The 144,179-nt window shown below is 41.3% G+C and overlaps 2 protein-coding genes and 2 long non-coding RNA genes across 6 annotated transcripts; 2 read left to right on the top strand and 2 right to left on the bottom strand.

Moving 5' to 3' along the window:
* Positions 1–369: 369 nt before the first annotated feature.
* Positions 370–21,283, bottom strand: LOC141991916 (uncharacterized). 3 transcript variants are annotated; one of them, XR_012640492.1, is made up of 4 exons: positions 21,175–21,283; positions 7,116–7,241; positions 5,389–6,196; positions 370–716 (listed from the first exon to the last, which is right to left on the bottom strand). It is a non-coding gene; the product is annotated as an uncharacterized LOC141991916 (long non-coding RNA). The 3 variants fall into 3 exon arrangements; XR_012640491.1 differs by lacking the exon at positions 21,175–21,283 and adding an exon at positions 19,553–19,836; XR_012640493.1 differs by lacking the exon at positions 21,175–21,283 and adding an exon at positions 17,770–17,860.
* On the top strand, positions 20,293–94,004 carry INTS6 (integrator complex subunit 6). Its single transcript, XM_074960331.1, has 18 exons — positions 20,293–20,681; positions 20,837–20,914; positions 21,621–21,770; positions 44,672–44,761; positions 54,907–55,090; positions 57,565–57,690; positions 58,345–58,499; positions 66,457–66,609; positions 66,796–66,928; positions 67,500–67,594; positions 68,102–68,212; positions 70,028–70,243; positions 70,356–70,482; positions 72,026–72,168; positions 72,913–73,147; positions 75,720–76,094; positions 83,462–83,555; positions 92,195–94,004. The coding sequence occupies exons 1-18, from the start codon at positions 20,571–20,573 to the stop codon at positions 92,286–92,288; spliced, it is 2,670 nt and encodes an 889-aa protein (XP_074816432.1). The 5' UTR covers positions 20,293–20,570; the 3' UTR covers positions 92,289–94,004.
* SERPINE3 (serpin family E member 3) lies at positions 93,925–119,939 on the bottom strand. The gene is made up of 8 exons (XM_074960345.1): positions 119,681–119,939; positions 112,184–112,417; positions 109,979–110,176; positions 108,092–108,290; positions 106,991–107,091; positions 101,642–101,728; positions 95,580–95,663; positions 93,925–94,084 (listed from the first exon to the last, which is right to left on the bottom strand). Exons 1-8 carry the CDS (start codon positions 119,937–119,939, stop codon positions 94,041–94,043), a joined length of 1,206 nt encoding a protein of 401 aa, XP_074816446.1. The 3' UTR covers positions 93,925–94,040.
* On the top strand, positions 95,970–104,936 carry LOC141991923 (uncharacterized). Its single transcript, XR_012640494.1, has 3 exons — positions 95,970–96,046; positions 101,648–101,746; positions 104,631–104,936. It is a non-coding gene; the product is annotated as an uncharacterized LOC141991923 (long non-coding RNA).
* Positions 119,940–144,179: the final 24,240 nt, after the last annotated feature.

The following is a 144,179-nucleotide window of genomic DNA, read 5'->3' on the forward strand; positions in this document are numbered from 1 at the left end:
TGGACTTCCACTGCCACCACCAAACGTCTAACCGGATTTATTATTGGGAAAGAGCCATTTGGAAACGTCTTACCCCCCAAAATCCTCACCAAAACCTTGCACCCCCCTTCCTGGGGAAGGTTTGATAAAAATCCTCACCAATTTGCATAGGTGACCACAGACCCAAACCCTTGGATCTTAAGAACAATGAAAAGAAGCATTTAGTTTCTTACAAGAAGAATTTTAATAGAAGAAAAAGTAAAAATAATCATCTCTGTAAAATCAGGATGGTAAATACCTTACAGGGTAATTAGATTCAAAACGTAGAGAATCCCTCTAGGCAAAACCTTAAGTTACAAAAAGTCACAAAGACAGGAATATCCATTCTATTCAGCACATTCTCAGCCATTTAAAAAAATCATGAGCTAATGCATATCTAGCTAGATTACTTACTGAGTTCTAAGACTCCATTCCTGTTCTGTCCCCGGCAAAAGCATCACACAGACAGAGAGAGAGCGAGCGAGCTTTGTTTCTCCCTCCCCCCGGCTTTTGAAAGTATCTTGTCTCCTCATTGGTCATTTTGGTGAGGTGCCAGCGAGGTTATCCTAGCTTCTTAACCCTTTACAAGTGAAAGGATTCTTCCTCTGGCCAGGAGGGATTTTAAAGGTGTTTACCCTTCCCTTTATATTTATGACAGATGAAGTCACCCATCACCGACAAGCATCCTGCCTCCAGAGCTGCAAAAAAGAGGAAAAGCACTGGAATGGTGAAAAAGGCCAAATACGAGAATGTATGAACTATAAAGTTATTTGAATCTTTACCTACATTACCATATAATTTCCATGCTTTTAATGTTTTAACCAACATTCTCAAAATTTATTTTAATGTTTAATTAATGGAGGAATCTTAAATTTATTTAATATTCATATTACTTTAGCACATACGACACACTCCTTTGCCCAGATGAGCTTAAAGTCTAATATCATTGATATTAAGAGGAGGTGGAAGAGAAGTACGGTGGGATTAGATACAATCAATTTATGCAATTTTTACACACATTTGCAATTAACATAAATCAGTGACATCTGTTCCCTGTCCATTTGTCCCGCCACCTACCCATCATTAATTAGTTGATTTTTGTATAGGTATTGCTGCATAGGTGACTCTTGAGATTAAAAAGTCAAAAAAATTTGTTAGAAAATTACATTATTGTGCACTTCTACAGTACCTTTCATTAAAGGATAGCAAGTATTTTATAAACATTCATGAACTTAGTCTCTCAAAGCCATGTGTAATAGGTATTCAGATAATAGACTATACCAAAAAGTCAAAATGCAGTCCAATCCCAGAGTGTAATGAAATCCCTGGATAAACAAATGACAGGGCTTTTCTACATGGTGGGTAATGCAGTCTATAGGCATGTGATTTCTAAACCTCACTAACTTGTTGCGTATTATTGGTCCATAGATCATGCTGTTAAAGTGCACTAGGGAACATTTAGGGCTGGTCTACACTACCGCGGTAAATCAATCTAAACTACACTACTTCAGTTACACGAATAACATAACTGAAGTTGATGTAGCTAGATCCACTTATCGAGGTGTCTACACTGTGCTATGTCAATGGGAGAAGCTCTCCTGCCAACTTACCTTACGCTTTTCGGGGAGGTGGGGCACAGAAATTGACGGGAGAGTGCTCTGCCATCGATTTAGCACATCTTCACCAGAGCTGCTAGATCGATGCCGCTGAATCGATTGCAGCAGCGCTGATTCAGCTCTGTAGTGTAGACATGGCTGAGTTTGCACAACAGGGTCTACATAGATCATTTAATGTGTAACGCATTAGTGCACCTCACAAACTACACATCCATACTGAGCATTATCCCACAGCATAGACAAGCCCTTAGTTATGCCCTCAGAGTTATGTACTCTCCATTGTGGTTCAGATTCTTCAGCCAGAGCACAATGAAAAGGCTCTGGATGACAAAACAAAAACAACAACAACAAAAAAACCCACCATGAGCTTCAAATACTACACTTAGGTTTCCCATCCTAAGAAAATGAGGCTGGCTGTCTCTGAAGACAGGCCAGGGAACGCCAGAGTGCAGCCCCTTCAAAGGTCATCAGTCTGCAAAGCCATTTAGCTTCACTGTGCTCTGGTGCTAGGGAAGCTAAAACAGCCTTTGAAATTGGTCAGCACCAATTACAAGCCAGGAAACCGGTGATGAAGGTTTTGAGAAGTCAGTACTTTAGGATAGGGCTGAAGAATACAAAAACCCCAAAACTGCTAGCCAGCTCTCTCAATGTTCTTTTCTCAGCACCCAAAGACCTTTGGAAAATGGAAGGTATTGGATAGGTCTCATTTTTGAGATGAGTACCTGCAACTCCCATCAAAGTTAAAGGGAGATGCAGTTACTCCTCACCTCTGAAAAAAAATCGGATCCTAAAGTTAACAGTTGTACTTTTGGTTTTCATTCTTCTCTGGTTAACCTTTTCCAGGAATTACTCACCCTGTGATGGCCATCTAAGCTACCATGAGTTGTAAGAAGGAAATGATGTGGCTTTGTTAAGAACTGCTAAAGAATTTTTTAGGGGAAATAAATCCCTGTACTGAAAGTAATGGAAAAGTGAACAAATAAATAGACAGCATACAGATGTCACAAGCTACAGGGAGTTTAGAGAACAAAAAATGATTTATAAAGAAATATTAATAGAACTGTGTGTGTGTATACATATATATGTATATGTGTATATATATATATATATAGCGAGAGAGAGAGGGAGCACAACTGGCAAAACGAAGGGCTAGGATAACTACAAGTAGCTACTGAAAGAGTGTAAACTGGGATTGTTTAGAGTGGTCTAAAAGGGTATACTGTAGCTAGGAGTAACAGGATAAAATTAAGCAAAGGAAACATTAAGCAGAATATCGGGCAAAAAATCTTAATAGTAAGAATCTACTCCACTGTGGAAGCTATGGAAGTTTTATCAATTGTGTTATTAAAAACTGGATAAAACAAAATCCTGAAAAATATTCTACATGAAACAGGGAAGATGGACAAAATCAAATAGCTCTATTTCCGTCTCTAATTTCTTTGATCTATATAGTCTCCCTCAAAGCGTATCTTCTATTCAAGATGGCAGTATATCACAAAATAATTTTGATAAGAACATACTGTGATTTTGTAAGAGGATTATGATCACACTTGTATCAAACAAGAAGTGGAGAAACTGGATTATAATGTAAAATTTATTCAACAACAAATCTGATACCAAAAATACCATTTTGTATACATTTTCAAGTTAACATTAGTAAGAGAGGCTTTATTTCAAAAGTGTATCTTTATACACTGATTCTCTAAAGTTACCCTAAGATTTGCAAGGTTGGGTTTTTTTAGACTGTCAGACTTCTTTTTAACTGGACACAATCAGTCCACATTTCAGAAAACAAATTACATAGCTTCAGATACTACAGCTGCTACTCAGTTTCTCAGACAAATTTTGTGATTAACAATTTTTTTCCTCCCTTGCTGTTGTGTGAAAGCCACAGAAACAAATGGGGAAAATGGCTCACTATATAGTGATAATGATTATATGCAATATGCTCTCAAATGTATACAGTAAACAAAACAGAAAAAAATGGCTTTCTTTCTCTCGTCGTTCAGTTATAAAATAGGTGTTACTTGTCACAATAGTAGGTGTGACATTCTCTAGGTACAATCTGGACTGTTCAACAGCTGTGTCCCCTGACTCTTTAGTCTAAGGTGCTTTTACACTGCTTTGCTGTAAGAGCCACCACTCCCTAGTTCTGCTCATTTGCAGACATTAGCACAAAACTTGATCCAAACGATATAGTATTGAGTTCTACTAGTTAGCCACTCATGAATTACATCCGGGGCAATACCAGCAAATTCTTAGTTCCAGCCTTGTTCCCCAGAAATGTGCATCTTGTATTGCTCAGTACCCTCCTGAACAGTACAAGCTCATAGAAAGTCTGTCATCTCATCAAAGGAAAATGTGTATGCACCAGCTTTGTTATCTCAAGCGGAGGTCCCCAGACATTTCAATCTAAACACACACTGGTATAGATAAAACAAGTTTATTAACTACAGAAAGATAGATTTTAAGTGATTACAAGTAATAAGGCATAAAAGTAAAAATTGGTTACAAAGAAAATAAAAGATAAACATGAAAGCTAATACCTAACTGACCAAGCTAAGTATAATTAAAAACAAAGAGGTCTGTATCACCAGAAGCTGCAGTAAATTTCAAAGGCTGGGTCTCCTTCCAGCCTGGGACCCCTCCCCCAGTTCAGAGTCCTTCAGGTGTTCGTTGATATCATGAGCAGAGAGACGGGCAGAGGGGAGGTGAAGGCCACAGTTTTTATACCCCTCTCCCCACTCTGAGGATTACCCTAGCTTGGGTGGAGGTGACAAGCAGTCTCTTGTGTAAGTGAGGTTTGGATCATCCCTGTGATGAAATGTATATTTCTTGTTTATCCCTTCTCCCGTACTGGGTGTTGGTCTGTCCTTTGTTGTCTCTGAGGAACTAATTATGGGCATTCCCCAGAATTAAGACATACTTTAATAACATCTTACAGTTAAATCCCGTATCTTTACACACCGTGTTGTTACACACATTTTGACAGGACAATGATGTTCAGCAGATTGTGAGTTTTCAAATGATACCTCATAAGGCATACTTTGTACAAAATACATCAAATCTTATTAAAGTGGTGAACGTGGGGTACAGGATGTCTCAGTATAAAAATATTTTTTCAGACAGAAATGTGATTTTTAAATTGAGTGTTCCTTTATGTTGCAAATAAAACAAGTGACTATCACACTAGCTAATTTAAACTGTATATTAGATATAAATATGCCTATTATGTAAAAAAGCTGAGAGGCCAAAAAGAGCTACATCTGTTTCAGTGATGATGTCAAGGTAACCCCTTCCTCCGATGTATGTGTTGTGATATCAGCATTTGGAGTTAGTTGCAAAGAAATCAGCTGGTGTACCTATTCCCTATAGGTATAGTTTGATTTCTATATTTGGGGGACTAGAGGGTCTTAATACTATTAATAATAGGTATAGGTCTAACTTCTGGATTTACCAACTGTTAGTGGTACTGAAATTACAATGTACTTGAAATCACAAATAGAGTTTAAGTTCATCACCCTTAATTTTTTATTTTAACTTAATTATTTGACATCTTTACCAGCTACCACTTAAAAATCAACATTAGCATAAAAACAAATTCTTGAATAAACAGAACTGAGCACTTTCATGTAACTATGAATCACATCTCTCTGGATTTAGAGCTAAATAAACATTGTCTTAATATAGAAATACTATATTTACCTTTTAGGGCTACATAAACAGTGTCTTTGTATAGAAATACTGTATTTACCTTAATGTAGATGCAATCGTCTTTCCCTTCGGTTAGCGTAGATGTCCACAATGTTCTCTGGAATCAGCTTTGCAGTTAAATCAGCTTCTAAGTGAAGAAAATTTTTCTTCTCCCATGGTTGAATACAACCAGTTTCTAATCTGTCTCATTGCAGAAAAGCTTTGTTCCAATGTGGCCATCCTGACTGGCAATGTGAGAGCTAACTGAATGAGTTTGTAACAGTTTTGGTACATAATCTGAGACATTCTTCTTGAAGTATTTGAAAAGTAACAGGAGATTCCGTACTGGTAAAAATGTCCATTTCTCCAGCTGCAAGGTGAGGATTTACGTTGAGTAGGTCTGCATATTTCTGCAAGAGTGGATGAATGCCAATTCTATCAAAACTTATGAGTGAGCCACATGCTTCAGCAATTTCCACTGATTCTTTTGAGAATCATCTCTCTAACTCTGCAATTATGCCATCCAAAACAGGAAGGTTCAACTGCTGATGCCACCTGCTTTTTTTCAGATACAGTTACAGTCTTGGTGGTTTCCGATACATTTGTTGCCTCTTCTACACACTTTCTTTGACCCAAAGTTATTGGGACACTGAAGTCCATAAGAGCTGCAAGGCTTTTACTACTTTTTTTCTTTTTGGAGAATGAAGTGAGTCTTCATCTGACACTGCAATGTTATGGTCTTGACAGAACTCTGTTATTTTTTTCCACATATCATTCCAGCCTTCTTCACTTCTGCATTTGTCAAAGTAATTTTCGTTTTCTCTATGATAGGGAAGCTCTTGAAAGTGTGGTATCGATGCCTTGAAGTCCTTTGTGAGCAAAATGAACAACTTTCATAAAATGTTGAAAGATAATTAAGCATGCAATGAATGAAACTTTATGTGATAATAAAGGCCATTTGCCTCCACAGACCACTTTTCGCCTTGTTCACTCAGATCTTTTAGACACCCGCACGATGGCAGTGTACTGTGTTTTTACTGCAAACACACTTCTCCACTTACATGCCCAGTGCATATCAGTGAGCTGCACTATCTCTTGATGCTTGAGACCCAAAGCTGTCTGCATGTCAAGAAACATCTGATGGTTGGTTGGCTCCACAAACACTGAACACAATTTCTCAAGTACATTTAGAAAGACCACAGCACTACAATTTACTTTATAGTACACCATGAGGACGACGTTGAATTTGTGTGCCATGCAATCAGATGGTCTTTCTTCATTCACTGCTGAACCCCAGCAATGTGTCCTGACATCACAGAAGCACCATCATAAGATTGAACTACTCTCGGCACATTCTGTAATCCACTTCAAAGCTGTCTTTATGGCAATATGAATGATATTTGCATTTCAGGAAGACAAGTAATTGATTAAGCACAAGAAACTTTCTTTAATCTCTAGAGTTTCTGAGTATCTGATATGAACTGGAAGCTGCTCTGTCTTAAATGACCTGGCCTAATGTACAATTACAAAAAAAAAAAAAAATAAAAATAAAGGTCTTATTCACTACCTGTATAATTTATTTGCAAACCAAATCTGCAGTACTTTATTTTGAAATTCAGGGCTTGTGTAATTAAATTAACTTGCCTGCAGTTTCTTGAAAGTTTCATCATACTTTGAAAAGAAATCACAACATTCATGGAAATTCTCTTTCAATTTAGATTCCTTTCCCTTATCGTGACCTTGAAATGGTAAACCAAGTTTCGAAAGTAATTTGACAATATCACAAACCTTAGTAAGGTAATCCCAGTTTCTCTCATTGGCACTTTTATCACTTGCTGAAAGCTTCACTGCTACTGATCCAGTTCCTTTGCTATGTTTGAAGCACTGCCACTTTTCCATACACTTCACATGAACCTGGGAAACAGCATGTTTAGACAATTTTTCAGAGATTGTCATCCAATCCCTCACACCCTTTTTGATTAAGGTATCATCCACATAGGCTGTTTCAGAGCGGTAGTGATAGCAGGGAAAGCAGAATATAACATCTTGTTGAACAGAATATTCATCCCAAGGAAATGTATTGTAATAGAAAACTGGAAAAGAACTATTGTGTTTCCCAAACATTCTCCTTGGAAAATCAGGCAGATGTGGTTGATTAGGCCCATTGCTTTTTCTCCAAGATCTGTAGGAACGGTTACGTGTCTCACATCATACTTCAGTCGTATCTATGCTGACAGAACCTGTACTCACTGCATGCAAACATTCGAGATCCTTTTGTTCTGCTTGCAATGATAAAGTGTTCAGACTCTGTAAGGATACAGCCTTTTCCTATAGCCATATTGTAAGGCCTTTGCCTGCACCCATATTAAGAGAGCAGCAGCCATGAGCTGAGAAGCAGGAAGTCACATCCTCACATTCCATCTAAACTACATTAAAGCAATGTAATATCAGGCTGTTAAGAAGGCAATATCTCACTTTTAAGGTAATAGCACCCACTATCACCAGATAAAGAAACAGATCTTAAGATGGTTAAAGAAAACTTAGTTTGATAACATTCTGTCTGGCAAGAAATCACTTAACAATAGTTGTGGTTGTGAAATCCACATTTCTTTATTGTTTTATCTTTATGGTCCCTACTTCTCTATTGTTTGTCTGTATGATCTGTCTGGTTCTTTGATTGTTTCTGCCTGTTACATAATATACACCTAGCAAAATTAATTATGTAAGGTGATGGGATGATTAGGTTAGAGAATTTTGTTACAATATGTTAGGATTGGTTAGTAAAATTTTAGTAAAATGATTGGTTAAGGTACAGCTAAGCAGGACTCAGGTTTTACTATATAAACTGGGGTCCAAAAGGAAGTTTTTTGGGAACCAACTCCAGGACACAGCCCAAAGATCAGAGCTGCCAGACCTCAACACCCTGCCAACGACTTCAGGCAGAAACTTGAGTCAGTCCGTCCGTGTCTCTCTCCTTCCGCCCCCCCCAGTATGACCTGATCCTGATTGGCCATCAAGAAAAGTTCATCTGTCTTATTGGGAGTGGTGAGCATTGTATGTGTAGCGTGTGCATTTTGTTTTGGTGACTGTTAATAAATAGAGGTTAAGTAGGATATTACTGTGTAAGGCTCTTTCACTGGTAAAAGACCTGTAAACCCGCAAAAAATTAAGCCCTGAGTCCACAGGGAATGGGTGTTTACCTGGAGCTCGGAGTAGAGCCTGGAACCCGGAATAGAGCCCGGAGCCCACAGAGGGGTAAAGTTAGGTGCCTTTCACCTCAAGCCCAAGGAACTGGGAAAGAGTGCAGGTGCCTAAATTAACCGGGTTACGCCTGGAGCCCTAGGAACTAGGTAGACGTCGAAGCCTTGTGCCCTAGGAACTAGGTAGAGATTAGATGTCCTAGAGTGTGCAAGTGACAGAGAATTTGTGCAGGTAACAACCCGAGTCAGGCAATGGCAGGGCCCAGTCTGGAGGTGTTGTAAAATCCTGCACTGAATCAGTCACTGATGGTTCAAGAGTCACTTGTCAGAAAAATCTTCCGAATATCCATTTTAGCTTGTCTCAGTTTTAGATAGGTCCATTTAATTATTTTATTCTAAGTTAAAACTTTAAAAGGTTAATTTCAACATTTTATTAGTGTTTACTGAATAAGCTGAACTAGGATGTTCAACTTTCACTCCGAAGTGATTGCTCCCTTTGTGATCCATGACTGTTGTTTGCATATTATATGAAAACTTCACGCACGGCTATGTGGTGTGGTGTGCTATGTGAGACAGAAAGCACTTAACAGAAAATTTAATGTTTCATCAGTGCCTTTTACATGCAACTCTTGCTGGAGTGTCACTTTGATGTGATTTCTTTTTTCCCTCCCGAAACTCCAGCCATGCTTCAGCTGGTTGTATGCATGCCTCATTTATACATCTGTCTTTCTTTCATTGCATGTTGGTTCCTCCCAAACTTCAGAGTACAGGCAATGCTGTATTTATTGCAAGAAGAAACAATGTTCACAGAAGTGATAAACTGCTAATGAAAAAATAAATCTCATTTTGTATGCTACATGTACATAAATTCAGATGAAACTACTCAGAATTCACAAGAGAAAACTAGCAAAACACTGTTGGGGGCGGGCACTTGCACCCAAGATGAGGGTGATCAGCTCCTTTCTCTAATCAGACAGGCAGTGATGGTGGCGGGGGAGGAGTCCTCTTCATTGTACTTCCCTGATGGTCACATGCCTGGAGGAGCTTCACCCACCTTTGGACACACTTCACCCACATAAGCCCCAGAGTTCACCCAGCTGTGTTCTGAGCAGTGCTTTGGGATGCGGGGGAGCAGGAGTGCCGACGTGGGGGAGGAAGCCCCTGGAGACATGACTCCCCTCCCCTTCTGCCACACACTGATGGGACTCGGTTGCAGTGGGCAGATCCCATGAGCATCACTGCCAAGGAGGGAGTGCTTCTGGCAGGCTTTAGAGCAGTGGTCACCAACTAGTAAATCGCGATCGACTAGTCAATCCAGGAGCCTCTGACAGCTGACTGCAATCTCCGACCACTAAAAGTCTGGTGGCACAGCGGGGCTAAGGCAGGCTTCCTGCCTGCCCTGGCCCCGCGCCACTCCTGAAAACAGCCAGCACGCCCCTGCGGGCTGTGGGGTTAGAGGGGACAGCAGGGGTCTCCGTGCACTGCTCTTGCCTGCAAGCACCGCCCCTGCAGCTCCCATTGGCCGGGAACGGGAAACTGCAACCAATGGGTGCTGCGGGGGTGGTGCCTGCAGGGAAGGGGCAGCGCATGACGCCAAGTTCCCCCCCGACGGCCCGTAGGGGCGTGCTGGCTGTTTATGGGAGTGGTGCGGGGCCACAGCAGGCAGGCAGCCTGCCTTAGCCCTGCTGCACTGCCGACTGGGAGCCGCCCAAGGTAAGTGCTGCTCGGCGGGAGCCCTCAATCCTCCCGCACCCCAGCCCTGAGCCCTTCCCAGAGCCAGCACCCTGTACCCCCTCCTGCACCCCAACGCCCTGCCCCAGCCCTGAGACCCCTCCTGCACCCCAACACTCTTCCCCAGCCCGGAGTCCCTTCCTGCACCCAAAATCCATGCCCCAGGCTCAGCCTGGAGCCCCTTCCCAGACTCCGAACTCCTCAGCCCCAGCCCAGAGCCTGCACCCCAGCCCCAGCCCACAAAGTGTAAAGCGCTCACTTTATATTATTTTTTATTACAAATAGTTGTACTGTAAAAATGATAAAAGAAATAGTATTTTTCAATTCACTTCATACAAATACTGGAGTGCACTCTCTTTGTCATGAAAGTGCAACTTACCAAAAAAAAAATCTTCATTTGTAACATGACTGCATTCAAAAACAAAACAATGTAAAACTTTAGAGCCTACTCAGTCCTACTTCGTGTTCAGCCAATCTTTAAGACAAACAGGTTTGTTTATATTTACGGGAGATAATGCTGCCCGCTTCTTATTCACAATGTCACCTGAAAGTGAGAACAGGCATTCACATGACACTTTTGTAGCCGGTATTGCAGGGTATTTACGGGCCAGATATCCTAAACATTCGTATGCCCCTTCATGCTTGGGCCACCATTCCAGAGGACATGCTTCCATGCTGATGACGGCCGTTAAAAAAATAATGCGTTAATCAAATTTGTGACTCAACTCCTTGGGAGAGAATTGTATGTCTCCTGCTCTGTGTTTTACCCGCATTCTGCCATATATTTCATGTTATAGCAGTCTCGGATGGTGACTCAGCAGATGTTGTTCATTTTAAGAACACTTTCACTGCAGATTTGACAAAACGCAATGAAGGTACCAATGTGAGATTTCTAAAGATAGCTACAGCACTTGACCCCAACATTTAAGAATCTGACTTGCCTTTCAAAATCTGAGAGGGATGAGGTGTGGAGTATGTTTCAGAAGTCTTAAAAGAGCAACACTCCAAAACTACAGAACCCGAACCACCAAAAAAGAAAATCAACCTCCTGCTGGTGGCATCTGACTCAGATGATGAAAATGAACGTGCATCAGCCCGCTTTGGATTGTATCGAGCAGAACCCATCATCAACATGGACGCATGTCCTCTGGCATGGCGGACAAAGCACAAAGGGATATCATTAGCGCATTTGGCACATAAGTATCTTGCAATGCCAGCTGCAACAGTGGCATGTGAATGCCTGTTCTCACTTTCAGGTGATATTGTAAACAAGCAGGCAGCATTATCTCCTACAAAAGTAAACAAACTCGTTTGTCTGAGTAATTGGCTGAACAAGAAGTAGGAGTGAGTGGACTTGTAGGCTGTAAAGTTTTACATTGTTTTATTTCTGAGTGCAGGTTTTTTTTTTTTCGTACTTAATTCTACATTTGTACATTCAACTTTCATGATAAAGAGATTGCACTACTACAGTACTTGTATTAGGTGAATTGAAAAATACTGTTTCTTTTGTTTCTTTTTTACAGTGCAAATATCTGTCATAAAAATAATATAAAGTGAGCACTGTACACACTTTGTATTCTGAGTTGTAATTTAAATGAATATTTGAAAATGCAGAAAACATACAAAATATTTAAACAAATGGTAATCTATTATTGTTTAATCACACAGTTTTTTAATTGCACGATTAATTGCTTGACAGCTCTATTAGAAAGTTTGATACCACAATCGAAAGACATAGACTGATCTACAAGGACCTATATCCTTTCCTTCCACCATTTGGCTATCACCTCTTTCTTTCTTTGATGCCTGAACTAGAACTGCTGTTACACAAGGGTTATTCAGTTCAATTTCAGTCCTTGCCAACTCCTCCATTCCTGTCCCTTTTCAGATATTCCTCTCACAAGATACTACTAAAGCAAGAAGCAGATATTCTTCTACAACGTGGTGCAATGGAGAGGGTACCCTCTTCTCCCCAACAACAAGGGGTTTTACTACTATTAATTCCTTATCCCGAAACAGAAAGGAGAATGGTGTCCCATTCTAGATATCAGATGACTCAACACATTCATCCATCACTTTAGGGTCAAGGCTGGTCTCTCTAGCATTCATAATTCCTTCCCTAGATCCCCCAAGATTCGTTCAGAACTCTTGACTTAAGGATGCTTGCTTCCATCTGTCCAGCCACCCAACTCACAGAAAGTACCGGTACTTATTTTATTGTGGCACACAGGTATTATTAGTTCAGTGTGGTACTGTTCAGTCTTTCCACAGCACCAAGTGTGTTTTCCAAATGCCTGTTATTCATTGCAGCTCCTCTGTAAGGTCCCTGATTGACTCTAAGGACTCCACATTCACCCATACCTCAGCAATTAGCTGATTTGAGGCATATCTCCAAAATAGGTCACTGATGCAGTATAACTGGTTCGCCACCTCTTCTTGGTTGGCCTCAGAATCAATCAGGACACATCCACTCTCACTCAAACAATAAAATTAACTTCTCAGCTTGGGGTCAGCAAGAGCTTATTTCCCAGAGGCCAGATTTTGTACCACACTCCACCAATTCTCAAATATACGTATCTAGGGCCCTACCAAATTCATGGCCATGAAAAATGCATCACAGACCATGAAATCTGATTTCCCCTGTGAAATCTGGCTATTGTAGGGGAGACTGTATTTCACAGAGTTGGGCGACCGGAGAGCAGTGGCTGCTGGCCAGGAGCTCAGTTCTGAAGGCTGTGGTCCCCACCAACAGCAATGCAGAAGTGAGGGTGGGATGGTAAGGGGGGTCATCAATTTTTTGGGGGAGGGCAGGGCTGGCCTTACAGGTGGGTGACTGCCCAGGGCGCCATAGTCAGGGGGGTGCTGTGGTCAACCCCCTCTACACACAGCCAGTCCAAGGCCCCTTTAACTACCAAGCACTGGGTTTGAGGGCAGGGCTGAGGGCGCCCCAGCTAGGGGCACTAGCTGCTAGTCCTGGACAGGTTGGGGAGGGCTAGGACTTCCTCTTCCTCTGCATGGGCTGCTCCCTTGGCTGGGTCAGACCCATCTCCGGGAACCTCCCTCAGCTCCACCACGGCAGGCTGGAGTCCAGCTCTGAAGGCAGTGCTGCCTCCAGCAGCAGTGAAACCTCATTTCTGCCTTGCTGCTGGTGGTGGCACTGCATTCAGAGCTGGGCACCCGGCCAGCTGCTGCCCTCCGGTTGGCCAGCTCTGAAGGCAGCAGCACACAAGTAAGGGTGGCAATGCCATGATCCCCCTACAAGATCCTTGTGACACCCCCATGACCCCTTTTTGACTCGGGTCCCTCACGGTTACTATACTGTGAAATTTCAGATTTAAATAACTGAAACCATGAAATTTATGATTTTTAAAATCCTATGACCATGAAATTGACCAAAACGGGTTGTGAATTTGGTAGGGCCCTATACATATTCAACCAAGGACTTTGGTGATGTCCCATCTCAGGCTGTTGGACCACATAGCTATCTGCATCTTTGATGCCATGTGCCAGACTTCACCTTCAACCTCTTATGGGGCAGTTAAAAATCAGTTTATCAAGAAAACACAGCATGAATTTACAGGATATAGTTTCCTCAGAAGCCTTATCCTCTCTTCTCTGGTGGAACGACACATGAAAAGTATGTCAAGGCATCCTATTCACCTCACCCATCTCCTATCACGACTCTTGTAATGGGTGTCGTTAAAAAGGGATGGGGAACACACCCAGACCACCTTCAGACATAAGGTCTCTGGTTCTTTAACAGACTCATCTACATATAAATGTTCTAGATCTTATAGCCATACATTTACCACGTAGAGCGTTCCTACCTCCCCTCCAAAGGACCACAATTCAAGTCCTGACAGACAACACTACAGTGCTGCACTATGTCAAGAGACAAGGGGGAGTGAGATCATCTTCCTCTCCGTCAGGACTATTTGTGACTGGTGCATTCAACATCAGATCAATCTCATAGCTGTACATATACCAGGCTTTCAGAATCACTTAGCAGATCAACTCAGCAGAAAGTGCTCATTTAGTCAAGACTGAATTTGTAGAGATTCATTGAAATCAATGGGAGTCAGAAGCCTAAATACCTTTGAAGATCTGGACCTCAGTCAAGTCTTCCTAAAAGAGGGTGTTCCTACAGGAGACATTTTTGCCACCAACCTGGAGAAGTATCAAGTTTTAATCCCACCAAGGCATAAACCCAGGCTCATTTTTGGATACATTCATGATCCAGTGGAACAGAAACCTGATGTCTACTCCTATCAATTCCATTAATTTTCAGAATCCTCAGAAAAGTATGACAGGACAAAGCCCCATTAATACTGTCAGCACCAGCATGGGCACATTAGTTCTGGTACAGAGAATTGATGCATCTATAAATTCAGCTGCCCATTACTCTTCCAGATTTCTAGACATTGTTTGAGAATCATGGTGTAATCCTACACCCTGGCCCATAGGCACTGACTTCCTGATTTCCCGGGGGATGCTCGACCCCCTCTCCATCGCAGGCCCCACCCCACCCCACCCCTTCCTCCAAGGCCCCACCCCCACCCCTTTCCGCCCTCTCCCCCAAGGGCACCCCCTAGACAACTGGTGCCTCCCCATACTGGGGGGGCATGATCTAAAGGGGAGGTCACATGTCCCCCTGGGCCAGCCCCCCCCCGCACCACTGCACTCTCCCCGCTGCACGTTACCTGCGGGGGGACACTCTGTCCTCCAACTGCACCTTCCCCACCCCCCACACATTCTGCCACTCTCCCCGGAGAGAGGGAACCCAGGCAGGGAGTGGGAGGGAGCCACTGGTTGCTGCTCTGCTGCCCAACAGCTACCTGAAAAAGTCTGGCTGGGGAGAGGTGGCTTCCATTCCCTGCCCAGGCTTGGCTGCCAGGGATAAGTGAGCTGGAAACTTGCTGGGAGGGGGTGAGGGCACTTCGGCTCACCCACCCCCAGTCCCCAGCACATGAGCCGGGAGCGGAATCTGCCTCCCCAGCCAGGCTCTCTCAGGCAGCCACCAGTCCACCACGCTGCAGAGCAGCATCCCAAAGGGGCTGATCCCACCCCTTCCACTCCCTGGCATCTGGGGCATGTGTTGCCCAGCACTGCCCCCACGCCATTGTGTCCCCTCCCCCCCCCCAGCGCCACCTGCATGCTGCCAAACAGCTGATTGCGGGGGATGGGAGGTGCTTGGGCGGAGGGAGAGGAATTGATTGGTGGAGCCCACCGGTGGCGGGAGGCACTGGAGGGGAGGAGGAGGGGCCCACCAGTGGGTGCTGAGCACCCACTATTTTTTTCTGTGGGAGCTCTAGCCCTGGAGCACCCACAGAGTTAGTTAGTACCTATGCCTAGGCCCATCACCCGCACATCTGACAGCACAGATGCTAGCTGCTTAAGTGCAGTATGCAGGAGTCATTCTAGAGAGGTGCAAGATATTTTGACTCAGAGCAAAAAGTCTTTTACAAGGCTAACTGATATAGCCAAATGGCAAGATCTTTCATTTTGGGCTGCTCAGCAACAACTTCAATAGTTGGAGACATCTGTTCCTGTTATTCTGGATTATTTTATTTTTCTTGAAATGCTGAGGATTTTCCATCAGATCAGAGAGGGTATATTTAGCTGCAATACATGCCCATCACCATCCAATTTGGGATCACACAGTATTTTTGCACCCACATCTTTTAAATTTCTGAAGTATCTGATCCACATTTCCACTAGAAATATAACCCTGTCACACTCAATTTGATGTTCCTGGCCCTCAGAGAAACCCAATTTGTGTCTATAGCACTATGTTCCTTTTATCATCTCACATAGCTAGTAGGTCTTGTTCACACCCTCACAGTCATACTGATTACCATTTTTGGGGTCCAGAAGGAATTTTCTCCCAATTCAGATTGACAGGGACTTTTTTTTTTTGGTGCACATTCCTCTGCAGCATGGGGTGTTAGTCACTTGCTAGGATCATCTGGGTACATCTCACCAAATCAATTCCCTGCCACTGCAGGGGTTGCAAGCATTGGTGCACCTCAGTCCTTCCTGTTTTCTGCCTGTAGCACAAATAGTCTCCTGAAGGGTATAGTACCTGAGTCTAATCCAGGCTATTTGGCTCAATTCAAAGGTAGCTGGGTTAGTGGCCTGTGCCACGCAGGTCAGACTAGATCTGTTGGCCCCCTCTTGCTTTACACTCCACTATCAAGAAAACATTTTTGTTGGTTTCTCTAAGAATGAGTGAGATTGAAGTATAATGGCAGGTTTCTCTTCCGCTATATTTCATGAAGACAAGGTGATTCTAAGACCTCACTCAAAGTTCTTACGCAGTGAGCTCAGACTTTCATCTGATCGGTATATACACCTAATGTTCTTTCCCAAACTTCTTTGACTCCTACAGAAGCAAAACGCCATATGCCTGACTTGTTGAAAAGACTCTCTTACTACCTACATAGAACTACCTTCACAGAACCAGACCCTTCCAAAAGTCACCTTGGACACATGTAGTGTTTAGGGACAGGTCTAGAGCGGTGGATCCCAAACTTGTTCCACTGCTGGTGCAGGGAAAGGCCCTGGCAGGCCAGGCCGGTTTGTTTACCTGCCGCATCCGCAGGGTCGGCCAATTGCGGCTCCCAGTGGCCGCGGTTCGCTGCTCCAGGCCAATGGGAGCTGCTGGAAGCGACGCAGGCCGAGGGACGTACTGGCCGCCGCTTCCAGCAGCTCCCATTGGCCTGGAGCAGCGAACCACGGCCACTGGGAGCCGCGATCGGCCGACCCTGCAGACACAGCAGGTAAACAAACCGGTCTGGCCCACCAGGGGCTTTCCCTGCACAAGCAGCGAAACAAGTTTGGGAACCACTGGTCTAGAAGGCAAACTATTTTGACCCACAGACTCTAGAAATGCATATCAGATTGTATTAGATCTTCTGGAAACTAAATAAATTAGCTCCTTCTCAGATTAAAGCATACACAGCTAGGGCTTAAGCAACCTTTTTGATTTTTGACGAACATGCCTCTATCAGAAATTTGCAGGGCAGCCACTTGGAATTCAGTACATTTACTCAACATTACTCTCTAGTCGCAGTTACTAGCTCTGATGCTCAATTTAGTAGTGGAGCCCTACAGTCTTACCATGGCACCCAACTCCTTAGGGAGACAGCTACTAGCCAATCATCTTCAGTGGGATTTAAGTGAGAAAAAAATTAAAAGAAAAAATCATTAATTTGCCTTACAGTAACTTTAATTCTCCAAGGTGTTTTGTCCATATGCATCCCAGGACCCACCCTTCTTTGTTGCTACTGTGGAGTCCTTTAAACTTAGGATTCTATATTGGCAAAGGAACTAAGCGGCAGTTGGACCCACTCATTTATATCTTCAGGAGAGGTGGGGGTTGGGTGGTGGTGTAGGACACATGGGGGCCAAAAGACTGCTCTTACACATGACGTGTGTATACATCTATAGCAGGATCTAAGTGGACAAAACATCTCAAAGAATCAGAGTTACTGTAAGCAGCCATTTTTTACCTTGAAATGAGCCTGGGAAAGTGAGCTGAATAAGGCTGGGAGCTCCTGGCTTCTTTTCTGGAGGCAAGAAAGGAAGGAGCACAGCAATTCCTAAGCTTCTAGTTCTTTGGGAGTGATGGGAGCAGATCAACTGGAGCCGGTACATTTTTCACAGGAAGGGAAAATCAGATAGGGAACAGAGCAGCTCCTGAGCTGTTGCTAAATTCACAAGTGAGAAGAGAAAAGAAGCCTCTGATTTCCTACTTCTTTAAGGGTTGGGGAACAGAAAGGAAAAGCAAAAGGCCCAACTGCTGGAGAAAGAGCTGGGAGCAGAGGCGTCCAGCATACTGGTAGCAACGTTGCACTAACTGACTGGAAGTAGCCCCAGCACTACATGATTTACTGGAAGTAAGTTTAGGTTGCCTCAGCACTGACTGAGGAAAGGTTGAGAAGAGGTTAGACTGGGGTTAGCTAAAATGCATCCCCTAACCTCAACCTATTATCATTTTTCCTAGTCTAAACAAACTGTAAGATAGCCTGAGCCCCTGACAGTTTATAATTGAGATGGTTCTGCCTGTGCACTATTCACAATTTTTCACACATTAAAAACCCTAAAGTGAGCTGTAGCTCACGAAAGCTTATGCTCAGATAAATTGATTAGTCTCTAAGGTGCCACAAGTACTCCTTTTCTTTTTGTGAATATAGACTAACACGGCTGTTACTCTGAAACCTAAACAAAACAGCTTGGGTTGTAAATATTTAATCCTGTCATGAGTGCAGGGGACTGGACTAGATGACCTCTCGAGGTCCCTTCCAGTCCTATGATTCTACCTTAAACTTCTGGAATGCACACTAGTTTAACTCACCACTTTAAATGGAAGAAAGTGTCATATCTTTGCTTCTGTGGCCTGGCCCTCAGATCTTGTGGCCCTACCTCCTAACCTGAGAAACAGCACAGCCTTGGCTTCTTTAAACTAAACAGGAGCAAAATCTTGCTAGTTTTTCAAGTTCTTTGAGTGGGCTCTGAGTGACTTGTGGGGTGGGAGTTTTGTTTTTATTGGACAAGTTAAGTGTCACATTTCAGATCCAACTAGGGGAGCTGGAACAATATTTTACAGTGCAGGTGCTGAAAGCGAAAACCATGCATTTGGTTTTTATTACTACTTCAAGCCAAGGGATGCAGCACCCCCAGTTCCAGCCCCCCTGGATCGAAGCAGAAGAAAAGTGCAGTTCTTCTAAGGTCAAAACCACAGCACTCCAAGCATGCAAGGCTGTCTCAATCTGAACGTACCGACTGTCACACTGAAAGATACAGAACTGCCCCAGCTTATTCCTCCAGAGACTGTAATCCTGAGTCCCGCCGCCCTCAGAAAAGGCATCTACCCCAACTCCCCCCTCCCCAAGACATGGTTGCTACACCCCACGCCTAGCAATTGCCTCCCCCAGGAGGAGTCGCCCCGCAAAGCCTCCGTCCCTGACCCTCCCATGAGGCAGTGTCCTCCGCACGTAGAATGCAACACACACCCCGCCTCCAGTCCCTGCAGACCCTGGAACGGATGCGGGCGGACGGGCGGTCCCAGCCCCCGCTATAGCTTAGGCCTAGCGGGAGCTTTTCCCGTGAACACGCCTCCCGCCCGCTCCCTGTTCCGGGTGCCCCGTGGGCCCGCCCCTGCCGGGGACTGCGTCGCCGTCAGGAAAGATCCCAGCGAGGGCTTCCCGCAGCCTGAGGCAGACTCTCTGGGCGCCTGCGTTACGGGAGCCGGAGCGGCCCGCGGACAGCGGCAAGCGCCGCCCCGTGACTCACTCGGGAGCCGCGCGGGGACCGGACCGAGCGGGCTGCTCGGCCAGCTCGCAGAGGACAGTCACCGCCCCGGCCGCCGGTGGGCGAGCGGCTCCCAGCGCCAGGCCCTGCCGCCTCCCGGCCCTCCAGCGCCTGCTTGCCCCGCAGAAAAGCGGCTCCCACTGTCCTCGCGCTTGGGCCCCGTTCCCGCACGTTACTCCCGAGCCGACCCCTGGGTCCTCAGCTCCCCGCAGCCGGGCACCCTGCCCCGTCCCGGCCGCGGTACCGGCCTCCTTGGCGGCCGAGACCGGCCTACGTACCCGCGGGCCCCACCCCCTTCTCGCGGCCCGCCCTGCCCGCTCCCTCTTCCCCCCACCCCCACCGTGCCCCATCCAGCCCCACTGAGCATGTCCCCGTGGGTTACTTCCTTCCCTGTACAAGGCAGCCGGGGCACCTATGTCATTGCTACTCCCCCTCGCTAAGGCTGCAATGCGCACGCGCATCACTAGAACGCGTGCTCATCAACCGCCTTTCCCTTAACGGCTGGAGCCGCCTCGTTTCTCTTTCCCCACGATTTAAATATGCTAATGAAGGGTCGTCGGGAGTCCTATGGCGGAGCAGGGAGGCGGTCACGTGGCTTGGGGACGTGCCTGTAGGGGGCGGCTCCCGACCTGCCCAGGCTGCCTTAAAAGCGGGCTGCGAGCGAGGAAGCGCCTCAGTTAGAGAGCGAAAGTGCCGGGGTGGGTGGGTTGTGGCTGCTCTGCCTGAAACTTCTGAGTAACATCAACAGGGGGGCCAGCGGCGGCAGCAGCCGTGCAGCCCTGTCCGCCTTCTCCTCATAAACCAGCCCGTGCAGGGCTCGAACGGGCCCCTCACACAAAGGCGAGCAGGGCAGCTCCCTGGAGGGGAGGGCAGGAGGGTGGTGGCGGAGAGGCGCTCCTCCCTGTGCAGAGCACTCACAGCTCCTACTGCCCGCCCGTCCCCCGTGTCTGCCCCCCGCCCCGTGTCCATGTAGCCGCCGGCCCCGCTGCTGCTCCGCACTATGCCCATCTTACTCTTCCTGATAGACACGTCCGCCTCCATGAACCAGCGCACCCATCTGGGCACCACCTATCTGGACATAGCCAAAGGCGCTGTAGAGACTTTCATGAAGGTACCGGCTTTGCCTGCGACAGACGGCGAGAGAGGGGGGGCGCCGTGCCGCCCCGGGGGGGGGGGCGGCGCGGGGCTGGGGAGGGCCGGGCGGGGGCTCGCATGTGGGGCGCTGCTGCTGGCTACCTCGGGTAACCCTGCGCTTTGTGCCCGCAGCTCCGCGCCCGGGACCCCGCCAGCAGAGGAGACAGGTACATGCTGGTCACTTTCGAGGAGCCTCCCCACGCGATCAAGGTAACCCCCGTGAATCGCCCTCCTCCCCCCGGGCCGGGCTGCCCGCCCCTCCCCCGCGCTCCCGGCGGCGCAGCGCAGCTCGCCCCGCACAGGCACACACAGGCTCTGGCAGCGGCGGCGGCGCTGACATCAACATGGCCGACATTTTTCCTGTGCGGTGTGTGAGCAGCAATGGACTGTGGGGGATATTGATTCAAGTTAGGAGAAGTGACAGCAACTCCAAGGCGAGTTCGGCTGCAAGGGGCGGCGAGGAGCGGTACCTGCTTCGGGCCGGGCAGCCTTGGCTGGGCGCTTCCTCCTCGTCGTGCGTGGAGACCCGGAGCCTCCACATGACACATCAGAAGGGAGCCTGCTGTAGGTCATTGACCGGCCCCGTCCGCTGCCGTGGACCAGGCTCTGGTTATTCCAATGACCCGCAGTAAGTTGTAGGCTCACTCTTTGGACCGTGGAACCAAACGCTGATATTCTGCTGGGTGCGGGACAAGGGGGCGTGAAGGCTTGGGGGAGGGGTGGGGGGAGCTTTGAAGCCTTTAGAACAGAAGAGGTTCTTAGTTACTTGTAAGATGAGTTGGTAGTTTGGGGGTTATTTTTTAACCACATGCATGCAAGAGAGGAAGACACCATTTTTGTAATCTGTAACAGAAAAGGCTCTCCTTGTGCATAGCTAACATCTGAAGGATAAGCATTCTTGCCTTTCTTTTTGCAGGCTGGCTGGAAAGAAAACCATGCAACCTTTATGAATGAATTGAAAAACCTTCAAGCTGAAGGACTTACGACTCTTGGCCAGTCTCTAAGGACAGCTTTTGATTTATTAAACTTAAATAGATTAGTAACTGGCATAGACAACTATGGGCAGGTAGGTTGAATATAAACAGGGGGAAAACCTTTTTAAAAAAAAAACAGACAAACCCTTTCAGAGACCACAAATGATTAGTTGACCAAAATAACCTCTATTCATGAAATATGAAGTATAAAACAAACAGGGGGGCTACTGTATAAATAAACAGTGCTTAGACAATTGAGAAACCCATTACTATGATGTTGTTTTGTACCCAGCTTTAGTTCAGTTTTTATTTTATATCAGGCTGAAACTTCAAGTTTTTTAAACACAAATGTAGGCATTGATTTTTTTTTTTCAGTTCACACACGTCAACTTTCAGTATATTTATTATGATCGAGATAATGAAACCTTATATTTCAGCACATTAGCCAATTGCACGCAGGAGTCATGAAGATTTTTTTCTCTTCCATGTACAGTGGTGCACAATCAGTTGGGTGCACTTTGAGTCTTTAGCTTTCCTCTGAAGTACACTTGTTATTAGCCACTGTGGGGACCAAACTATTGGGCTAAATGGAGCAGAGGTTTAATCTTACATGTCAAATCTTCTTTTACTCATTAATTAGACCACTGCTTTTGGTCTTTGCATACCCCCATATCATTCAATCTGTTTCCCTCATATTAAAGCTCTGAAAAGCTCTGGCTTCGTTGACAGCCTGTACTGGAGCTGCCATCCTTCTGGCTCAGAAGGATTTGAACAGGACTTCTTTTGGAGTGTGTCAACATTACCTTTTAATCAACAGTATGGGTCACTGTAGAACAAAGAGGCACTTCTTTACCATTCTCCCTCAGGTTGAGTATATGCCCTAGAAAGACTCTCAGTTGCTCTTGGCCGGAAGAGTAAGAGACTGGGACTATGAATCCAGCCCTAGTTTTGTTTTGCATAGTAGTGGAGAGCATTACCAGAGGGTACACATATTAAATGTATATTGTGCACTTGTTAGCCTCACATTTCCCCTTTTTATTTTCTCTTGTGACATAACGCCCTCTGAGAGGAAGAAAGGCTGTTGCTGCTTGTTTCACTAGAGAGTGAAATAACTTGCTTCAGCCAAATGCTCTGAGGCTGAGCATATTGTCTCTGCGTTACCATGTTCTGCTTGTGTAGGAGGAAAAAAAAGTGTTGCACTGCCACTAGACTACCAAGTCACCCTCAACATGTTTTTAAATGCAATCCTAGTAATGAAACTTTGAAATGTACCAATTCCACACACACAGCTAATCTCTTTAGTATATTTCCATGCGTTGCCCTCTTATACGCCTATGTGCATTCACCTGTTTTTCTGCTTTCCTTCATTCCAGTTTGTTAGGTCAGCCTTACGAAGTTTTCATGAAAACTTACCCTCCCAGGTGCAAAAAAAAACCCCATATCCACCCTTTGCCCTGGTTATTGATAATTAATACAGCAGTGATATTCATCCATAAAACATTACATGCCCTGGGTGAGTCAGCTATGCTCACTTAGTCTTTTTTAACAAGTGGGCAACTGAGTTTATGCCATGGCTCTCATTGGCTGGTTATACGTTGACGAACGAGTGCTTTTTGTTGTCTTTTGAGCATCTGCATTGTTTTCATTTGTGCCTAGTCTGTCTTGTCCTTAGATCTTTGATTCCAGGCCTCTTTCTGACCTCAGAAACACCTTTACTCTTCTAGATATTATAAGTTGATAACTTCTAAACAAAGTTTATCAGATACTTCACACTGTTCCATGTGTGGTGGACTTAGCAGAAGAGAATGGTTTCTGGTACAAGCAAATATTCACTCACATGATTAAACAGTCTTTTCTGAACTTTTCGGTGTCCTTTACAAAAATAGATGACTATGTGTTAAATAGATTTGTTCTGCTAGATCCTGTGCTGCTGAAGTCCCTAGTTCCCATTGTAGCACCACTATCAGACTAGAACTTTTTCATAAATTAGACTAAAACTTCAGCAAAAACAACAAGGAGTCCTTGTGGCACCTTAGAGACTAACAAATTTATTTGGGCATAAGCTTTCGTGGGCTCACTGGAATTCACTTCTGGAACTGAACTGGTCCTTAAAGTTCACATTGGCCTATAAGCAATACATATTGCCGTCCTGTCAACTGACATCAGCAATGGGAAGATCCACCGTTAAACAACTGTTCTGAAAATAAACATATTAAAATTTACATGTTGCAAAGGACATGGGAATAATTCAGAAAGACAAAGGTGGTAAGAATACTCAATTGTTGAAATACTGGAGACAGTAGCTTACTCCTACTCATCTAATTTTTTTAATGAAACACTTAGCAAAAAATTTTTACACTGATGAGTGCTTGAATCGCTCAACCAGTCTACTTTAGCTGTAGCTAAAGCTACTCTTTCTTGGGTTCAGAAGACAGGATGATTTACAAATAAACAAGATCTAATAGGTGTTCGAGAAGCTACTACCTGAACCATACAAACATTTTTTTAATGAAGCATTTGGGAAATTATATCAGGCTCTCTCTTCCACTAAATTATTTATCTGCCCCTCTCCCCATTGGATTGGCAAGATTCTAAAATATTTGTTCAGATTCCTTTTGTTTCTAGTACTTGAGTTGTAGAACAAATGTGCTCCTCTTTTCAATACTAATGACAAGACGTGTCAAACTTACTGAGATTCAGTCTGGTTAAACCATCCAACTTCTGAATTGTTTATCTAAATTGCTAGGACACGTGTTACATCTGACATCTTTTGAAGTTGGCCAGAGTTCACCATCAGCAGACTTCCTGGATCGGACTGATGGCTGAATGTTTGTTCTGAAATTAAACTTGAGGAAAACTCCTGCTGCATATTTCATTGCATCACCTCTGTTTGGACCTTAATACAAGTATCTCAATTCAATATATGTATTTTGCATTGCATTGGTACCGACTCATGAACAGATAATGACAATGTTTGAGTTACCACTTGCACAGATGTATTCGGTCACATAATTTCACATTTGGATCTTTAAGGGACACAACCTAATTTATTTTTAAAAGTTCCAGTTTCTAATAGAGGAGCTTTTAAACATATCCTGAATTTATAAACCCCTGTTAGTGTTTTTACAAGGATTTTCATGCTCCCTCATTTTTTAAGGATCTTGTTAACAAAAGAGAAACTCTCTCACTATACAGGAGAACAGTTGGCCTGACTAGAGGAAAAATATTTTTCCTAATGTAAGTTATAATGTAAGGGTTAACTTGCATCTACTGCAGCTAAGTTTTCAGACAGAAATGTGATTTTTTTTTTAAACGTTAGCTGTGTCCCTTTAATTTGTGTAACACTTTCCATTTGATGTTAAGCCATATCTTATCCTTGCTTGGCTCTAGCAGCATTAGCAAAGTGGAGTAGTTTCGTTCATGTATTTCACTGTCTGAGGCTGTTTTTGATAGATGAATTTACGAGGTTTTTAAAGAAAGTGTTAGCCTTTAATATTACCAGTAAAAGGTACTGGTCCTCTGCACCTTACTGTGGATCTTTATTAGGTAAGCTTCAGTAACAAAAACAGCTTAAATGCGAAAGTGTACAATAGAGACACTGTTTAAATACATTGACTTTATACATCTGCTGCCTATCACATCACCTTTGTAACTTTGCTAGCCTAGCTTGCACTTATCTAACTGACCTGTTTTATAACATTTTTTTCTCTCATCAGCTTCTCTATCCATTGTCTTACACTAGCCTGAATTGTTAGATCTCTTATTAGCAGACTTTCCTCAATCACCTCTTGAAATACAGTGATGCATCTTGTCACTATGGTTTTTCGTGATTGCTAGATAAATTGTGACTACCTAACTTAATGGATAAAGTTAAATATCACTAATACTAAATGCAGCTTGCTGTAACTGGTTATAGGTTAATACTACTAATGTTTGAAGTTGTGGTTAATACTGAAATGGAAAACATTAGAAGTATGTAACTTCCTAAATAATGCAGCAGAAACATAGTGGACCATCTAAATACCTATCTTGACAAACTGCAAACTGTTGAATTTGGTAGTGAAACCATAAACTATTGAAGCTGTAAAGTATGTAACACCAAAATAGTAAAAATTAATGCATATAAATGAAAAGTACAATAGTGCTGCAAGATTTAATCTGATGGATCTGTTTTAAGTCACTAAAACTCTGATTCTGTGCAGCCTAGCGCACTTTGTCTTGCAAACAGTTATTTCTGTGGTGAGTGGGTCATTACCATGCTCTCTTACTGCAGGACCAGTACAGTATGAGGTGCATGCTAAGGGAAAATGTGCTTGTTTAAACAAATATTTTCACAAAGTACTAAGGCAAGAGTGTTTCAAGCTAACAACATTTTTTGTATAATGTCCTTTTCAAATTTTCACCAGCATGAAATTTTTTCTCATGTTTTGGGTAGAAACTTCTGTTATCAGACACCAACACAGTATCTCTACAGATGTACCTTGCTTTTAATCAAACTTATAAAGTATGCGGCTGATTCAGTGAAACTGACCCATGAGATGTGAACTGAGTTTCAAGAGCAGACTTATTGTAACAAAAGACAGCCCAGATTACAAATTTCTGAAAGAATATTTTCCTATAATCAAAGTGGACTTTCTCTGAAGTAGAAACTTCTTCTTCTTCTTCACACTAAATAACACATTACATGGAATAAAATATAAATTCCATGAAAAATTACTGTAATACCACGCAACATCCTTGTTTTTGGCAAAGGTCTTCCTAATTTTGTTCAGTGCATTTCAGGTAGAGCTGGACAAATAGCCATTCTTTATTAGTTTGCAATTTAAAAAATCAAAAAAATTTTGAGTTGAACAAAATATTTTGTCAAAATTGAAACGTTTTATTTCATTTTTGACCATTTTTAAATACTTGGTTTTTTTTAATTACATTGTTGAGAATTTTTAAATAGAAAGTGTTTTCAAACCAGAAAATCAAAATGTTGCATTCTGAAAATGTTGAAACAAAATGTTCTGAATCTTTTGGAAGTTTTTTTTTTTTGTGTCCCCCCCTCCTCCCCCAACAATTTGGTGAAATCAAAACAAATTAGCAAAATTTTGGTGTCACTGAATCCATTTTTTGCTGAAAAAAGTTTTGGCTGAAAAATTTTGGTGAACTCTAATTTTGAGTATTTACAAATACGTGGGAAAGAAACCTTGAAGCAGAAAATAACCTAAAATCAGATTTGAATCTTAAATACATGAAGGCTATCTCAAGCCATTTTGGAATAAGCCAAAGGCTGTAAAGAGATTTATCATCCTGTACATTTGCACATAATGGGATGTTTTTAAACAACCCAATTATCCACATTTTATCCAATTTGCAAGCTTCTCTCAAGTAACCTCATTTTAGATTGATCGCTACTCGAGTATATTTTACTTAATTTTTCATTAAAGCTATTTGTAGATGCAAGAGAAATTTTTATTTATTCTGATCATTGGAATGTTTACACAATAAAGCTTGCTTCACATTGGTCTGCAGAGGATCAGTATTTTTGGCTTAAATATGTGAACTTCTACTAATTTGTAGAACATTTAGATTGTGTAAGAGGCATCTTATTTATGCTTGTGGAAAGATTTCATTTTGTCCAAATTGTTGGAATTGTTTCAATCTGTGGCTCCTCACACCTGTGTCACTGAGTAACATAAATTAATATATTTGGTAATTGAGCTTCAAGTCACAACCTTGGTCACTTTGGTAAAAGGGGTTGTATATGTATATAATGCCACTTTATCTAAACATCTTTTGAGTGAGGTGTTGTAAAGAATGCCTCACTATATCATGTCTTAATTTGCATGTTAGTCTCTAAGGTGCCACAAGTACTCCTTTTCATTTTACACTAGTTGTCATGCTGAGTTTGATTTGATTTCTTTGAATAGTCACTTAAATAGTAGTGTTTGACATTGCAGATTTGTAGTTATTGAGGTTTTTAGTAGAGGTTTGTAGTTTTTTGTCATGGAGAGGTGGGTTCTGGCTAGATGTCCTTAAAGCTGCTGGGCTGTTCGAAGGTATGGCAAGTGTCTTTAATGGGCTCCTGCCTTGTGGATCATGTGACCTGGAGCTCATGACTTTGGGTAGGGGTAGAGAATGTAGTTATCTTGTCTGCAATCCCTTGCTTACAAAAAATTAAAATCTTTCAAGTATAAATCTCTTGGCATTCAGGGGTGAAAAGTATTGCAGTGGATTGACCTGTGCTTTGAGAGCACATCCAGATTTGCAACCCAAGTTTAGACGAACATTTCCTGCCTTGTCAGACTTGTACTGCTCCAAAGGCAGTTTCTTTTTTTCTCTTTGGTGGTGATAGAAGCTTGTACTGCTCTAGAGTAACTGCATCTTCTTTTCTCTCCTCTCCCCCACCTCTTTTAAAAAAAAATTCTACTCAGAGCAACTCTGGAACCCAGTCTAGGGAGAACTTCATCCATTAGGAAGCAGGAGCACCACACTTTTAAGGCCTGACAGTTGCAAAAACAACAAGGAGGTTAATTGATAGCAGTAGGTACACAGAAGGATTCTCTGTCCTTCAAAATCTCGCTATTAAATGGAATTGGAACAGTCTACGAAGTAGTGTTCATGTAAACGCATCCAAAGCCTTCAATCAGTAACTGACTCTAGGCTCCTGTTAAAGGCATGGATACAAAGTGCTTGGGTAAGCTGGAATCTTTGCCTTTTCATATTTCCATATTGGGTGGTATGCGCTGAGCTTGAATATTTTGCCTTCCAATTATGTATTTTTGGTATAAGGAGTTATTTTCTGATCTCTAGGCATGCCATCCCCTCCACTGCTTTCCTAGAGTAGTTTAGATTTCCAGATGCCTCTTTTGTTCCTCAGGTTTCAGAGTAACAGCCGTGTTAGTCTGTATTCACGAAAAGAAAAGGAGTACTTATGGCACCTTAGAGACTAACCAATTTATTTGAGCATAAGCTTTCGTGAGCTACAGCTCACTTCAACTCACGAAAGCTTATGCTCAAATAAATTGGTTAGTCTCTAAGGTGCCACAAGTACTCCTTTTCTTTTTGTTCCTCAGTATCAGTTAGCAGTAAACACGACTGGGGGACCATTGCAAGAAAGCATGCTTAGTTTTAGATCTCTACCCAAAGTTTGGGCCCAGCTCAGTGACCTGTTTTGCTCTGGAATGAATGAATATCTAAAGTGGTGACTAGATTTTGAGCCACGTTCATGTATGCCATTTATCTAGCCTTAGGCTGCTTAATGTGTTTTTAAAGGAAGTTCTAAAAAGTAAGACTCATCCTGGTAAACAAGGTTGCATGAAGTCTACCTTATTTTCACTGATATAAAACATTCTTATCATCCTGTTCCATGAGTGGAAAGGAGGTATCTTTTATTTGAGGTATTTCCTGATATTCATATATCAATGAGGCTTTGATCATCTTGAATCTTGAGGCACTTAAGTATGTACTTGTAATTAAAGGAAAAGTATACCTTGGGATGGACAACTGAATCCCCTGTCGTCTGTCTTTGTCTCTGCACCCTGTTTCTTGGATATATCAATACTAGTAGTTTTGTCTTTCCACTAACCCATTTGCGAGTCATCAGAGCTAATTGCCATCAGAAAGGCAGCAATATACTGTAGGGAAGGGGGTTGAAAGAAAAATAGCTTTTTGTTTAAGCCTTGACTGGTAAGGCTGCAATTCAGACCTTTCTTATACCATGAGTTTAGTGAAATATTTTCTGAGCAAGTGTCAGGTAAGTAAAAGCAAGTTGAATAAAAGCAACAAGTATAATTAGGAAGACGCTGAAAAAATTCATATACCTCAAATAAGAGATCTGGATAAATCCTGCTCAGTATTGTGCTTTGTTTGTCCCTCTCCTTGGGGGCTAAGGGGAGGTGCTACTATTACACACTTCAGAACTCTCCTGTCCACAGTTAAAACTATCACTGTTACCTCTTGTGAAACTTTGTGATTCCAACATTCCATCCCATTCCATCCCATCCCTCTTCTGTTAAAGATACATTACACAAAATTCTACTTGTTTGAATACTAGTAGGAAGAGAAATTGTACAATATGTCTCATTTCACACAGTATTCCCAGATCTGTACAAATTTCCTTTATAGGAACATGTTTCCAATTCAAGCTGTTGCCTTTTGACCTTGTGTTATCTGGGCATGTTTTCAGTTGTTTTCAGCCATTGTTCTGTTATTTATTCAGCAGTCTGAGAACACATTTGGTATGCCTGGCTATTTTAATAACTGGGTGATCCAGGGCCATATCAAGCTGTACATTCTGTATGCAGTGACATGAGAATGGTGGAGTTAATTTTAGTTCTTTCCCTAAAGGGTAGGTCAGTCTTCCTCTCATTTTAAGTATCACAGTTTTTCTTGGGGTGGGTTGAACAGAAGGTGGCCTTTCTAAATGCAATTAGAGCAAATCTTTCCTATATCTCAATAGATTTCTTATTTTAAAGGTAACTTCACCAGTGACAGTTCCATTATTTTTGGTCACCATCTGTAATTTCTCTGTGGTATTTTCAAAGGATACATGCGTATCAGTAGTCTTAACTTCATACAGTCTTACCATAGCTGTGTAAGTCATTTTCCTCTGCTATATCCCACCTTAGTTGAAAAGTGTGTAGACGTGTAGATTCTTCACTGTTAAAACATTATATTCAAATTAAATTGGGAAATGTTTAATGAGTTTTGTACTCTGACCTTGGCTCCTGACTGTACTAGACCCTTAAAAAAATCTACTGTACAGCTATCTCTGTCTCTCTAGGTATGTATATATCCCCAGGTGTATCTGAGCACCTCACAATCTTTAATATATTTATCCTCTCAACACTGCTGTGGGATAGTTAATAGTATCCCTATTTTATAGATGGGGAACCGAGGCATAGAGACAGTGACTTGCTCAAGATCACACAAGATGTCTGTGGTGGAGCAGGTCTCTCAACCCAGGTCTTTCAAGTTCTGGACTAGTGTCCTAAATTGAATTATTATTACAAATAAATGGAAAGTCACTAGTATTTAATAGCATGGATATTAATATCAACAAGAATAAATTGAGCCCTTGTGTTTGGGAGCAAGGCAGTAAGACTTTCCTGATTGCATTTTACCTTTCATAAAAGGAAAATATGTAGTGAGATTCTGGTTCTATCCATGCTACAAGCCATGACTATTCTAGCTACAGTGGTTCTAAAATGGTTGTCAAGCATGGATTTGGCAGAGCTATGTCTGACAAACATCTTCTGAACATGGTGATAACTAGCACAGTTACATGGCTTTCAGAGGCTTTCTTAAACAGCTATGCTACTAGAAAGTGTGGTATAGACTCTGTCCCACTTAGTACTATGGTTTCCAAATAAATGTGTTCCAAACACATACTAGTCAGGTTGAAAATATGTTTAGCTGTAACTAACAACTCAAATGTGCTTACATGCCCTATTGTTGACAAGACCTTATGTTTTCACCTGAGTCATAAAACTGAATTTTCTGGGCATAAAATAATTGCCTTTACAAGTGTTAAGTTTTTTCCTGTGTCCATCCCAGTCATCTTCAATTGACAGTATCTCACAATTGCCTTGATCTGTTAATGGGTTTTCCTTTCTTTGTGGTATGAGTTACTGGCTACTGCTAGAGGCAACATACTAATATGTGTCTGGTGTGGTAACTCCTGTGGATAGGTCATCTTGAGTTTCCCATATATTATGTGAACAACCGTTCCTTGCAGTCAAAGAACTATGTGGAACTCAGCCAGAACAGCAACAGTTGAAGTGAATCTAAGTGACTGACCTCTTTTTTTCATGTAAATCAAAATTTGCTGTCTAAATGAGCTAGAGTACTAAATATGAGCATCTTCCTAGTCTCTGCTCTTTAATATGCTTGGAGTAGACCTAAAGCATTTGGGTAATGAGTATGTTACATGTAGCTCAGGTTCCAGAGGGAAGACCTGGAAAAAAGTTGCTCAAAATCACCCTTACGGTGGATAACATCACCTCCTAAAAGGCTATGGCTGATATACATTAGTATACCTTGTTGTTTGTCTCCGGTGAATGATAGCATTATGTAACTATACTGTAATAGTACGTTAGTGGTACACAAGTGGAGTACACACATTACAAAAAATCAGACAAGATAAAGCATGTACAGAATTATGACAGTAATGGGGGTGTTTTTTATATTTTTAAAAATCTACCTAAATATAAAGTAATCAAAATACAGTAACTTCCATCCATGCATCCTTTTTTCCTTTTCTAATCCAATTTCCTTTTCTAGTCCAGTGCCTGGCCAAATTCTCTTTGGCACTGCTGCTGGAGTGCTTGCTTGAAACTAGTCGTGCTTGCTTGTGGAATCTAGCAAGGACATGATGTTTTGCATCTTTCTTGCCCCTCCACTTAAGCATCTCAAACCGCCTTACAAACATTGACAAATTGAACTCTCAGTACTTTGGCTCAGGGTCACACAGGAGTCTTTGGTCCCATTGGGAATACAACCTGATCTCCTAACTCCCAGTCCCCTGCCTAACCACAAGAATATATCTTTTCTTGTAGAAGCGTAATTTTTTTCACTGATTTTACTGATGATGTTGGCTCTATCACACTGTATTTAGCTCCACACCTTGCCACCTCTTCTTAATGGCATTCTTTAGCAATATATTTGTTGGTCTCATTTTTATTTATTCACTGTTGTATTAGTGACATTAGTCAACTCCTTTGCATGTCTTTAAAAAAAACAAAAAACCTTCAAATGGAATCTGTATGTTATGTTAACCTAGATGAAAGGAGAGCAATCCAATTTTTATTTTAATGCACAATTTAAGGGGAATTGTTAAGACCTGAATATGGATACCTCTTCTCACCCAATCCTTCTCCATTTCATAGGGCACATTTTAAAAAATAATCATAAGTGTGGAAAGAATTATCAACCCAGTAAAACAAAAAGGATGCAGTAATTAAGGATCTGATCTAAAGCCCAGTGAAGCCAATTGTTTTTGGATTTGGATCAAGCTCTTTACAGATGTCTTTAGAACACATGACTAAAACCAGCTTGGGAATCCAAATTCCTTGGGATAGATTTTAAAGGTAAAGCTGCTAATTTTGGAGGAAAGGGGGTGGGGGGAAGGTAATAGGTATTTTTACTTATACTCTTTATAAAAAGGGTATTATCTAGGCCCAAAATTTAAATATGATAATTTTACTTTTTTGTACAACAGTTGTAATCAAAACTATAACTAGACAGAAATATGACTAGATTCTAAATAACTTTAAGTACATTCACTAGGCCACTGAGAAGACCTGGGGGCAGGGAATCCCATTTTCTAAGTGATTACACTAGCTTATGTGTGTGGGCTTCTCTCTTAATCTGCAACTGGCTATGCATACTTTTTTCTTTTGCATTTTAGTAAGCAGGAATCAGTACCATAGTTGGATGATGAGTTTTAAACCGAATACAAGAGTGCCATTTTTATAGTACATTCGCTCACAAATAGTTACTTCTGTATTTAAAAAAATTAAGCATATTAGATGTACTGTCAGTAGCTGTCATTCTATAATATTTTCAGTTAAACTGACATTCTTGATTTTAGTTGCAAAACTTAATTTTTAATTTTCTGTAGTGCAACCCAATGTTAAACATCTTAGCAATAGTTTTGTTGAGAATTCTAGGTTTTAATCAAAAGTGATACTAAATGAATACAACAGAACTGTTCGATCGTTATTCTTATTTCCTGATCTTCACTAGGTGTACTTAGCTCAATGCTCTTGCCTTTACTTGACAGTGACCTGCAATATGATATTGGGAAAGATTTTTAAAGTAGTTAGGCATCATATGGGATTTTCAAAAGCATCTAGGTGCCTAATATCCATTGAAATTAATGAATTTTAGGAACCTCTGTGTTTTTGAAAATCTCACCAGATGCCTAAATACCTTTTAAAAATCGGTCCGATTATCACAAATTGCTCAGGATTCAAGGATTTTATTATTTCTCTAAATTTATCAAAGAAGTAGTCTGACTTATAGCACTTTAAAGTTTACTGTCCAAAAAGTTAAAATCGTTTATATAATCCTTTAGCTACAATTCACTTAAATTAGCTCTTACTTAATTTCCCTCTCACTTATATCCCTGATCCATTTTGATTTTTTAGGTGGCAGGGGGATTTTTAAAAGGGTCTGTAGGACTTAGGAATGCAAGTCCCACTGGTTTTCAGTGAGATGTGTGCTTCCATTTTGATTCAGACTCCTCTTCCCCCATCTCTATACGTGCATATTAACATACACTGAAAAATGTTGTACCTTTTGTATTGAATCTTCCGTGCTTGGCCCTTTTGTGTTTGAGCAAAAGCTTATCAGGCTTTGTGGAGTTATTAGAGAATAAACATTTTTCTAGTTTGTGTAAAACAAAATTACCATCTTTTTAAACAATTCTAAAGAGGCTGAAGTTTCACAATTAGTAGCTAAACAGTCTTAATAAGCAGCACTTTCTTAGCTAGACTTGTGAGCTCAGAAAAATTTTAAAGTTATGAACTTTTGAAAATGTGGCACCAAGCACCCCCCGTAAAATGTTCCATTAAGCAGCCAGTTGCACAGTTCAAGATAGATCTGATGTGCTGGTAATTGTGTGTATGACTATTTGGTTTCAGAAATTTACAAACTCAGGCAAAACTAGAAAAATGTAAGTTTAAAAATGAACTGCAGAGAGATTTTTGAAAACTCGCGTTGGGACCTTTTTGCTGCCTTATGGTGTTTCAAGAATGTCTGAAACTTTTGGGTGTTTTAAAAATATAATTAGGAATGTCATGTTTGATCTTTCCTGTTTTTGCTGGAGGACTTCTTGGGGGGAAAAAGAGTGTCTCAGAAGATGTTTTTTGAGCTTTCACCGATTCGTTGTAGAGGTTGTGCATATTGCTAAATTTTTAAGGTAGCTCCTCTCTTCCGACTGCTAGCCATTGGTGTTAAATTTTTGTTAAAAACAAAGTTTTGACTATTGAAAATACAAATTCCTTTCCCTCTGTTTCTCAGTTTTCAGTCTCATGACATTTGTCACAGCATGATTTCACTGGTTTTCTGGTAACCATAGTCTAATCAGAAGGAAGAAGTCCTTTGTTTTGGGGTCTTACAAACCTTGATAGTGTCCCTCTAATTCTTATTTAATATGGATTACTTGATTGCCTGTTCTCTTCATTCCCTCTGAAACACCTGGCATTGGCCACTCTCAGAAGACAGGATACTGGGCTAGATGGACCTTTAGTCTGACCCAGTATGGCTGTTCTTATGTTTATTGAATTTATTAATGTACTGTGTCAGAAGGATCAAAACATTCAGCTATAAAGTATCTTACAGTTGTGGGTTGCATTTTGTTGCTCTGTCATTTGCCAATTTTCCTCACACCTGTCAGTGGGAGGAAGAAGGGGGCAAGAGCTGTAACATTTTTTGACCATTTTAGAGTTTCTCTTTGAAAAGTTGTCAGATGTTTTATATAGTGAATATAGCAACCTTTTCATGAAGTTGTCTGTTTCTAAGCATAAAAACTAGGAGAACAAATACTGTTACTCTAACTGAATGATATATTTCAGTTATGAGTCTGAGTTTGTTTTGATCGGGGATTATCAGAAGTCTCATATTGTACATATGCTCTGCTATGTAGTACCACTTGGTGACTATTTCATGTTGTGTGTCACTTTTCACTTATGTATTTAGCACCTTATTTGTCCAAAGATTCTAAATTGCACTACAGAATGACTGTACAAACTGCATATACACAGATCATTTAATCTAAACTGTACTGCAGCTACCTCTAGAGTACAAGATGGCAGCCATCTGAAGCACCCAGTAATTCTCTACCGAAGTAGGCAAAATTTACTGTATGCCATTGAGACAAGTGGGGAAAATTTTATATAGGTGGAATGTGTAATTAGCCTAAAGAGAATTTTGTGAAGGTAGTAAGACTAATGCTCCTACAGTGTTTGTGAATGGCTGTCTTGTGATCTACTAGATTGAACAAGGGACTTAAAACTCAGACCACCAGCGTTTTATGCCTGATTACTACTGCATCATTCTGACCTTGGAAAAGTCATTTTAATCTTTTTACTTCTGTTAATGCATTGTTTAAACAATGCTTACCTATCTCATATGTGCTTTGAGATCTGTGGATGAAAAGTGCTGTGTCAAATGTGCCCTTGATTAATTTAGGTCCTTGTTTAAGTATATGGATGGTCAGCACAGCTCTGGGGATATGTTTATTAACTTGTTTCAGAGTAACAGCCGTGTTAATCTGTATTCGCAAAAAGAAAAGGAGTACTTGTGGCACCTTAGAGACTAACAAATTTATTTGCGCATAAGCTTTCGTGAGCTACAGCTCACTTCATCGGATGCACCTAAGGTGCCACCTAAGGTGCTTTTCTTTTTGTTTATTAACGTGTGCTCCCTCTGCTGGCTAGCTGTACAATTACAAAGCAAAATTATAGCATCATACATGGTCATCGTAGTGATATATTTTTAATTTGATTACAGAGGTTTTAAAGAGACATTGTCACCTGATTCACTACTTATACCTTCAAATTATAATTTGTGGTGTTAAGGGATCAATGCTATAATAGAAAGCTTGTCACCGTTAATTTACAATATTTACAGGAGTCACTGATTTTAATAAGACTACTGAAACTTGACAGAAGTACAGAATATGAAAGTCATAAGGACTATCTTAACGTCTCTGGTTTTTTTGTTAAATTTCTGAGACTCAGACTAGTGATGGTGACCCTGTGACATTGATCTGATCCAAGAAATGATAGCTACACCAAGAACTGTCTTACAAAATTTGTTTATATTAGAATAACAGTCATTCATTGGCTCGCTGTACTATGTTGATCAGTGTTTGGAGGGCAGAAGTTTGTGAACTTTGCGGCTCTACTAAACAGTATGTAATTTGTTCTGAAAGTCACATGAGAGTATTAAGTGTGTACCTTGTGCTCATACCTCACTTGAGTTGTTAAATGCAAAATTAGTTAATACAGTAAGGTTAGATAAAACAAAAAGGTTATTGGAGACAGTAGTTCACCCATATTATACATATAGTAGGTACAATAGTATTTAGCTTTGCATTCAGTAGCCTAGTTAGTAATTGCAATATTTGCAAATGTGGGAGGGTTAACGTTATAAAATCCTATGAGAACCTTAACTTTGCATTTCCTTTTATTTTTGCACTTAAATATGCATCCATTATGTCCTGCTAGTATAATTTTTCTGTCTTTATTTTAAATTTTCCTGAAGATGACTTGTAGACAGAAGTAAAATTGAGTTTGTACTTCTTTTGCTTAATACAAAATGAAGGCCTGAACAAAAAGTAAATGTTGCTTTACATTAGATATTTGTCTGTCTACCCTTCTCTCCTGGTAAACTGTAGATTACTAAAGAGCTAGTAGACATATTACACATGATTATTAATTGACAGGATATTATTTTTATTTAGACTTTTTTCTTGTTGATGCCTATCTGACTCAAACAGCCTGCAAACAGTTAGAAGAAAAGATGTCTTAAATATTCAGCGTCTCTACCCCCTCAATAATGAGCAGAGGGATTACATACCACGTCTGTGGGTTTGACAGTTGAGAAATGAAGCAAAAACAAGACAAGATTCCACGTTGATGGTCACAGTAAACCTAGTTAGATGGGGTAGCCACCTGGACTCTTTGCCCCTCGATTCTTTAAATCTCTGAGGCTTTTCTATCCACTTCTGCCTCCAGCCCTTTTCAGTGTTACCTCTTGGAGGACTTTTCTAAAAAAAGAATTCATTTTTTTCATACTGAGATGATCAAGTCAGTTCCTTAAAGCCAAGAAGGTAGAGTATTTTATGCCCAATATTTTTGTCATCTCCTACAAGACTAAGTTTTTGAGGCTTATTTTAGATCTGGGAAGTAAAGTAGTAATTCCCCAGTTTCCTCAATCAAATCTGCATGCTTTCAGTTGTAAAGTGTGCTTGCATTAATCTTACTGTGTTCTTGTTACTTTTATTTCACTGTTGAAGATTCTCCATATTATTGCAAAGCTCTGGACTTTGGCTTTCTACAGCTTTGTGTATGTTTCTTCCTTACCATGCCTCTTCCACCCCAGATACTTGGTGGAAGTTGTACAGCTGACTTGGATTTACAGATGATGATTATGATGTAAGACATCTATAGAGGGAGGGAGCTCTTTCTTCTCCTGCTAAATTAGGCATGGAGATCCAAAATCCATTATTTTACTACAGTATGTGGTAGTATCAGACCCTTGAACTCATTTTATCCCTCACTAGAATGAGTTACTATCATATGAGGATGAATTTAAGTGTTTATTCAAAAGAGGGAAGGTATATTTGTTTCTGTATATTTAAACCCAAGATATAAGACAGCAGTCCATATTCAGTGGAGTAAGAGGGAATCTGATTTTACCAAAGTACTCCTTTGCTTCTTTATCCCTTGTGTTGTCTGGTTTTCTCTGCTCTGAGTCCCTGACCCTCTTTCTTCAGCACACTTTCACATATGTTCTTTTCACACATCCCGTTCACCCTTTCCTCACTGGTGCAAAGCCTGCTCTTTCTACTCAGTTTTGCTGTTCAAGTTACACTTTCTCATTCCCTAACTGCCCAAATCATACTCAATTGTTACAGAACCTTCTGATTCCCTCTTTTTGTCAGAGACATACTAAAACATTTTGATTGCTGCATGAAAAACAGTAGAGGACAATGACTCCTTGTTATACTGAGAATTATTACAACTTTGAACTTTCAGTTATTTCACACTCTGCTTTGCTTTATCAAATGTCATATGTTATGGTGCCAGTTTACAATCTTCAATCCTTTGTTTCTTACCTGGAACCTTGTAGATTGTGCAAGTTGTTTGGAACAGGGGCTGTTCCCTTTGTTACTTGTCTGCATGGTGCCTAACACAGTGGGTTCCTGGCCCTTGATTGCATTCCTAGGTGGTACTGTGATATACATCATAAATATGTGTCTATGTTCTTGCTGGAAGGAAAATTCCAGACTAGTTGAGGAAACTAAAGTTATTCCTTCAGCTACTGGCTGACAGCAGGCAGTGAGACAAAGGAAAGCAAATATAAACAAATGATTTCCCTATTATAGACCACAAATTTCAAGACCAGTGGAAATGGTAGTCTGTAGACCTCCACTAATTTGAAGCTAATCTGGCCAGCTGGGAGGTATATTTTTTGAACCCTAGTTAGTTAGGGAAATTTGTCTGTGAGGGAATAGAGGAGGCTGAAGGTGACCTCCTAATAAAGTCAGGAACATGGCACTAGCACCTTGATAGGGATCTACTTGGGCCTTTTTTATCAATGAATTATGACAGATGGAGCTGTTGTATGTGGAAATGAATGGAGGCATCCAGAGCAATCAAGTTGTTCTCAGTACGACAAGATCTCTTTTGCATAGGCATTGTGATAAACTTCTCAGATTGAAAAGCAGAAATCAGATTGGATCATTTTCTGATCTCGGAAGAATGGCCTTTCCATCCACAAGTCTTTTAGTTTACCTAAATAGACTAGTTTCCTTTCTGGTCTAATATCAGACTTCTCAGGTTAAAATCCAGGTCCTATGGCTTTAGGCTTCCTGCATATATACTTTTGACTTCCTGATGGATTTGGCAATGGAATTTAGGTACTTTGTCCTTTCATTCTTAAGACACTGAGAACCTAATCATCTTGTAAGGTGGAATATGCAAGGTTTCTTTTTCACTTCCTGTGAGTCTTACCTTTCATTTGCTTTACCTATAATATACTTTTTGAACTCTCAGAATCTATGTAGGTGCATCTGGGTCAGCTTTCATTGATCTCTAAACATATTTGCACATAATGGTGAAATGTTTTGTTACACTGTAAAATCATGACATTCTATCAGTAACTTTATTCCTATTGTAGTCGTTCAGAGGTGATCCAGGGTTCTTTTCAGAAGGTGTCATGTTGACCGAAGTGTGCTAGATGTGGCTTGGGATGGCTAAAGGGAATTACTTAAGAGCTCTGCAAAGAGTTTCCAGTCCCTGCTTGGTCAAGGAAGCTTGAGATCAGTGGGCTACATACCCCAATTGGGGTAAGTGGTAACTAACATCATGATTTAATTGCCTCATGATGTGGGACAAAAAAACATGACATTTTAACTATTCAAAAATAATTTTGTGAGATGTATTGGGATATTGTGTTAATAGTAATTAAGATACTAACTTGTTACTGTTTTACTGGGACTTTCATTCTAAGAGTTTGAGGCCCTCATTTCCCAGTATATTCTATATTAATCTAACAGATTTCAGATAACTGTTATTTATACCAACTTCAAATATTATTTTCTTTAAAACTTGCTATGCTGAGCTAATGGAGCAACTACCTTTTCTTTTCACTTCAGTACACATCTGCGCTTGATAGTGCAGGGTGTGAGTGAAGGGAACAAATTTAGACTTCTACCACTTCCCGGATAATATCTGCTAAAGGAATAGAATGAGTCAATCTGCCATCAGATGCTTCTTCCTCAGTTTTGGGTATTCTCCTCCCCCCCCCCCCCCCCCCCCCGAAGGCTCTAGAGTAGGAAGAAAATTATTCCAAAGTTGTGGCAAGATAGTAACTCTAGTAGTTACTGAGTATTGGAAGCTATTGAAAAATGCCAGCTGAGCTAATTAGTTGTCTATTTGACACAATCAATTGAAGTCCCTACAGGAGCAAGTTGCCGCTCTGAATTCATCAACTAGAATCATCAGTAATGCACCTTCTGAAAGGAACTTGTCTGTGAGCAAGCCTATTTAGATAACTAAGTAAATTTCTCAGTTTTCTGCAGGCTGAGTTGGAATTTGCTGTTCATGGCTTCTCGCCAGCCTTATGTACAGCATTAAATATAACAAATTAATGTTTAAAGCTCTAGAGATATTATATACATATTCACCTTCAGTGATCATAACAGTCTATCTTAATATCATCTTAAGTCTATTAAAGGATTTGGTATTTTGGGAATAAGTATATTTTTGTGTAGGACTTTAATACTCGGACAAAGGCCAGTGGCAAAATGGATATGAATGATTGTTTTGAAATTGGAAACAAAGACTATTAGAAAAGTAAATAAAATTCTACCGAGACATCCATGGAATAAATAGCTTGGTATAGCTTTCCATTTACATGAAAAAACAACTTTTTAGTCCACTGCTAACTTCTGATAACTTACGTGTGTATATTTTTTCTACAGTACTTGATTTAAAGTTGCTTGTCCTGCATACCTTCTTACAGATGAATTGAAAAGTCATGGCCGGTAAATCAGGATTCCTCTGTTTCCTTCAAGAGTTGATGACCTCTATAATTGGTCAGAAAATTGAGAAATTTTAATAAAAAGACATTTTGAGCAGAAATCTTTTTCCAATATTTACCCATTGTAAATGATATCACCATTCCTTAAGGCAGAGTGTTGTAGGTGTTCATGATATTAGAAACTGTTGCATGAGGTACATGGGGTCCTGAACTCAGCTCATCTTTAGCCTTGTTCTGTGGTCTCCTAGACAACTGAAGTGCAGCTGTTGCATTAATCTATAGTCTTTGACTACCAAGAAATATATCTAGCATCTAAATTATAGAGCATCAGTGTAGACCAGTTCAATGTCATCAACCTTTGCAGGAGTGTGGCTGGGTGGACTAGGTCCGGACGCCACCTGCTGCAGGCCTCATGGCCCTGCATCACCCTGCCCCAGAATAGAGCAGTGAAAAGTCCTCCAGGCAGCCTAGAGTGGCTGCAGAGGAGCAGCCAATCAGAGGAGCTGTTGGAGCGACCAATAAGGGGCCAGAAGGGCCAGGTAAAAGACAAGCAGCAGAGCAGAGCCATCAGTTGCTGTGTGGAGCTCAGTGAGGGAGGACTGGGTGCCTGGCTGGCTAGAAGAACAGCTGTACCGCAGACAGCTCACTGCACAGAGCTCACCAGACAAAACCGAGTCCAGGGAAGCCTGCGAAAGACCGGGTGACTGGCTGGATAGAAGAGCAGCGGGACCATCAAAAAGTCAGTGTGGGCAGACTGAGCACAGAACTTGGCCAGACCAGATGAGAATACCGAGATGGGCTCTGCTGGTCTAGTTGCAGAATGAGCCCAGGGAGGGCTGCTGAAAAGGATACTAGCTGAGGGTACTGAGATGGGCCCCAGCTGAGTGTCTGAGGAAGGCAGTGCCTCTGGGAAGAAGCCTAAGAGCTATGGCCCCATACCAGGGCCATGATAAGAAATTGGGACTGTATACCTTGGAAGGGGGGACACTGTATACGGTTCGGCCGGAGGGCTGAGTCGCTGAAGACCTGCTGAAAGAACCATCGGCCAGAGAAAGGGGGAGCTCGTAAGAGGCAGAGTTTTTTTTTTAATATACTGGTTATGGTGGGAAAGATTCATCAAAGAGGAGGGTCTTGCAGCATCCTCTGAATGGTCAGATTATGGAAATGTCTAATATCTGGAATGTCTCTGCACAGCCAAATCACTGGACTAAGAGTGCTTTCTCTCATGCTTTGACCTGAGTTTTGTAAACTATTTTGTCCAAAGGAGCACAACTGTTTTGGTGGATTATGGATGGAGAAGTAGTCACTGATATAGCTGAATTCTGACCCAGTTATGGCTTTTAAAGGTCAGATCTGCACTGAAAAGTTTGCTCAGCATAGCTATGTGTCTCTCAAGGGTGTGAAGAAAAAATTCTTCTGGATTTTGTCAACCTAGCTTACGCCTCGCAGGGAGGTAAATTACTTATAGCTATCGGAGAACCTTTCCAGTTGCTGCAGTAAGTGTCTTCACTTAAAATGCTATATTTTAAGTGAAGACATAGCCAAAGATTTCTCAAACCTGTTAACAGAAGCAGACTGGAAACCATCAGGCAGAAGAAAGAACAGAGATATGCTCCTGGTGCTCTGTCACAGGATTCCATCTTCAACCCCAGATACAGTGAATTATAGTAACCCACTCTGAATTGACGCATGCATGGATGGAACACTCTGGCTAGATCCTCCTCTTGAAGGTTCCTGGCAGGTTCGTGGTGGAAATGGGAAGTGCCAATGGCAACATAGGTCTGATTGTCGGGGCTTAATGATGAGTTGAACTGGACCCCAAGGCCTTCAAGCCACTTTGACAGACGAGGCCACAAAACGTCTTCTGTAATTTTGGACACTGTATCTTAAATGGCACTGATGTAGAAAGCTTGTCAATGTTTATGAAGACTTAAATAGTTAATGAAACAGGTGTGTTTGTGTGTGTGTGTATGCATGAGAGAGAAAATCACTCTGGTTGGAATGTGACCCAAATAACTGGGTACCACCCAGTTCTAAGTAACCCTGTTGTTTCTAGAATATTAGTTATCAGCTTTTAGGTTGTGAAGATGTTTTCTTGAGATCATATAGTATTCTGAAAATCTTAATTTTTGATCGGTAATAGTGGAGGGAGTTGCAAGCTCTTCTGGTTATGAAGATAATGTTCCACTTGTGAACAGCTGCACCATTGGATTTACTGAACATTTAGTATTTGCATATGTGCAATTAATTTCATTCTCAAAAAGACTAAAATTTTTTTGTTAATTTAACATATGACATTCTGAAATGCAGGGTGGATCTGATTTAAATCAAATTGATTTAAATCCTGATTTAAATCACTAGTCAGGAAGACTCGATTTAATTATGGATGTCTACATAAAAGTGCATTCTTGTTGCTTGTCATAACCTTAATACATATTCTTCACAACTCAGAGATAGATGTTTCATTTTTAGAAGGTACACACTATATATTTTTAAACAGTAAGTTTATTTTGAATATTTTTCACAATAGTTTTACTGCTATATCAGAAAATGAATGATTGGTTATTTCATTTACAAAAGGTAATTGAAGCAGATAGTTATGAAGTCATTGGGAGGTGAACTATCTCCAATTCAACAGGTTAATCATTAATATTTGGAGGATTTTCTTGCCATGCTGTATTAGGAGGAGAACATCACCAGATAGATATTTAAATAGTTTTATTTAACTAAAACAACAACGTTAAGTATTCTGGATTTTTTTCTTCAACAGCAAACGTATAATATTTTAACAAAACAAGCATATGTCCCTCGCTTCTCACATTTATCTCCAGACTTCTCCTTGTCCAGATCTAGTCTGCCCCCAACAGTCTTCTATTCATTGAACTTTTTGAAACTTGGCACGTTTACAGAGAGGTAAGGGATTGAGTGTGTGTACACAAATCTGCAGAGGGACAGTAGAGTTGAGATCTGTTATTTCTCACCTCTATATATTTTATTTTAAAACATTTTTGCTGTTAACAAGCATGTTACCTCTGGAGAGACACATCCACAGTTTGAAAACTGTAAAACTAAGCATCTCTGATGGTATCTTCTAAACTGAGCACTGAGTCCCGTTGGGTAGATAGAAAGATTAACCTAAATAATCTATACAGAAGCCTGTGGAACCCCATAAGATTGGGTCCCTAATCCATGAACTATTGGAACTCATTTACAAAACTTTTCTTAAACATTACATGAATATATTGTCTCATAGTATAGAATTAGAATTTGTAATCCTTATTCCATGATGAGATATCTTTGAGCTATAATGTATCTTAATTAAAACTATCTTTACATAGGTTTTTTCCTCAAAAAGCATTTTATAAAAAAAAATCTGATTAAAATTAAAAGAAATCTGATTTTTGATTTTTTTAAATTATTGATTTTTATCCATCCTAATGAAATGTATAGTCAATAAATGTAAGTGCCTATTTTAGGTATATGGTAGCATATGTATTGGTTCTAGGATTGCAGGTGAAAAAGGTTGAGGAACCTATTCATAGTCTAGAGTATTGCCATGGAACCAAACCATCTACCTACGACCCCAATCCATCATCCTCTGAAGTCAATAGGAATATTTCCTTGACTTCAGTGGGTGGTGTATTAGGCCCTTGGTGCATCGCTGTGGGTTTAAGCAAGAACTCTTTAAATTTGAATGTAGCATTTCTAATGTAATTACACTTTCTTTTAGGGAAGAAACCCTTTTTTTCTGGAGCCAGCAATAATTATAACAGTTACTGATGGGAGTAAATTAACTACCACAAGTGGGATACAGGATGAGGTAAGGTCTGATCTCTGTTTATCTACTGTACCAGACTTTCTGATAGAAGGCTGATATGTTAGGATTACCAGTTATTTAAACATGTTCAAATGTACATATGGGATAAACTTAAACTGTGTTTCCTTGAGTTTGAGACATTTTTGTGTAATCATACTGTGCTAGAAATGGTTTGAAAGCCTTTTCAGCACTAAAAACTTGAGCATTTTTAAGGAATATGTTTTTAAACTGATTTGAAGAGTTTCTAAAATATTCAGTTTGCCAGTTTCACAATCTGATTTAAAACACTGGCAGAGACATGGAACACCATTCTATTGAAGGTAATTGGGATATTCAACACACTTATCAAATGAGTATACATAGCTTTTTAAAGGACTTACCAGAATAAATGGATTGTACTGAAGCATATCTTGAAAAAGTGTAAATATACATAATTTGTACGGACCTGATTTAATGTAGTGATCTTCCAAGGATGGGAACCATGAGCCAGAGAGCAGGTTGGGACACGTGAAGTGAAGAAGAAGAGATTACTTCTGGATTTTATAGCTGTCTGTTTAGCATTATTGTCTGAGCTCTGGAATGTCCCTTAACAATTTAAAACAAAAAGGTGGGCTAAAGAGGAGTTAATTTCAAATTAAATGCACACCTATACCTTAGAATATTTAAGATAAAAAATACTGGGTCCATGCTCACAATAAACTTTACGGGTCACCATAGCTAAAACTCTGAGGCAATAAACTGTTTCATCACCAGATGGCATGAGCCTCCCTGCTTGTGAAGTTGCAACTATTCCTAACTGCTTTGATTGTCAGATCCTCTTTGTCAGATTGTCAGACATCTTAGGGTATGTCTACAGTACCCACAGGATCGGCAGGCAGCAATCAATCCAGCAGGGATTGATTTATTGTGTCTAGTCTAGACACGATAAATCGACCCCCAAGTACTCTCCCGTCGACTCCCGTACTCCAGCTCGGCAAGAGACCCAGGCAGAGTTGACGGGGGAGCAGCAGCAGTCAGCTCACTGCAGTGAAGACACTGCGGTGAGTCGATCTAAGTACATCTATTTCAGCTATGTTACTCACGTAGCTGAAGTTGCATAACTTAGATCAATATCCCCCCCCCCCCCCTTAGTGTAGACCAGGCCTCAGATGAATGGTGAGGAGTTCTTTACTGATACAATGGTTCTGGTCTGGTTTCTTCTTTGTACAGGCCTTGAAACAGAAAAATATTGCTACTGGCTGGTCCCTCTTTTCAAAAGCAAAGGCTAATATCTGAGCCCCTTTCAGTGCTGGTGGGTTTTCTTTTTTCTTGATTTTTTTTTTTCTTGGAACAGGTTCTCAAACATTTTTGTATGGTGCATCACATTTTAATATAGAGATTATCTTACAGACCACTTCCCTTCCAAACTGTAATTGTGCAGACTTTCTCCTGTTTTCCTTGTATTACGTTCCTGTGGCAATTTAGAGAAAGAGCTTTCATGGAAAAGTGATATTAAGAAAGTGTGAAATATATTTTTAGCTTTCTTTTAATGCACTTAAGTTGATAAGGAGCAGGGTAGGAGAAAGGACATGGTTGCATAATGTGCGAAGCCAGCTGTCTGTGGACCACTAGCAAGTAGTCTGTAATTCAGTTTGATCATTTCTGCTTCAGCATATTTGATGTTTTGGGTTTTCTTTTTTTTTGTCTTTGCACTAGTCTGTCTCCTCCCCCCCCCCCCCCACCCCCTTCCTTTGAGTGATGAGTAATGAGGTACAGTAACTCCTCACTTAACGTCGTCCCAGTTAACATTGTTTCGTTGTTACGTCACTAATCTATTAGAGAACATGCTCGTTTAAAAGTTGTGCAGTGCTCCCCTATAATGTTTGGCAGCCCCTGCTTTGTCAACTGCTTGCAGGAAGAGCAGCCATTGCAGCTGGTTGGGGCTTGGAACCAGGGTGGGCCAGCAGCCCCGCTATCAGCTCCCCTAAGTTCCCTGTGCCGCAGCCGCCTAGCAGACTATCAATTGCCGGGCAGTTCAGGTGTCCCTCACACATACATGCACCCCCCGGGACTTTGGAACAAGTGGTGTGCTCCAGTGGGATAATGTGGGTTTGCAGCCACTGCCTTGCATCTATTGTCTCCTCCCTCCATGCTGCCTTGTAGAGTGTGAGGCTACATTAACAACGTGTTAACCCTTGAGGGCTCAGCCAAGTGCTAGTTCATCATTTAGCAGCAAGGCATTCCCTGGGAAATATCCCATGCTCTTTCACCCTCTGACTCCACCACCGCAACCAAGCTTCACAATCATCATTACTGTGTACAGCATTAAATTGTTTGTTTAAAATTTATAATCTCTGTGTGTGTGTGTGTGTGTGTGTATATATATATATATATATATATATATATATATATATATATCTGTGTGTGTATATATATGTGTATAGTCTTGTGTGGCAAAAAAAAATTTCCCTGGAACCTAACCCCACCTATTTACATCAATTCTTATGGGGAAATTGGATTCGCTTAACATGGTTTCACTTAAAGTAGCATTTTTCGGGTACATAACTACAATGTTAAGTGAGGACTTACTGTTGTCTAGTACTGCTCCAAATGTGCTCACATAACTTTCCTCCCAGAGAAACACTGATATTGTTGATTCCTGCAATGGATTTCACCCTAATATATCTGATTGTGAAGTTGCCTTCAGGGTCCTTGAGATTATTCTTGACTTCCCATAATTCTGTTAGTCCAGATGTTCTTAGAATTCTTCAAAGGCTACAGTGACACTATATCCTGTAGGCAGTTCATTCTATAATTGAGCTGTCTATTTCAATGCAGATGTGATTAGTTTGTCTAAATATCACTACTAGGCTAACTTTAAGCAGTCTGCATATTTCTGTTTTCCTACTGTCCTCTGAGTGAGGGCAGTACCCCAGCCTAGCTGCTGTTAAGGGGCCATGAGCTTTTAAGGCCTGACTCCGGAGAGACAACCACAGCCAATAATCAGGAAAGCCACCTGTGTACCTTTTTGGATCTAGCAAATTACCACCTAGTATCCAACCTTTCTTTCCTGAGCAAACTAACCAAATAGTTCTTGAAAGTAGTTTTCAACTACTCTTGTACATTGCTGAGGTCTTGGACCTTTCCAGTCAGGTTTCTTGCTGGGATGTGGAACAGGAACTGCCCATGCAGATGGGCTACCACTTCTTGTCCATTGATGAAAGGAAGGCATTTTCTCATGTTACCAGCTCCTTCTGCAACATTTGCTACTGTTAGCATCAGAATACTATTGTTCTGCTTTGACATTTCAGGGGTTATTGGGAAAACACTGAGCCGGATGAGGTCCTTCCCTTAGGATTGTACTCAGGGTGGTGATACAAGTAACTTCTTTTCTGTTACTAGACCACTCATCTGTGAAATCTCTCAGTGCATTCACTATAATTTTTCCCATCCTGTTCTTGGTCTAATAATGGAAGTCTCAAGGGATGGCACTGTAGTGCTGCTTATGTTTAAACAAATCGTCTGGCCATACCAATCCAGAAGATTCTGGATCATGCAGTGCAAATGTGGCTACTTTTTGTCCTACCTGCCTTTTTAATATGATTTGTCAATGAGCATTGGTGTCTGTTGTTCTCATTACAAGAATACGGTAGAGGATACCACATATAAAGGTGCAGTCTGTGGATGAGGACCTTCTGTTTTGAGGGCACGAAGCTCTTTGCTGAGAAGACTGCCACCTCCCTTTATATCCTGAAGGATTCCAGGGCTACCCTCCGGTCACTGGGTATCTATACAGTGGGACAGAAGAGATGATTTAGTCCACAATCCCAGCATAGACCATGCATGTCTCAATACCAACCTCAGCTCCACTGTAAGATGCAAATAAAGAAAGGGAAATTTCCTAAACAGAAACCATCTGGCCCACAATCTTCATCCCAGCCCTATACATCTAAACACCACTTTTGATGGGCAGGTCGAGGCACCGTTAGACTATTCCCCCCCAGCTGACACAGCCAACCATCGTTCCACACCCATTTGGCCACTGATTGGCAGTGTTCTGCAGTGCCTGGAACTGCATAACATCAAACTGATGAGACTGTCTGAACTGGATACTCCAGTTTACCTCCCTACCCCCTCCACAACCTCCTTCCTCGTCCCTCTTCAGGGACTCTTCTCATGAGAGTTTACTATGATGCAAGATAGGTCGCTTCCTCCAGCTAGGAGCCATAGAACCAGTACCTCAACATCTATGAGGCATGGAGTTCTACTCTCGTTATTTCCTAATACCTAAAAGGAAGGGAGGTTGGAGACACATACTAGACTTCAGAGCTCTCAACAAGTTTGTCAAGGCTCAAATTTCAAGATGGTCACCTTATTGACAATCATTCAGCATTGGAACAGGTAGACTGGTTTTTGGCCCTCAAACTCTAGGACATCTATTTTTGCATCTCAATCTACCAGCTCACAGACAATTTCTCAGATTCACTCTGGGACACGACCGCTACCAATACAAACTGCTTCCCTTTGGTCTATCATTAGCCCTAAGGGTATTTTCCAAGGTTCTCTCAGTGGTGGCCACTCATTTATGTTCTCAAGGGATAATGATTTATCCATACCTGGACGATTGTCTCCTCGGAGCCCGATCTCTCCGGGAAGCTCACCAAGTCACCGACACTACAATACATTTGTTTGTAGAGCTGGGTCTACAGATCAACACCCAAGATGTCAACCCTCACTCCAGTGCAATACCTGGAATTCATAGGGGCTGACCTCGACATGTTAGAGGCCAAAGCTGTCTTACCTCAATACAGGTTCCTATCCTTAGTCTTACTCATAGACATCATTCAGAGCAGCCCACAAATACTGGTCAGGCTTTGCCTCCAATTCTTGGGACATATGGTAGGGGCACGGCGGTGATACCTCATGCCAGGCTTCCCATGCAATGCCTCCAAATATGGTTTGGTTCGGTTTACAGAGTGAACAAGGACAGGTTGTCACTACCCACCAGGATCAAAAACTCCTTAAACTGGTGGAAGGTCCCAGCCATTGTTTACAAAGGAATCCCCTTCTTGAAAACATCACAATCATTGCTCCTCGCCACTGACACGTCACTCATAGGTTGGGGCATGCACCTAAATGGCCTCATGACACAAGGCAAATGGTCGCCCACCGAGATATCCCTCCACATCAATCTCCTCAAGCTGAGAGTGGTCAGAAATGCCTGTACTCATTTCCTCCTACCGATCTCTCTCTCTCTCACACACACTCACTCACTCACTCACACTCTCTCTCTCTCTCTCACACACTCACTCACTCACACTCTCACACACAGCCAGATCACCTTTCTTTGTGCAGAAGCAATGAGATTATAGAATTGGAAATCTCACACAACATTACACTGTCTGCAGTGTACCTCCGGGTACACAAAACTCGGTAGTGGACAGTATCAGTTGCAAATTCCCACACGAACATGAGTGGGAGATGCATAGGTACTTCATGACCTATTCAGATGATGGGGGACACTGTCTACAGATCTGTTCGCCATTCAGCTGAACAAGAAGTGTCCATGCTACTGCTCCAGACCGGAGATGGGATAACATTCCTTAGTTGATGCTCTCTGTTAGAGAGCTTATTCCTTCACTCTCCCACTTCCCTGGTCCTTCTCACATGAACAGAGAGCAACAATACCCGAAGTCCGAAGGTGCAAACAATTCGATGTGGGTGAACTTCCAGCAAGCGTAAATCCAAGTTCCTTTTTCCTTATTTTCGAATCCCAACTTACTTCCTGTTTGCCCCTAATTTATATAGTAATATTCTTAGCTATACCTTAACCAATCATTCTACTGAAATTTAACTAACCAATCCTAACATATTGTAACATGATTAGCGAACCAGTTATATCCCACCACCTTAATTGGTTTACACCCAGCACAATTAATTATACAGCAGACAGAAACAATCACAGAACCAGACAGAGACCATGCCAATAAACAATAGCAAAGTGGGAACTATAATGACAAAACAATACAGAAGTGAGGATTTCACAATTACATCTGTAAAGACATAAGGGTTTCCCAACTGTGTCTGTTGATAAGTGAGTTCTTACCAGACAGAAAACTATCAACCTAAATTTCCTTTTACATCTTCTAGGCTCTTCCCTTTCTCTGGAGGTGATAGATCAGATCACCTTCCTAACAGCCCCATATTGACTAGTTTGGAATGTGAGGATGTGACCGTACGCTTCCCAGCTTATGGCTGCCTCTGCTGCTTAGCCAAAGGCATTGGCCTAAGAACAGGGCCTCAGTCTGTCACAGTGAGAGAAGGCCCTTACACAGATTCTTTCTTGTATACCGCTATTACTAGCTAAATGATAAACATATACCTACATTCTTAGAGTATAGGCCTTTACAGACAGGCCTGAATATCTATATCCTAACACTCTACCCCTTTTTTTTCTTTTTTTTTCTTTTGGGATCCTCCTGCCCAGGTATCCCTGGAAAAGCATAGGACATATGGCGACACACTTTCTGATAGGGCCAGGCATCAAGGTGGAAGGTGTCGATGCTCCATCTGTCCCACTTCCCCTTGTGTAGTACCATGCCCTGCACCTTCTCTCATACGGTCATACTACACCTATTCCAATTAGTGTTCCAGACTCCCCAGTATAGTGGGCCCGAGAAGGTTGGGTCCGGGTTGTCTAATACACTGGGGGGGCTTACTACATTACTTATAGGTTATAATTAGTGGCTGTTCTCTAGGGGGTTGTGCCCCCCTTGATCGTTTCCATATGCAATGTAACACACATATAGTTAACAATACACCAGCTGCTATGATAATCCACAGCAACACCAAGAGTCCTGACCACTGCAATATGGTCCAACATCCTGGCCACCACCAAAAACACTGCTTCTCCTCCCTTGATAAGGTTAACATTTTGTCAGCGCCATCCTGTAGTGTGTATTGTAAGTGCGTCCAACTGTTGGCGCTTGCAGCAAGTTGCTCTTGTAATCTTTGTGTGCTTTTGTCCATATTTTGTGTCCATTGAATATCCACAGTGAAATTTGGTATTGTCCAAACCAATTCAACTACCTGATACGGTATGGGGTAGTAGGTGCTAGTTCGATTGTTTACAACGATTAAGTCCACTGATCCACTGGTGCACCATAGTCCAGGTGGCAGTGTATAGAAGTTCATAATTTGGTCATACACTGGAAGGATTTTGCCTCCTAGTGTTATATTGGAGGATTGCATACATTCCCAACAGAATACACCGTACCCCATATACATTACCCCTAAATGCCCCCCCTTTGCAATAGGCCATTGATCCTGCTCCTCCATAGTCATAGGAGAGGGGCACATCCATATTCCTCCTCTGGATATACAACTGCTTAGTGTGATGCTGCTGCTCCAGACCGGAGATGGGATAACATTCTTAGTTGATGCTCTCCTCCTCCCCTGGGACAGGGACCGTTTCTACATGTTCCCTCCATTTCCCCTACTGTCAAAGGTCCTGCTGAAAGTAAAAAGGGATGGAGCTCGTGTCATTGAGTGTTTCTACTTGGCTGAGACAGATGTGATACCCTTACCTCTCTCAGATTGCAACATGTGTGCTGATCTCTCTCCTGACCATTCCGCACCTCCTCTCACAGAGCAAAGGACGTACCCTACATTCCAACCTGGGAATTCTGTGCCTCAAAGCATGGCTCCTGTTTGGTTCCAACACCTAGAAAGCTTCTGTTCAAGAGACATGACGCACTTACCTGCAGAAATGGTCCAGGTTTCAGATTTGGTGCATGTCCCAACACAGCTTCCCATCTCCTGCAGTTCTTTTACATATCCTAGACTATGCTTTAACCCTAAAATGGTTTGGACTATCTCTAAGCTCTCTCAGCGTCCACCTAGTGGCTATTACAGCCTTTCACCAACCTGTAGGGGAGTACTCTGAACTGTCACACCCAACTACAAAAAGGTTCCTCAGGGGCATAGTAAACTTATTCCCTCAACTTCAGCTTCCTGTCACCACATGGGACCTGAACCTTGTACTGAAAGGACTGACTAGGCTCCCCTTTGAACCATGGACACCTGTTCACTAACATACCTATCCTGGTAGTAGCCTTCCTGGTAGTGATTTTCTTGACCAGGAGAATAGGAGAGACAGCAGCTCTGATGGCACATCCTCCCTACATGGTATTCTTCCGGATAAGGTTATGCTCAAACTGCATCCAAAATTCATCCCTAAGGTAACCTCCTACTTTCACATGAATCAGTTGATTCACCTTCCAATCTTCAACTCCAAGCCTCACCAAGACAACAGGGAGGCTATATTGTGTACCTGGATGTCAGGAGAGCCCTGGCCTTCTACCTGGACAAGACAAAGGTCTTCAGGAACTCCCCTAGGCTTTTCCTCTGCACAACGGAAAGTTCCAAAGGCTCAGCAATATCAGCCCAAAGACTTTCCAAGTGGGTCTCGAACTGTATCAGACATTGTACCCAAGTTCATCATATGACCCCTCCAGATGCCATTCATACACACTCAACAAGGTCAATCTCCTCATCCGTTGCCTCCTTCAAGGATGTCATTATCTTAGAGATCTGGAGAGCAACAAGATGAGCATCAGTCCACACTTTTGCAGATCACTGTGCCATCGCTGGGGACTCTGCCTTTGATGCCATCTTCTGCTCCATGGTGCTGTCATCTGTAATAGACTCAACTCTGAAGTTCTGACCCTCCAGAAAGGATACTGCTTGGGAGTCACCTACAGTGGAACACCCATAGGGACACTACTGGAAGAAGAAATTATTCACGTTGTCCAGTAATGATGGTTCTTTGAGACCAGTGTTTCTATGAGTGCTCCACAACCCATCCTCCTTCCCTCTAGTTCTTGTGTTCTGTGCAGTAGAGAAGGAAATGGGGAGGGTTAGCCTGCATGCGCTGGCTAGCCTCATGGCACAGCACGAGAAAAGACCACATGTGCGGGCCCAACGGACACTGCTACCAAAGTTCTCCCATCAAGCAGCACAGGGACACAAGCATACCTACAGTGGAGCAGCCATGGGGGGACACATCTTGAAGAACCATTGTTACTGCATAAGGTGTGTAACTTCTTTGTCCTTTCTTCAGACAATGAAAATAAAATGGGGAAGACTCTGTATTCTTGGATGGCATTGTTAGCAGCTTAAAAGTTCTTCATAGTTCTCTTCAGATGTTATGAGTCGTCAGCATGCAGTAGGAAGGCATTTTTCCCTGTATGGATGCTTGTTAAACATTGTGATGTCCTTGGGTGAACATGAAATGGGTCATTTTACATAAATATTAATTTAAATCTTTTTATTTTTCTCTTCCTGTACCATGTCATGGTGGACCTAAAAGTTTTTAAATCTGTCTGTAGTATATCCAAGGTGAAGTGCTTCAATCACTTCTTTAAATTGCTCATTGTGTGCTACATTAAAAGTGATATTGTTATAAAAATTGCAACTCTTATCAAGTTAAGTCTTTTGACTTTTAGTTCTGATGGTGTAATCACCAAATGAACCCCAGAAGTTGTCAAAGGATAAAGATGAGCAGGATCTACTCTTCAGTTAAGCTGCTGTGGAAGCTAGAAGGCCTGTAACAGAGACTTGATTTATCATTCGTGCTAGATTTTGATACCGATGGCACTGAAATTTTTCTTTTGCGGGATCATCATACCCACCAATATTCTGGTCTTCCACTTAGTTGATAATTTCATTCATTGGTGCATTTTATATTGAAGATGAATGCAGAGAAACAGACTTTCTGAAATGAGCCTGGATCCTTTCGGTGCTTACCAAAACCAAACTCTAATTTAGTACGCTTTAGGCAAATGAGATTTTAATATTGCTGTGGAAAGAAGATTGCAGTAATGCAGTTCTGCTTGCAGGATTCTAAAATAAAACAAGTTTAAAGAACTTAAAAGTAAATGTACATCTTCAGAACTTCATATTGCTGTGAAATGAGTTTATGTACAGTGTTGACTGAATTATGGATCTCATATTTATTAGATATAAAAAAATCTACTATGTTATATTGTAAGCTTCTCTGGGTTACATATCCATGTGGTTGACTTGTACAATAAATTGCAGTCATGTAGCTACTAGAATTTTGAATTCACTGTTTTGTGAAGAAAAAGTTTAAATATTTTTCTTTTCAGCTCCATTTACCTCTAAATTCTCCTTTACCTGGAAGTGAATTGACTAAGGAACCTTTTCGTTGGGATCAGAGACTCTTTGCTTTAGTTCTGCGTTTGCCTGGCATCACAACTCCAGAATCAGAGCAGATAGCAGGTGTGCCCGTTGATGACTCAGCAATTACACCCATGTGTGAAGTCACAGGAGGTGAGTGCCTTAGCTTCACTTGACAAAGTAGATCTTTCAGAAAAGTGATCTAGCATATAGCTCAGTTGTATTAGATAGTGTTTGAAAATTTCTGACTCCTTTGTTTAATCTTTTTAAAACCCTGGGCACAATGGGGCTACGTGTTACAGCTTTCTTAGGACATATAAGTAGTAACATTACAAGTAAATTCATCTGCTAATAGTCTTGAAAGGGTGTGCATTTGCTTTCTTCAGCAATTTTGACTAGAAGGGGGAAAATATACTTTGTAGTTTAGGCACTCAGCCAGAATTCTTAAGAATCATGAAATCTGTTAGGTAGTGAGATTGTGTTCAGTTTGCTGGCACTGGACATGCTAGCATTTGAAGGCCATGGGGTGTGTTTTCTTTTGAGAGCTTTTAAATATTTCTTAAATGAAGAACATTTTTGGACAAATGTCTGCACTTTCCCTTTTCCTCCGCTGCCTCTCGTGTTCTTTTGTAATCTCTCATGGTTATCTCTCATTTAGATTGTAAACTTCTCTGGTACAGTCTAGAAGTTAAGTCTTGTCTGTAGAGTACCATGAGCACACACCAAGTATTAAAAAAGAAAAAAGATCCTTTTGATAGTAATTGGGGTGGGAGAAGAGGGAGAAAAGGAAAGAATTTAAAGAAACTTCAAGTAGATGTGATCCCCACGCTTCTCAGAATGTAAAGCAGATGCCTCAACCACTGGATTAAAAAGGCTTTTTGGGCCATTTAAAAGGTGTTGAAGTGTGCCACAAGGGGGAGCTCACATTCCAAGAATTCAGTAGAGACCTTAAGTTAACAAGGAAAAAAATCCTTAAAATGTAAAAGGCAATAAAGTTAAAATGAAGTATGTTTCTTAGTTGTTACCAAGATGTGTGGAGAACTTCATTAATGAAATCATTTAATGGACTCTCTTGCTGCTTCAACGAAGTAACATATGTTTTCTTTGTAACTTGTTTATATATTTCTCCATAACTAGATCAGCAAAAATCAGCCCTTCTAGTTTCTTGATTAAGAATTAAAAGAGCTGAATGTCAGCATCTTGGCTAAGAGATGACTAAGAGGGGACATAAGTCTAAAAGTACTTGATAGGCATAATCTCGAAAGTAGAAGAGACAATACACAGTGATACACAGAGGTATAACTAGGAGTAATAAGATGCAATTATGGAAGGAAAAACATTTACAGATGTATTGGGCTGTGCAGTGTCTACCAAGGGAAGTTATGGACTCCCCAGCCCTCTCTTGCCACAGCAGCTTGGGGCCGGGTGAGAGGGCCCTCTCCCTGGCTGCGGCAGTTCCAGCTTGGCTGGGCTGGGCCAGAGAGAGGGGCTCCTCTCCCTGGCAGCTCTGGCCGGGCTGGGCTGGGCTGGGCCAGGCTGAAGAAGGAGCTCCTCTCTGTGGCGGGCTGGGGGAGGGGCACCTCTCCCCACCTGCAGGACCCTTGATAGCCTGCTGCACGGCTGTACAGCTTACAGGGAACTTAGGACACCCCCTTGGGAAAACAGACTTAAAATATAGTGTAGGAGACAATCCTGCATTGATGTGGACTGCATGACTTTATAAGTCTCTTTCCATTGCTATCTTGTATGATTTTATGTTCTGTTAAAATGCTCTAGTTGCACTATACCTTTTTAAAGGATTCAGTGCAATACTTAACAGTATTAGGGCAGTACCTCAAGTTCCCCATCAGGAAGTAATAGAAGTACTCTTTTTATGGCTTTGAGACATTGATACACAGAGCACAGCAGGGCATTATTTGTCATTTGGCTCATTTTCTTACATTGACAACACAATCCTTACTTATATTGACAAACATAATCTATGAAGCAAAAAGAAAAGGAGGACTTGTGGCACCTTAGAGACTAACAAATTTATTTGTTAGTCTCTAAGGTGCCACAAGTCCTCCTTTTCTTTTTGCAAATACAGACTAACACGGCTGCTACTTTGAAACCTATCATAATCTATGAAGACATCTTCTATTCTGTACATATAAAACTTGTTACTTTAAGTAATTGTATAGTTTGATACTTTTTTTATTTTTCTAATTACTATGTGGTTGGTTATACAGTAGTTACCAATAAGATATTTGCTAACAATAATCCACTAACATAGTATCTGAGATACTACACTATTTCTTTATACAGGGTACTTCAGAATAGTATATAACTGCAGCTCCTCAAATATCATAACCTGGTAGATGTTGATATCTGGTGTTCTCTGAATGGCCACTGCTTTATAAACAAAAATACCTGCTTGAATGGGCAAAATAATTTTGAGAATGTAATAAACATGCAGCATACTGTCAGTTTTAGAATACTTGTTACATTGGGAGAGGATGGAAGATGTCTTAAATTAAATGCATTATAGCTAGACTTCTATTAAATGGATTAGTCTGAAAAAATTTCAAAGGTGAAGGGAGAAATATAAAATAGTAGACTTGGTCTTGAGACTTTTTCTTTCATTCTAGGTCGCTCGTATTGTGTGTGTTCTCCAAAAATGCTGAATCAGTGTCTTGAGTCATTGGTTCAAAAAGTGCAAAGTGGAGTAGTAATAAATTTTGAAAAATCTGGACCAGATCCTTCACCGATTGAAGGTATTTGAAAAATTCTACATACTTTTTATAACCAATTGGATTTGCATTTGGTATTCAAATTTAACAATAGCCAGAAATGTACATAGTTTAATTTGAAAGAAGCACTACAGTGTTAGACACCATTGTTCCTTTCTAATGTAGTAATATGACCACATTCTTGAGTGGTTTAAATTTCTGTAGCTTTACTCCTTTTTTTGTTCTAAATATGAATAACTTGCCTACTTCTTCTAGAACAAGTTCATGGAAAATACTAGCTTTTTTCTAACTCTGAAATGTTGTATATTAAAAGTTCATTCGTGTCATCTTCATGCACCAGGAAAATATTTGATTCGTCTAGTATTATTTGTGATAAGGAAAGGAAACTTCAATTGAGTTCTGAAAGTACATCAGATAATAGAACTGTGTTTTTTCAGACTCCCATTCAGTAAGCATTCAACAGTATTACTCAACTCTAAATTAGTTAGCATTCCTGCTGGAAATGCTAAAAATTACTTGGAAACTGGTATATACTATTGTGGTTTCTAACATACTTTTAAGGATATCCCTCTTAAGGTGTATAAAAATCCTTGCACACTCCATTTAAAGTGTTTAAATAATTTGAAATACTATATAATTAAATATAGAGTTATGGAGGTAATTTTGTTTTTTGTATAGATGGACAGATGGATATAGCTAGGTCTTTTGGACCCCAACCTTGGCACAGCTGTCACAAACTTATCTATGTCAGACCAAACCCTAAAACTGGAGTTCCCATAGGCCACTGGCCTGTTCCAGAATCCTTTTGGCCAGATCAAAATTCTCCAACATTGGTAAGTACTTGAAATGAGGGAAAAATCATTTAACTGCTTCCTGTTCATGGGTTTTAAATCCTGGGTTACCTGGTTCAAATATAAGCACTGTAAAGGAAATTCAGGCTAACGTCTGCTGCATTTCTTTTCAGAAACAGATGTTTCAACTGCTGTGAATAAGATACTGCGTGGCAATTAACATACTGTGTTCATTGTGGAATAATTGCATAAGAGACATCTGCTTCTTTAAGAAACAAACTGCCTATAAGACTTTTATTGCTAACATCTGAGCACAATGCTATGAACATTAAAACATCTTACTTAAATGTATCTCTTTGGAGTTTGAACAGAGATCAAACTGAGAATTTTCCCTTAAGACACAATTTAGAATGCAAACAAAGATCCTAGAACTGATGCATGTTCGTCTCTTTATCATGTAAACTATCATATTTAACCATCCAAAGGACATACTATTGCTGGTTAGGGGCTGGGGGGGGACACTTCTATGTAAATATCTCCTAAATTGGGAAAAGGTAAAAGCTAGTGGTGACAGTGTTCTTTCAATGCAGAAGTGGCAGAGTTGGCCTGTATCTCCTGTTGTTCAGTATAGCAGTGCTTCTAATCTACCACAAATAGAAACTTTACCTCACATTGTAAAAAGTCTTCACTTGCAATACATTAGTTTTCTTTGTGCTCTATTACGAATAAAAGGATGTACCCATGCCAATTTGTATTAGTAATGTAGTATAATATAACAGTCAACACTGATTGAAAATATTAGTTGAACTGATGTAATTTTGGGCTATTTCCTGCTTTATAAGAGGATCTTCACTTTTAGTCTTTGTGCCCTACCTCTGATTTATTAAAGTTTGCAAACTTTAAGGTGTTCTGTGCATTTGGCTTGCAGAGAACATGAAATGCTTCAACTGAGTATAGAAAATGGAAGACTAGTGTGGTGTGTGGGAGTATTTTATTCTTAAATTTAGTTCTTATTTAGTTTGTGTATATTCATTGTCTCATTGTGCCCAGTCCAGTAAGACATACACAGCCTTCTGAGCTGTATGGCAGGCTAGCCTATTCTGAAGAAAAATTAAACTCCTGCAACTGTTTAAAAAACACCCCCCCCCCCCAAAAAAAAAAAAAAAGGCAAACAACAACAGCGTTGTGCACTTGGGTATTACGGAGCTGTTTTTTCATTCATCTGAGTCTGGGCTTAACACAGTTTTATGAATTACTGCTCTAGGCCCGTGGTTCCCACACTTTCTAGTAATGCGGCTCCCTTAAAGATATTTTAAAACTTGGTGTCTCCCCTCAACCAAGTACCCCCCTCCCTTTTTTTTTAAATAAAAACTTACTTGGGACAATAGAGTTCAGATGATTTTGAAACTTTATTGAACTACACACAGTTTAATTATATAATCTGATCTAATCTGGGTTTTTAAAACTAATTTGAAAATATGGATTGCTTGGCATGTTTGGACACAGACTAATATTTTAGTGACAAGGATGGGTCTGTTAAATAAAAGTTCTTCAACTATTGTACCTGCTTTGACCAATCTCACATAACTATGGCCTGCTATGTCTTAACTGACTGCCTATCCAGTTTTTTTGCTGCCGCTGGTCAGAACCTCCAGGGCCTGGAACTTTCCTTTGATTCCTTCAATCTGTAATAAGTTAGCCATGGTGCCTTTTGTATATAGTTCCTGATAGTAAGTTTTAAATAGTTTTATAGTTTTTAGCAGCTTTGTAGTTAGATTTCCCAACTTGGGGACCTTCTCTATCCCCATACCCCCTTGTGAGTATTGGGGAGAACTTGGGACTTCAAACTCTGTGTCCTGCCCACATTCGGTCTCCGTCAGCAACAATGACCAGCTCTGTCTGTCGTGTCTCGGGAAGGCACACGTCGCAGCTAGGTGTATTATCTGCCACTCTTTCCCTAGCCATAGGCATGACATGAGGGAATTCTGGCTTAGAAAAGACCTCATGCAGAAGGCCACAAAGCTAGCGTCGGACACAGGCTGAGGCAACCCCCGAGCATCAGCGTGAATTGACACAGAGCACACTTCCTGCCAGAAGCTCTGACTGTTGCAGGGTGATCCATACCCACAGATTCCCCTCTTCAGCATCTTGTCAGGAGACGGAACACTTGGACAAGCATAAAAGCACCCTCTAGTTCCGCTTCAAAGACGTCCAATACAACTTTGCCTAAATCGAACAAATCTGCTTGTTCAAACCCTAAAGACGATGTACATCCTGAGTCCCATGACTCTAAAGCTCATAAATACAGGGCTTTATCAGTATTAGACTCTGTACCAATAACATCCACTCCACTGGTACCATCCAAGGCAAAAAGATGATCCATTGATTCCAGCATGATCACAGCTTCTACCACTGAAGGTACCATCACTTTATCGCACACCGGCCACACGGAGCCTCCCTCCTCCAACCTTGACAGCACAAATGGATTGGACTCCTTGTACTCCAGAGAGATCAGACTTATACTACACTGGAGGATATCTTTGCTCTTTCTGAGTCTCAGTTTCCCCCATCATTTGGGACCTTCTCTCCTGACTCCACCAGGGGATGTACTTTTGATAGAAGCCTGTCTCCTCTTCTATCTGCTAGCTGTGCTTTTCTTCCGCCAAAAGTGTTGATTCCGCTGTTGGGTCCAAACCCTTTTTTCCCCTTCCTCAGCAGAATTTGAACCTCTAGAAGAGCCGTCATCTCCTCCAAGAAACATTAGTCCAGATAGTAGACGGAGCCTTCTGGTATCAACATCTGCCTCGACATTTGCCTCAGGACCGTTGGTACCCCATGCCTTTGAGCCCCCCACAACTGCCTCCTGAACCAACATGCTAGCTATACTGGAGAAGCTGGGACCTGTGTGTCAGATATAGAGAGCCCATGCATTCTGCCAGGGAATCATTTCACCATTCCCTTCTAAGGGAAGAGTCAGAGACTCCTCCTGAGACCCCATAGAAGAGGAGGAATATGAAACAGTTCCATCTCTAACAACAAAATTGCCGTCTTCATCGTCCAATGAAGCAGTCATCCCGGCATCTCTGTCCCCTCAGAACAATCATAAACAGATTCACAATTCATTGCAAAGGGTGGCCAGAACAACTCCAGATCTCCCTAGAGGATGCCCAGGACCCTCAGTACAAACTCCCGGATATCCTGCAAACCACCAGCTCCAGTTAATAAAGCTATTCTGGAACCTGCTAGAGCAGCATGGCAGACATAACCACATACCCTACTACTCCCAAGAGGGCATAGAGGTACTATTTTCTTCCAGCTAAGGGAGTGGAATATCTTTTTACCCATGCTGCACCAAATGCTCTGGTCATCAAGGCTGCCAGGGAGGAATCTAGACAGCAACATTTTAAACCCACTCCTCATAACAAGGTGGCTAAACATCTAGTCCTATAGGGAAGGAAGGTTTTCACATCTACTAGCCTTCAGTTTTGTAAAGTGAACCATCAAGTGCTGTTGGACAAGTACAGCTATCTCAAATGCACAGATTTTTTTTAGACAAACTAGCACAGCAGGACAGCGCTCACTTCCAGGCAGTCATAGAAGAGGTTAAGTTGGTGACCAGAACCACACTTCAGTCAGCGATTGATGCAGCAGAAACGTCATCTAGATTGATGATAATAGCTATTGTGATGCACTGAGAGTTATGGTTGCACACTTCAGGATTTCCCAGGGAGATCCAAATCATTGTGGAAGATTTACCCTCTGAGACCTATTTTTTCAATGAAAAGACAGATCAGTCCATACATGCTTTAAAGGACTCCGGGGCCACATGCTGCACCCTGGGAACATACACGCCTGCCCCAAAAAGGAAATATCACAGGCAGCCTTTCTAGACTGGCTCCTCCACGGTTGTATCATTAGTGATCTTATGACCTTCCTTTTAAGAGACACAAGGTACAGAACGCTAGTTTCTCTGCACTTTGCATGTCTAAGGCATCATTTCAATTCAATCCCATCCCCCAGTGAAAAGATATTTTTGACAGGAATTTGAGAGCTGCAAGCCATTTATGAGGCTGCCACTTCCCAACCGCCATATATTATTTGAGGGTTGTTTAGCACTCTGTTTCCATAACTGGAGTGCCATAACAGACAATTGAGTGTTAGATATCATTGTTACTATGCAGTTGGGTTTACTTATCTACCTCTCTTCCAAACCCCCCATTTTCAGTTAGGAGGTGGAATCCCTCCTCCAGTAAGGAGCAATAGAGCACTTAGAGATTTTTGCTCTACGTATTTCCAGGTTCCCAAAAAGAAGGTTGGAGACCTATTCTTGAACTTCACAATCTCAACAACGTTATTCACAAACCGATTTCACATATGAAAGACGTTTCTTTCACATGGCTGTTCACCCTGCCCATAATGGTGTTTTCTCAGATTCATGGTGGGTCCTGACCATTTTCCATACAGGGTGCTCTTATTTGGCCTCACCATTGCACCCCCCTCCCCCCACAGGTTTTTACCAAGGTCTTTCTGGTAATAACAGCTCATTTCAGACAGAACAGTTTCACCATTTCCCCTTCTCTCGATGATCAGTTTCTCATTGCAAAGACATCTCAGGAAGCCCATAAGTCTACCACATCAATGCATTAACTACTTTCTTCCGACGGAATCGCTTTGAACTTTGAAAAGTCTCCCCTTACTCCAATTCAGCCTGTAGACTTCACAAGGATCACCCTATATTCAGTTATGGCACGAACTTCCTTACCATGGGACAGGTTTTGAACTATGAGCGCCCTAGTAGGTCAGGCTATACTCAACTCTCAAGCTCCAGTTAGAACTTATCTTTCCCTCCTGAGGCATATGGCTTCATGTACTTATGCTACCCCATTCACCAGACTCCTCCTATGTTCCATTCAGGTCTGGCTCCAGACAGTACATTCATCAACCAAACACAGCATGAACACCATGGTAACAATTCCTTCAAGAGTAATGCCTTCCCTGATCTGGTGGAAGGATCCCTATCAGGTATGTGTGGATGCCCCTATCTTTGCCAGACGAGATAAGTGTTACAGGCGCTTCTCTCTTAGGCTACAGAGTCCTCATGGACAACCATATGGTGCAGGGCACTTGGATACCCTGAGAAACCAGGGTGCACATCAACTTTCTGGAACTCCAGGCAGCCTGAGAAACTTGAGAGGATTTTTTACAGTTCATCTGGTCCCGCTATGTCCTCAATGTCCGATAACATGACAACTATATTTTCCTGTGTGTAGAAGCAGTCATCCTGTGGAAGTGGTGTATCAAGAATTGAATCACCATGTTGGCAGCTTATCTTCCATGAATTCAAAATGTGTTGGAAGATGCCCTCAGCAGGCATTTTGCCATCGATCGCAAGTGGGAATTGCATGATTCGCTAATAAACATCATCTTTGCTCATTGAGGGACGTTTCCTTAAACAAATGAGATGTAACACATACTGCTCCACAGGAGCTCTAGGGCTACGCTCTCAGGGCAATGCTTTCCTTCTTCCCTTATCAGACCATCTCAGGTATGCTTTTCCTCCCTAACCACTCCTTCCTCGGGTCCTGCAGAATATTCTTCAGGACCTGACAAGTGACGTCCTTACAGTCCCCGATTGGTCCAGACAGTTTTGGTTCCCAAATCTCCCACAACTGTCATCTGAGTCTCTGATCACCATCCAGTCCTTTCCTGATCTCTTGACACAGGAGAAGGGCAAGATCAAGCATCCCAACTCTGAAGAGCTTCCTCTAATCTCTTAGTTTTTGGATGGGAATCGACATTAGAACATTACTGCTCTCAAGCTGTATAAACGATCCTTAATAGCAGAAAGATTTCCACTAGTAAATGCTATTCAGCCAAGTGGAAACGTTTTTTCATCTGGGCACATCAAAACATTTATCTCCCGAGTCAGTGGATATACCCCTCATTTTGGACTGGCTTTTCTCTCTCAAAACAGGCTGGCTTTCCCACAGCTCTGTATAAGTTCATCTGGCAGCAATCAGTACGTGCCATCCACTATCAGATGGTTGTTCAGTTTTCACTCACCTGTTGACTACCACATTCTTAAAGAGACTTATCAGAACTTTTCTGCCAGTAGAGGGAATGTGTTCCTCATTGGGACTTGCATCTTGTACTTTCGGCACTCCCAAAGCCTCCCTTTGAACCAGTATCTACATGTTCCATGTGTCACTTACTAATGAAAGTTGATTTACTTATGGCCACCACCTCAGATGGAAGGGTGGGTGAGCTAGGATCCCTAATGGTGGGTCCACCATTTGCTATATTCCATAAAGACAAAGTCTCCTTAGGACTATGTCCGATATTCACTTCCAGAGTAGTTTCGGAGTTTCAAGTGAACCAATCAGTACTTTGTTTTTTCCAAAACTGCATGCATCTGAAAAAAGACCTCACTCCCTTGATGTGTGTGACATGCTCTCGCCTGCTACCTGAAAAGGACAAAACAAAGTAGAAAATCACCTAGATAGTTTCTCGCTATAGCAGAATGAGTCTGAGGTCAAGTTATATCGTCGCAGAGGATCTCGGGGTATATCCTGCTTTACCAGTAGTTGCATCTTCCTTCCCCTCATAGGGTGAGAGCTTGTTCTACAAGAACATAAGCAACTTCAGTGGTATTGCTTCAGGAAGTACCCTTATTTGTGGGGGAATTCTGCACCAAAAAAATAAAAATTATGCGCACAATATTTTAAAATTCTACATATTTTGTCAAAATAACAATATGATCATAAGAACAAAACTAAGGCTATGATTTGATCATGGAGGTCGTGGACCGCAGACCTCCATGACTTCAGCCCGCAGCAGCTGGGAGCTGCAGGGTACCCCCACTTCCTCTGGTGGCTGGGAGCTGCGGGGTATCCCTGCAATTTGGAGTGAAAGGGGTCCCCTGCCAGCTCCCCAACCCCTGCAGGCAGTGGGGGATATCTGGCAGCTCCCCAGTGGGCAGGGGAGGGGGGAATCCAATCCCCCTGGCAGCTCCCCAGCAGGCGGGGGAGGGGTAAGCAGGGTGGGCCCTCGGGGAAGGGGCGGGGTAGATTCTGGGTTGACCTTGATTTCAAAACATGATCTTGTGCGTAAAAAGTTTGGAGACCACTGCTGTAAAACATGTTTTCTAATCTTCTTGTCATTCTTGTGGCTATGCTCTGAACCTTCTCCAATTTATCAACATCCTTCTTGTATTGTGGGTACTGGGACTGGACATAGTATTCCAGCAGTGGTTGCACCAGTGCCAAATAACCTCTACTCCTACTCAAGATTCCCCCTGTTCATGCATCTCAGGATTTCATTAGCTCTTTTGGCCACTTCATCACACTGGGAGCTCATGTTCAGCTGGTTATCCCCCATGCTTCATCCCTGTCCCCAAATCTTTTTCATAGTCACTACTTCCCAGGATAGAGTTCCCCTATCCTGTAAGCATGGGCTACACTCTTTGTTCCCAAATGTCTACATTTACATTCAGTTGTATTAAAATTCATATTGTTCGCTTGTGCCCAGTTTACCAAGCGACCTAGATTGCTCTGAATCAGAGACCTGACTTCTTCATTGTTAACAGAAAAACTGGGGGAGTGGTTATCTGTAAACTTTATCAGTAGTGATTTCATTTTCTTCCCAGTCATAAATAAAGACGTTAAATAGAGTAGGATAATCTACTCCATTTGCAAATCATTGTCCTTGCCTGACCTGTTGACTTAGCAGTTAAAATACTTAGCTTTTACTTTCTAAATATACTTACTCTATATTAAGATAGTATTTACTACCTACCTAAACCCAACAGCTGTTCAAGATTCAATAAGATGAAATATTAAGTTAAAGTGTTCATATTTCTTTATTTCAGAGACACATTAACAGATACTAAGGGACAATTTTCAAAAACACTTTTATATTGTTTCAGAATAAGATTTAGTATGCATAGATCTTGTATTTGTTGGTGCAGACCCACACTTAACAGCTGAATGTTTCTGTTTAGCCACCTCGCACATCTCACCCTGTAGTGAAGTTCTCCTGCACTGACTGTGAACCAATGGTCATTGACAAACTGCCTTTTGATAAATATGAGTTAGAACCTTCACCGCTGACCCAGTTTATCCTGGAAAGGAAATCTCCTCAGACGTGTTGGCAGGCAAGTTGAATATGTACTAACTAAAGGACATTTAGCTGAGAAATAGTATTCTGTAAATAACTTGAAATTAAATTATAATATGTGTTGATTTACTGTAAATTCACTGACATCACACCTTTAACTTAGAACTCGCACTTTAAAAATATTTATGTACAACATGAATTACATGAACTCTTCTTATTGCAGGTGTATGTGAGCAATAGTGCAAAATATAGTGAACTTGGCCATCCTTTTGGTTACTTGAAAGCCAGTACAGCACTGAATTGTGTGAACCTGTTTGTGATGCCTTACAATTATCCAGTCCTCCTTCCCCTCTTAGGTAAATACAGCTTTCTCAAATCCTTCTGATGTGGTAGGCAGATGGAAAATTGCTTCAGCCTAGTTACATTTTTTGAGTTATTAATGCTACTGTTAATAATCATAAGCCTATACAAATCCAAAACATTAAGAATGTAATATTCCTACTGAAAAGAGAACTTCTAGTTTTTCTGACACCTACTATATTCATGATTCACTTATCAAAAAATTGCTACCATTCCTGAATCTGAGTATAATCCTGTTGATTTCTAAAAATGAGTTTATTGTTCACAGATATTTTACTCCCTTTCTAATATGCTGTGGCTGCCACTTTCCCCCCCTGCTGCTACTTCAAAGGCACTCTTTTCCCACTCCCATGGATCTGATGAGTTAGATTTTATAAATGTTACAAGATTCTGCCTTCCTTACAAATCTCATGGATTGCATCCAATAATGATTAGCTCTGATTAAGCCTTAGTGTAGTAGGATGAACCTTTAGAAGAAATGTTCTTAGAAAATGTGTGGTGAGTGATGCCTTATATTAAGAAACGCACCTCTCATTTAACTTTATCTCTGTTTGTATAACTTCTTAGATGACTTATTCAAAGTACACAAATCAAAGCCAACCTTAAAATGGCGGCAGTCATTTGAAAGCTATTTGAAGACAATGCCTCCTTACTATCTAGGGGTAAGATGATTTATTGTACGTGCGTTTTAAAATTGCTGCTGTATCCTATAATTTATGGTAAACTTGTATCTTCAGTTATTAGCTTGTTCTGTTAACTGTCTTCTTTTGGATTATATTTTATAAAGCAATTAGGATGTTCTGAACGTAATAAAAGGTTAATGTGTACAAATCTAGGATTTCACATTTATGGCATCATGTATGCCCCTGGAAGAATAACTTTCCTAAAATTTACATTAATGTCTTGACTTTTCCCTTTGACCGTAATATTATAAAAACTTGGTCAGGTATAACTACTGCTTGAACTATACCTCCACTAACATTTAATAATTCCGCATTAATGTTGCAATACTTAAAGGAAATGGATGTTATGATGATGTCTTCAGGGGTTGCAAATTCACTTTGAAATGAATGCATTAAGCAATATTGTGCTTTAAATTCTTGCTACAAACTTAAGGGTACAAATATACAAGGATATAAATATGTAAGTGTATATATTACTTGTTTCAGCCTTTGAAGAAAGCTGTGAGAATGATGGGAGCGCCTAACCTTATAGCAGACAGTGTGGAATATGGACTTAGTTACAGTGTCATTTCATACCTCAAAAAGTTGAGTCAACAGGTAATGTTGATGCAAAAGAGCAGTAAAAAATGAAAACTCAAATTAAAAAACACTGTTATACTAATATCAGACTAACTTGAAAATATCAGTGAACCATATTGGTTCTCATAGTAAAGGGGCAAGAAACCGTAAGTTACCTGAATTCCTACGTGTGATTACTGTTGGTACATTTTCCGTTCTCTGAATTAGTTGAAAACTTTGTTTATAGACTAAACTGTACATACATACTGATATGTGGCTGACTGGATGACTCAAGGCATATAGTATACGAGCAGCATTTTCATATGTGCCAACTTGAATATATTTGTGATTAAAAAGGCGCAGTCCTTTCTGCTCTGTGCTAAAAATCACCTGACATGAGATTAGGGATTTGTGCCTATATGTAGTTGGGCCAAAATGTAGCCACCTTTCCTATTTGGCCCGTAGTTTTTGAAGTGCTTCAGGATCCATGAAAAATGAAAGGCATTAGCTAAATATAAAACATCAACAGTGCCTTTCATCCCTATTGAAGTGCTTGCTTACAAATGAAACAGGCACAGAATGGACAAGGTTACACCCCAAGCCACTGGGGAATCGAACCCACATCTCCCGGCTAGTCTCCTGCTCTAGCAGCTAAAAACCATTGGTTTCCCATTATCGCTTATGTTTTGTGTTGTGTCAAACTTTTTTTTGGATAATCACAAAATTGAGTAGCTTTGACACAAATGGATGTAGAGATGCAAGTATTAATGCCTTTGTATGTTAAAATTTCATAAAGTTTAAAAATCTTCAATATAAATCTTATTTTTTAAACTCCTAGCTATAGCCTGTGGAAATCTGTGATGAATCTTACCAAATTGTGTGATCATTTTGCTCAAAAAATCTGCATAATATATAAATCTGTATATTTATACATTTTTGGCTCAAAATACATAAAATACATTGTTCTACAGTATGTTATAGCTACATTAGAGTATACAGTGATCCTTCTTCAAATGTTTGTTTCCTTTTGAAAAATTCTACTAGCTTAAGAGAGTTCTGTTCTTAAAATGGGAAATAACATTTGAACTTGCAGCATGGAAGGAACTTCTCAAGTGCAGCCTCTGAATAAACACTATATAGCAGTCAGAAGTTCTCAAATGATTTTTGGCTCATTGTTCAGCTGTATTCTGCCAAACTACTAGTGATACATTTTTAGAGGATATTGATTTTGGGACATACTGGGCAGGTGAAAAATTATTGGCTGTGGTGGATTGTCTGCCAAATGGAGGAAGAATCAAAAGATTACTGCGTTCCCTCATTTTGTTGGAGTTGAGCTGTTTCTTCCTTGAAAAGAATCTCTGGTTCTTTTCTTATCTTCTGTTGACTTTTTAAAAAAAGAAATTGACACCATCATATGAGTCCATAATAAATACAGTTAAATGAGATAAGTTATTTTGAGAATTCTCATAAGACTTCAGCTGTTTTCACAGGGAAAAGTGAAATCCATGAGCACATGCAGAAATTGTGGCACAGTTTTCCTATAATCGTAATCAAGGCATTTTTATGAAAATAAAAGCATTGCATGCATATTGGTGCGTAGATACTATGATAATGGGCACCCTAGAAATACCTGAAAGAGCTAGACACAAAAACTGTTTACCACATTCTAATGATTTAGAATTGTAATAGTACATTCAGCAAACCACCTTAAACACTCTTCCACATTATATTTTTTATAGTGTATTAGCACATTGCCGAATCTTCTAGGTAAGAATTAGGAATGAATTTAATATTCTGACTAATCATTTTAAGAGTATATTGTCAATTTTATTTATTTATTTATTTCAAATTAAGGCCAAAATAGAGTCCGATAGAGTCATTGGCTCTGTAGGCAAAAAGGTAGCGCAAGAGACTGGAATTAAGGTCAGAAGCAGATCACACAACCTGTCTATGGCACATAGGAACGATTTTCAACAACTGCTACAGGGGATTACTGGGGAAATTCCTCATAGACTTCTAGACCTCAATATGAAGGAGTATGCTGGGTTCCAAATAGCTTTGCTGAATAAGGTAAGCACCATTATGTGTAATGTTGTTATTTTCAATACACTTCCATTGAAGTATTAGATGTTATTTCATGTGTAGTATTAATCAAAGCTTTATTATATTGCTGTAACTGTAGGAATTGAAACCTCAGACATTTAGAAATGCTTATGATATACCCCGAAGGAATCTTTTGGATCACTTAACAAGAATGAGGTCTAATCTTATGAAGATAACTCGCAGGTTTCTCAAAGGACAAGATGAAGGTTAGATTTCTTGGTTTATTGTTTGCATATCTTAATATATGTAGTAGTTAGTACTATTAGCATAATTTTGTATAGTGTTCTGAATGCAGTTGAGCCTTCTTCAATAGATGCTTAGCTAGGAGGTTTTCTTTCTGAAATACACTTATTCTAAGATTGCAGCTGTTGCACACGAACCCCAGTGACTTTTCTTGGGCTTTTCCACCACACCTTTATTATAAGTTAGACATGTTCCAATGGCTCATAGAAGACAAAACTTGTCTTCTGTTTAATTTCTTTGACTGTCCTTGTCTTAAGAACAGTCTTGTTTTCGTCAGCTTTTGATTCTGTTGTTTGTTTTTGTTTCACTTTTTTCCAGCTTTCTGGGTATATCAAAGGACAAATATCTTCTAGACAGTCCTGGACACTGAAGTCCTCTGTCCATATAATAGGTACATAATAGGCACTGGCAGAGCAAGCTTCCCCCTGCCAACTTGCCTCTCCCTTGACCTGAAAGGAGAGTAGTTGTCTCCATGCTAATTCAGTTTTTTTCTCTCTGGTGACTTTCAGCAGGCAATACAATAACCTGTGCTAGCCATAAATGACAGTAGTAGTAGTAGTAAAAAGAAAAGGAGGACTTGTGGCACCTTAGAAACTAACAAATTTAGTTGAGCATAAGCTTTCGTGAGCTACAGCTCAGGAAAGCTTATGTTCAAATAAATTAGTCTCTAAGGTGCCACAAGTCCTCCTTTTCTTTTTGCGAATACAGACTAACACGGCTGCTACTCTGAAAGTAGTAGTAGTAGAGCTCAAAAGTAGAAGTACTCTGCAGTTAAAGTGCTTCGTTACACTGTGGCACCTGATGAGTAGAAGACAATAATGGAAAGAATGAAATAAGAATAGACAGAGAGAAAGGAAAAAGACAAGAAAAAATAGGACTTCCAGTAACATTTCTAGATTACGAATATTATAAGTAGTTATAGAATGTCACTACCATCCAGTGTTTATTAAAAAAGTTGTGTCCAGTTCCTGGAGAGGTGTCCATATTACAACTGACATTAATTCTAGTGTAATCTGCAACCCAGCCTACCTCCTTGCTGAGCAAAGGATTGATGGGTGAATTTTGACATGTTGTGCGGTCAAGAATACATTGAGGACCTGAATCACAAGGACACTTAAGAAAATGCTGAATTTTGTTTTAAGTGTGTACAAGATTACAAGTATCTTGTACCTTGCTGACAATATTAGAAAGGACATTTCTCAAGTTGTTGGTGTTTTACTTCTAATTAATAAAATGTCTTTGTTTTTGGCAGTTATGAAGGGGCTTTTGTGTAATCATAGTTCAGAGTAGCATGTAAAGTGGAATATTAGATAATAATTTCATACATCAGTGTAGTAGTAGCCTCAGTGCATTTTACAATTAATGTGTTCAGATTATCCTGATCAAAAAGATGGGATATGAAAATGTGGATGTGTGAAATACATCCAGAATTAAATCCTGACAACAGTGTCATACTGTTTCTATAGGCATAGTCTTTTGATAAAAAACTATCTTCAATTCCAATAGATCAAGTTCACAGTGTACCAATAGCACAAATGGGAAATTATCAGGAGTACCTAAAACAGATACCATCTCCTCTTCGAGAGCTTGACCCTGATCAACCCCGAAGGCTACATACATTTGGTAATCCATTTAAATTGGACAAGAAGGTAATTTCTCTATCGTACTCTTTTTGTGTAAAACTAGTGCTATGGCATTTTGTATGTGTTGCTAACTAGAGGCCATCCAAGTGCATAGGGAAAGAAGGCCACTATATTTCTTAGGAAATTTCCTCAACCTTTTTCAGACCACTTGTTTTTTCATGGAGGGACAGACTTGATTAGAAATCACTTATGAAAGCTCTGCATTTTTTAGTATGAAATATTCATATGTTGTGAAATTTCCAACACCCTACCCTCCTCCACCCCCCCTTTTATTAAACCCCTTCCTTAGCAAAAGCTTGCATTAACTTGATGGCTTCTCTAGTTTTCCACCAGCCCAAGGACATGGATTCTCAGTCCCTCACAAATCCAGGCCTTTGACTTGACTTCAGTGAATTCCCAAGATAGTTGAATATTTAACTGTCTAAAAATTACCTTGCATCTGACTCCAGTTTAGAGGTCATGTTTTACAGACAAATTTTATAACCATAGTCAGCTTTCTTACTTGGCATATTGTTTATAGTGTGGTCTTCAATACATCATCCCTCCCAAAGTAAATCATTTGCCCACATTTTTTTTAATTGGCATTTGAGAGAAGCCAAGACAAGGTGGTATATTTTCCTGATTGGATTGTCTTATATCTGGCAAAAGTCAGGAAATTGTTGGATATGTGGTATATTTTTTGTTAAACTTGCTGTGCAAGATAACACAAATTTGAGAGCTTTTTTTAAAAACCAGATTTATTTGTTACAGGGAATGATGATAGATGAAGCAGATGAATTTGTATCAGGGCCTCAAAATAAACACAAACGACCCGGAGAACCAAATATGCAAGGGATTCCTAAAAGACGTCGGTGTATGTCACCCCTTCTCAGAGGCCGGCCACAGACTCTTCCTGTCATGAACAATCATATTGGAGGAAAAGGGCCACCTACACCTGTAATGCAAGCACAGCCAGATCTTGTTAAACCTATTCCTATTCACAAAAGTAAGTGTAACTCTGTTTCAGTTAGTTGTTCCTGTTGCGTTCATTTGGTTCCTCTTCAGAAAATTCGCTTTACTGTTTATACAAAAGAATATTTTAGTTGGTCTACAACAAATACTCATCAAGAAAGTAAGCATGCTGTAGATTTCTCAAATGTGTGCATTTGAATATCCAGTTCCAAAATGTCAGTATGTAAATGTTCAGCCTTAATTATCCAATTACTTTGCGTATTTGGCACCTCATAGGTTTCAAACCTCTGCCATTCTTTTGTAATTTCAAAGCAATATAAAGGTTTCTGAAATTTGTTAACTATCTGCCATTGAAACACCACTTCCTAAAACTAAAACTACCTTGATGTGTACAAGGGAAAGTATTATACAATGTAGACAAAGGTACTTGTCCTATGCCTTTTAATTGTTTCACATGCATACATTTTTAGGATTTAGTAATACATAAATTGATTGTGATTTTATAGTAAGTAAAATAAACGTCAGTGAAATTTATAGTAGTTACCCTCCAGCAAATCTAAGAGGGGGCAGAATATGGGAGGGTTTCATATTTATAGACTTGCCATATTTGTTGATTGTTTACCTGCGCTCTTTATATTAAGGATTTATATTTTTCCTCCATAAATCACTCTCTTTTGAGCCCCTAATTATTTCTGTTGCTCTTTTCTTACTCAGCATTTTTGTAATAAGAAGGTGGACGTATTAATTTAACATTTCAGGTTCATTTGCACCACAGACAAGTAGAGGGGTCCTTACCTTCCTGTTCTGTGATAGATGAAGAGTTTAAAAAAGGAGTTTGATATTTCAGCCATTACCTTTAACTCCTTTCTTACAAATAGGCCTACTTTTTTCTAGCACTCTTTTCTTAGCAATATTAAAAAGCTTTTTACTTTCCCCTTAGCTTTTTTAACTAACATTTTAACTCATTTTCTTGTATGCCCCATATTTTTTCATATATTACTAATTTAATATTGTAGTTTGGTTTCCTTCTGTCATTTGAATTCCTGTATTAAGCAGATCCTTGTGAAATCAGTTGGTTAATCCTTATATTCAATTTCAGAGGAATTGTAGCTTGTTTTAATTATGGTGTCTTTAAGATTTCCTAGCTGCCTTGCACCATGGTACATTTAAAACCTTCCATCTTGTGTTGTTCACTGACTTTTTTAATTCCAAATTTTTATTCAGATGGTGGTTGCATTTTCTTATTTTTGGCTCATAATCTTTCCCCTTGTAACACAGGAATCTAATTAGATAAGACCACACTTAAAATTAGATACTGCTATAAGGCATTCAAGTAGACATGCAAGAGTAATAGCCAGCACCTGATTTTAGCTGAATTTCAGCCTGGCCTCACTTCTTGCAGGTGTAATTTTGTGCTTGCAACTAAATGTTTTATTAAATCTTGCTATTTAGATGGCAAAATATATGACTGATTTGCAGACTCAAGTTAGGTATGCAGCGGATTAAGTAAGATTTCTTCCTGTAACTGTGGGCAGAAGAGTTCAGTTTTTGCAGGCACAAATTGTCCCTCTGAAAGAGAGGATGTCTGAAAAACTAGGGTCAATCTTCTTTTGTGGTGTGACTTTTTTCCAGGAGGAAAAGTGTTGTACTTAACCTGGCCTGGAATAATTTTTGGACTTCTGGTAAAGGCATAAACAAATACATATTTTAAAGTTTTTCATATGGTAAAATAGAATACATTTTCAACAATTGTTGGTTGTTTGCTTTTCCACTTTGCTGATAAAATACAGAACATGTTGCATTTTAATTTGGCTGTTTGCAGTAATTTCCTCACTTCTTGGAGGTAGGACAATATTACAAATAAGCATGTAGTTCACAATCCTGTGGGAATTGACACCAGGGCAAATTACAATTGAATCACTGTATATAGTCAGAAGTACTGGGATATACCTTCTTATAACAAAATTTAGGAATCTTCTCAGTACAAAGAGTTTGTTTCCCCTCTTCTCTTTTAATACAGTGAATAAAGTAAAAGCAAGGCCAGTGTATCCCTTTAAGTGGGTCTCACTGATATCTGATTACATTAGTGAGTACAATCTTTGATCTGACTCACTCCAAAATATTGCAACACACAAGCTTATCTGGTGAGCTTCATTCCAGTGAAGAGTGAACTTTATTCCTTAATGTGGGCTTGTGTGTTGCACAGGGCCTTGAGCCAGCCCTTCTGCACGGAGGTGAATTCTACCCATTAATCTTAATGGGACCAGGTAAGTAATTCCTCACAGAAACATCTTTTATCTTCTGTTCATTTGACTTCTTGCTTTGTTGCTAGTCTGTGTAACTCTTCCCGTTTCCTTATAAAGAATGCTTCCCTGTATTGCTAGACCACCACTCCTCAATGGACATTCCAGGGTGTTCTCTGCCACCAGCAACATCATCTTGGGACTCCCCCGGTGTTGCAGAAGTATCTCTTACCTTCTTCTAAACCTATCTGCTGCAACATGACTGCACAAGACTAGATTACCCAATATCAAATAATACATGATTTTGATGTTTTTTAATGCATGCATGCCAGCTTGTCCGTCTTCATAGTCTTTATTTTTCAGCTTCAGAAACCAATAACGAGATTGCAGCAGATGATGTGATTGAGAATCATGTTACAGACCCACTTTCATCAGATGTTTTTCCAAATGCTATGGATTCTGAATTTTCAGTGTCCTCTTCTCCATTCAATTCATTGGACGGACCAACAACTCATTCAGAGCATCTAGGCCATGAACATTTAGGAACTAATAACCTTAACATTGATGAATTTATGAAAAATCATGAAGAGTCAGGTGGTAAAGAGCGAAATACTCAAGAAAACTTGCCAGCATCTTCTCCCAACAAAGGGAAAAAAGTGATACATTCCAGAAGTGCGAGAGAGGTTAATATAGAACTAAAAGCACAAATTATGAAGGAGATTAGAAAGCCAGGAAGAAGTAAGTATAAGAACCCCAAACCACTATCTTTGTATCCAGATGATTGGAGAGACAACTAGACTCAGTTGAAATATTTAGACTAGAATATTGTATTTTGTAAGCTACTGAGTCATGCAAGAATTATAATAGAGAGAGATCTGTGATTACTAGCAGAAGTAAAAATAAGAGAAGAGAAATCTAATGTGTAGTAGAGAGGAAATCCTTTTAATTCAAAGTTTATAAGTCCTCTTCAGAAAGTCTGAAAATGTTTTCTTTCATACTTTCCTGAGTGGGTGGGTGGAATAAGACTAAATCCATCTGTGTTTATATTCTTCAGATTTTGTACTTACCTACTTTGACAGTAGCCTAGCTTTAGTACAATTGATTTTTACATTAAAGTTAACTTTTAATTTTTCTTTGAGTGATGGTCCCTATGTATATTCCACACGTGGGATAAGCATGTGCACCATGAGCTTGAGTCTGGGATTTTTTTTTACAAGCAGTGTCCATTGGCCTGTACATGTGTCATAGCTCTCCTCGTGCACTGAAGCGAGGGCATAAAAGGTGGTGTGAGCTGACACCTTTCCAGTTCCTTCTTACTGTTGCAAGGTCTGAGTCAGAATCTTTCGTGTCCTTAGCGCCTCTTTTTTTTTTTTTTAACTGTGTCATTGCTGTAAGCTATTATGTATAGTTAGTTTTAGTAGTCTACATAGTATAGTTAGTGTTTTTCCCATTTTCTTCCCCACCTGGTAACTTTTTCCCCTTGAGAATGTCCATGGTTCCAGGGTTCAAAAGCTGTTTCCTGCCCTCATTCCTTTTTGGTGAGCAACTAACAACAACGTTGCCTCTGCTGCCTGTGTGAGGCTCATATTTCTGCCAAGTGCAGCATCTGCTGCTCTTCCCCCACCAGAACTCATGAGGGTCAGGACCTCCCCATACCTCATCTTACCAAGCAGGCAGCATCCCTCCAAGCACAAGCTCAGGATTGGAGGCTAAGACCATTAAGCCTGAGGAGAAGGCTTCACATGACAACAAAGAGCACTCTCATAGATATAATGACATGCCATCTTTGTTGAAAACTGCCCTGAAGGAGAGGATCCCTCCCCAATCCAGTCAGTCAGGAGAGCTGGTGCACATGGGTGTTAAGAATTTAGGCCTGAGTAAATCTTCTCGACAGGAGAAGGAAGGGTATAAAGATATGGATCTGATGGTTCAAACATCAGGACTGATGGTGAAGGCTCGGGATGAACAGCCAGTTGATCCATCCTACTGTGAAGAGTGTGGGATCCCTACCCTAGACACCCAGGATTGGTGCAGGAGTCCTATTTTTCCATCACCTGGACACTCACAACTGGCCCTGTTGGAGTATTTGGAAGGGGAGACTGAGGAAGATCATATGGTTCTGGGAGCAATCTTGTTGTCTTCACCAGATGAGGCGGTTACTCCATTTTCTCTGTCTCTGCCAGATGACTTGAAATAATATCAAGAGCTCATGCCCAGGGTGGCTGCAGAGCTATAGATTCAGCTTGAGGAAGTCCTGGAACCTCAGCATATTTTTTTAAACATTCTGCAGCCTTCCTGTCCCAATTGAGTGGCCCTCCTCATAAATGAGGCCATCATGGACACAGCACAGATAGTTGGCACACTCCTGCTTCTTGTGCTCCCACCTGTAACCGCTCTGAGAAGCACTACTTTGTTCCATCCATGGGGGGAGCTTTTGTTCTCTCAGCCACTGCTAAACTCTTCGGTGGTTTAAGCAGCTACAAAGCAGCCCAAGCAACAGCACCCAAAGGCTGCTCCCTCTGAAAAAGGACCCAAGTGACTCAACCTTCTAGGGAGAAAGGTCTTCTCTTCCACCTGCCTCCAGTTCAGGATCTCAGGTGATCAGGCCTGCTTGTCCAAATATGATTTTTACTAATTATAATTTTTTGGAATTTAAGGACAAGCTCCCTAAAGGGGCCTAATTCTAGGTCTTAGTGAATGGGGGCAGATTGGTGGCCAAAGCTTTCTTCCAAGCTGCAATGGGTGCAGCAAATATTGCATCTAGGGGAATGGCTTACAGATGTGTTATGAGGAGAGACTTGTGGTTACAATCCTCTCGTTTCCCTAGAGATGAAGAGTACCATTGAAGATCTCCCCTTCAGTACTATCCACCTATTCCACGAGAGGGTGGATGAGTTCTCCACTCCCTCAAAGACTCAAGGATAACACTTCACTTGCTGAACATTTTTATACTCCGATCCCTAAGAGAAAACACTATAGACTTAGGTATAGGGCAAGGCTGCCTCCTCAGCTGTTTTACCACCAACATCCACAGGAGCCACCACACAAGAGACTGAAAGTTTATATACTCAGGAGCCCAGCCTCTGCAGCATCCACCGCCATGTTATGCTCTAATCCCCTAGTGAAGAGTGTCTTTTGACAGGACCCATGTGCCTTTATTGATGCTGCTTCACTCCCCTCCTCTGATATTCAAAGGCCGCCTTACCCAATTTGCCAAAAATCTGGAGGGCCCTAACTACAGACAGATGGGTGTTAGATTATTCAGGGTGGTTATCTGATTGAGCTGCTGTTACCTCCTACCCACAGACCCCCTTCCCAGGTCCGTTTTCAAGGACCACTCTCACTAGGCGATTCTGTGACAAGAGGTGAACTTCCTTGTCCTCAGGGGAGAAATAGATAGGGTTCCACCTCAACTTCAAAGGAAGGGATTCTAGTCCCCTTACTGCTTTATTCCCCAGCAAGGTTGGGGGATGGAGGTCAGTTCTAAATCTGAGACAGCTGAACAGGTTCATTCAAAAACTAAAATTCCACATGATATCCTTGGCATCAGTAATTCCCTTGTTAGAGGACACATGGTTCATGGCTTTCGACCTGAGACACACATTTGCAGGTAGACATCCACCCGCCCACAGGAGATTCCTCTTTGGTCAAGAACATTACTAATTCAGAGTCTTCCCCTTTGGTCTAGCTGCAGCACCTAACATCTTTACAAATGTTTTTTTCAGTAGTGGTAACGTGGATGAGAAGAGAGAAATTTACAGTAATCCCTTATGTTGATGACTGACTTCTGACAGACAGTTCCTATGAGGAAGTCCCGTGGTTCTGTTCTGTCTTCTTCCTTCCCTGGGTGTCTGCGTCAATCACAAAAAATCTGTCGATCCCCGCAAGGTTCATCAATTTTATAGTGGAGAGATTGGACTTGATCACAAGAAGAGCATATCTACCTCAAGAGGTTTCATGCTATGAGCACTTTCATATATAAGGTCAATCATAGGGCCACTGGACAGTTGAAGTGCTAAAGGAGCACTCAAGGAAGACAAGACCATTGAAAAGAACCTAAATGAGTACTTTGTATTGGTTTTCACCGCAGAGAATGTGAGGGAAATGTCCACACCTGAGCCATTCTTTTTAGATGACAAATCTTAGGAACTGTCCCAGATTGAGGTGTCAATAGAGGTGGTTTTGGAACAAATTGATAAATTAAAAACAGTAATAAGTCACCAGGACCAGATGGCATTCACCCAAGAGTTCTAATGGAACTCAAATATGAAATTTCAGACCTATTAACTGGGTATGTAACCTATCACTTAAATCAGCTTCTGTATCAAATGATTGGAGGATAGCTAATGATGCCGATTTTTAACAAAGGCTACAGAGGCATCCTGGCGATTACAGGCTGGTAAGCCTAGCTTCCAGAACCAGGAAAATTGGTTGAAACTATAGTAAAGAACAGTATTATCTGACACATAGAAGAGCACCATTTGTTGGGGAAGAGTCAACACAGATTCTGTAAAGGGAAATCATACCTCACCAATCTATTTGAATTCATCAACAAACGTGTGGACTAGTGTGATCCAGTGGATATAGTGTACTTGGGCTTTTAGAAAGCCTTTTAAAGGCTCTTAAACAAAGTGAGCAGTCCTAAGATGAGAGGGAAAGTCCTCTCATGGATCAATAATTAGTTCAAAGACAGGAAACAAATCATAGGAATAAATGGTTAGTTTTCAGAATGGATAGTGGTGTAAATAGCGGTGTTGCCCAAGGATCTGTATTGGGACCAGTGCTGTTCAGCATATTCATAAATGATCTGGAAAAAGGGGTAAACAATGAGGTAGGAAAATTTGCAAACAATACAAAATTACTCAAGATAGTTGAGTCCAAGGCAGACTGTGACAAGTTAAGGGGTGACTGGGTAATGGCAAGTGACATTCAGTGTTGATAAATGCAAAGTAATGCACATTGGAAAACATAATTCCAACTATATATACAAAATGATGGGATCTAAATGGACTTTTATGACTCAAAGAGATGTTGGAGTCATTGTGGATAGTTCTCTGAAAATATCTGCTTAATGTGCAGCAGCAGTCAAAAAAGCTAACCATGTTAGAACTATTAGGAAAGGGATAGATAATAAGATAGTAAATAGCATACTACTACTATATAAATCCATGGTATGCCACACCTTGACTACTGTTGCCCCAGCTCAGAAAAGATGTATTAGAAATTGAAAAGGTGCAGAGAAGGGCAACAAAAATGATTAAGGGTATGGAACAGCTTCCGTATGAGCAGAGATTTAAAAGATTGGGACTATTCAGCTAGGAAAAGAGAGGATGGGGGGGGGTATGATAGAGGTCTATAAAATCATGAATTTTGTGGAGAAAGTATTATTTATCCCTTCACTTAACAAAAGAAATAAATGTCTCCCAATGAAATTAATAGGCAGCAGGAACAAAAGGAAGTACTTCTTCACACAGCACTCGGTCAACCTGTGAAACTTGTTGCCAGGGGATGTTGTGAAGGCTATAACTATAACAGAGTTCAGAAAAGAATTAGATGAGTTCATGGAGGATAGGTTCATTAATGGCTATTAGCCAAGATAGGTAGGGATGCAATCCTATGTTCTGGGTATCCATAAGCTTCTTAGTGTTAGGTGCTGGGACTGGACGATGGGATGGATCACTTGGTAATTGCTCTGTTCTGTTCATTCCCTCTGAAGCATCTAGCATTGGCCACTGTCGGAAGACAGGATAGTGGGCTGGATGGACCATTGATCTGACTCAATATGGCTATTCTTAGGTTCCCTATCAGACCCAGGACATTCATCAGAACTTGCCTTTCCCCACTCTGCCTCATGCGCACACTTGACGCTGTTCGCCAGGCTTCTGCTTCACTGCCTACAACCCTGGCTTCTCTCCGTGTACTCAGCAGAGAAGGGCAACATAAATTGTAATGTGACAGTTCCGGCCAAAGTTTTAGACTCTCTCATCTGGTGAACAACACCAGAGAACATTCGTGTGGGGATTCCTTTCCTCAATCTGACTCCCAAGGCAACTATCATGAAGGAAGCTTACCTCTTGAGTTGGCTCACATAGGCCATCATATGGCACAAGACACAGACCCTACAAAAGTCCAGAATGTATATAAATTTACTAGAACGCTAGGTGGTCCATCAAATCTGTGATGCCTTCCCCTCACTCATCCAATCCAGACATGTGCAAACAATGTCGGACAACATAACAATATTTTACATAAACAAGCAGGGAGGAAGCGAGATTTGTCTGTCTCTGTGCATAGAGAGGCAGTTGCCCTCTGTAACTGATGCATCAATCATAGCATAACCTTAGCAGCAGCATATTTACCAGGCATGCAAAACTCAATAACAGACTGCCTGAATAGACATTTTTCCACAAATCACAAATGGGAGATTCACAGCTTTGTTCTTGATGATAACTTTGCCCAGTGGGGAACACTGGCCTGGGATCTTTTTGCCTCACGGGAGAACAGGAAACTTCCTTGGTACTGCTCCAGAGCAGCCCTGGGTAAAGGCTTGATGGGAGATGCCCTATTGGTGTCATGGAAGGGTCATTGGGTATGCCTTCTGTCCCATCCCACTGATACCACAGGTTCTTTGGAAGAGTCACTTATCCTGTCACAGCTAGATTTCTAAAGGGGATTCTCAGATCCTTTCCACCATTGGTGAAGTTCGTATCTTAATGGACTCAATTTTGTTTTATCGTCACTCACTAACTTCTCCCCCCCCCCGCCCCCCCGAGCTTCTAGCCACATGTGCTGCGGCCCATCCATCCATGAAGGTGGCCTTTCTATAGCCATAACGTCAGCCAGAAGAGTCGGTGAACTGGGAGCACTTGTGGCAGACCCACCACATACTTCCTTGTTTAAAGAAAAGGACTCATTACGACTCCACTCTAGATTTGTTCCTAAAGTAGTTTCTAAGTTTTACATGAGCCAGGAAATCCACTTACCAGTATTTTTTCCAAAATTGCATGCCTCAGATGAAGAGAGACAGCTGCATTCTCTAGATGTCTGAAGGGCTTTGGGCTTTTATCTTCAAAGAAAAAAGGATGTTGGAAAAACACCTAAATTATTTGTTTCCATAGCAGAGCGATCAAGTGATCTAACTGTATTGGTGCAGAGACTTTCAAAATGGATCTTGGGTTGTTTGTATTACCCTTTGTTACCAACTAGCTCATATCCCCCTTTGGAGGGGGTGTGAGTGCTCATTCTGCTAGCAGGGGTGCTGGAACAATTTGTATAGTGTGGGTACTGAGAGCCATTGAACCAAACTGTAAACCTGGTATATGATGGAAACCACTTCAAGCCGGGGGTGCAGCAGCACCCCTAGTTCCAGCACCTGTGTCCACTAGAGGGCAAGCTACTTCTGCTGCATCACTGAGAGACATATCTCTCCTAGAGATATCTAGGGCAGCTACGTGGAGCTCTTTGCATACCTTAATGAGATACTATGCTCTGGTCGAGTTTTCAGCTGCAGTTACAGCTGTGAGGACAGTAGTACTACAGTCAGCTACCACTGTCGCATCCTCTCCCCAACCCCCATCTGACTACTGCTTGTTAATCACCCACGTGTGGAATACACATAGGGACTATCACTCAAAGAAGAAATAGAGGTTACTTACCTGTAACGGCAGTTCTTCAAGATGTGTGGTCCCGGTCTGTATTCACTACCCATCCTCAGTCCCCTCTGCAGCGGATTGTTTGAACTGTGGTAAGAATGGGAAACTGGAGAGGTGTCTGCCTGCACCACTTTTTATGCTCTCTGTTCAGAGCAGGAGGAGAGCTATGGTACATGTGCAGGCCAATGGATGCTGCTCGCAAATAAAATTCCGGACTCAGGCACATGTGTATCCTACATGTGGAATGCAGATAGGGACAACACATTTCGAAGAATCTTCAGTTACAGGTAGGTAACCTATATGTTTACTTGCCTGCTTAATACAAATACAGTACCATTACTTAAGCTGTACAAAAGCTGACTGAAGCTTGCAATTATGCTCATAAAGCAAGGTGTTGCAACAGATATCTGTGGAGGTTTCATCTAATGAACTTTTTTGCTTTATTTTTTTAAGAATATGAAAGAATCTTCTTTTTACTGAAGCATGTTCAAGGCAGTTTACAAACACGACTAATATTTTTACAGAATGTTATTAAAGAAGCCTCAAGGTATGTAGCTAACTAAAAATCTTGTAAAATTATACTAATGTACTGTTTGTAGTCAGAGGTATGTCCATAACTACTATATATGTCTGCTTGAGACCCACACATTTGTAACTATCATTGACATTTTGATTAACTTATCCTAGAAATTAACTACACAAATGCTTCAAATTACAGGCAAAGGCCCTGGGAGGAAATCTCTTCTGTTCTAGTTCATCTGATTTGTGTAGTTCTTGCTCTTTTTTCCCCCCAAGCCTTCATACTTGTACAAACTCAGCTCTTTGGTGCTGCTTTTCAATTTAATGTCTTGGAAATGATGACTAAAGGTGTTAAAAGCAGGAAATCGATAAATCCACATAAATCTAGCAAGCTGGGGTGTTAATGTCCAGTATACTAGCTTGCTGCATGCTAACTGGCCCTGTGAACCCTGCTACTTGCACACTAAAACTTCTGTAGTGTGCTTTGACCTACTGCCCCTTCTCCTTTTCCTTTTTGCCCTGAAGGAGTGTTTTTGGGGGCTTTCCTCACAGAAGATTTCTCAATGCTCATATTAAGCTCATAGCCCTTCCCCACCCAGAAGCATGTAGAGAAGCCTGTTACTGCTGTGCCTGTGAAGCCCTCCCTCAGGCTGCAGTGTAATGGAAATTGTACCTGTTTGGCTTTCAGCCCAGGGCCCCTCACTCTGCCAGGAAAAGGGGCTTGGATTTCAGGCATCAGCAGAATGGGAGTTGGGCCTTCTGTTCATCAGCCAGGAACAGGGGCTCAGAGTCTAAGAGGAAGGAATGGGTCTCTCTCTACCCCTCCCCTTTTTCACAGGCTGGCTCCACATTAAAGTGTGAGGGGCATTTCAGGCTGACTGACCAGAGCAGAGGCATATGAGGATTCCACTCTCCATGAAGCTGTAAATAAGAAATCTCCTCCAGTGTTCAAAATAACTCCCAATTTACTGAACAAAGCCCCAGATTTTATTAGGTTGCCCCTTGGGTGCTAGTCAGAGTGGAGGAGCAAGCAGGCAACCTTTCACGCTTCTCGGGACCTCTAACAAGTTACTTACTCAATTAAATTAAGGTATTTGTACCAATACCCTTCCCTGAGTGGTCCTCAGGCCAGGATGACTAGCATGCTACCTCCCTCTGTGAACAACATGAGCAAATACCACATGTGCACCATCAAACACCACCCCCACCAAAAAAACAAAGCCTGCAGGACTTTGTAGGACAGGATGCCAGTTGCTTGCAAGTAACTCATTAATAAAATATATTTCATTTCAAGCATTATTAGATGCACAGCTTCCCACAGAAGCCTCTTTTGGGACATAGTAAAATCTGAATGAGGACTTCTGATTAAATCCAAATGTTAAACTAAAATGTATAAAAACAAATTTCCAAAGTTCGGTGCAGAGGTAGCTCCACCAGTTAAAGACAGTCATGTCTTCAGAAGGGGATTTTCTTCCAAAAGACACTGAATAATAATTTCAAACCCTCAGCTATATCCATTCAGACCAAAAAATGTTCATATATTTTAGTAAGGAAAGCCTACTAAGTGGCATGCAAGTGCTACATCGTCTAGGGCAGGGGTGAGCAAACTTTTTGGCCTGAGGGCCGCATCGAGTTTCTGAAATTGTATGGAGGGCCGGTTAGGGGAGGCTGTGCCTCCACAAACAGCCAGGCATGGCCCGGTCCCTGCCCCCTATCCGACCCCCCTGCTTCTCACCCCCTGATGGCCTCCCCGGGACTCCTGCCCCATTCACCCACCCCCACCGCCCCATCCAAACCCCCCCCCCCCGGACCCCTGCCCCATTCACCCCCCCTGCTCCCTGTCCCCTTACCGCCCCCCGCTGCCCCATCCAACCTCTCCTCTCCTTCCTGACTGCCCCCCCAGGACCCCTGCCCCATTCACCCCTCCTGCTCCCTGTCCCCTTACCGACCCCCGCCGCCCCATCCAACCTCTCCTCTCCTTCCTGACTGCCCCCGCCCTCTGACCGCCCCGATCCCTGTCCACACCCCTAACCACCCCCCGAACTCCCCTGCCCTCTATCCAACCTGCCCCCGCTCCCTGCCCCCTTACTGCGCTGCCTGGAGCACTGGTGGCTGGCAGCACGGCTGCACCAGGAGAGGCAGCCGCGCTGTGCAGCACAGAGCACCAGGTCAGGCCGGGCTCTGCAGCCCCGCCACCCAGAGCGTTGTGTCACACGGCGGTGTGGCTGCAGGGGAGGGGCCGGGGGACAGTCTCAGGGGCTGGCCAGGATGGTCCCGCAGGCCGGATGTGGCCAACGGGCCGTAGTTTGCCCACCTCTGGTCTAGGGGTATGACTTTTTTTGTCTGGAGTGAAACATCTCTGGTTTTTGTCCTGGTCAAGCCCTTGATGTGATTTTGTGAGAAGCGCACTGGCTTCTAATGTGGTAGCTACAAGGAAGCTGTGACACCTGTGAATACCAATCAGTCATCCTAAACACATACTTATAGGTGAGCAGCTGTTTGGAGAAACAGAGGAATTAGTTGCTGAGAATGCAGAGAAGCCGCAACCCTCACTTCAAAGCCAACATAGCAATATGTTTGTTGCTAACAACACAAACACTGTCAAGGAAAGGACTATTTCCCCAGCAGAGCAAAAATTCTGAAGGAGAAGCTTCCAAGGATAGATTGATAGAATATCCTCCAAACTAACAAAATCCTCAGCATGAGAGAGAGCATTTGTAGATGAGAATTCACAATTCCTGTATAAGACTCTTCCTTCTGCTCTACCCTCTGCATCCAGAGTCTTAAGAAATGACTGCTAGTAGTCACAGGAAGGCACAGGTCATAGGTTGTTATATCAGTCACTTCCTGGCAGTAGTCATCCGTAGCTAGTTATCTCCAAAGGCTAGGGTTTCTGGTGCCACACATTGGCTTCAGCCCCTTAATAGGTTAACCCAAATGTGCCTGCAGAATTTATTTTGTATAACAATTTTGCATTGTATCAGGTGTGCAGTTCCTTGTTCTCTAAAGGATAAGGAACTGCACACCTGATACAATGCAAAATTAGGTATCATTCTCCCATCACATCTGAATGTCCCTTTGCGGGCAAGTAAGTGCAAACATGCTGAAAGCCAACCCAATTTTCACTCTAGACCCTTGCACGCTCACTGTGGAAGCAAGCCTATCAAGTAGGGAGCATACTTGAAAGACACATTTTTTCAAAATTTTAGAGTATACATTCTTTTAACTCCCTTTTATAGTTCTGAGTGGTGTGTTTGAACCAACCCCTGCCCTAAATGTGACCATACAGGATTGGACCAGTGTCCTGTATGACAGTGGCCAGTGCCACTTCAGAAGAAAGTACAAGAAAACCATGTAGCAGGCAATTCATTGTGGTTACTGGAGAAGTTTGTTGCTTCCCATTGGAGGTCGGCTTATAACTGAGGTATGAATGTTTATATTGCTTCCAAAACTAGGAAGTAATCAAAGGACAAACATTTCCAGGCCAGTGGAAATAATGTCCCGGACGGAGAAGAATCTGTTACCTTTCAAGACAGTTAACATAAAGACTACAGGAAAGGGGAGAATTGAATTCCTCTTCCAATGCTAGCCCAGAAGTCACTTGTAGTAAGGACCAGACCTCCTCTTGAAGCATGGACTCCTTTGTCTGGACTAGGAACAGCTACAGTTAACTACCTGGCTACTGGAAGAGAAATGTAGTTTAGTATGGATTTTCCATTAGCTTCTTCATACATTTTGGTATCTAGACAGAACTCAATCAGGAAATTTCATTCATTGATCTGGTCAAACTTAGGTTTCTAGTGCAAGAGGAAACAAAGCTCTGGAGGCAGGGACTGCGTCTTTGTTTGCACAGGGCCCAGCACAACGGGGCTCTGGCCTCTCCGCTATACAAGAACTCCATCGTGGTTGACATGAGGAAAAGGTTGTTATTATAGCTCCAGACACCTTTGTTTAAGGGGAGTTCCTCTTTCTGCAGTTCCTGGGACATATTGCTTGTCGACCTAAGTTACACTACTCCAGCTACGTGAATAATGTAGCTGGAGTCAACGTAGCTTAGGTCGACTTACACCGGTGTCTTCACTGTGCTGTGTTGATGGGAAACTCTCTCCAGTGAACTTCCCTTTCTCTTCTCAGAGAGCTGAAGTACTAGCAGTGGCGTAGCCAGGTGGAGAAAATAGGGGGAGTGGAGATAAAAAAGGCACCACCCACTTGTACTCACCTGGCAGTGCTCCGGGTCTTCAGCGGCACTTCGGCGTCAGGTTCTTCACTCGTCCGGTCTTCGGCGGCACTGAAGGACGCCCGCCACCGAAATGCCGCCGAAGACTGGAGCAAGTGAAGACGGGGAGCGCTGCCTGACCCGCCGCCGAAGACCCAAAGCGCCGCTGGGTGAGTAAAAATTCAAAAGGCGCAAAAATTTTTTAAAGGCGCCACTTGTGCTCGGTGGGGGAGCGGCCACTGCCCCTCTTCTCCCCTAGCTACGCTACTGAGTACTGGGGTCGACCGGAGAGCACTCTGCCGTCAATTCAGCAGGTCTTCGCTAGACCTGCTAAATTGACCCCTGCTGCGGCGATTGCAGCAGCGTTGATTTCCCCATAGTGAAGACAAGCCCATTGTTCTCCCATTGTTTTGTTCTAACCCTTAGACCTCCTTTGGAAGGTTGTGGCATAAATGGGTATTCTGAGGGCTCTAAAGATGTCTCAAGAATACCAAGCTAGTAACAAAACAGCTTCTATAATGCCTTACTTGTTACCCAGAAGCCAATAACACAGTTCCCTTAAAGCAACCCAGCCTTGGTGCTTCCTCCCAGACAGCCAAGTCAAATATGAGGAGGATTATTGAAAAACTTTTTCATCGTATGAAAAAGTTCTATCAATGCCAGTTAATATTTTAGCTCTTACCCAAATACATGCTTACAGCCAATTCTTATTAACTAAACTAAAATTTATTTAAAAAGAGTTGAGTACTGGTTAAAAGACATACATACAGATGTGAATATAGTTCTTAGACCAGTTTCATAGTAGAAATAATGAGTTGTAGAGTTGCAAAGAGTTCTTTCAGAATTAGTCCCTAGGTTCAGTCCAACGTTTAATATCAGGGTGATCCGAAATGAAATCGGAGACCTCAGTCTTGTGGCTCAGGCTTCCCCTGACAAAGCATAAGCACATTGGAGGTGAAAGGATTAGATCCCAAGAGTTTTTATAAAGATTTTTTTTTTTGCAACCTCTTGTCAGCACGCAGTCTTTGGGTGAACAATAGGCTTTTGAAGTAACCTTCTCTTTCCTAAGCATCACCAGTAATCAGCTACATTTATTAGCCCAGGGTAATTATTCATTAAGCAGTTCATAGAAAGTTTACTGCAAATTTCAAAGTGAAATATAGACAATGACATTATCACACCCAAGTTTCATCTAAATGTTAATATTCCCTTTTGATCTTTGAATTAACAGATACAGTAACAGACAGGAACCGTCTATTTACAAGGTTAACATCTAACAAGATATAAGTAAACACGTACAATTAGTATTACCTCTCATTCTCTAACAATACACGTTTACATTTCAAAGCTCTAGTCTATCTAACATGGCTGTGTCAGCTATTTATAAGGAATAGCCCTAATGACCATTTATATACTTCTCTAATATGTCTTTAAAGGTTGAATTAGGGTCATTTAGCCTGCAAGTTACTTAACCCTTTCTGGCCCTGTGTCACACCTGCCCATCCTGGCTAATAGCTGTTGATGGACCTGTCCTCCATGAACTTATCTAGTTGTTTTTTGAACCCTGTTATAGTCTTGGCCTTCACAACATCCTCTGGCAGAGAGTTCTATAGGTTGTGCATTGTGTGAAGAAATACTTCCTTTTGTTTTAAACCTGTTGCCTATTAATTTCATGTGGTGACCCTTAGTTCTTTTATTAGAAGGAGTAAATAACACTTTCTTATTTACTTTCTCTACACCAGTTATGATTTTATAGACTTCTATCATCTCCCGCCCCCGCCCCCCCCCCCGGCCGGTTGTCTCTCTTTCCAAGCTGAAAAGTCACAGGTCAGGGCAACTACACCTGATTCCCATTAGTGGTTCAGCAAGAGCACCCATTCTCAGGCTTCTGGCTCCCTACCCATTGCCTTTCTTGTGTAGAAACATGTATCTCTCTCCTTTTTGACAGGTTGAACAGTTCCCTGCCTTCACTGTTATTCCCAGCAACATAGACTTTCTAAACGGACCTGCTTGCCTTCTCTTCAGAGACTAGTAGTGTAACTGTCCACAGTTAAGCTATCTCACAGTTCTTCTAAGCAAGCATATTTGATTAAAATAAAAGCACTACAGAGAAAACAATAAAATGTACAAGCATGCTAATAAACTTACCAGAAATCACCCACCCCAACGTGGGTTCTGGTAGGAATATTCCTTTAAAGCCTTACCCAATGGTTTCCCTGTGGTTTCAGTTTCATCCAGAGAAGCTGTGTAGCAAAATAAGATTTCTTTCTGTTAGCAGCCTCTCTCCTCATTTAACTCACCCCGGTGGTCTGGAAAGTGACCAGAATGCAAACTGAAAATTTTCTCTAAAGTGAGACTTAAACATATAATTTTTGCCTTAAATTGATTGTTATTAAGTTGTTGTCTTACTGCTAATAATTGGTTGTTGAAAAGTTTCAGCCATGTTGGAAGAACTCTGCTGTAGGGTCGGGCTGCCCCTCTGAGGGGATCTGAGCTCCTCTGCCTGCCCCTCATGTCAAACCCAGAAACATGGGAGCCTTGACTCTCTGAGGGGTCCTAACTCCTTTCCCTGCCGTGTGTGTGCGTGCGCGCACGCTGGAATTGGCGGGTGGGTAGTGCATGGTGTGGCTGCCCCCCTGGATGGGAAGCTGAGAATAGGCATGCTTGGAACATGCACCAAGCACATAGTGCTGAGACCAAGGCTAGGAGTTGGGAATAGGCATGCTTGGTGCGTATCACAAACGCATAGCACTGTCACTGAACAGTGGGGACGGAAATACCTACTGAGATAAATAGAACAGTTTACATGTCTCAGAGCTTTCTTCATGGAGTGTTCTCATTCAGCGGAGAACATCTCATTGAGATGAATGGGCCACTTCACACCTGTCTGAGCTTCCTATGCTGCAGATGGATGTGTAGAGCCCCGTCCCCACACACTAGGCCCAGATTCACAGGGATTTTTTCTTTCTACTCTCTCTTTTCCTGCTGACAGCTGATATGGGCACTTCTCAGACACACCACCTTCCCACTTCCACAGGGCCAGGGGTGTGGAGAAGGGTGAAGCTGCTGTGTGGGGGAGGAGGGGAAAGGGCAATAGGGGAATGGGTTTCAAATCAGTAGGATGTTAGCTGAGGTCAGAACAATAGGTATAATGGAGGGAATGTTGGAGCAGTGGTATGAAGTCTAAGCATTATCTCAGGAAAAAGAAAAGGAGTACTTGTGGCACCTTAGAGACTAACACATTTATTTGACCATACGCTTTTGTGCATTCAGTGGAAAATGCATCTGATGAAGTGAGCTGTAGCTCACGAAAGCTTATGCTCAAATAAATTTGTTAGTCTCTAAGGTGCCACAAGTACTCCTTTTCTTTTTGTGAATACAGACTAACACGGCTGCTACTCTGAAACCTGTCATCTCAGGAGTACCTTGTGCCCTTCTAGAAAACAGAGTTCAGCACAACTCTAATTTCTGAAAACCAAGGAATATAGAATTAATGTGCATGCCAGCAAAACCTTAACTCTGCTGCCCTGGAGCTGGCAGGTGCCAATGGGAATTATCTACATGCACACCAGGTGTAGCTGTACTGAATGTTTAGAGGATTGGTTGGTGCAGTATGGCAGAGCTTGATTGTGATGTGAGATCTGGGGACTTCTGCACCCCTCTCCTTGTCCCCCTCTGTGTGTGAATAAAGGAAAGCGGTGCATGTGTACCTATTGAGATCCAATATGCTCCTTTTAGCAATGAGTTTGGAAGGTTGTGTTAGAAGCTGTGGACTAGGGTCTTACTGCTATGGGGATTGTCCACAATGAGGCAGGATACGAGTGGTCTGTGGGTTTAATGGGGGGGTGAGTGAAAGTATGTTAAATAGCGTCCTGTGCATAAGGGTGAAAGTGTTCGTAAAAGTGACTGAAATTGTAAAATTCAGCAGCAGGGGTATTTCTATGGAGTGGGCTTAAATGTAGGTATCTCCTGTTCAGTACAGTTGTGTCCTACATTGGTCATGTGCCTATTCCCCGAGCATTCTATAGTGTCTGCAAAGGCACTGTGCAGATGTGTGCATTATGGATGTATTTGGTCATTGCTCAGAGTGTAGAGTTAAGGTTGCATTGGCATATATGTTAATTCTGTATTTCGTGGTTTTTAGAGGTTTGAGTTTTGCTGACTTCAACGTTCTGGAAAGGCACATGGTATCACTGGATAATCTTGACTCTGTTAATTAAGTTTTTGTCAGTGAATACATACACAGGAAAGAGGGTCAGAATAAATAATTGTGCTATGACAATAGCTTGCCAGAACTTCTACAGACAAGAGTGCATATACAGTGAACCTCTGATGTATGCAGTGAATAGTGAAAAGTTTTCAGAGTTAAGGTCTGGTTTTGAAAATTCCATTTCTTTACACTGTCAGTTTAATATTAACAGCATTATTTTTATACTTTCTTTTCCGTTCAGATTTAAAAAACGAATGCTGATAGAACAGCTTGAGGGTTTTCTGGAAGAAATCCATCGCAGATCCAACCAAGTTAACCATATCAACAGCAGCTAAGAGATGTTTTACACATCGAAAAGCCACAGTAGGGCACGGCTGTATTACCTGCATTCATTTTTGACATGCACTCTTGGCTCAAGTACCCTATCTGAAAGACTAAAAGCTGCCCTCTAGTATGATGGAAAAAGTATATGTAATCTTTTTCTTCATTTCTGTTATTTTTGTAATGTGAAAAATGTCACTAAAAGCATTTTTATTTAACAAACTAAGAACAGAGAATTTCTTGCTTGTCATTGACGTAAATGTCACTTTCCCTCAGGTTCTATTTTCTTAACCCAACCTTCAAAACTATCATCTCTGTTAAGGTTGAACTTTGCCAAAAAAAAAAAAAAAAGGTAAAAAAGTTGCTTTGTAATTTTCAAGAAAAGCACATACATTAAACAAGGCAATGTTTTGTATATACAGTTATTTTGGATATATTATTGTAAGTTGTACAAATGTATTTTGAAAAATATTTAAAAAAAGCACTTTTGTTATTCCATCAATAAAAAGCCCTCTATTTTAATCTTTGGTGGTTAGGAATGAGTACAGTTTTCACTGAAGTGGCTCATTTCTCTCCTCCCCTTTTTAGATTTACAGTTTTATTGTCAGTTTTGAGGAACCAGCTACAATTTTAAGCCTCATTGGAAATGCTGACTCCTTGGTTCTCAGAATAAGATATAAATTATGAAAAGAAACTAAGAAAGCTGCCATTTGGCCACATAGTTATGGTGATAAGTTGGCATAGCATCATGTATTCTAAGTCTTATTTTTACTGAACAGCATCACAGATCTCATGTACTGTATTCACACCAGAGAAATGGCAAAATGTGGGATTATTTAATTTTTCTTTGAGATTTAACCATCTTTCCAGTTATGCCTACCTTATCCTTTGCTCCTTAACGAGGCTGCTTGTGTACCTAACCCTCTCTCCCTTCCCAGGCCCTGCACTGTAAAGTAAAAGAGAATTTTTTTGCTGTAAAGTCTGCATTGGAAGTAATGTATGTGGTGGTACTGATTCAGTTGTTTAGGTGAGTAGAGACACTCAGGCTATGTCTACTACAAGTGAAGGTGTGAGTGTAGCACAGGTATGCTTACCTATGCTGTTAGCTGTAATTTAGCTCAACTAGGTGACAACAGTAGTGTAGACGTGGTGGCTCAGATTAGCAACTCAGGTACATAGAGTCCCCAGTGGGTTTGTACTCTGGTGTCCTGGTGCCAATTCCTTAACAGCCTGTCTCTCAGCTGGATTATTTCTTGGATGCACTTCAGGCTGCTTGTTTACCTCAGCACTTCAGCTTGATAATGTAACTGATTCTGGAACCTAATTCAGTTTTTAATTTTTTGTTTAAAATTTTAATTTCAGGAGCAGAAAATAAACCACCACTTGAAAAATAGCAGATAATGTAAAGCTTTGTGGTGGGTTGGTATTGCCTCCTCTCGGCTGATTCAGTCTTGTGAGCAAAGAACACAAGTAACTAATACATTCTGGTTTTAGCTAGTCTCCTGTTACCTTGTGACTCCAACCATTTTTTAAAAAGAGTAAAAGATGCTTTTATACAGCAACAAAATAAAAGCACACTACACAAAATGCAAAAGTAACACATTTTTATTTACAAGATTATTTGGTTAAACATTTATCCGCTCTTGTGGATTTTTTGCAAAATACTTTTAAGTATCCAGTTTTTAATAAATATGCATAGTGTGCCTCAATTTCACTGAAGGAAAGATGGCTGCAGAAGGAATAAGGGGAGGGTGCATTGGACACACTTATTCTGAGGGATTTGTAACTCTTCCTATAAAGAGCACTGAACCTGTGAATTAAAATAAACACTTCATTAAAATTGCACACTCAAACACTTATGGCCTAACTTTCAAAAAGTGTATACATGTAATTGTGCACCTAATTTGTACATGCAACTTGTTGGTTAACTGTCTGATGGTCACATACATGCAAATACTGGTTTTATGGGTCCAATTGCAGTAACTCTTGCATTTTTAAAAGTTTGTGAAACCAGTTAAGGGCCAGATTAATTTGTTAGTTTGCACATTAGATTCAGTTGCTTATTAAAGGGTTGGCAGCTGAACAAGAAGCTTCCTTATCTAGTATGATTAAATCTTGGCCAAAATGAAAATGGCTTTGAACTTGACCAAGTAGTAATGGGTCAAATTCATTCCTATGTATATGTACTAGAGTTACAGCAGAGATGGATTTGGCCCATTGGGTTACTGCCTCATTAGATTCAGTAATTCATCTATGCTTTAAATCACTTAAGATATCATCCCATTTCAGTTTCAGCTTGTCTTTTTTTCTCTAGACAGATATGTTCTGAAGTTGAATTTCAGAGAAGACAGTGGTGCTCTTAACTGTACCATAATTGGGTCAGGGGCTATATTTTCCGAAGTCTTTGGAAAGTGCCTAGCACATTGCAGAATATAAATATGAGGGGAGAGTTTCTGGGCTTTTGTTCTGTAGTGAGACCTATTGTTAACTTGCAGGTGGTAGGAGTTTGGAGCTTGCTGCCTCCCAAATGGATAATAAACCAAACATTAAACATCAGTATTTTTAATAGTAGCTTTATTTACTCTTTTCCCCTCCCCAAAGAAGACAGACTTCTACCAAAAACAGATGTATATTTTTACACTTTTTTATGATAAATAGAAGAAAAAAATGTGATTTGCAATACTATGACTGTTTCTGATGCTATTCTGATTAGAATGCTGTTTGTGGTTTCTTTCTTGCTCTACTTGATTTCTCTAAATTTGTATTTTACAATCCAATTTTCATCCTATTAAGTGCATAGCTGAGTATAGTAAGTTTTAATTTTTTTGTTCAATTTGCTTACTAAAGACACTTTTAATACTTACAAGTGGCAACTTTCTTGCTTGTCTCGGCAAGACACAAAGCAGTGGCAGGACAGATTAGGCCCCATGCCTCTCCAGATAAGGAGATGCTTAGATTTGAGGCATAGAGGCAGGACAGGGGAGGAGAAACTTGCACTGCCCCTGCATGTGCTTTACCTTTCCATTCTTTGGATAAATGGATGTTAGTCCCCAGGACCATCAGAGTGCCTTTGGGTACTAAATTTATGCCGAAGAACAGTCTAACTGAATTCCCATGATTGTCAATTTTTCTGCTTCCACTGTTTTGTAGTTGAAAATTTATTCTACAGATTGTTTTTAGAGGAGTTTTATGGAAATTGAAGTCATTTTAGAGAATAGCTCCTTATTTATTTATGGGACACACTCATAAGATTTTTTTACTGTTAGGTGAGTGACTCCTATACTGAACAAATGAATTATGTGTACCTGTATTGGCGTGCCTTAGGAAAAAGATGAAAGGTCTGTCTGCTTTGAAAATAGGAGTTCGAGATCTTTTTAGTAGCACCATAGCTGCCATGCAAGAGAGAGAGAACATTCACGTGTCAGTTTCAGTTTTGCCTTCTCTTCTATAGAGCACCCTCATAAAACTCAGGTTTTTACTACCCTAACCACCAAATTATTCATCTGCCCTTACTGTGATAAAAATAAATGTAATGTTTAATTAACCAGCAGAAAAAAATCACCCCAGGTGAACAAGCAAGTAAAAGTTTGCAAGGATGAATTACACAGGTAATGTAGTGCTGTCTACTCACTGAGTAATTACTCCTGCTTGCCTTTGAGTTTTAAGACTCACCACTGATATTTTTTTCGTTGATAGTACTAACACCCGGTCAAGACACTACTGCACCACTTGCCCTGTTCATAACCATCTGTGCATAGAGACAGAGTTTACGGTAAGTTGACAAATGATGCAAATTCTCCCCTTTTTGCAGATGGGAAACACAGGCACACAGAGATGAAGTGATCTGCCCAAGATCACACTGGAAGCTTATGGCAGACCCCTCTGAATTGAACCCTAGTCTCCTGAATCCAGTGCAGTCCCTGAACCATAAGACTGCTTCCACTCTGCAGTTATTTTGTTACTACCTATTTAACTTACATTTTTAAAGTTATAGAAATAAAAACCCTGTTTAAATATAATTGATACGGCTGTCAATTAATCGCAGTTAACTCAGACGATTAACGAAAAAATTAATCACGATTAATCGCACTGTTAATAGAATACCAACTGAAATTTATTAAATATTTTTGGATGTTTTTCTACATTTTCAAATATATTGATTTCTATTACAGCACAGAATACAGTATACAGTACTCACTTTATTTTTATTACAAATATTTTCACTGTAAAAATTATAAAAGAAATAGTATTTTTGAATTCACCTCATACACGTAGTGCAATATCTTTATTGTGAAAGTGTAACTTACAAATGTAGATTTTTTTTTGTTACATAACTGCACTCAAAAAAAAAAAAAATTTAGAGCCTACAAGTCCACTCAGGTCCTACTTCTTATTCTGCCAATCACTAAAACAAACAAGTTTGTTTACATTTACAGGAGATACTGCTGCCTGCTTCTATTTACAGTGTCACCTGAAAGTGAGAACAGGTGTTCACATGGCACTTTTGTAACCGACATTGCAAGGTATTTACGTTCCAGATATTCTAAACATTTGTATGTCCCTTCATGCTTCAGCCACCATTCCAGAGGACATGCTTTCATTCTGATGATGCTTGTTAAAAAAATAATGCATTAATTAAATTTGTGACTGAACTCCTTGAGGGAGAATTGCATGTCTCCTGTTCTGTTTTACCCACTTTCTGCCATATATTTCATGTTATAGCAGTCTCGGATAATGACCCAGAACATGTTCGTTTTAATAACGCTGTCACTGCAGATTTGACAAAATGCAAAGAAGGTACTAATGTGAGATTTCTAAAAATAGCTACAGCACTTGACCCAAGGTTTAAGAATCTGAAGTGCCGTCCAAAATCTGAGAGGGACGAGGTGTGGAGCATGCTTTCAGAAGTCTTAAAAGAGCAACACTCTGATGGGGAAACTACAGAACCCAAAACACCAAAAAAGAAAACCTGCTTGTGGCATCTGACTGAGATGATGAAAATGAACATGCGTTGGTCCGCTCTGCTTTGGATTGTTATTGAGCAGAACCCATCATCAGCATGGACGCATGTCCTCTGGAATGGTGTTGACGCATGAAGGGACATATGAATTTTTAGCACATCTGGCACGTAAATATCTTGTGTCGCTGGCTACAACAGTGCCATGCGAAAGCCTGTTCTCACTTTCAGATGACATTGCAAACAAGAAGCGGGCAGCATTATCTCCTGCAAATTGTAACCGAACTTGTTTGAGTGATTGGCTGAAGTAGGACTGAGTGGACTTGTAGGCTCTAAATTAGGGGTGGGCAAACTACGGCCCAGGGGCCATATGCAGCCCTTCAGACATTTTAATCCGGCCCTCGAGCTCCTGCTGGTGAGCGGGGTTGGGGGCTTGCCCAGTCCACATGTGTCATGGCTCCGCGTAGCTCCCAGAAGCAGGGGCATGTCCCCGCTCTGGCTCCTATGTGTAGGGACAGCCAGGGGGCTCTGCATGCTGCCCCTGCCCCAAGCACCGCCCCCCACAGCTCCCATTGGCTGGGAACTACGGCCAATGGAAGCTGCAGAGGTGGCGCCTGTAGACGGGGCAGCGTGCAGAGCTACGTGGCTGCACCTCCGCGTAGGAGCCAGAGTGGGGACATGGCGCTGCTTCCAGGAGCTGCTTCAGGTAAGCGCCACCCGGAGCCTACACCCTTGACCCCCTTTTGTCCCCCAAGTCCCTGCTCTAGCCCTGATCCCCCTCCTGCCCTCCTAACCCCTTGGTCCCAGCTTGGAGTACCCTCCTGCACCCCCAACTCCTCAGCCCCACCCCAGAGCCCACACCCCCCAGCCAGAGCCCACACTTCCCCCTCACACCCTAACCCCCTGTCCCACCCCAGAGTCCCCTCCTGCACCCTGAACTCCTCATTTCCGGCCCCACCCCAGAGGCTGCACCCCCAGCCGGAGTTCGGACCCCTAACCCCCAATTTTGTGAGCATTCATGGCTCACCATACAATTTCCATACCCAGATGTGGCTCTCGGGCCAAAAAGTTTGCCCACCCCTGCTCTAAAGTTTTACATTGTTTTATTTTTGAATGCAGCTATTTTTTTTGTACATAATTCTACACTTCGTTCAACTTTCATGATAAAGAGATTGCACTACAGTACTATACTTGTAATGGGGGAATTGAAAAATACTATTTCTTTTGGTTTTTTACAGTGCAAATATTTGTAATAAAAATAAATATAAAGTGAGCACTGTACACTTTGTATTCTGTTGTAATTTAAATCAATATATTTGAAAATGTAGAAAACCCCCCAAAATATTTAAATAAATGGTATCCTGTTATTGTTTAACAGCCTGATTAATTGCGATCAATTTTTTTAATCGCTTGAGAGCCCTAATAATTTCCCAAATGCATTTCTAGGTAGCTATGTAGTGTAATTAATACACTGACCAAAAATTAACGCATTTGTAGGCTTTTTAGGATAAAACCATTTGCCAAAAATAATTTTAATCCAAGATATATATATATTAAAAATATGTAACAAATCTAGTTTGATTAGAATGATTTCCTTCTGTCTCCCAATCTAATTATTTCCAAATTTTTCTTTTCAATAAAATGTATGACTAGATTTTCCAGGTTTTTAAGTAACCAGATCTTGTACAATTGCATGTAGCTATAAACATGTTAAAACCAGCCGTGACTGCTCTAGCAGTGGAGTACAGGAGGAAGAGAAGAGAACACCTTGGTGGCTAAAGAGAAAGTTAACCAGGTAGAAGACAGAGTGATAGAAAAGAACAGTGGCAAAAACACTATCAAGCTGACCACATTTGGGACTGGAGAGAGTGTGTGTGTGTAGAGGAAAGCAGATGGCACTACCCTGAATATGTGCAGTGCTAAGCTGACAAATATTCTGGTCCTGGCCCTATTGCTCTCTTTGCAGCCTCCACATTTGAAAAATCAAATGCACAACTACAACATGGGGAATAATTGGGTAGGTAATAGTACTGCTGAAAAAGATCTGAGGGTTATAATTCATGACAAATTGGAAGAGAATCAGCAATGTGATGCAGCTGCAGAAAAGGCTAATATTCTGGTGTGTAGTAACTGGAGTGTTGTATGTAAGATACAAGAAGTAATTGGCACTGGTGAGGCCTTAGCTGGAGTACTGCATCCCATTCTAGGCACCGCACTTGTGGCTATATGTAGGCAAACGGCAGAGAGTCGAGGAGGGCAACAAAAATGGTAAAAGATTTAGAATGTGACTTTTGAAGATAAATTTAAAAAGGAGGGGGGCACATGTAGTCTTGAGAAAAGACTGAGGGGGACCTGATAAATCTTCAAGTATGTGAAGGGCTGTTATTAAGAGGACAATGATCAGTTGTTCTCCATGTTCACTGCATGTAGGATAAAAAGTAATGGACTTAATCTGCAGTAAAGGAGATTTAGGTTAGATATTAGGAAATACTTTCTAACTTTAAGGGTAGTTAAACCCTGGAATAAGCTTCCAAAGGAGGTTTTGGACTCGCCATCATTGGAGGTTTTAAAATCCAGGCTGGCCAAATTCCTGTCAAGGGATGGTGTAAGTATACCTGGTCGTGCCACAGTGCAGGGGAGTGAATATGATGACTTCTTGAGGTCCCTCCAGCCAGTCTAGGATTCTATGACAGATTACCTTCCTATTTTTCCAGCCTTTCCTGAACCCATTCTCTATTTCTGAAAAGCAGTTCTTTTCAGTGGGCTGCTTCCTGCTGAAATTAATGGGACTGCCGTCATTGACTTCAGTGGGACTAGGACTGGGTGCTATTTCTGCTGATTGCAGTTATACTTAGTCTTTGATATGTAAACATTATAAGTATAAGATGACTTGAATCTTCTATAGAGAATTTTATTGTAAACATTACAAGTGTGTTAGTTTACCAATAAGGATGAGAATTTAAGTCAAGGAACTCAAAATCTTCTTCTCCACAGCAAAGTTAATTATATAGTGTGCATACAGACACTAGCATCAAGGTAATGCTACCACAGACCTATTGAGCCAGATCCTTAAGTGTGGTTGAGCAATGCTTAGCACTAGACACAAGGGGAGTAGACTGGAAACACATGTCTTAAAGCAACCTTTATGCTCCCCTCATTTCCATAGCAGCTGGGGACCAAATTAGTCCCTCCACAAGATGAAGCACCTTCAGAGTATTCTAGCCCAGGATTAAAAAGCTGCAGCATGTTCCAGGTATTCTACCAATACATCCCCTGAGCTGGGATAGCCAGCAGCAAGTGGCATAGACATGAATGTGCCATCTCTATGCCACCTGGATATTCCCATATGCAAGGAGAATCCCCAGATGCCGTGGTAGGGCTTTTGTGGCAAAAAGAGGATGGAGCAGGAATTGAGAACAATTAACTTTTGAATCTCACTATTTTAAAATTTTCAACATTCAGATAATAATGTATGGTTTTCTATTTACATGTCAATAGTTTTTCATATTTATGTCTTAAAAAAAAAGCCATTAATTTAAACCACAATCTTTGCTGGAAGGTGGGATTTTGTATAGAAAACATTTTCCTTTTAATGTAAAATTCCATCTGCCCCCAGAAACTGTTGCACATGGGAAATGCGACTCCAAATCAAATGAGAAACTAAATCTGCAAAGCGTGCACAAAGATGAAACTTCAAATCCTTAACTTTAACATTATTGTTGTATTTTCCTCAAAACACTGGCTCTATAAGCCAAGCGTGGAAGGTCAGTTGCCAAGGACATCATCTCAGAAAAATTGGGAGAGGGTGACAATGTTGTACCAGCACATAGAACAGTATAGATGATTATATTATATTCTGCAAAGTTGCGGGGAGGGTGGGGAGTGGAAGGCCTAGTGGAATCTATCCACCTATTAAAAATAGGGGTGGAGGCGGCACTAACGGTCCTCCTTGCCCCACAGCAAATGATGCCTGTGTCAATTGCCTTACAGTACAGTTACTTGAGCATAATAGAAGGTTTGAATTAAAAAAAGATGGTTTTGGGTGCTGGTAGTTCTTCAACGCTTGCGAATCTGAAAAATAGATAGTTTGAGGAAAACCCAACCATCCCCTGTTGCCAGACTAAACTTGAAAAGGAAAATGTTTTAAAGTTCTGAGCAACTGAAAATAGGAGGTAGAATGGAAATAGTTTCTTAAATGTGGACCTGCTTCATCAAAGCACATAGGGGTATGTTTAACTTTGGAGTTAATGGGGCTTCAATAAAGCACATTCTTGTGTGCCTTGCTGAATAGGGATGGGTTTAAGCATGTGTAAATTCCTTGTTATAATTAAAGGCCCTGATTTAACATTTGTTGCTGCTATGATATGGCTCAGATGCAGAACATTACTGAAGTTTGTATGTCTGATTTACCTGTAGCTCCTGATGCTTTCGCACCTTCTTCTGTCACTTCAATCTTTGCTCTATGAATAGCTTCTGAAATGTAAAGCCCGCCTTGCTCTAACAAACCAACCAAAAGTAAGTATTAATAAGTTATTTGTTTCATTGTAAAATCAACACAACCCAGTTTAAAAAAAAATTGAGACACTTCTATCTTATACTGCTTCTCATTCCCATAGTATCTGAACTCCTAAAATCCTATAGATACCAGGTTAGGTAGGACAGTTTTTGTTTGAATTATTAAATTCAAAGATGAATTTAGACCAGTTAGTTAATTCCTCTTGCCTAGGTCTGATGGGTTGTATTGGCTATTAAAGAGAGAACAGATAATGCATTTTATCTTAACCAAAAATGATGTCTGTAAGTAGAATTTTCAAAGACAATTTCTGAATAATGATCAAAATAAACACCTCTCCATTTCTGTCAAAACCCTTTAACTCATGTAGTTCTTTGGTGACTTCTTAGGGCATTCATAATTTACAGAATGACTGCAGTTAGAATTTTTAATATGCTTTTACCAGCACTATGTTCACAGTGCGATCAGTTTGTGAAGTTACTAATTGCAGGTATTGTTTCTAACGCTGCTAGACAAACAGCAGCACACATCAGAATATTTCCAACAAATGGCGCTTATTTCTGCTGCTCTCTACCAAAAATGAATGCTGGTTGTAAACCACTGCAATCCCTCCTTTAATCTTTTCTCCAGTTTAATTTTAATTATTGTAAACTATTTACAAAATGCCATTAACTAAAAAAAGTTCAATTACTTTGTAAAATTAGCCCGAATTTTATGGAATGGTTAGTTTTCCAAGTATTTTACTGTAATAATGTAAAGTAATAACCTGCTGACTACAACCTACATAGTAGGTACAGCCTTTCCTTTTGTCACAGATGTCTTCCACCGAACTCTTCCCTCCATGATGTTAAAATACGTTTTCTTAAAAAAGATGGTGGAGAGAGAAACTTTCACACATGGTGGGATTGGGTTTTACTCTGCTTGTGTGTTTACCGTGTAAATGTGTTGTAGGTAGGTGGTCTGGAGGAATGAGCATGGGCTTGGGCATTGGAAGAGTGTGACTTCTAATCCTGACTCTGTCACTGTGTAGCATTGGGCAAGTCATTTTGTGGGCCTGTGCCTCTGTCTCCCCATCTGCACAGTGGGGATAGTATGACTTACCTTACAAAAGGGGTTTGGGGGTTAATCAGTTGTTAATATTTTGCTATATAAATACTAAGTAAAGCAATCACTTGTCATTTGGGAGGTAGTGGTATAGTGGTTAGCGAGAACAGGCCACAGAAGCATAACATCTGGGTTCTGTTCCCCTGCCTATCACTGGCTTGCTGTGTGACCTTAGACAAGTCACTTGACTTTCCTCATGCCTCCATTTTCCCCATATGTGAAACGGCAATAATAATGTTTTCCCAGCTTTTTGAGGCATGGTTTGAAGTTCTTCTGTATAACACTACTACCAATATAAATGATCTACAGTAGAACCTCAGAGTTACGAACACCTCGGGAAAGGAGCTTGTTCATCACTCTGAAATATTTCTAACTCTAAAGAAAACATTATTGTTCTTCCAGAAGTTTACAACTGAACATTGACTTAATACAGCTTTGAAATGTTACTGTGCAGAAGAAAAATGCTGCTTTCCCTTTTATTTTTTGAGTACTTTACATTTAACACAATACTGTACTGTACGTGCTTTTTTTTTTTTGGTCTCTGCTGCTGCCTGATTTCCTACTTCCGGTTCCAAATGAGGTGTGTGGTTGACTGCTCAGTTCGTAACTCTGGTGTTCAGAACCCTGAGGTTCTACTGTATTTATTACTGTTTGAAACACATTCTTCATACTCAAAGACAAGTTATTGGCTCAGTGCCAGAGTAATGAGGTGAATTTATATGGCCTGTGATACACACAAGGTTAGACTAGATAATCTAATGGTCTCTTCTGGGTTTACAATCTGTGAACGTTATTAAAGGTGAATTGATCCATATAGTGTTTTTCAGCAGCCTCACCAGTATTACAAACGCTGAATAGCTGATAAAGCCTGTGTCTCCACAGACAGCTCATTGATTGGACAGTTCTAAACGTTTGTGGTTGTCAAAACCTGAAAGTGCAATAGCTATAAAAAGATTATATCATTATTTAACTTAAGTATAGGTCAAGTAACACGTGACCATAGGGCAGAAGTTCCACATAAAACTCTAGGTCTGGTTAGGGCTGTGCTGCAATTCTGTTGCTGTATCATCTGCATCAAGCTATTTTACCACGTATAAATAAGCACATCAAAATTGATTTAAAACCAAATAGAGCCAAAATATGTCTCTGTACAACAATTGAGAGAGAACATCTGCAGGAAAATTTCATTGTCATGATTGCTAAAGAATTTTTTTTTCACTTTAGTAGCAACTACGGAGGAGAACCTAGTCTAAAAGTTATCTGCCTACCTTATAGAGAACTAACTGCTAGTAAGAGCATCAGAAAGCTAGTAAGAATAGAAGACTGATTTCTGTCCCCCTGTCTGCCAATGGTTTGCTGTGTGACCTTGAACAAGTCACTTAACCTTTCTTGTATCATTCACACAGAGAACTTTTTGACAGCTAGTATTAGCTGAAAGACGCAAACAACCCACTATTGTCTGGTCATCAATTTTAAGAATGTTTTTTTCAAGTTATTGGGCCAAATCCTGTCAGTGTGTAAATCTGGAGTAACTCCAGAGATGTGTAATGAATGGAGTTTCCACAGAGTTATACTGATATAACAGATCTGAATCTGGCCCCTATTCTCTGAATAATCATTTTGCGTACATGCAAGGTAATGGGAATCAGGCCCACTGTCTTCCTAGAGAGGAACTGCACTGCAATGCATCTTATAAGCATGGGATGAAGTTTAAGGGATAAGATAGCATTCAGTCTGTTTGCTTCCTTCCTGTTCTTTCATCTTCATGTACCCACCATGTAGACAGCACCTGGTTAAAACTTCAGAGAGGAACCATCCAGAGACTCCAGCTGGCAGGAGCAGGAACAGCCACTGCAGGGACCTTCAGACATTCGCCAAACTTTCTACAGGTTTGACTGGACTTTCTCTGCCCAGTGCTCAATGGCTGTTTGCTCTAATCCTCCTCCTACCCATCCCTCACTTCACGCCTGCCCCTCTTACTCCCTTCTCTCCTGCCCTATCCCTTTCATCTGCCTTCCCTTCAAAGTACCCTTTCCCTTCACTTTTCTTTCCACTTACTTATCCCTTCCTAACTAACCCTCTTCTCCCTCCCCACCAAAAAACAGTGGAACTAAGTACTGTTTGTGACAATTACATTGTTCACTCTGCTTGTATATTCTACCCGCTCCCCCACCCTGTGTCTATCTTGTCCAGTTAGACTTTAAGGTCTTCAGGGCATGGACACTGCTACTCAGTGTTTATACAGCATCTGGCACAATAGGCCCCATTCTTGGTCAGTCCTTAGGCACTACTGTAATAAACATGATTAATAACACTGAATTAAATGCTGAGTTCTATTGGTAAGTGACCAACCAGTGGTTTGATTGTTCTTTCACTAATTCTAGTAATCAGTAAGATTTCTTGGTATGAATGGCAACTACCGAGTGTATTGGGAACAATGAACTAATGTTGGGTCAACTAAGCGATGCAAAGAAACTCCCACAAAAACATGATGAGCAGGAAGAATCACTGGTAAAACAAAATAGAACTCTGAGAAAAGTGACACTTCGTAAGATTGCTGAGGATAGTTCTATAAAACCCCAACAGTAGCTCCCCCATTCAATATTTATTATTATGGGTAATAGTCAGTTGCACTGCTTTTCTCCTTTGTGCCTGAGCCTGTGGGTCAACTCAGAATTATACCAGAGAGGTGGGGAGTGGGGGGAAGGGAAGGACAGGGAAAAGAAAAGGAGTACTTGTGGCACCTTAGAGACTACCAAATTTATTTGAGCATAAGCTTTTGTGAGCTACAGCTCACTTCATCGGATGCATTTGCATCCGATGAAGTGAGCTGCGGCTCATGAAAGCTTATGCTCAAATAAACTTGTTAGTCTCTAAGGTGCCACAAGTACTCCTTTTCTTTTTGCGAATACAGACTAACACGGCTGCTACTCTGAAACCAGGGAAAATAGACACCCTTAAATAATAGGTAAAATTTGAGAAAAAGTGCCACTCAAATTTGTCTTAATCAAAAAGCACAATGGGAATAAGTCATAAACAGTACAGAAGAAGCTCCCCAGTATGCTTCGGTCCATTGTATTTCATCCTCCTTAAGCACTCATCCGATCTAAATAGCTGTTGTACATATTTATAATGTGAACCATCAGTGAATTTTAGTCAGCATATTAACACCTCATTTCTAATTAACAAGGCATTCTGTGCAATTAGTGATCATATTATAATGAACACATACCTCAAATTTAATAGGGGGTAGAAAACAAAATCTGTGCCCTGAGCTTTGTCCCCTGGGGGAAGCAAACTTCCATCAGGAACTTCCTCTAAAGCATTTTCCACTGTACCAGAAGATGTTCTTGTGGCTATGCCTCCATTTAATGACAGTCACACACTGACGAGAATCATATTAGAAAGGCTGAGAGTCTCACCATAAAATCTCCGTTTAAGAGTCTTTGAATGCAAGTGCCCAAATTGGAATTGTTTACCTTGCTGGAAGTGATATGTGTTAGTCAAAGCACATGGACAGTTAGTCTTTTAATATTAAATCAGGATAAAACTTTCTAGTGAGTAGACTAACATCGGGTTTTTTGAGACATGGTAGTTAGTCAGTTTCTATCTTAACAACATGTGGTCATGGGATATTGTGGGCTGGGTATTATGATGTTGATTGTTGGCTTGCGGAACAGAAACAAAGGGAGATTACAGGCATGCGTAAAGGTTGTTTGCGTGAGTGACGTCGGGACTCAGAATAAAGAGGCCTGTGGTTGTTACACCAATGTCACTGACTATGGAATGGCTATTTAGAACCAGTAATAAATGCTTGATCTGCAGTGATCCTTGTAGACTTCAGCCGGCACCTAAGCAAACACATTCCAGCAATGTTCTGTCTCACTGGCTTTAATCTCTAAAAATCTTTCCCCACCACCAAATTTTGCTTAACCTAAAATGCAGTAGTTTGAAAGAAATTTCAATTCTACAGTAGTTAAATAGAATCTGGATTGTGTTTTTAATTTTCTTGGAGCCAGAAGTAATTAATTAATTAATACAGAAGGATCGGCTCTCTAGAATCAGTCAAACAAATATCATGTAAACATCTACAATACATCTATACACTGAGTGATCATTTCCTATATAAGGAATAATCTTACCTGAAATACCTTTAAAATCAGCCTCAGTTGGATCAAACATGTCTGTAATTCCCAAGGCAGGTAAAACCATTTTTAAGTCAAAGTGACTTTGAATTCTGAATCTAAAATTAACACAGTAGATTTCATTTAAATATATACGTGAATTTTGCATTCACCCCCATTTGTGCTTTCTTTTTTAAAAAATTGTCATAAATTTGGTTGTAGGTAGGAATGCATCTGCAAAACATCAGCTGTACAGAGAAGAAATGCAGTGATTGGTGAGAGTTGCTGGAGCTCCATTTAATATCTCTAATATTAAAATACATTGTAAAGTACGTTAAAATATTTAAACAACTTTTTTTTAGAAGTTTTCTTTACGAAGCAAAAAAGCAAGAATGGGCACAAATAATTTTCTTCCCTTTGTACATTTTTAAAGCGTTACCGTACCCCAAATAAACTTCTTACATATAAATAGGACTTGTAGAATCAAATTCAGGTTGTTTTTTAAATAATGGTTCAGTTATAGTACATAACAGCTGTTCTCAAACTACCCAAAGTGGGTTGCAAACCCTTTTTAATGAGGTCACCAGGGCTGGTGTTAGGCTTGCTGGGGCCTAGGGGCGAAGCCCAAAGGACTTCAGCCCTGGGTGGTGGGGCTCAGGTTAGAGGCATCCCATCTGGGGCTGAAGCCCTGGGGCTTCGGCTTTGGTCTCCCCACCCAGGGTGAAGGGGCGCAGGCTTTGGCTTTGCCCCTCCTACTCCCACCCAGGGCAGCAGGCTCGGGCGGGCTCAGGCTTCGGTCCCCCCTCCTGGGGTTATGTAGTAATTTTTGTTGTCAGAAGGGGGTCATGGAGCAATGAAGTTTGAGAACCCCTGGTCTATAAGATACGTATAATATTTGGCATTCCCGAGCCCACCTCTCCTGGCTAAAGAAGGGAGAGAGGGTGCTTTGCTTTGCTGATCATGTGATCAGGAGACTAGAGTCGAAAGTGTCCTACTAAAAGGATAGGTGTCCTATATGTCATTGGTTATGCCAACAATAATGTACACAACACAACTCTGACAATAAAAGATATGTATGGTTAGAGGATGGCCAGGCCCTCGAGAAGGAGAGTCACTTACCTAGGTAGAAAAATATCCACCTTCATTCTCTTTAAGCTGTTGGCCCAAACAGTGATGATTTTAGCTGAGAGGTGTGACTCAATCTGGGACAGAGATGTCCTCCTGTCACTGGGAAGCACCACAAACATACTGACTCTCTCCCCCAGATAAGGCAACTCTGCTACACTGAAACGCTCCAGCGATGTGGTATGGAACTGACCTACAGGTTTGAAAACATAATCCTTGGCATCACTCAAGGGAAAAAGCAGTTCTGAGGAGCTTTAGGTAGCTCAAGGCACTAGTACGAGGATACAGAGCCTTTCACCACTAAGTCACTGGCTTGAATGTGGACCAGGTAGTTAGTAAATGAAGGTCACTGGATCACGTGAACTGAGTTAATGGTCTTAATTCACTTCCGAGCAGACAAGTGTCCACATCAAACATTTGCTAACACAAAGAGCGATAACTGACATCCTTTGTGGCTGTCTCAGTGGCCCAGCCCAGTGAAGCATGGTGATTTAGCTGTCTGCTCACCCTAATGGTACTCCCTTTGGGTCAGGGCTGAGGAACTTGGATGAGAATGGGTGAGTTTACAATGTGACTGGTCTTATGACAGCTCTTTTTGAATAAATAGATGACTTCATTCTTCAGCTCTTTCAATGTAGCACTTTTCAGCAAGACTACACTTACTAGGAAAAAAGAAAAAGCAGTTCCTGTTTGACTCATGGAGAAGTACTTTGCCCAATACTCTCATCCATACACCCAAATCAATAGCACAAGTTAAGCTGCTTTCAAGAAGCGCACAGCTTTATTGAACTACAAAGCATTTAGAACCTGTCAAATTCAGACAAAAATCTTTAAACCTATAACCTCAAAAGAGGATACAACTTAATGGACCTTCAGATGAATAATTGGTTAGGGAACAGGGTACAGCATCCATTAATTTAGGTGTCAATATTAACTAGTTGCTGGCTGCGTCACATAAATGCATATAAAACTTTTTGCAGTGTAACATCACAGCCCTCTAAACCCCCTTTAAGGAGGCAGTGTTCCAATGGAATAATAGCACGTCCAAGAACAACAACTGCAGTGCTAACACAGAGAAGGAGTTAGATATAGCAGCTGATGCTTTAAGAGTAGAGGTGTTTGGGGTTTTTTGACTCAATGATCATCAGTTTTATTTGCAGTCTCTCAAATACTGGTGTGAAACTATGTCTATATAAGTAATTGGCTGCATATCATTACAAAATGTCAGTAAGGTTTAGTTGGTAGTGCTCATTAGTTCTGAAAATCATGGGTTCTAGGACAGCAGTAGGATTTAGATTCTGACCCAGTGTAGCCTTGACAATATGCACAAGAGAGGGTGCTGCACTGTTAATGACACTTTTCTATCCATGAGATGTTAAAATATCAACTCTCCTTTCTGTCGTCCTCAAACGGCTCTCCAGGCGAAGAGATCCCACACTTTTCAGATTGAGCAGGGAAAAATCCGTGTTTTGCTCAACATTCTTTCTCTCAATGAGAGTCCAATCCTGCTCCCACTGAAGTCATCAAGAGTTTTGCCATTTACTTCAGCGAGGGCAGGTCTGAGACCTAAAACAAGATCTCATGTTCAAGCCTGTGCTACTGTAGGGCATTACTCGCTCCTGCTTTCACCTTCAATCATAGTTAAACTACAGTATCTACCTCAGGAGAAGTTTGGATAGAAGCATAACACACACAGGTTTTATATGTCAGAGAAAAGGTCTATTTCTGAGCTATTATATTTTGGCGTTTTTCCAAAGCGCTCTCCTCCATGTTTGTGCAGCATCTAGCACATTGTAGGCAGTGCTGGAAGTAAATAAATTTAAAATGTATGTAGTTTACAATATTATTTCATATGTCAGACATAGCATGAAAAGTAGTTACCATAATTGACCTCAGCCGTGTGGTACATTGTGGGCACTTTCAGGGTGATGCCCTCTGCAGTGGTAAAAGGCAAGGACTGAGTATCTGTGAAAGAGAATTTCTTTTGCCACATGCTTTTGAAGTACATGGTGCTCACCACAGCCATCTGGGTAAGTGGTGAACCAGCTGTATCCAGATGTATGCAGTCTGCTTCTCCACCTGCATAAGAAAAGGAGAAGATGAATTATATTTTCTCTGTCTGTCTCTCTCTCTCTCACACACACGTTGCAGAGGGAATCCTGCATATCTCTTTCTCTCTCTCGTTTTTTAAGTGACATACATAGGGCCAAATTATCAGATTTTTTTAACTCTTCTGAACCCTTTTATCCTGATGTGCTACAAAGGTGGCCAAGTCACAGAGGTGAGCATTCTACCTCCAACAAAAATTGGATCAGGCTGACATCAGTTTCATACTTTTGTTCATATTTGAGCTCAGAAAATTAGTATATCCCTTACTTTTTCTTGGCATTCACTACATTCAACATTAGTTATACACATACATGTTTTTAAAGAGATGAAAGTATGTCGATCATTGGCTTACTCTGGTATGGCAAATGCTCTCTTACTCAACAAGTTTCATAGTTAAAACACTGTTGCTATCTTTACTTTCTATGTTAGAAAGTATATTTAAAGTAAGTCTACTGCTCTACTTAGAAGAAGATGAGATGATTGCCACATTTGGGGTCAGGAAGGAATTTTCTCCCGGGTCAGACTGGCAGAGACTTAGGAGGTTTTTCACCTTCATCTGCAGCTTGGGGCATGGGTCACTTGCTGGTTTGAACTAGAATAAATGTTGGAGTCTCTGTAACTTGAAATCTTTAAGTCAAGATTTGAGGACTTCAGTACCTCAGCCACAGGTTATAGGCCTATTACAGGGGTGGTAGGTGAGGTTCTGTGTCCTGCAATGTGCAGGAGGTCAGACTAGATGGTCATGGTGGTCCCTTCTGACCTTAAAATACCTAAGAAGGGTAAATGTTCAGAGTCTTAAATGACTGCATAACTGCTTCTAGCAGTAATGAAAAAAGTGTGACTAAATCTATGTGCAAGAAGTTGAACGTGAAATTATGCCCAGAGAGTCTGGTAGTGTCAATGATAGAAAACAGGCCTTGGGCAGGTTATGTCCCCTTTGCCATGAAATAAGGGCTCTAGTGTGAAGTTTTCTAACTGATCATGCCATTTTATTCACCTCCCTACCATGAAAGCCATTGGCAGTGTCAAAAAATATAGGAAAATTTTATCAAAGTGCGAGCTGACATTGTCAACAAAGTTTCCTGGAGCAATCAATTTCTATCATAAAGTCCAGTTATAGTTCTGTTGAGGAAGATAGAGGAGACTTTTCAAGAGCAACTAGTATCAATTTCAACATGCATGTTTAAAATCACATTAGTTACCTGCTAATCAAGTTGATGGCCAAATTCATCCCTAGTATAACTCATGCAAAATCAGTGGCATGAACCAGTGATTAATTTGGCCTTAATTCTACACTTTTTCCACAGTATGCATCCGATGAAGTGAGCTGTAGCTCACGAAAGCTTATGCTCAAATAAATTGGTTAGTCTCTAAGGTGCCACAAGTACTCCTTTTCTTTTTGCGAATACAGACTAACACGGCTGTTACTCTGAAACCTGGCTTACAGTATATTTTTCATTAAGATTGGATTTAGTTTCATTAAACTTCCTGGTCATGTAAAGGAATAAAGTTCACTAATTTCATCTTCTGTTTTCACTGTACAAACGAATGGGTCAATACTGTAAACACCTACTACTGAGTTTACTGGAAGTATTCACTGTGGTGAATACTACACTCCATGATAGCTGGGAGAATTTGGTTCTAGCTAATTGTTCTTAGAACATCCCTGCTAGGTCGATGATATTCCCATTTTACTGGTTAAGGGCTTGATCCTGTAATCCTTTATTTAGGTATCTAGAATTACTGCAGTCTTGCCCAAGGTTATGCTGTGAGGCAGTATCGGAGTTGTGATTAGAGCACAGGCATTCCTGGTTCCCAGTCTTGTGTTCAAGACTGCTAAACTATGTCTTTCTGTATAGAGCATAGTACTAAACGTTATTACGTTTGGTTAAATGCTAGAGTGCTAACTACTGGTATCTGTACAGTTTTTATTATTACAGCTGGGGCCTACATAATCATCTCTATTAGTTATTTTACCTTCAGTGTTACTGGTAACCCATTCATTTATCTGTGCAGCAGTGCTGTTAGGCTCACTGAAGTTGATTTTTTGGAGGCTGCTGTTTGCCCAGAGTGCAGTATGCTCAATGAAGTCAGGAGACAGGTGAACTCCAGCTTGCACAAATAGGGCACATGCCAACTGAACCACAGGGCCTCGGCTAGAGTTGGTCACTTCTTCATATCCGGTATGCAAGAAGTCCTGCACTTTTGGATCTGCCAGACAGGAGAAAAATCAATGCTGTAATTCTCATGTTGAACTTAACAATAGCAAAAATGAAGTGTTAATGATAATTCATTGCCAAGAAAATTGTCAGCACTTAACAAATAGCAGTGGACCTATGTGATTGCAACAGCACTTAACATAAAGCTGATTGGGCCCTCTGGATGCTACGACGACGTAAAATAATTCAAAATTCAAGTATGTGAAACTATTAGTGAGGCAGAGACTATTGCCTAGGGATACCCTGCAATACGTTGTATATACCAAGAGCTTTTTGTAGCAAAAACCACAGATGACATTAATAGAAAGAACAAAGGTCCACCAATGTTAGCTCCTCCCTTGCTGCAATCACAGGAAAATGACTGTTTGGACATGATCACTTAATTCTAATGGATGGACACTGCTCCAGAGGAAAGTGAAGAAAGCCTAAGAGGTACCTTCGAATATGCCCTGGTGGAAAAATTCCTTCCTAAGTTAAATTTGGCTATTTCCATTCTGTGCATGTGAGCAAGAATCACTGTAGCTACAGATCTAATCTCTGTATACCTGCAGGTGCCATGGCTGTTCAGGTAACTGCCCATCTTTTTCATAGGAAGTTGAAGAGAATTCAAAACACTGATTAAATTCAGAGAAAATAAGCCTCTCTGTGTATTTAACCCAAGCTCTGTAGCATTACTACTTGCAGCTGTAGGATAGACATTACCTTAGAAATTGCTATGCTGTTGCTACACTAAGTAGTTGACCTTACATCACAGTCTATCTGACTTTTCTGTTTGCTCTTGTTTTAAAAAAATACTCCTCCTTCGGGGGCCTCTGTGCATCCCCACATATGTCTTCTGCTGCTGCAAGAGTTGAGCTGCCGAACTGTGTAACACAGCTGTAGCCGCTTGTGGGAGGAGAGGAGGGGAAATACAGTAGTGCTTGTGCTAGCATGACATCTTTGTCTCCATCTGTATAAGACCGTGTATCCCCTGTCCATCTCAGTTCCTTCTCTGCTGCCAGAGACCTAAACAGAACTCTCTTTTTATTGTTAGTTCTTCCGTCAGCCCTTTTGGCCACAGCTTTGCACTGGGAGCTCATGTTCAGTGGTTTATCCACCACAACCCACAATTCTTTTTCAGAGCCTCATATACTTTAAGGCCAGAAGGGACCATGGTGATCATCTAATCTGACATCCTGCACATTGCAGGCCACAGAACCTCATCTACCCACTCCTGTGATAGACCCATAACCTGTGGCTGAGTTACTGAAGTCCTCAAATGATGATTTAAAGATTTCAAGTTATAGAGAATCCACCATTTACACTACTTTAAACTTGCAAGTGACCTGTGCCCCATGCGTCAGAGGAAAGCGAAAACTTCACTGGGTCTCTCCCATTCTGACCTGGGGGAAAATTCCTTCCTGATCCCAAGTATGACAATCAGAGCCTGGGCATGTGGACAAGACCTACCAGCTAGACACCTGGGAAAGAATTCTTTGGAGTAGCTCAGAGCCCTCCCCATCTAGTGTCCCATCGCCAGCCATTGGAGATATTTGCTAATAGCAGTCACAGATTGGCTACATGCCATTGTAGGCAGTCTCATCATACCATTCCCTCCATAAACTTATCAAGCTCAGTCTTGAAGCCAGTTTGGTTTTTTGCCCCCACTGCTCCCCTTGGAAGGCTGTTGCAGAGCTTCATTCCGCCGGTATTTGGAAATCATTATCTAATTTCAAGCCTAAACTTGTTAGATCCATTTATTCTTGTGTCAACATTGGCGCTTAATTTAAATAACTCCTCTCTCCCCCCCTGGTATTTATTCCTCTGATGTATTTATAGAGTGTCACTGCTTTCGAGGATGGAGTCCCCCACCTGGTAAGCACAGCTGACAGTCTTTGCAGATATATGCAGTTACATTTAGCTATATTAAAACTTACATTGTTTGCTTGTGCCCTTCTTACCAAGTAAGCCAGATTGCTCTGTATCGGTGTTCTGTCCTCCCCCAATTTTTGTGTAATTGCAAACTTTATCAATGCAAACTTTGTTTTCTTCCACATCATTGATAAAAATATCAAATAATGTAGGGCCAAGAATCAATCTCTGTGGGGCCCCCAATGGTAACACATCTGCTCAGTGATGATTCCCTGATTACATTTACATTTTGAGACCTAGCAGTTAGCCAGGTTTTAATCCATTTAATATGTGCCATGTTAATTTTATATTATTGTAGTCTTTTAATAAAAATGTCATGCAGTACCATGTCAAATGCCTTACTCTAAGTATGTATCAGCCAAACTTACTATCTCTTCAAAAATTATGTCGTTAGTTTGACAAAATATATTTTCCATAGACCCATTCTGATTGGCATTAATTATATTACCCTCCTTTTGTTCTTTATTAATCAAGTCCCCTAGCTGCTGCTCCATTATCTAGCCTGGGATGGATGTTCACAGCGAGTTCAAGCAGTACTGTTGTAGTCCAGAAAGAGCGCCACCTTGAAGTGTTAGACTAACATGGACACAGTTTATGTGCTGAGCCAAAAGTAAAGGGTTAATCCCGTCCTGGGTGGGAGTCCCTGCAATTTTAGAGTTTCTCTTGCATTTATAATCACAAGGTCTAGCAGTAGCTTCCCTGAAGGATCGTTTAGCAGCGATTTCTTCCTCTCATAATTTTGTTAGACACAAACCTTTATTCTCTCACTCCAGTCTCTATGATTTGTAAGGGAATGGCTAATGCCTTTCCTACTACTAGAGGGCCTTCCCAATCCTGCGACTTGAACTTAGTCTTAATGATATTGATGGGTCCACCCTAAAAGTCCCTGTCCCAAACCTCCTTAGAATACCTGTTTATCAAAATGGTATTTTTCAAAGCCATTACCTCTGCTAGGAGGGTTAGCAAGCCCAGTACCTTGATGGCCTCAACTCTACACAGTAGTACCTAAAGAAAAGGTCATTTTGAGACCTCGCCTCAGCTTTATGCCTGAGGTGTTCTCAGATTTTCACCTGTTGCAGTATGTTTCCCTCCTCCTTTTCTTCCCCAGACAAGTGGAAGAACCATGCTCACCCAGGGGAGTCTTAGATGCCAAAAGATATTTATACTTAACAGCACAGGTCTCTGTCTGCATCTGTCTCTACTATTACCTGTGTGGGACTAAGCCCTTTGGAAGATCAGACAGATTATTTGTTGCCTATGGGGAGAGGTATAAGGAGGAGCCTATTAGTAACAAGCTCTTTCCCACTTGATTAAGAGATGTATTGAAGGTTGTTACTACTTCGCCAGAAAACCAGTACCTCTTGGCTTAAAGACACTCTACTAGGGCCCAGTTGCTGCTGTAGCTTTTCTGAGCTAGGTTCCTATTGTAGAGATTTACAAAGCAGCTACATGTAATTCTGACGCACTTTCACTAAGCGCTATTTGTTGGACTTGGCATCCCGCAGCAATGCTTGTTTTAGTAAGGCAGTGCTGCAGTCTGCTTTTTCCTTGAACTCCTTGCCTGCTGTCCTCTGATGGTGGCACCACTTGCTAAACCCCCATTCATGGGAATTCAGAGGCTCTCAAAGAAGAAAGTTAGTAACCGCTGTTCTTTAAGAGTTGCCTCTGTGCAGTCATACGACCAACCCACCCTCCCCTTTGTCTCAGCGTTCTTTGTATTTCCGGACTCTGCAGGCTAGGGAGAAGAAACTCAGGCTGTCGCGGAGGTGCGCTTTCTTTTATAGATGGAGCCGATGATGTCATCCTAATAGGAGCACGCTACTGCACCGCCAGTGGACATGGCTTTATTGTACAGTTCTGGAGCTCGACACTAGAGGCCCTAGATACCATAAATGTGAAGGCATCGAGGCAACTCTTGAAGAACAACAGTTATCAATAAGTAACCCTTCTTTTATACATTCTTGGTTTTGGTTTGGTCATCATGAAGTTTTTGAAGTTTTAAAATACAATAATGCTTTGCATCTAAATTAATCTAAAAGCGCCATGTAAGAATTAGGGTGGTGTTAGTAGCATTAAAATACAATCCACTAAGATTCATTTGATCTGCAAGAGGAATGCTGGGGGAGGGAAAACTCTGGAGCTTCCCCTTCTGGAATTTTCTCTAAATCATTCTGTTGAGGGGCCGCACACACATGCCTGATGCCCTTAAATCTCTGTTTTTGGGACTGTGCTGGAAGCACAGCACTGGCATTAAAACCCCTTTGCCTCTACATTGGCTCTGGGGCTTCCTGCTCTCCCCTCAAATGGAGACCTGGTGCCAATGCTTCCTATGTCCGCAGCTGTTTCCAGAATCCCTTCTGAAAGGGGGAGGGTGTCCACTGCAACATGGAGCAGGCCTTGGGCTGCACTGATTTCTCCATGGAGTTAAGGGTGGACGATGTTCCCAACCTTCCCCTGCCCCGTACAACAGCCCAACACCCTGTGGAGTGTCCTCTGTGGAGTCAGGGGTAGAGGAGAAGGATGCTGTGGAAGTGGTGATACCCAGCCTACCCCATATAAAGAAAAGAAGAGATCCTGGGAGACAAGCTTCCCCTTGGGCTGAACACAAAAAATCAACTTGCATAAACGTAAAATACACTTAGCAGGACCCTGTCACATCCAATTTGACTTTATACAGAGATTTTGCTTAAATTTATTTTTACAGAATCTAAAACCACTGGAAATGTGTCAATGAAATTCTCTGTTAACAAATTCTAATTGAAGCTGGTTTTTATTTTGTAAATGGATTAACATTCCCCTGAAGTGTTTGCAACTTAAACACAGCAGCACTTTGCTAGTGCAGGAGAACCTGGGATAGTGATTGGCTTGAATTAACTACAAACAAAAATGAATATTACTAGCTTTTTTACCACTTTTCAAAGGGGGAGAAATCCAAACAGGAAATAAACAGCATAAATGGGGAAAAGCAAAGTAGATTTTTCAAAATATTCTTCTGGTTTTAATTATCAGAGGTGGTGTTTATTATTATTATTACTATTTCATTGTGTTATAGCAGTGCTAGATACCCAATGGAAATAAGGGCCCCATTGTGCTAGGCACTACTACAAACACATAATAAACAATCCCCGTCTCAAAGTGCTTCAATCTAATTGGACAAGACAAAGAGTGGGAGGGGAAACACAAGCATAGAGAGCTGAAGTGACTTGCCACAGATCACACAGGAAGTTAGTAGCAGAATCAGGGATAGAACCTAATTCTCCTGATTGCCAAACCTATGTCCAGTGAACAGGAGCCTTCTACATCTCAGTTAGGACATTTTAAGTATATGGGGCCAGATTCTCAGATTCCAAATTGGCCAGTTTATACCACCTGAGAATCCAATCCATGATTTTTAACCTAATGGTGTCCCTTTAATAACCTGCATGAAGACTAATACAGCTTAGTGTTAAAACTTAGCTCTGTTACTCTTTAAGGGAAAAATATTGAACTCCTTGAACAGATGTCAAGAAGATTCAGATTTTTTTAGGTGTAAAGTGCCTTTCTCATGTGTTTTGCATTAGTATGCTAGTGTTTGGCAAGCTCCTACGTGGATGTAAGAACTCAAAGATGGTAAAATAAGAAGCAGATGTTATATGAGATGCAGTATCCTCAGCTTGTAACCTTAGTAACACCAACAATCTTAGCTAACCAAAGTTCTGAATTTTTACTTGTAGGCTAGTTTAAAACTGCTTTCAAATATTTTATTTGATGTTTATTATTCAGACAGACATATCTTTAGACATTATTTTGCTCAAACAGCCCGTGCTAGAGCAGATATTAGGAAAGCTGCAGAACATTAAAAGAGGTTATTAAAGCCAGGGAAAGTTGATTCTCCCTAAAGAATGATTGAACTTTCAATGGATACTGATGGCTATCAGTGTAGTTTTTGCCAGATTGGTGCATTTTTGTACCACATCACTATTATAGTTAAAGGCAGAGCTACAAAAATGTTAGCCGCAAAGTATAATAGAGGAATGCAATTTTCTATCTGCTATGTATGTCAGTGAGTTGGTTTTACTCATCTCAAGAAAAACATTTATTTGATCTATTTCTGCTGGATTTAGCCAAACATGTCATTTGGGGAAACCGGTTTTCTTTCTTTCTTTCTTTCTTTCTTTCTTTCTTTCTTTCTTTCTTTCTTTCTGGAAGTTCATTGTTGCTGCAGATTGGTCATTGTTGCCATTCTGATTTATTTTCAAATTAAACACAAGTAAGTTTACATGAAGTCAGAAACCTATGTGGTTTGTGATGTGTACAACTAAAACGGTGAAAAAATGCCAGCCTTTTCTCAGGGATATTCCATTTTGTTAATATTATCCACAGCACGGAAGGAAGGAAGAAAAGCATTGAAACAAGTAATAGGTTTCACCAATAAGTAGAAAATCTCTTCAGTGCTGTTTGTCAATTTTTATATGGATGGGACTATTGCCTTAATTTCATTATCTAGTCCATTTTCTAAAGTTCTCTCAATAATTAAGTCCCTAAGAGGCAAGAGGTATGGCAAACAGCAAGGTATAATGCTTCCATAAATGAGAATTGGTTAAAAATGACTTTATTGAATTATAGCAAAATGGCATCATTGCAACTAATACCTTTGTTTGATAGGGTATTTGTGCTGTAGATAGTGTGTGTGACAACCAGAGAAAATATATAGTACATACAGGTTTTATCTGAATATAATAGCTGGGTTGAGCTGGAACGGTTACTTCTGAGTACCAGTGCTTCACAGAAAGGCAATAATAACTAAGTAAGGTTACAGAACACAACAGCAATCTCTATAAATTTTAACTTTTGCCTTCATTTGATGAAAATAAATGTCATGCTTAAGAATACTGATAGCTCTAAAGCTGGCCCAGTATGTATAAGCTACAAATTTTGAAGATGAGACATCTGTTTTCTATAACCAGTGCACAGATCATGAAAAATAGCTATGGATATATTGTGTCAGGTGGTAGGATTAATCTTTGGTTAAAATGGAAAGAAAATCCGGAGAATCCAACATTAGTTTAGCTGGAGTTACATGTTCCTTCCAGATCTTCATTTGTTTTGTTTTAAAATGCAGTAGAAAGAGTGAGCACTGCTCAGAAAGAAGTAGGATGAATACATACATATCAGCTGGTTAAACAGTTCCTACAGTTCAATCAAATATGGGAAAACAATGCAGTATGAGCTCTTACAGATCTTGTTAATTAGAAGTTTAGCTCCATTGTGCAGTTGCTTTCTCCATAGGGAAGCTGTAGTGTGAATTTATGATATAATGCAAAGCAGTTATTGCTAAAAAATAATTTGTCAAAGTGCACATTACCGTGGATGTTGTATCCAAGAGCATTTTCCAGCTGCATAAGGGTGTTTCCTTGAGCTCCAAACTGCAGTAGCCCCAAAGAAATGGACACACTTGCTGGTGCAACTATCAGGTTAGTTCTGTTCTCTGGTTCTGCTAATCGCTGGTAGAGATTGATGTCAAATTCAGTTTTCAACTCCTTTAGCTCATCATAGAGCTCACAGCTTCCATTGGTTAAGAAGCAAGAGTACAGAACAAGCACAGTGAAGACAACGGGCAACATGAAAGCGAACTATGGAATATCTCCCACAGATAATTACACCTGTAATTAACAATACGAACAGTCAGAAAATGATAGGGATGGATGACGTGTGAACTATTGCTTTACATGCTCATAAAGCTGAGACTTACCATGGAAATAAATACTGGTAACAAACCTACCAAGGTACAGTCCAGTTGGTGTCATGCATAAGGAAAATATCTTCGGATACTGATGTGCTTTCACCAGCTAACAATTTCCAGTCTTCCTCAAGACCACAGCCAGTATAGCAGCTCTCATTTGATGGTTGACCATTACAATACATGTGACCCAGATATGCACCCACAAAAAAATTATTCATGCTCCATAGTGTAAAAAGCAGCTGTCCAGCATATTAACTACCTGTTCAATTCTGATTTTGATTCCTTAATAAATATTAAGCTACAATTTTGACCTTGGAGTGCTTACAGGCTCTGTATCCATCAGCTGCTACATCCATAGTTAGGTACCTAAATAAAAGTGATAGATTTTCAAAGGTGCTGGACATCCATAGCACTGGTTGACTTCTATTGGGAGCGGCGGTACTGAGCACCAGGCTTGAGAATTTTGGCCTTAACGTGCAAAAATCTGCAGCCAAGGCATCCCTCCTAACTACCATCATAGAATACCTCCACTGCAAATGGGGTTGTATTTGCAAAAGAGTTCTGTGATTGCTGACAGAGTCACCGCTTTGGATTTTTATGTTGGGGGGAAATCATCTTTTTAATCAGGTCTGAGGTAGTATGAGATTAAAACTATTTAGAATGTTTCCTAAAAAAGCAATAAATAAAGCAACCCTCCAAATTGCTGAAATGAGACAGTACTTTTCTACACACCATTTTAGATTCTGAATATTTTATACAACTGTGTATTTTTTAAAAAGTTACTCCGGCTTCAGTTTAGGATTTCACACAAATCTTTCTGTGCCCTTTGCTCTAGAGAGCACCTCTAACTCCTTATGTTTACTCACAGTTAGCTGTATTTAATTGCCTTGCCGTGTCCTGTGCCTCTGAGCTGGAGCTCTGTATGTACTTCTGTCCCCTTCTTTAATATGTGGTGGAGTAAGGTTTAAGTCATGGGACTGCATTTAAAGGAATAGTCAGTGATCGCAGTCTCTATCGGCGATGTCTGTACCACTCTGTCCAAATTCCTGTAGGCTACAGACTCTAGGTAGAGCCAGGCAAAGAGGCATGTCACTGATCAGCAAATCCAAGGCAAGGAACAAAAAGGTACAGGAAAAGCTTTGTTATCTGGCATGTTGGGGGGAATGGGGGGTGCCGGTTAGTCAAAAATTCCGATTAACTAAGAGTTATACTTACCAATGGAGGGAGGGAGTTCGAGTGTGGGAGGAGGCTCAGGCTGGGGGTTGGGGCGCAAGAGGGGATACGGGGTGCCGGATCCAGGCGGCACTCACCTCAGGCGGCTCACCGCAAGCGGCGATGTGTCCCTGTTGCTCCTAAGCGGAGACGCGGCCAGGCGGCTCTGCTTGCTGCCTCCGCCTGCAGGCACCACCTCTGCAGCTCCTATTGTCTATGGTTCCCAGCCAATGGGAGTTGCAGAGCCAGCGCTCGGGGCAGGGGCAGCGTACAGCGCCCCCGGGGCTGTTCCTCCTCCTAGGAGCAGCAGGGACATGTCGCTGCTTCTGGGGAGCCAGGTAAGGAGCCTGGCAACCCCACTGAAGATTTGGATTGGGAGATATCAGAAATGCTGGTTTCTAGAGCTTTCCGGTTGGTAAAGTGCCAGATAACACAGCTTTTACTGTACATATGGAGATACAGTCAGCAACTTCCTTTCAAGGGACTTGTGACCTGCTTGTGCTAAGCAAGGCATCTCCTATCTCTCATCTTTCTCCCTCCCCTTTTTATGAATTCCATTGATTCCTCTGTCACAAAGGGAAGGAGACATAGTTCTTTGTGTACCAGGCACACAGTTAGTTTTTCATTTTGAAACGTTATTCAGAAATCCCATGCAATTAAAGGTCTTTGTTGTCCATGGTATTTTTTTAACATCATTCCAAACTTTTAAGGGTTTCATCTACTCTTTGTTGTTGTTCTTCCTGAGAAGAGATTAGAAGTGATGAAACTAGCTTTGAATTAACCAGAAGTACAGTACTGACAATTACCCATTTTAAACACAATTTCAAGTTTTTACAGCTTTCCAGGTATGACAGGGCCAGACCCTGCTCATATCATTCATGCATAGAAAGCAAAGAGATATCTTACCTAGGGCAAGCAGGATTTGGGTCTATAATTTGTAGAAAGAAAAAGAAAAATTACTCGAGACAATAAATGAATTCTAAACTACACGTCTCTGTAACATAAAATTCCCTTATATTTGTGACCAAATCTACCAAATCTCCAGGAAAAACTGTGTAAAGCTCAAACAATACTGCACCACAGTATATTTAATGCAATAATTAAATGCATATTATTACATTCATCTGTAATTTTCTTCTTCTTATCAAGTAAGGACTGAAGGGTAAATTGAACTAGTGCCCAAAGTGGAAATCAGACTAAAGGCTGGTGTACACTGAAAAATTACTTTGGCATTGATACATTTCTCAGGAGTATGAAAAATCCACACCCCTAAGAGACATAGTTAAATCTACCTAAGCCCTGCTGTAGACAGCACTAGGTAGATGGAAGAATTCTTCTGTCTTTGTAGATTACCTACAGTGAAGGAGAACTGCGACTATAGTATTTCAAGTGTAGACATAGCCTGCATCTCTCCTCATTGTGCTCATCTGTCATTATGCCACTCCACTCTTTTTGTTGTTTTTAAAATGAAGGTGAATTTAGTGCAAGGGGAAGCTGGCTTGACAGTTTGAAGTTCTCAGTTTCAGGGTGGGACAGTAAAGAAGGGCAAAAGGATGAGTATTCATGGTCATTTAAGCTCCAGTTTTGCTAAGCATTTAAGAACAGGCCTAATTCTAAACATGAGTTGTCCTATTGATTTCAATGATGATATTCCCATGCTTAAAGTTAAGCACCTGCTTAAATGCTTTGCTGAATGAGGGCCTTAATTCTTGGCCTTCTGACTACTGTACAGCTGGATTTGGATTGGTGACTGGGTGTATGTCTACATGGGAATAAAAAACCCGCAGCTGGCCCGGGTCAGCTGGCTTGGACTCACAGGGCTTCTGGGCTGAAAAATTGCTGTGTAGACATTTGGGCTCAGGCTGGAGCCCATGATCTGGGACCCTGAGAGGGTGGAGGGCCCCAGAGCTCAGGCTCTGAGCCCAAGCATCTACACGGTAATGTTTAGGCCCTCAGCCCAAGTCCTGTGAGCCTGAGTCAGCTGACCCGGGCCAGCAACGGCTGTGCTGGGGGCCTTTATCCCCATGTAGATGTACCCTGCGAGATTAAAGGCTCTACAGTGCATCCATGCCCTGTCCTAGCAGACTCTTTGCACATTAAGGCTTAGGGAAAGGGGTAGGAAATGCTAAAGATATTTTATTTCACTTACAAAATATTAGCAACCTTTTTGTGCCCATTCCTTTCATAGCCAATCTATCACTAAGCACTGACAAGCACAATATAATATTTACCATCACCTGCTCTAGCGACAGAAATTCCCACATTAAATATCATTCAGAATTGACTGACGCAAACTGCCTATACACAGCAGATACGTGAGAGACCACCAAATTCTGATGTAAACTTTATCCAGCCTGAACCCACCTAATACGTTGATGCTGCTATCATTAGAATACATACACTTCAATGGGAATCACAAGAAAATTTATCTGGCCCCACCTGGTGGGCTGTGGCTCTGCAATACTATATTGTGGAGGGTCAATCTTAGGGTACGTCGACACAGCAGTTAAACACCCATGGCTGGCCTGAGCCCAAACGACTACACAGCAATTTTTAGCCCCGCAGCCTGAGCCCCATGAGCCTGAGTCAGCTGACCTTTATTCCACTTTTGACATACCCTGAAAGGCTGAAGCTCAGGACTGTACCTAAGGCTCAGCTTGGGCTGTGGGCATTGTGGAAGAAGCAATGACTAAGGTGCAACCAAAGAAGGTATTAAAATCCACTAGTTGGGGAATGCTAAAAGACACTGGGCCTGCTTCTGGATGGCTTTGCACCTTGTATATTCATTTACACCTTTGCAAAATTGATGTCAAATGCTGCTATTCTGATTTGGTAGTGTTTTACGCTCACGTTGCACAGGGCTAAATAGCTATGGAAGGTGTGTGGCAGTGGAGAATCAGGCCCGTTATGATTAAGGTACAACAGACTATAAGTTCTCTGGAAAAGAAGAATAGAAGAAAAAAATCATACTGGTTGATGTGGCATCACGTGGTGCTGAGACATAGATTCATAGATATTAAGGTCAGAAGGGACCATTATGATCATCTGAGATTTTCTAAAACCCTATGTTAGTATTGAAAAAGCAGGGAAGCAACCACACTGGAGGACTCAGACTCGCGGGGAAAGATAGTGGCACCAAGAAAATGAAGCCAGTCACAGTAATCATGGGAAATAAGATGAGCATTTATAAATGTAATGGGGGTGGGGGGGAGAGTACGTTCATTAGTGATTGAGGAGAGGGACGAAATGAGGGACAACCCAAAAATACAGTAAAGATATTTAGACAATTAGAATAGAGCCTATAAATACCTATTGCTAAGGAGCAGATAGGGAAATACTAGGGAAATAGGAACATATATACATCAGTTAATCTGGATGTGCATCCCAAGGTATTATGGAAATTAGTTGGCAATTGTTATTGTTAAATTATGGAAAAGGTACCAAGGAGGGAGGAATTATTTAGTGTAGGACAGTGGGATACAAGGAAGGGGTAATGCACTGAACTGTAGAAAGGAAAAAAATAAGCCTGACTTTCAGGAAATACATCCTGATGCTGAGATACATTAGACTGTGGAATAGTCTCCCAAGGAATGCCCCAACATTTGGAACTCTCAGGAGTAGCTTGGACAAAACATGGGAAGTAGGCTGGAACAATCCCGAATTGTCATGGGGCTGGACTGGATGATCTAATAGGGGCCATCTGTGTCTTATGTCTGTGGTTCTGTGCTGAGCCCCTGGAGGTGAGAGCATGCCATGTGTTATAGCATTGTCCAGGGAACAAATCTGACCACCTGTCGGAGCAGCACTGAAAGGCTTTGGAGGAAGCTAAGTCCATTTCTTTTCATTGAAGGGGTAAGATCACTGTGACACAGGGCCTGGGAAGGAGGGGGGAGGTAAAAGGCAGCACCCTGTGGCACCACTCTCCACCGTCACCACCTCTAGCCAGAGAAGAAATCTGGGGAATTTGTGAATAGGAAAATACCAGAGAAGACAAGACTGGGTATAGGGAAGAGTCAGACAAAAATTGCTCCTGGAAGGCTCAAGGGACTGGTAATAGACTGCAGAGTCTTTCACCATCAGGTGAAAGTTTTTCTCCTTTTTGTTGCCAGCAGATGACAATTCAGTGTCCTGTAAGGACACCATTGTGGACAGACACACACCACAAAACCTATCACAACTGGCATTAATTGGTACCCTTCCTGGTAATGTCACAAAGTCAGGGGGGAGAGTTGTCCAAGAGCAGAGAGAATACAGAGACTGAGTGGACTGGCAGCTGAGGTAAGCCTGGAGAGGCACGGAGCAAGCTCAGAGGAGAAAGGCCTAATTCAGAGCTGTTGGTCTCAACATTTTCCTCTTCCATGCCTTCTCTGGGGCAGATTCTGTTCTCATTTATATCAGTGTAAATCCCAAGTACCACCATTGACTTCAGATGAAGTTCAGAGTTAATACCTGATTTACATTAATGGAAGTGAGAGTAGAATTTGGCTCAGGGAAGGCTTGAGAGAGAAAAAGCTGAAACCAACAGCTCTCAATTATATTTTTCTCTTCAGAGCTTTCTATTGTTCCCTCTCCTTTATCACAGCTTCTCTCCACTGTCATCTCCCTCTGTTCTAGGACGAGTCTGTAAACCGTGGAGTTACATCGTCACAACCAAGAACAGGTATTGGCCTTCTGTCTAGCTCTCTCTCTCTCTCTCTCTCGGAGTTAAACTAAGCCAAAGATAGCTTTCTTTCCCCCTTCCCTATGCAAATATCCCTTGTCTGCTGTATTCCAGGGAACATTCCTCAGGAAACACACCACCAATACATATGTTAAAATATCCTGTGAAACTTCTAAAGCAGCAAAGGAGATTATGGCACCAGAAAACAAAGGAACTGGGTGATTCCATGGTATTGGTGTGTGTATGGGGGTGTCTGCTAATATTTATGCTCACTTATGTCCAAAAAGTTTCTACTGCCATCTCCCTCTCTGTTGCCCACTTTTTGGGGAAGAATGTGAGAGCAAAATCTGATTCTTCAAATGCTAAGTCTTATGGAAAAGTCCTATAAAATGTAATAGGCTTGTGTACAAACTACTGTAAAAACCAATCACATGTAATACAACATGAATAGCGTCTATAGGGTTGTTTTTAACCAATCTACATAATTCTGTAACAGGGACACACTCCCCCATTACATTCTGAATTATGGTTTCAAACAAAAATAACTCAAACTCTGCAAAGTTGATCAATTATTAAATTCTGTAGAACTTTTCCATTCAGGGAGCTTAAGAAAGTGTTCCATGCCTAGAAAACTGAACTGCTGGCACACATGATCACATTACATCAGGGTTGTAGCACTTTGGGCCAGATTCTGCTTGGCCCTTCTATGGGTGTATAGATGGAGGGGCAGGGACTTCTGGTCTTTGCACAGCTAGGTAAGTACTATATTAAGTAGCACTGCAGTTCCTGCATTCAGGAAGCTCAGAAACTGCTCCATTCCTATTTCTCTGGGAGCATAGGGTGGAGGATGGCTGGGAATATGGGGGAGTCATGACCATAACCTCCCGTTCACTTGTCTGGGAAGTGGGACTGGCTCACTCAAAGAAGTAGGTTGCAGCACCTAAACAGACGTCATAGCAGGAGTACGTCCCCTGTGTGCCTAAGGCACTGCAGGAACATTCTACATCTGTGAGACAGAACACACCCTAGTGCCCCATCTTGGGCAGAGAAGGTTCGCACCGACCTCCAACTGGCACTGTTCCTTAAAGGCACAGTTAGCCCTTTACTGCTATTTTCATTTAAATGGATACATGTGGATCAATAATACTTCAATTAAAGAGATCTAAATTTCAATAGCAATTTATTTTTTCAACACACACACTGGAGGATCTGTCTTCCTATGCACAAAATCCAGCCATAGGGCTAACTTCTGCTCTCCATCCCATCCGTGTAACATGACCCAAGTCAATGCACTGAAATCACTGGGATTACACAAGTATAACCAAAATATGACTAATAATTTCCCAGGGTAGATATGCTAATGCACAGATGTTATTACTTAGGCAGTGTACATAGCTAGGTATTCTTACTGCACTCTTCACTGTGGTGTCTGAGCACCTAACCAAAAATCACTCTGTCTATCCTTGGTTCTCTCTAGTTTTCTCTCCCTTCCCAACAGTGTATCTCAAAGCCAGGTTTTTTTTAATTTGGGGGAAAGCCCTGAGGCAATAATGGGTTTTACATATCATCCTGGATGTGTCAAGACTGAAGGTGGTTCTCAGCTCTCATGGAAGGACTTTCCATACCCACAAGAACATTGTCTCCTATTGCAGGGGTTCTCAATCTTTTTCTTTCTGAGGCCCCCACCCCCCCAACATGCTATAAAAACTCCACAGCCCACCTGTGTCACAAAAACTGGTTTTCTGCATATACAAGCCAGGGCTGGCATTACGGGGAAGCAAGCAAGGCAATTGCCGGGGCCCCCCAGGAAGCTACATTGCTCAGTCTTTGGCTTCTGCCCTAGATGGTGGGGCTCTGGGCCCTGGGCTTCAGCCCCATGCAATGGGGCTTTGGCCTTCTGCCCTGGGCCCCAGTGAGTCTATTGCTGGCCCTGCTTGGTGGACCCCCTGAAACCTGCTCATGGCCCCCCAGGGGGCCCCGGACCCCTCGTTGAGAACCACTGCTCTACTGGTACTAGTCTTACTGTTGCTTGACCATTCGAGTACCACTGATGATTACTGTTGATGTGGTAAGGCCTGAACTTTGATCAAGAGCTGGTCCCTGAGATAGTCCGGACATGAATCATCAAAAAGAAGCCTTTGAATTTGAGCCAGTATTTGATGGCGAGCCACTGAAGCATCCAGAGTCTCACCCTAATGTGTTTGCATCTGTGGGCTGCTGCACGCTGTATAGGGTGACCAGATAGCAAGTGTGAAAAATCAGGACTCTTTTTTTCCGAGGGAGGAGGGTGGGTTGTGTATATACAACAAAGCCCCTAATATTGGGGAGGATCCAATAATAGTGGGCCATCTGGTCACTCTAATGCTGAACTAGCAAGAGCTTATCCAAACCCACTCATTTTATTGCAGACACAGAGCTTTGCTGTTGTTGCGATGGAACGTCACAAATGAGTAGTTCACCGTGGTGAGGACTGCTTCCATCAGGAGGAATCATAGCCTTGTGGTCAGCCATAGCTGGAAGGAGGGTTTATTAGCAACTGTAACTATTTGAGTTTTCAGTAGCAGCAAAGAAGACTCTTAGGCCAGAGTATCATATTGATGATTGGAGAAGAGTTTCTTACGGTGTTATGGTGCTGGCTTTCATACTTCCCGATCTTCTTGTGCATTTGATCAACTTCTCTGGGTTACAGAACAGTGTCTTACTGATGATAAGTAAGATGGATGAATGCCTGGTTCATTTAAGTGAGACTAATCACCCTACATTTTTCTGATTAAGTGATATAAAAATTGAGTTTCCGTGGGCAAAACTGTCCTCTAAATAGGACCCAGAAATTGGTCAAACCTTAAAATGAAGGAGAGTTTTCATACATTCTGTAATAGGCAGAATTCAAAAAAGAGGCGAGAAACTCCAGCATGGGGAGACATGTCTGAGTTGGTCAAACTTATTTGAATTTAAAAACGTCTAGATCCAGGGAAGAGTGAAAGTTCAGTATGTCCTTATTTTAACTGAATTAGTTCTCCTATCCCTGCCTCGTAGGTGAATATGGCTTAGTGATCTCTGCTGGGAAGGTACAATAAGTGTGACTTACAGAAGGATCATCTTAGCTCTTCATTCTTCCTTGGTGTATAAATTGACCTTCATAGATGTGTAGATTGTAAGGCCAGTGGTCCCCACTGTGATCATATAGTTTGACCTTCTGCATAGCACAGGCGACCGAACTTCCCCAAAATAATTCCTAGAACAGATCTTCTAGTAAAACATTCAATCTTGATTTAAAAATTGTCAGTGATGGAAAATCTACCACTACAGTCGGTAAATTGTTCCAATAGTTAATTACTCCCACCATAAAAAATTTACAGTGCATTTCTAGTCTGAATTTTTCTAGCTTCAACTTCCAGTCAGTGGGTTGTATTATAGCTTTCTCTGATAGATTAAACGGCCCATTATTAAATATTTGTTCCCCGTGTAGATACGTATATACTGTAATGTAACCCTTAATCTTTTCTTTGTGAAGACGAATAGATTGAACTCCTTGAATCAGTCACTATAAGTCACTGTTTTCTAATCCTTTAATCATTCTCGGGGCTCTTCTCTGAACCCTCTCCAAATTTATCAAAATCCTTCTTGAATTGTGGGCACCAGAACTGGACATGCTATTCCAGCAGTTGTCACACCAGTGCCAAATACAGAGGTAAAATAACCTCTCTAATCCTCCTTGAGAATCCCCTGTTTATGCATCCCAGGATTGCATTAGCTCTTTTGGCCACAGCATCACACTGGATACTCACATGCAGCTGATTATCCACACATTCGCCCAAATCTTTTTCAGAGTCACTGCTTTCCACAATAGAGTCCCCTATCCTGTCAGTATGGCCTACATTCCTTGTTTCCAAATGTATGCACTTACATTTAGCGGTATTAAAATACATATTGTTTGCTTGCACTCTGTTTACCAAGCAATCTAGATCGCTCTGAATCAGTGACCTGTCCTCTTCGTTATTTACCATTCCCCACATTTTTGTGTCATTTGCAAAATTTGCCAGTAATAATTTTATGTTTTGTTTCAGATCATTGATAAAGATGTTAATAGCATAGAGCGAAGAACCAATCCCTGAGGGACCTCACTGGAAACAGACCCCCTTAATGACGATTCCCTGTTTACAGTCACATTTTGAGACCTATCAATTAAACTATTTTTAATCAAGATGATGTGTGCCATGTTAATTTTATATCATTCTAGTTTTTTAATCAAAACGTTGTGCAGTACCAAGTCATTCTCCTTACAGAAGTCTAAGTATATTACATCAGTGCTATTACCTTTATCAACCAACTTACAACCTTATAAAAAAAAATCAAGTTAGTTTAGCAAGATCTTTTTTCTATAAATTCATGTTGATTTCCATTAATTACATTACCCTCCTTTAGCTCTTAATTAATCGAGCCCTATATCAGCTGCTCCATTATCTTGCCCAGGATTGATCTCAGGCCGACACGTCTATAGTTATCTGGGTCATCCCATTTACCTTTTTAAAAATTAGCCCAACATTAGCTTTCTTCCAGTCTTCTGGAACTTCCCCAGTGCTCCAAGACTTATTGAATCAACATTAACAGTATAGTTAGCTCCTCACCTAGCTCTTTTAAAACTCCTGGATGCAAGTTATCTGGACTTGTTGATTTAAAAATGTCTCACTTTAGTAGTTTCTGTGTAACATCCTCAGAGATAGAAGTGGAATAGAAGCTGTTATCATCACCATATGATGAGACTACTGCATCTGTTGTCCACCAGCCCCACAAAAAGAACAGACATATTTATTGAATGCTTCTGCCTTTTCTGCATTATCATTAATAAATCTACCATTTCCATCTAACAATGCACCAATACCTTGTCAGGATTCTTTTTGGTTCCTAATATATTTTAAAAACTCCTTGTTATTGTCTTTATCTCTGCTGACCATATAAGTCTTCTTGTGTACCTTGGCTTCTCTTATCAATTTTCTACAATTCCTAACTTCTGATTTACATTCATTACTATCAACTTCCCCTTTCTTCCATTTGTTATGTATTATTTTTTAATTTTTTACAGCTGCCTTCATGTCCCCTCTAAAGCATATTGGTTTTTTTTAACCAGCACAGCTTTCTTCCTCAGTTGTGGAATTGTTCTTTTTGGGCCTCTAGTAAGGTGTGCTTAAGTGATTCCCAATTATCATTCATATTTTGCTGAATAAATTCTTCCTCACAGCTGATTTGGTTCATAAATTGTTTTCAGTTTTGTGAAATTGACCCTATTAAAGCACCAACTATTTATATTACTGGTCTGACTTTATTTTGCTTGTACATGATAAACGTGATCAAGTCATGATCAGTTGTACCTAAGCTACCAGTAAAATTTAGATTTGAGATAAATTTCTCTTTATCTGTTAGGTCATATTGTCCCTCTTTTTACTCTCCCCTTTTGCTACTAGTTTAACCCCCTCCTGACTTCTCTAGCCAGCCTGTCCCCTTCTACTGATGTGGAGGCTATGCAGACTATGCAGCCCCCTCTCCTCATAGAAGGTGGACCAAAGTCTCACAAAACCAAAGCCCTGCACACTGCACCATTTACCTAGCCAGTGATTAATGTACAGAATCTTCTGACGCCTGTCTTCCTTTGCTCGTGGGACAGGAAGGATCTCAGAGAAGGCTGCTCGGATATTTTTCTGTTCCATGCAGTGTGTTATGGAGATCTTAAAAACTGAAGGCTTGTCTGGTCTCTGTGGACTCTGAAGATACCATAGGACCCTTTATCAGAGTAAAGTTTTGCCCATGACAAAAATCTCCCGTCTCATTACTGAAACATTCCAATTGTCTGCTCCAGTTCAGAGGTGGCTGCATCTCAGACGTAGTGTCAGCTTCTTAGTTTGTCAAGTGCCATTTCCCTCCTTGCAGATCCACCATTTTGGTGTTCGTTTGCACATGCGAAATACATCCATGGGAAGAGAGTCACTGTGACGTGCAATAGGTATGGAGGACAATAGTGTCTGAAACCAATCAACAGGCACCATAAAATTGGGGTCTATCCGTGGCAGCACATTGTTCTCCCAGAAGAATATATGGACCGAGCAGTTTAAATACTCCTTATTGGTGACAGGTGAATTTCAAAAACTTCAGACATCCATTTTAGCTCAGAGAAGCCTTCTGAAGTCTGAGTGTTTCTCTAAATGACCATAGCAGCACTTCTTCAGTATACCTCACTAGACTAGGGGTGGAATCTCACGTCAGCAGACTGCCCCATTTGATTAATGCATCTGGTTAGCACTGGAATAGCCTTCCTAACTTTTTTGATGATACTTCCAGTTCCTACTCGAACCAAGAACCACAGAGGTGCCCAAACCTTTTTTTAAAACGGTTTTAAAATATTTTTTTAATCTTAAAAAATGTTTGGGTTGTGTTCTGACAGAAGATCCGGGCCCATTCTTATTTTATCTGAACTGATACGCCCACCTCTAATATTTACTCCATATTTAATGTCACCTCTATGTCTCATTTCTAATCAAACGTATGGGTGGATGGATATTAGTGTGTAGTTTGTTAATTTAAAGCAATACATACATAAAACTGTAATAGCACCAGGATTGTTTTTTGCTATGCTTGACCCCACACTTTATGTACAGCCTTGCAGAAGGAGGATTTGGCTAAGAAGATGAGTGCCATATAGTAGATAAAAAGCTGAGATATGAACAGGGCCGGCTCTAGGTTTTTTGCCGCCCCAAGCTCCGAGAGCACAACTGTCCAAGGGAAAAACAGAAAAAAAAAAAGAAAAAGGGGGGGGCCGGAACGCCGCCCCTGGAATTGTGCCACCCCAAGCACGTGCTTGCTTTGCTGCTTTGCTAGAGCCGGTCCTGGCTATGAACTTCCAGAGTGAATGAAGAGGGGGAATGCAATGGAAACAGCATCCATTGCCATACATCGATCCAGCCTAGAGGATAAAACAGAAAAGTGGTTGGCGCCAATCTTCTGACATGTTTGGAAGTAACACATTTATACAGGATGATTGGTACTGGAAACGGCAGTTTCAGAAACTGTACAGGGGAATCAGAGTTGAACAGATGCACAGCGTAGAGTGGGTTGTGTAGTAAGAATAGCAGGGTGAACACAGCTGTCATTCTTCTGTATCCCCTTCAGTGTGGGCTGTAGTTTAAAAGCTACAATCTGGCCCCGAGGGCACTGTGCTGTACTATCGAATACTGTAGTATTGACCCATAAGCCTTGCTTGTAATATAAGACTGGGCTGGACAGAGACGAAAAATGAATATATGATGGTATGAGCAAACCTTTGCAGGAAAAAAAAATCTCTGCAAAAACTTAACAAAGTTGTATAATTGAATAGAAAGGGGCCCAAACATCCTTAAACTCCAGGACAATTCAGATCTGAGTCATAAAGTCACCAAATGGCAGCCATTTTCATGACTTTCTCATCTCTTCCCTATGCAGGGTCCTATACAGCACCCATCATCCTACAGCCCAAACCCTTGAGCCACACAGCCCTTGGGGACAAGTCTGGATCCAGATTCAAACTTTGCATCTCCACTCTTCATCACTGCTTATGACCCAGTCCTGCTGCCAGTGAAGTCAATGGCAAAATGTTCATTGTTTTCAGTGGGAGCAGAAAAAGGGTCTTTAAGGATCAGCTTACACCTCATGGAAAAGCTTTGAATAATGGTCTATTTAATAACAATCCTGCTGGTGTCATATTTTGTGCAGTTTAGGGGAGAGGGTGGGCAAGGCTCTTCTTTCTTCTTTTATTACTAGGTCAGTTTACGTCAAAGCCGGGTCTTTATTCTTTAGGAGCTGATCTGTTCCTGCAGCTTAGACCCCACTTGAAGTCATAATCCTTTGTTGGTGACATCACAGTCATTGCCACAGTGACCAAAGTGATGTCACAAAAAGAAGATTACAACTTTAAATGCGGAATAAGCCTCAAGAGGAGACGAACTCCTAAGGAACTAATAGCCTGTTATTATATAAATGTCCCTAATAATTATATAATTGTATTAGGAATAAAAAAAGAAGAAAAGATGTACAATATAACGGTATTGGCAGAGATGTTTCTAAATGTTCAAAGTTTTCCATGAGAATCAGAGTTTTCTTATATCTAAAATTCTATATAGTTTTTCAAAGTTTTATATTACCATTTAGCTTGTTTAATCAATTGCAAAATCTCTTCAAATTTTAAAATGTTTATTACATTTTAAATCAAAAGGAAAACACAAGTTCTGTACAATCCTTAATTTGCTTTATCCACTAAAGAATTCCATATCAACACATAAGTAAAATATACCTTTTATCATTAGGGGCTTGTTACAGAATTTGCACATATGTATGTATAAAACTATTCTCTAAAAGAATATATGCAAACAAGAAACAATCATTGCAGATTTTTATGAGCTTGGTTATATATGACCTACATCTTAGTTTTTAAACAAAGGTGTGTATATACATATATATATAGAAATGACAATCCCATTCCACAGGCAGTACCAGAGACTGTTTATATATACTAAGCTATCTGATTATTACATTGTTTTATTTGTATGGTAAATAGGAACCATCATAATGGAAAATTAGGACAAGAATACCCTAGATGAAGCTTCTCAGTAAGGTATTCATTGCAAGAATAATTTAGACATTGAAATATAGTTTAACAAGCCCAGGGTAATTTCAGAATCTTTCCTGAGAACATTCTTTGCAGATGTCCCCAATACACTGGGTGGTGTCAAAGCATGGTTTTCCATACTCAAATAATTATTAAAAGTTTCTACTTGGGAATTTGAAAGTTGATTTTCTTGCTTTGTAATGATAAGATTAACTTTAAAAAGATTTTACACCAACGCTTCTGACCACATAGTTTGCATCTCCAATAGCTTTTTACATTATGCAAGTAGACATTTAAGGTACTTAATACTTTCTAACCTCTAGTGCCCTATTTACACAGAGACAGGCAGTCAGCATGGATTAATCTGATCCTAATTAACCTCAAACTCTTCTGATATTTGGTCATTGCACAGTAGCGGGCTGCCAGGTACGCAGAGGTAAACTGAGCTGGATTATCTGCCAGCGCATGTGCTTCATGGAGGGAGGTCTAACCCTTGGTATTTTGAATGAGTTATGTGCATAGATGGTTTTAAATCGAGAGCATGGAAATTGCTGTGCAAGGTTGGAGCCGCAATGAAACTGGAAACGACTGTTTGTCCGGCCTCTGCCTAAAGTCCTTTTATCTATCTAGGTTAGATTTTTATGTGTGGCATCTATCACCGTGGCAACTAAACACAACACAAAATCAAGAGCACAAAAGCCCGGAGAAAAAGGCATTTTCTTTCCATTTCTCAGGGGGGGAAAGGAATGTGACTTCGTATGGGAATAATTTTTCCTTCCTTTTTGCCTTCTTTCTTTAAGTGGACATGTGTGAGACATGCTTTGATCTGAACTCTGCCGGGCTTGGCTTTTGTCTGATCTCTTCTGGCAAGGAGTTCTACAGCCAGGGTCACAGGCAACATGAATAATATCTTTCATAAAAATGGAATATATCCCTGTATATTTTATGCTAACAGAATGACTCTCTCTCTCTCTCTCTCGCTCTCTCTCTCTCTCTGTATATATATATACACACAGAGTGTGTGTGTACACACAGTGCCTAGATAATGGGTGCATTAAAGATCACATATTAGATCTATGGCCAAGCAGCACTGCATGGCAATAGCAGGGATAGATCTCAGATCCTCCTGCTCCAAAGCACTTGAGCTAAAGGAGAATCTCTGCAAGATGAAACAATGTCAGGACTCTTTCAGTCTGTGATAAAGTCAAGTTCTAGCTACACTGCTGCTCAGCACAATCTTCAGTCTCAAATCACAGGTTTACAGGAGAATTTCCCCAATATGAGATTTATGATCCACAGTTGAGCAGTTCTAACTCCAGCTAACTCCTAACGTAACAGAAGACTAGACTGAACTGTTTTTTGGTTTTTATTTTTCCCAGATATATAGAAACATTTAAACCAAAAGAAAAAAAGGAAATGTATGAAAAGACACTGCACTAGAGAGAAAATGACAAGCTACAAAAATCATACAGTGTTGAGATTTCTTAGGGTCTGTCTACACTTGGAGCTGGAGGTATAATTTCTGGCTCGAGGAGCCATACCTCAACTAGCTCTGATCGAGCTAACATGCTAAAAATAGAAGTGTATCCATAGCAGCACAAGCGGCGGAAGGGGCTAGTTGTCCCGAGTACATACCTCTGGTCTTGGATGGGTACGTACCCAGGGTGGCTGGCCCCTCCTGCTGCTTGCACTGCTGTGGCGACACTGCTATTTTTGGTGGACTAGCTCTATCACAGTTGGTGAGGGTAAGTCCTCTGGAGCTGGAAATTGCACCTTCTAGCTCGAATGTAGATATAACTTTAGAGAGAAACAGTCCAAGCAAAGACATGAACATGCCTTCTGAGAGCAAATGAGAAGAAGTAGAGGAGAAAATATGAATGAAGTGCAAGATGGAGAAAAACATCCAGGTTGCAAAGGTCTAGTGGTACAGACCAGAAGAGGTGGTGGACTCCAGGAAATCAAATTATTTGAAATCTCTCCTGAGACCACAAATCCTAATCCCCAAGCATGGTAGAGTCCACATGCTTCTCTCTCTTATCTGTGTCTATCCCACCTTAGAACCAGTGGCCATGGGTTTTCTGTGCTCCTTGGGCTGATGGCAGGTGTTAGTCCTTAGTTTGCTGATCACTGGCACTAAAATGGACTCTCAGTGCATGGTGATTCCACCTAGTTGTTGGGTGAATATATTAATATACAACCCCCATGACCTCTAGGCCATAACAAATAGCAGCAACCAAGGACCAACCAACCTCTGTAGTTGGCACTGGTATAACCACTGCTGGAATACTGTGTCCAACTCTGGCGAACACAATTCAAGAAGGAGGTTGATAAATTGGAGAGGGTTCAGAGAAGAGCCATGAGAATTGTTAAAGGATTAGAAAACATGCCTTATTGTGAGGATTTAAGGAACTCAATCTGTTTAACTTTAAAAAGAGACCGTGAAGGTGTCACTTGATCACAGTCTATAAACACCTATATGGGAAAAAATATTTGAAAATGGGCTCTTCAATCTAACAGACCAAATCAAATGGTTGGAAGTTGAAGCTAGACAAATTCAAACTGGAAATAATATGTAAATGTTTAGCAGTGAGGGTAATTAACCATTGGAACAATTTAGCATGGGTTGTGGTGAATTCTCCATCACTGGCAATTTCTAAACAAAGATTGGATGTTTTTCTAAAAGCTCTGCTCTAGTTCAAACAGGAATTATTTCAGGGCAGCTCTATGGCCTGTGTGATACAGGAGGTCAGACTCACAGTGCTCCTTCTGGCCTTGGAATCTCTGAATCTATAAAAATGAACAAACACTTTATTAGGGTAAAGGACGGGGAACCGAGGCATGAACAGGGTAAACTGCAGAGCAATAATCAAATAAAAATATCCCTCTGATATCTGAATACAGTCCAAGTTCTGCAAAGAGTATACAAGCAAATGGTTGAATCCTGAAGTGTGTTCACAGTTCCTAGATGGTCACGGTATCCAGTGTTCTCATGTCAAAGCTGTATAGGGCTGACTGAATACCAGTAGGACAACAATCAAAGGAACACTGCAGGCCTAACCATTTCTTGTCACACCCCTTCAAGTTCAGCTGAGTTTTCACCTGGCTGTGCACCATCATTCTCTTGCTAGCAGCTAACATCTAACAGGGATTTCCTTGCCCATGGACTTCCTATCTAGTTTGGTGAAGTATTCCCAGTACTCACTGCTAAAGCTACAAGACAGATCCCTATCTGAGTGGAGAAGGTCCTGGGTGGCTCAAACCTCGGCCTTCCCTTTGCTTCTGGAGGTGAGGCTAGCAGATGGTTCTCTCCCTCTGGCTATGGCATCTTGGGTCTCTGTTTCTTTCTCTGGGTCTGGCTTGTGACTGGTGACTGCTTGGGTAGAAGGCCTGGCTTGTCTCCCTGCCTGATGCTTTCAACAGCCAAACTGTTTCAGAGACAGCTAACTGGGGGTGGAACAGCCCTGAGAAGCTGGGGGCTTCTGGTTAGCTGGTCTCTTGGCTGAGAGGCAAAACTGGTTCTCTCCTCTCCTCTGCTGAGAGCAACTCCTGAGGTCTGTCTCATTCTCCTTCTAGCAGTTGACACTCAGCAGCCAGCATCCTTACCCCAAGCCATGTGTGTCCATAAGCAGTACCCATGTGCAGGCTGTTGGGGCCTGTAGTTGGTTGCACTGGCATGTCAGTGAGGCTTGTTCTGGCCCAGAAATGCCTCCTCTGTCCCAAGCCCCACTGCTCTTTGGGGTCTCAAGCTCGGGCAGGCAGTTTCAGTTTTGGCAGCCCTGGTGCTGCTCTGTCTATGTGACGAGGGGTCTACATATATAAAACTGTAATGGAGTTTTAGAATTGAAACTGAAGGATGTATGCACCGTGGCTCTAAGAATTCAGATTGCTCTGAGACTAGTCGCGATCCTGGAAGATGGTGAATGCTGTTACCTCCCATTGCTTGCTGGCAGGTGAGGGCACTCAGCTCCTTGCAGGATTTAGCCCAGAGTTGGGTAAAGGGGCAGAAATAAAATCAGTTACCTGGTGCGGCAGAAAGTGTTGATCTACAAAGCACATGGTGCTAAGTGGGAAAGCTGGCATCTTTGACCACCTGAGCTATTATTTAAAACACATTTTCTGTCTCTCTTATTTGCATGCATTTGGGCTAATTTCCAGATATGAAATTAGCCAGATAGGCACTCGAGCAGGAGCTCAAGAACTGAAAATAAAATTGATTGCTGCCTGACCAGGAGAATGGGTACTAAAAACGAAATGAAGGGGTTATGTTTTCCCCAGGAGAGGAGATACTTCATAGACTCTCTCAAATCCCTTTGCTCAGTGTTACCGAGACACCTTCTCACTCATTCTGCTTCCATTTTGAAGGGAAGATTGTGGTGATGTTGTTCAGTACCTCTGGATATTGCCGAGTCATACTGGAACTGATCAGCCAGTTCTCCCACACTCTCCGTAGCCTGCTAGTGAGGGTATTGGCCTGTGACATGGGAGAGTTTTTCATCTCAGTTCACTCTCATTTAAGCAGAATAAGGACTTGAATCTGGCTTTCTCACATCCCAGGCCAGTGCTTACCCACAGAGGCCTCTCCCTCCCCATTGGTCAGGCCTTTTGACACCTCTTCCCGAATGTAAAACCTCAGGTGTTCAATTCGAATATGGATATTTTGAGACCATTCTATTTTCATGAAAATGTTTAAAAGATTTTGTTTTCATTCCAGATCAAAAACAAATGTCAGAACCTTGGAAGTTGCTGTGAAACAGAATTGTCCTCCTCCAGCCAACTCGAATCATAACAGCCTGAGGTGACCCATCCTGAGGGCTCAGACAAACAGTTCTGAAGAGGAAATTTCTGCCTATGTAATGGACCTGGCTTGCACCAATGGCAGGTATCTTCAAAACATTTCCTGGGGGGGGTGGGGGGGGGTGGGAAGAGACTTCCCCGCAACCAGACCCTAAGTTTTAATTACGTATTTGGTAACCAGCTAGAACTTTCTGAGGAAAATACTACAGAGAGGCTAGATTCAGGCATCACTAAAAGAAGAGGAACAGGGCTCCTTTGCTGTTTGCCTGACTCTGATGTTAACATTGGGTCTGGCCTGGGGCAACTTAAAGACTGGAATGCATAACTATAGGCTATATAAATGATTATCCTTTAGAGAAGCAATAAATACAAAATATATGCAGTACTTAGAATGAAAACACATATAATATTTGCATTTGCACACAGCTTCCTTACGCCATATTCATACAAAAACTGATGTTGGTCGGAGCACAAGGCCAGGTCAGCACTTAACTGGAAATGTGTATGCAAATGAGGAACTGGTGTGCAGTAGTCATCTGCAAATGTATGTATTAAATGTGCACATAACTTTGAAAAAGTGGCCCAGAGAACACAGAATATGTTAATATTAGGTTGTTACCTACAGGGAATAATTATAAGCAGGGGCAAAATACAAGCTACAATGCAAGCTAAGGCCCAATCCTTCCACACATGCTTAACTTTAGACACCATGAGCAGTCTCATTGACCGTTGACTTCATTGGGACTACTAACAATTAGGGTGACCATCTTTTCAAAAGGCAAAAGTGGGACACATGCAGGACATTCTATTACCTTGGCAAACAAGATTTTTCTTTCGTTTCAGTGTTTCAAGAAACAAACAAACATTCTCCTTGGATTGTGCAAGAAAAAAATTACAGTAACTGTCAGCATATTGTCAAAATCAATTATCCTGGATTGATCCATTCGCCTTAGATCTTTATGGGCATTCCAAATACTTTACCAATCATTCGTTTAAATTCCTTAGGTAAATCCAATACCTCATTACATAAAGAAACAAGGAAAGTCTTGATATCCTTTCCCTTAAGTCTGTCACTCAGGGCCCAAAAATACACAGATTACTGCTTCTTAGGCTATTCTCAAGCAGTTCATTTTTAAATTGCAAAAGCGCTTTTATCCTCTCCTATAACACTAGCAGCATTCTCATCAGAGCTCACTTTCTTGCCAGTCCCATTATGATTATCTTCCGCTACCACATTTATTATCAGTGGCTACAATACGGCAAAATAGGAGAGGCACATTACAATTACTGGTGACTGTGTAAATGTCACATAGCAACAGGACACTACTTAGAATTGTAGTGATGGGACAATACAAGGAAGGGAGAGGAGAGGGGAAATTTATCTGGAAGGAGATGACGTACTAGAAGTTGTATATCTGGAAAGGCCTACAAAATTTATGAATATATTTATCACCTAAGGGTGAAGGCAGCTATTCAAGCTATCCAGATCTGGAAGAGAGGGACATAAAGACATGAAACTGTAAGGTTTCATGTTGCCCAGGTGGTCTGGGCACTCCTGGCACAAAATTTGAATGGATCATTGTAACTCCTGTTCTGCCAAGCCACAAAATGCATTGAATAAAAACAATGGAAGACATAGGGATAGGGAAGAAGGCAAAACAATCTTTGGAGGTTTTCGCTAAATTCTGTCTCCTGTGGGTGCTATGTATCCTCTGCAGCTTCTTTTCTGAACTCTTTAGGCCTTTACACTGGGTTGAACTAGTCACATTTCTTTTTTGAACACATAACCGCCATTGATTCTGCAGTCTTCAGGCAGTTAATTTCCAGAAAGAACTAAATCTGCTCAGGAAAATTTCCATTTTTTTCCTTCCCTCCCTCCCTCAATTTCCTGCCCCTGCACCATTCCCTGTGTTTGTTAGTTTTGCCCTTCTCAGTTTTGTGGCATACCAAAAATCTTCCATCAACACTTTCAAAAATTCACATACCCTCCCCCCGCCCAAGCCCTCTCCTGTTTGTGGATATTTGGGTTGAAGGAACATTTCCCAGTGCCTACATTCTGCTGGGCACGCCAAAGAATAGGAGCTTCCCCACTTCTCAGCATCTTCATTTCTCTCTCCAGAAAGGAGGTGGGGAGCTGCAGAGGAGTTTTGCATGGTTTCAGGTTTCAAAACTAAAGGTTCATGTGGCTCTAATATAATGTTGGAAGCACCAAAGGAAAACAACGTTGAGTTTGAAAACCCCAGATTATGTTTTATGATAATATGTAAATCTGCCTTTTTGCTTTCAAAGCGTCGCTTACCCTCTACTGAGGGCTCCATGTTGGTTAGCTTGTAAGGTCATGGACCCTCTCAAAAGCAGAGGTATTATTGGGATAGACACAAGTGACATTTCTCTATTTTTACAGTTCCTCTCCCACATTTTAATTTTCATATCCTGTTTTCCCTCAGAGTATGGTTTTATGCCATCTCAAGGGGATGTTTAGAGGTATTTGTATATGTAGTTATTTTTGCTTTTTAAACACCATTTTAATTTTTCTATGTCTCTATGAGTTTGGTTTCCTAAGTGTCCAAAATAATCCTTTTATGTTCCTCCTGGGGAAAATTTGTGCCACTGCGGTGCAGCAGAAAAATGTCCCCACTCCCAGATTCCTTTTGCTTTCTTACAGAAAATGGTTTCTGTGGAGAAGCAAAGAGAAGCTGCAACGATGCTCACTCACCCCTCTGGCAGCTCAGACGCTCTGTCCGGGCAGCCGGGGGAGAGGTAGATCACTTGAGGGATAGGGGTCTGGTGATGCCCTGGGGCACCCAGGGACATTAGTCCCTCCCCTTCCCTGAACAGAGCAGCCAGGGCTGGGTCACATCAACCCCCAGAAACTTCCCCGGGCTGCAGGAAGCTCTACACCGTGAGGGGAGGGGGAGGACTTAGTAGGAGGGGGTCTGGGTGAAGGGTGGGGGTGAGGCTCAGCGGGGTGGGGGTTGGGTGCAGGGGGGTCTGGCTTGTGCAGACAGGAGAAGCAGCTCTCCACACGTGACCCCTCCTCCCACCCAGAACTTGCCCACCTAGCCCCCTTGTATCAGGAGCCCCCTGCACCCATAACCCCCCCCAAACTCCCTTCCGCCAAGCCTCACCCCTGCATCAGGAGCCCCCCACCCCACTGAGCCCTAATCACCTTCACCTGGACTCCCCTGCAGAGTCCCATTCCCCCTGCACCCAGAACCCTGCATGGAGCACCTGTGCATCTAGATTTCCCCCCAGACCTCCCACGGAGCTGCCCTCAGCCAGATTATACCACATAGAAGCCTGGTACTTTTGAGGGAATTCTTCGCCAAAAAATTAAAAATTTTAAAATTCTGCAAAGTTCTGCATATTTTATTTGTCAAAATAACACAGAAACACAATAACAATATAATCACACCATTTTAAATAATTGAAAATGGTAGGATTTTCAAATAAAATATGCAGAATTTTACAGAATTTTAAAATATTGTGCACAGAATTTTTAATTTTTTGGTGTGGAATTCCCTCAGGAGTAGTGTGTGTATGTTTTATTTTGTGTAGCCAGTATATTAAATCTTTAATCCTGTGCATCTCTCAACTCCTGGGAAATAAATTAAAAGACTGTGGTATTTCATAAGGTTGTGCAGGGTTAGGCAGCAGCCAAGTTGGAGTTTGGTGGATCACAGTGAAGCCTAAAAAGGGGATTAAGGGGCCTAAGACGAAGGTCAGTGGGGCTACTCATGTGCTGACTATGTGCATAAGTCTTTGCAGGATTGAAATTTAAGGCCTTGTGTACACTGCAGAGTTTTGTCGGAAAAAAGGCAGCTTTTGGCGGCAAAGCAGTGGAGGTGTACACACTGCAATGCCACTTTTGGTGTCAAAACTCTTCAGTTTTGGTGACAAAATAAAACCATCTCAACGAGAGAGAAAGGGATTTTTGCGGAAAGGTTAAAATGACAAAGCGTCAGTGTAAATGCTGCCATTCATTATATCGCCAGAACTGACCTCCCCCGGTATCCCACAATACCTGTGACTGCTGGGCTCACTGTTTTCAACTGGGCTGCCCTGCAGGCATGTGCCCCTCCCCTTTCAAAGCTCCATGAAGTTCTGACAGTTCACTGTGCTGCTCTGCTCTGGGAGCAAAGAGCAAATCATTAATGTGGAATGCTGTTGTCTCCCGCACTACAAACGCAGAGGCAGGCAGGGGCGTGTGTGTGTGTGTGAGAGAGAGAGAGAGAGAGAGAGAGAGAGAGAGACTGCTGTGCTATGCAGAGCCACGGACGGAGAGGGGGGCTGATGTTGGGGGTGTCCCCCTCCCCATGCCTCAGGCCTGGTTACTCAGGCTGCTGTCTGAACTTAGAGACAGTATGCCAACACACTCACTCTCCCCCAACACTCACTCTGTCTCTCTCACATCCCCCCAGACTCTCTCACACACTCCCCAACACACACGCTGTCTCTCTTTCCCACTCCCTGTCACATGCTCTCGCCCCCTCTCCCCCACACACGCTTCAGTTGAAAATCTGGCAATCTAGTAGGATGCCTATGGAAGAATGGGATTCAGAAACCTGCATCATGTGACGCGGTGCCTGCTCCATGGGGCATTGCAAACCCTTCCCAAAGCACCCGCCGGCCAATTGCACAATGGGATAGCTACCCACAGCGCACTGCTCTCTGTGTTGATGCAAGAGCTGCTAGTGTGGATGTGCTCTGCCAACACAAGGAGCATAGTGAGGCCATGCAACAACGCTTTAATTAAAGTGGCATAACTTTTGACAACAAAACTCTGCAGTGTAGACATAGCCTAACTAAAGAGAAGAATCACC

The sequence above is a fragment of the Natator depressus genome, chromosome 1 (genome assembly GCF_965152275.1).
Source record: "Natator depressus isolate rNatDep1 chromosome 1, rNatDep2.hap1, whole genome shotgun sequence".
In the NCBI taxonomy this organism is placed as follows: Eukaryota; Metazoa; Chordata; order Testudines; family Cheloniidae; genus Natator; species Natator depressus.

Excerpts from the sequence above, each read along its gene's own strand:
- INTS6 (XM_074960331.1), top strand. The coding sequence starts at position 20,571 with ATGCCCATCTTACTCTTCCTGATAGACACGTCCGCCTCCATGAACCAG. Across the intron at positions 58,500-66,456 it reads ATCAAAATTCTCCAACATTG|CCACCTCGCACATCTCACCC; the intron begins GTAAGTACTTGA and ends GTTTCTGTTTAG. Across the intron at positions 73,148-75,719 it reads ACCTATTCCTATTCACAAAA|CTTCAGAAACCAATAACGAG; the intron begins GTAAGTGTAACT and ends TTTATTTTTCAG.
- SERPINE3 (XM_074960345.1), bottom strand. The coding sequence starts at position 119,939 with ATGTTGCCCGTTGTCTTCACTGTGCTTGTTCTGTACTCTTGCTTCTTA. Across the intron at positions 112,418-119,680 it reads TCTTGGATACAACATCCACG|ATCCAAAAGTGCAGGACTTC; the intron begins GTAATGTGCACT and ends CCTGTCTGGCAG. Across the intron at positions 95,664-101,641 it reads GAAAGCATCAGGAGCTACAG|CTATGGTGCTACTAAAAAGA; the intron begins GTAAATCAGACA and ends CTTGCATGGCAG.